This window comes from Drosophila sulfurigaster, chromosome 2L (assembly GCF_023558435.1).
Source record: "Drosophila sulfurigaster albostrigata strain 15112-1811.04 chromosome 2L, ASM2355843v2, whole genome shotgun sequence".
NCBI classification, from domain to species: Eukaryota; Metazoa; Arthropoda; class Insecta; order Diptera; family Drosophilidae; genus Drosophila; species Drosophila sulfurigaster.
In genome coordinates, this window is record NC_084881.1 from 27,353,428 (window position 1) to 27,466,604 (window position 113,177).

At 36.4% G+C, this 113,177-nt stretch overlaps 1 protein-coding gene across 3 annotated transcripts; it reads left to right on the forward strand.

Annotated features, from left to right (window-relative positions):
* The first annotated feature begins 4,887 nt into the window (after positions 1-4,887).
* Positions 4,888-107,663, forward strand: LOC133841542 (uncharacterized). Of its 3 annotated transcripts, XM_062274123.1 has the most exons (7): positions 4,891-5,121; positions 22,173-22,265; positions 94,613-94,821; positions 98,880-99,015; positions 104,170-104,435; positions 104,507-104,648; positions 104,715-107,663. In XM_062274123.1, exons 2-7 carry the CDS (start codon positions 22,196-22,198, stop codon positions 105,098-105,100), a joined length of 1,209 nt encoding a protein of 402 aa, XP_062130107.1. In that variant the 5' UTR covers positions 4,891-5,121; positions 22,173-22,195; the 3' UTR covers positions 105,101-107,663. The 3 variants fall into 3 exon arrangements, with proteins under 3 accessions (XP_062130090.1, XP_062130107.1, XP_062130099.1); XM_062274106.1 differs by having other exon boundaries at positions 4,888-5,121; positions 104,507-107,663; XM_062274115.1 differs by lacking the exon at positions 4,891-5,121 and adding an exon at positions 8,244-8,995 and having other exon boundaries at positions 104,507-107,663.
* The last annotated feature ends 5,514 nt before the right edge of the window (positions 107,664-113,177 follow it).

The following is a 113,177-nucleotide window of genomic DNA, read 5'->3' on the forward strand; positions in this document are numbered from 1 at the left end:
ACATACGCATTTTTGCTACTTGAGGCACTCGAACGAAAACAGGAAAAAAATATATAAAAACACTCGTTGGATGAATGTCAACGAGTGTTGCTCTGAGTGTGCTTAGTTTTGCATAAGCCTTTTAATCAACTTTATTAATATTAATAAGCATAACAACTGTCGGGGCAACAAGCCCGAGGACAAAAACAACAACAACAGCATCGACAACATCGACAATAATAATTCTCCGCCCCAACAATTATACAATTACGACTGTTGGCAAAAGGCCCAAGGGGCAAGTACAACAAACACACTGCTGAGGGGGATTTTGCGACAGTACTTAATGGTAATTCAGTTAAATAATCATTAGTCAACATTTTTTTGTTGCCTCTCTACTCAACGAAAAAAAACCCTTTTGAACCGCAGTCCTTTTGTCCTCTCATGGGACTGTTTTTCTACCTTGAGAACTGAGAACTCAAGAACCCCGAAAGCCGACAACCGCAAAAAAACACCGCCAAATCTACAACAACGGAAGTAATGTATTTTTATTTATAGCTATTTCTGGCTTGAATTTGACTCACGGCTCAGCTTGATTACAGTTCCGAGAGGAGGTGGAGGAAGGAATGAGGGGGGGTCAAAGTGTAGGCATTTCAATTGAAATTCAAGTGCGCACTTCATTTCCACTTAATTTCTGACGCTGTGACGCGTTGTTGCCTCGACAACAACATCAACAACAACAAGCATTGAATACTTCTCTCCTCTGCACATTCTTGGCAACTCATTTGTGCCCCACAAGGGGGCAACCTTTGAGTGTATTTATTATTGCAACATTATTCCTTTTTTTTGACATTCGACAAAATCAGCATAAAACCAAAACGTCGACGCACTCGACACTTGTTTATTTAAAACTGGCGTTAATTTTGTAAGCATGATCAAATTCGGTTGCTAGAATAAGAAAAGTAATGAAAAGGATAAGACGGCCTTGAAATGGTAAATTATAGAATTAATTTTGAAAAAAGAATGAGAATGCTTAAAAATTTTAACGAAATTATCTTCAAATAGTTTCTAAAAATCATAAAATGAAAAGGAAAGCATTTTAATTGAATTGAGGATACAAATTTATTTAAGCAAGTAAGAAAGCGGCAGTCTAATGTGTTGTGCTGTGAGATACCCGCTAAACAGTTTAAAAAAAAAAAGTATTTTAAAAATATACCAAAATAATATACCAAAAAATACAGAAATTTACCGAATGCTATAATTGGTATATTGGTACTATATCGATATCAATATATAAAACAAAAAGTCTTCGGTATATTTTTTGTATAAATAATATACCAAAAAATACTGAAATTTTCCAAAGGTTATATTTGGTACTATATCGATATCAATATATTAAATATAGCTTTTGGTATATTTTTTGTATTTTTGCGGTATATGTTTATAAATATACCATAGACTACGAAATATACCAAATTGTTAGCCAAAAGCAGCTAAGACCCGATTGCAGTAGGCACTTTATACCATGCAAAAGTATTTTCTTAATAACCAAAAATATAATAGAATATGCAGATTATTTTTAATTTTTATGAACATAATAAGGAAGAATGATTGAAGAGCTCAAAAATTGTACTAAATAAATAAAAAATTTAGTTGGGAGGTAGTTTTTCAGTGACATTGTAAAACAGCTTTAGTATGCTGAGATCTAAAATATCCAAATTTACGAACAACTTAAATTTACATATAATTGGAAATTGCAAAAAGGATTCAATTTTCAAAACGAAGTAAATGACAATTTATAGACAGTCGTATTGGTGTTTCTTATAAATATTTTTTCACCAAAAATACTTTCTATATTCCTTACATCATTTTTTTTACATTAAATTGACAATTTTAATTAGAAAATGTCAAATTGGCTTGAAATCTTATTTTAAAATGTTCTAAGCGCAAAAAAATTAATACAACAATATATTATTTATAAATTACAATTTCTATAAAAATAAGACTAATGAGAAGTTGTCTTTAGAGAGGTATTCTCTTAAATATTTTATCTTCCATTACCTAATCTTTATTTAATTCCCGAGGCCTTAACTTTTCTGCGGACAATAGAAAACTTTGTGCTTACATTTCACTTAGTTGGATGTCGTTTGTAGTTGGTTAGACCCACAAAGTGATTCATCGAGTTATCGAGGTGGCAGTTAGCTTGTTATACGCGTATATTTATTACTCACGAGACCTTGAAGCCTAATTGTTTTCATGGGCGTGGCAGCTACGTGCAACGCCTCTCAATTGGGGGCGCAAAAGGAAAAAAAGAAAAAGGGATATCAGAGTTGTTTTTTTTTTTTGGCAATGCTGACAATGCCATTTGTTTGGCAGTTCCAGTCAAGGATCGCGCTTATCACTCACAGCTGAAGTTGAGGATGGAAGCTGATGCTGAGGATGGAAAGTGAAGCTGAGACAACCGCAGAATAAAAATTAAAACACGAACCAAACTCGGGGCAACCAAAATGTATATGCTACATATGTCGAGCTGTCAATGTTTATCTATTTTGAAGGTGCCTCGTTGTGTGTTGGGCTGCCAAGGATTACGGTGTTGTGTGTGTGTTCGTGTGTTCCTGTTGATTTATGGGCACACAAATACCAATGTGTTTCAAATGTGATTGAAAACTGATAAGCGTATGCCAGACAGAGGCAGAGACAGAGGCAGAGACAGAGGCAAAGGACTCGAGCCGCAGGATACCGAGACCGAGACCCTGTTTGTTTAGGTTGTTGTTGCTCTTGGCATCTGCCAATGTTCCCTTTCCCCCTCCCTCACCCTCTCTCTCTCACTCTGCTCGTTATTAGTGTAACTGTCAGCTGGCGAAAGTGTTGAGTGCGCGTCTGTCAAATGCGGTTGAGGTTTCTAGGTTTCGTGAAGGGGGGAAAACTGTGTAGGGAGGGGAGCTAGGCTTTTGCTTTCGCTTTGACCCGTTGACTGTACCACAAAATACAAGCAGCTGCAGCGCAATTGATGGCTTAATTTGCCACTAATTTGCGCTTATCGCCCAAGCCCTTCGCTTCTCCTTCTACTCTTCTCTTCTCTTCTCTCTCCCCCACTAAGAATCGCAGTCTGTCATTTGGCAACTGCAACTGCATCTGTGACTCGCTCAGCGGCTCATAAAGTTGCAGTCTGCGAAGCCGACAAGCGTGCAAATTGATTTCGTAATGCCCGTTTATGGGAAATGGCAGCGCTTTGGGCTCCACCAGCTAGCTACCTGTGGCATGCCGCATGTGGCAAGCTGCGCTTCAAGCATTCAGTGCCGACAAAGCGTGGAGCTGCTTTAAACTTGCACATATTTCACAAAGGTTGCGAGTGAGCACTTAAAAACAACAAAGTTATTTAAAGAACTACACGAAAGAGTGAAGTGTCAATATATATTATATATGATTTATATAGTAAGAAGTCTGGATAAAGACTGTACAATATACTATAATAAATTCAATATAGCAGCCAGTACTCTCTTCTCTATTAAATGTAGTATTAAATACTAGATTTAATATAATATAATAAAAAAAATTCGATGTATGAACGTAATCTGTGGAAAGAAACATATAATAATTACTAGACTGAAGGATTTAGTTGCTCTTGTTCATCTTATTGCAATAAAGAATTTTATTCGCTATTTCAATAAAATAATAATAATAATAAAATGATTATTGCTTTATTTTATTTGTCTTTCTTAACATTTGCCTTAAAAGATGTATCATTAAGTGATCAAAGATGTTGAAAGATAAATTTACAAGTTTAGGGATTTACATTTGACAAACACAAATATAATAATCTTTTCAACCGATCTTTAAAAGATCTGTTGCATTCTTGAAAGTGAAACTTTTATTTAGTTATCTATGTCTTAATATGTTTTTCATTTTACCTCTTCTACTTAAGGATTTGAGTATTATTCGGAAACTAAATTCGAAAATTTGGAAGTAATTGTAAAGTACAATTAGAAATACATTTTTTTATTTATGTCTTCCTAAAATAAAGCTTTTTATTAACTTTTTTTTACTATTCAGTATAGTTTAAGCTATGCTTTGTCGTTATTCATATAGCAATTTTTCTTAGAGACTCAATCGATAGAATAAGATAAGTTTGTTCTTCGTTATTATGCTTAAATCTGGAGAATTAATTTCTGTTGTAAGCTTTCCAATGAATAAAATAATAATGAATAATAAAACAATGAATTATTATTATTATTTATTTATTTATTACATTAAATCTAGTATTCAACACTACATTTAGACTTAGAGAAAAAAGAGTAATGGCTGCTGGGGCCTTCAACTCCATGAATTATTAATTATATAGATTTAGATTAGATTAGTTATAATGTTGTCCAACGATGAAGGTTTACTTTTGTGGAATTAAGTTTGCAACGTATTGGAAAGTCTTAGTTAATTCAGTGCTTCAATCAAATATTGTTGAAAAATATATATATTTGTATATTTAATCTGCTACGTTATTTGCTAAATTCAACAATATTGAATTTCGTACTAAATCAGAAAAATAAAAAAAATATTTTTGAATAAAATAATATTAGAAAATATAATACTAATAAATAATAAAACAATAAATAAGTCTATTAGCTACCATGTATTATTGTACTCTCATGAATGTTTAATTTTGTTGAATTAAGTTTAAAAAGTGTTGGAAAGTCTTAGTTAAAGAAATATATTTGGCTTTTTCTACATGTTATTTGCTAATTTCAACAATATTGAATTTCGTATTAAATCAGAAAAATAACCAAATATTGTTGTTAGCAAAAAACTATGCATTATTTTTTAAAGTAGTTTAATCAATAGTTGTTTTCGACTAATTATTGAAACTAATTGTGTGATTATTTGTTTTCAGATACAAATGAATTGCCAAGCAACTGTCGCCAGATGCTTTAAAAATTCAAAAAAGAAAACCAAAATGTGATGTGATGTGTTGACGCTGGAGCGTTGCCAATTGGCAACACAGAACAACAACAACAAGAGCACAAAGAGTGAGGAGAAGAGCCATGTGATGGGCATGCTTTTCGGGCCAGCATAAACAACAGACTGACCTGGGCCATTGAAGCAGCCAAGCCAGCAGTCGAGCTCATAATAAAGCAATAAAAAACGAGCCAGGTAAATGCCAAACTAAAGAGCCGCAAAGGCAGCCTACAAAGGGGAGAGGGACGGGGAGAGGGAAAGAGAGGGAGGTAGAGCATGCTTGTGTGCTCTTTATAACGTTTTTTTTTCGTCGTGCTGTGTCCTGTGTTCAGAGTTTCGTTAGGTGCATTTGGCCAGGTCTAATTTATCATCAAACAGCAGACACAAAAGAAGGAACAACACACACAGGACGAAAGTGTGGTCAGGGAACAGCTGGCTTCCTGGCTTCGTCTTCCAAAGCGTTTAACTGAGGGCTGTGTTAATAGTTTATGACTAAATTGAAACAGGTTGAAGCAGGCATGAACGAACAGGAAGAGACAGGAAGTCGCTCGACTCGCTATCTCTATCTCTGTCTTCAACTTTTTTCCAGCGAAAGGCGAAAGTCAGACGCTTGCAATGTCCTGTCAATTTGTCAATCAATCCTGCACTCAGTTTCAGTTTGAATATCTATTTACACTAAAGTTGAGCCGCTGCTCTTTCTCTTAAGTAGATCAAAGGCTGCTCTCGCCTGCCACTTGAGAGTGCTTATCCTTGTTTATCTCACTTACATATAATTGTAATATTATCCCTAATAAGCAAAAGATTGATAGCATTCCAGGGAAAACAATCAACGGGGCCCAAGTGTGTGCGGGCTCCGAAAAATTATTGAAATTGTTGCCTCTCAGACTTGACTCCTTGAAATCTCAGCCGCACTCGACACCACGACACCAAAAGGACACACGCATCTCCTTCTCTCTCTCTCTCTCTCTCTCTCACACTCTTGTTATCTCTGGTAGTTTTGTGTGCTGTCCAAGCCGCTGGCTCTGCTCATCATCACTTGAGTAAACAATGTCATAAAATCATCAATCAAATGTGTGTGCGAGGACAACGACGACGCTCGAACCTCGAACCTCGGACATCAACTCGCCTTTTGTCTTGCGTTATTTGTTTGTCCGTCCCGTCTCTTAACTGGTAAAGCAAACATACAACGTTCCTCCCTTTGCGTCCTTCCCTTTCGCCTTCGTTTCGGTAGCTCTTGACCTGAGATTGGGTTGTGCCTCTGCCTCCGACTTCGCCTTCGCCTACGTCTCGGACTTTAGCCTCGTTCTGTGCCTGCTAATACAATTAAGTGTTATATTTGTTGTCTTGGGTCTTTATGCGACTAGCAAATTGTTTTATGGGCGTGTGCCGCCTAACACAACAAACAGCTAAAGCAAGAAAGAGAGAGAGAAAGAGGAAGTGCAGTAGGCAGAGAGGAAGATGCAGTCAGCTCAGTGGCAACTAACAATGTAGGTAACAAAAAAACACGTTAGCTACTCTGATTGATGCCCGCTGTGCATATTATCGACAAGAGGCTGATAAGAGTTCTTTTTCCCAGTAGTTGCTTGTGTTTCAGGCAACATGTAATGTATGCTAAATGGTAGAGGATATTACATAAGAATTATAGGAAAGTAGTTAAGTAGATCAGTATTACATAAGAAGAGAAGGAAAGTTGTTAAAAATATGCAGAATATTTTGGAAAAAATAGGTTTCTCAAAGCTTCTAAAAAAGAAATCTAGTAATTTCATTAACTAAAAGCTTCTCAAAGCTTCTAAAAATAAAACTAATACTTTCTTTCTCTCAAAGTTTCTCCAAAAAGGTTTATTAATTCTTAACTTATAAAAAATATATATATAATTTAAAGAAAAGCCTTTAGAATGCATTAAAAATTAAAGTATTCTTTAATCCAACAAGTTGATCAAAAGTTTCCTAATATTGTTTATAAGGAATATTTTTTGGGCAGTTTGACAACGATCTCGAGTCTTAATTAGTATGTTATTTTTAGGTTTTATAGGTTTAATCGTAGATGATCGTCCTGAAATTTTCAGAATATTAAGAATACATGAACAAGTTTAGATTTAAAAATTAAAAAATTGACTATACATTTGTTTTTAAATTTTCTAAGTTTTTTTTCCATTATCCTAAAATGATGAGGTAAATATATATATATATATATATATTTCACAAATGGAATTAAATTTTTTGTGATTTTATCAAGTCTAATCTTTCCAAAATTTTCAGAATATCAAGAAAATATGAAAAGGTATAGAATTCAAAATTAAATTATCCTGAAATTATGAGAATATCATAAAAATACAGAAAGGAATAGATTAATGAAATGAAATTTCAGCTATACATTTTTTGTGTTTTACCTTGTTTCTTCAAGTCTAATATGACTGATCGCTATGAAGTTTTTAGAATATCAAGAAAATATGTTAACAAATAGATTCCTTATTAGTAATTTAAACTATAGTTGCTATTATAAATTACATATTAAATAATATGAAATGATTTTATAAGGGGTTTCTTGCGCTTCTGTTAATTCTAATACTCCACTATTATTTTTAAAATGTTTACCAGTAATTTCTACTGGACAGATAAAAGGGATAATTTTGAAAATAACGCATTCTAGACTATTAGATGGATTATCATCGACTTGAAACACACACAATGTTCCACTCACATATGAACACACTTATTACACTGTTCAACCAGATCCTTGTGAATTCCCCTGAGCCGTTGGCTCAACTGTTTTTATTCCCTTTTTAAATAATTGCATCTCCACATTGGGTGAATGTTTGTATTAGTGCAGTAGTTGTTGTTGTTGTTGTTGCTGTTGTTGCTCCCGCTGTTGCCTGGCTGTGCTCTACTTCTTGTTGTGGGCTGCATCTAGACCAGAAATTAATTACAACGAACAAATCCAGCAGGAAGTGTTGTTGTTATCCTCGTGCCAAGCCCTTTAACAGCTGCCGGCTGCTGTGTTTCCCCTCTTCAAACCGGCGCGTGTTGCATGCACAACAGAGTTGTGCGCTGTTAAACAGCCGCTAACAGCGTATAAGAGTGTAGTACTTGGCAAAATGCGCTAGATGGCGGCACAGTGCACGCCAAACACCCGCAACATTCGGCAATGTCACTTCCATGTTGTTGTTGGGCCGCAGCATAAAAGCCGCTGCAATGCGTTCGTGTCTGCGCCTCGTTTCATCCAGCCGAACACTTCGTGTGCTGGGCCGAATGCACATCGGGTGCTGCTGTCTGGCTTGCCTATGCTTATACTTGTATGATTCAGTCTGATTCAGTCTTTCACGACGCGTACATCGTAACGCAACGTCAGTCACGGACGCCGTACCCCAAAAAAAACCAAACCAAAACCAAAAAAAAACGCACTGTGTGTATTATCAGTCCCCCAGTATCAGTGTTCGCTATTACTTCGCTGTGTGTTCTACTATTTCTGGTGCTGCGACAGCCCAAAAATTTACAGTTGGCTTCGGCTCAGCTTCGTGTGTTCGTTGTAATCGTGATGCTGAGCAGCAGCAGCCGCTGCAGCCGTGTGTGTGTGTGCGTTTTGTGTGCCGCCGTTTGACGGTTTTGTGATTTGAATTTCGAAAAATCCAAAAAAAAAATATTAATCAAAGATGCTGCCGATCGGAAAAGCGCAACAAAAGGGCAAACGAATAACCGAATAACCGTCTAACCGAAATAACCAAATGAAGCGCATTTGTTGATAAATGAACTCAGATTAAAACGAGACAAAAATCGTTCACAAATTTGTTTTGCATCGCCCCATCTCGCTCACACTGCTTCTGAGCTTGAGCTTCGTTTCGTGCTTCTATCAGCTTCTTTGTGTGTGTGAGCTAGTGTCTGTGTGAGTGAGTGTGTATGAGCTTGTGTATTTTGTATATGATTGTGTGCCTAACAATTAATTAGCATTTAAATCGCTCATTTATCAGTTTCGGCCCAATCAAAAGCCAAACAGAAAAAACCCGAAAACAGAACAAAATTTTCTTCAATCCACTGCAAGGAAAATTCAGAACAAAAAACAAAAGAGTTCCAGGTAAGAAATTATCCACCTGCGAAATTTGCATAAGTAAATTATTAAGGGAAATTAAATTAAATACAAGAAAAATCTTGTAGTTAAATCCGCCAAAAAAAAAGCATGTGGACGTTACAACAATGTTGGATAAAGCAAATTCTCCAGAAATTTACATTCTTGTGAAAGAACAACCAAAAAAAAAAATAGAAGCCGCTGCCATTCAAAAATAAACAAATATTTGCATTAAAATAAACACTGTTCACTGCTCCAAAAAAAAAAAAAGGAAAAATAATACAAAAAAATATTGTATCCCTGTATCCCCAATGCGGCTGTTGTCCCTTTTGTTTCTCTATTTTCTTTTTTCTGGGCTTTTTTTTTGCTCGGTCATTTGTCTTTTTGGGTCAGCAAATGCGTCCAATTTTTCCGCGCGAGATTTTCAACAGTTGTATATTTGTTTTTCAGCTTCTGCTGCTGCTATTTGCTCTTGTTTTTTGTTGTTGTTGTTTCTGTCGCTGTGTTCTGTGTGTGTGCGTGGGCTTTCCACAAGTTTTTCTCGATTATTTACACATTTCGCAAGGAAGAAATTTTCTAGCAAAAGATTTTTAAAACCCTTTTTCACTGCCCTTTGCTTTGTCTCTGCATAGAAAAAAACTCTAGTCATCACAACAAGTATTAAAATGAGAACAAAAAAAAACGGAATATAACAATAGATTGCCCATTAAAAGTTTGATCTGATTTCATTAAACATTTCTTGCCTAGAAATGTCTCCATTAAATAAACGATCCTAAGCTGAGATTTCAATTAGATTAGCTCGGCATTAAAAAGGTGTTGAATGTGTGACGAACAGCTGGAAAATTAGCTCTAAAAATGAAAACATTATCCATAGCTTTAATCCATAAACAAGATCTAATTTGAATAGCTCAGCGATAAGGTTAAGATTGAATGGAAATGTGGGCGAGAAAGGGTTAAAGAATTAGAGAAAAAATAGATTATGCTCTCATTGACTTTATAGATAAATCAACAATTAGTATACGTGAAAATTATAATTAAAAAATTTGGTTAAATAGATTAAAAAATGAAATGAAAGATGAATAATTAGTGAAGCTGGATTTTATTATTTAAAATTAAAAAAGATTCCGAAAAATTTTATTGTTATATTTTTTACTCTACGGCATATTAAAATGAATTAAAATGAATGAAAAAATAATACTATATTGATATACCAAATAGAACATTCGGTATATTTTTGGTATATTTTGATGGAATATGGTTTTATTGAAAACGAGAAACGGGTCTCTCAAAGTCGAGCACTCTCGATTGTAGTCTTTTTTAATCTTCTCTAGTCAATTTTTTTGTAATATTGTTTTTCTGATTATTTTTTTGTTTATCTATTTATACTTCAAAGGCTAAAAGGATACTGAAACTCTTTTACTTCAAGCTTATCAGCTGTCACACACATTTTTCAAGGAATTGAGAGTTTATCTGTCGCAGTTCTTAAATTCTTTATCAATAGAGTGTAGTGAAATAAAACTAATCTTCTGTCAGAAATGATCTTTAAACAAATTTTATTTTTACAGTGGAAATATATATTTCAAAAAATCTCTTCACATGTGCAAGCAAAAATATAAATATATTTTACGGTGTAAACATATTTAAAAAAAAATGTTTTACTTTATATACAAGCTGGAATATATTTAAAAATTAGAAACTTTTAAAAGTATTTTCCATATCTTATTCATTGGTCAACGCTTTGATCTTTTACCTGCGTCACAAAGTGCAACGTTTTTTAAGTGGCTGCAACTCTTTTGTTCTCCCTCTCTTTCTCTTACACGCTCTCTAATTGACTTGACCCAATATGCAGCACAATATGTGAGCTTGACCTTCTCAAGACCCGCCCATATAACCCATGTAATGCTAATGCTCATGAGTTGCGCATTAAACAAAGCCCTTGACTTATGCATGTGGCACACTCTTCGCTTGCCTCACACACTCATAAAAGCGAAGTGGAGAAGATCGAGCCAAATTGATCCCAATTGTCAACGATTTAACACAACTCGAACGATCTCTAGCATCTCTGCTGTTTGGCTATTAGGCTCACAACAAATTAACCTGATGGCCGAAAGGGGCCAAGATGAAGAGAGCACATCGTTGTATCTTCTATCTACTGCGGGTGTTTGTGCCATAAATCTTTGGCAACAGCCGCTGCGCTGTGCTGTGTGCAAATGAAAATAGCGCATTTCCAAAATATTTTCATTAAAATTGAGAGAAATATACTCGATAAGTAGAAGTAGAGGGCTGAAATAACAGGGAGACGACGACGACGAGACGAGACGAGACGGTCGAAAAGGCAGCATAAACATTCATCAATCTGTCAGTGGGGCCTGTCAGCTGTTTTAAGCACCCACAAAGTGCTGTTGAGGCAACAACAACAACAACAACACACTCGCAGTCACCGCATTTCAATAAAAATTGAAGCGCAGATGAGAAAAACCAAAAATGGGAAAACAGACCAACCAACAAAAAAAAAAAAACCAAAAAAATACAAAAACTCGTAGCGAAAAATTGAAAATGTAAATGTTAAAAGGAAAATGTTTCATGCTCAGGCAAATGCATTCCTGTCTCTGCTTCGTCTATTAGGTTTTGCCAATTCAGACCCATACAAAAATAAGAAAGGTACAAATGAGTGTGCTCGACTGTGAGATACCCGCTACCCATTGTGAATAAAAGCCAAAAAGTGCGTTGTTAATTTTAAAATATACCAAATGTTATGTCGAAATAATACTAAAATATATCGAAGGTCATACTTGGTATATAAGCTGGGCTGTATTATTATTAAAATATGTCAAATTAATATACCGCAAAAATACTAAAATATAACGAAGGGTATATTTGGTGTATAAGCAAACTAGTGCGATATTATTCATAAAATATACCAAATCAATATACCAAAAAATACTGTAATATATCAAAGGCCTTATTTGGTATGCAGACGAAAGAGTGTGATATTATTCTTGAGATATACCAAATAATATACCGCAATAATACTAAAATATACCAAAGATAATATTTGATATAAAAATAGAGCATTGTGGTATTGTTTTTAAAATATACCAAATAATATACCGCATAAATATTAAAATTATACTAACGGCTATATTTGGTATATCCTTAGAAGTTATATTTTCCAGATTGTCAGTCAAACGAGCTAAAATTCCGATTCTCATATTTCTCTCCTTATAGTCTCTTTGATCTAGTTTGTGCAAACTTATAATACCCTTCTACCCTATTGGGTAGCGGGTATAAAAACAAAAGTAAAATACAAGTACATTTTTTATACGTGGTTTATATATATTTTATCTTATTTTTTTCCTTTGGCTTTGGCTTGTCTCGCCACGCGCAAAACGTGCGCCAATCAATTGGCCCAAAATCGAAGCCAGACGTGGTAAAAAAAAATGCCGTGTGAAACTTTTCGTCTCCCACGGCAAAGACAAATTAAAGTAAAGACAAAAGACAGACGACGATGCGCATCGTTGTCTTAAAATTAGAGCGAGACACAGGCAATTTGTCTTTGGCAATTGTTCAATACATCTGTCGAAGATGCGCTACACGAAAATGTATCTGCCAGATACATTTGATGAGCTGACTCTCCCTGTCTCTTTCTTTCTTCTCCCTCCTTAAGCGCGCGTGTTGATGGATTTTTATTTGACTTCATTTCGACTGAATTTCCAATGCGGTTTTCTCAATGAGTCCTAGCTAGAGTTGGAGTTGGATTTGAAGTTACAGCTCAGCTGCTAAATCAATCGTCACTTGAGCTACATTTTTTCGGCATGTTTATTAATTACACACACACACACACACACACACGCTTGAAGTGTGTCCCCCTTAGTAGCATAACTGATGGGGGCGTGTGAATATTTCCTTTCCCTTTCTTTTTCTCTTTCTCGCTGACTTTCTCCAACTCTTTGAACTTTTCTCAACACTCTAGTAAATAGATTTCAGTGTCGCTATGCACTTAGACGCTGCTGCTGCTGCTGTTGCTTTGCCATACAAATTGATTGATTTTATTTGCACTCCCTCACTCCCCCGCCACACACATATGACTTCCACTCTCGCCCTTTGTTTACCCCTTCAAGATCCCCACAAATTGCTGTGCGTGTCTGTGGCTTTTAGGCGTGAGGTGGGAGGAGGGAGGGGAGCCTTGAGGTGCACTAGTTCAACACTGACATTTTGCGGTTAACTCATTTACTCAGTTGAAGCAACGTCATCGACATCGTCTTTACCCTTTTCGCCCCCTCTCTCTCTCTCTTTCTGCCCTTCGTCTACCACTGTGTTTGTTGTTGATGGACATGGCGGTTATGCTGCAATGACACTGGCTGACAGCAACCGCTCAATATTCGATTAGTTTCGCTGCGCCAATGGGGAATTATGTCGAGCACACGGTTCGAACTCTGATGACTTTCTTATCAAATGAATTTAATCAAATTGTTTGCTTTCAAGCTTTAATGTTCTGGCAAAGTTCTAAAGTAATTCCAGTTAAATTTTAATTTTCTATTCATTGAATTCATACTTATTTAATTTAACTCTTCTTAGATGATATGATATATTATGACAATTAACAGATAGTTTGGAGGCTGAGAAACTTTCTTAGTAAATTAGCCAAAAATTACGTTTTTAGCAAACTTTAATGTGCTTGCAGAGTTTTCTAGCTGTCCCTGTGATTTGATTAATTGAATGATTTTCGATTCATTCAATTAATACTGATTAATGAAGTTTCCTGAAAAATGTTATAAATTTTATGCAGCTTTCAAGTGCTTGCAAAATTCTCTACCAATCGTTGTAAAATTAATAAAAGTTTTTTTTTTTCTATTCATTTAATTAACACTGATGCATTTTTAAGTGGATTAGAAAATAAGCACATGATTTGCCGACTTTCTCATTAAATTAAGTTTCCTGAAAAATGTAATAAGCTTTCTGCAGTTTTCATGTGCTTGCAAAATTCTCTAGAAGGCCTCTGATTTATTATTCATTAAATGAGCACTGATTCATTTTTAAATGGATTAGAAAATAAGCACAGGAGTTGACAACTTTCTTACTCATTATCAAGGGAAGCTTTCTGCAAATTTTAAGAAGCTTTCTGATGAAAATTGGAAATTAAAAGGGGGTGTTTCTATATGTGGAGCCTTGAAAGTGATAAATTAATTGTCATTTCAGGGATATTTTTGTATTTCACATAATAAGATACTAAAATCTTTGGACAAGTTTTTTTCTTTAATTCTAATTTCCAATTCGAAATTCAGTGAATTCTAATGGTGACCTTTAACAATAGTACTTTTTACCTCTTCGTATATCAGAAGAAAAATCTTTTGCCTCTTGTGGTAAATTAAAGGCAAACATTTTTCTTAGTTTAGTGTGAGTTATAATTTTGCTGGATACATTCAACCACTGTATGCGTAGTATTATTACTCCACTTTCTATTAATTTGATATACATTTAACTTTGAGGTCTAGTTATGAGAGAAAGATTGTGCATTATGCATTGCTGCATTTGTCTGGTTTAAATTGTTTTCACTCTTATTTCGTTTTCCAACAATTTGTGGCGTACACGAAAATTGTAATTGCATTATTGATGGCCTGGCATCGACGATGATATGTTCAAGTATAACATAAATATGTGTGTGTGTGTGTGTGAGTGTATGTGTGTGTAGTATAGTTGACTCGTCGTCGTGTACTGCTCATAATAATTGAGGTAAAAACAAAGCACAGAAAGAGTGAGGCAGAGAGAAAAACCTAAAAGCACGTCGACAACAATAGGTTGTGCACTCCTGAGATGCCAGGGTTGTCATGCATAATTGATGCCCGTTTCTATGACTAAAACACACACACACACACACACACACAGAGAGAGAGAAAAATCTCGACGAAATTTATGGCATATTCCCAATTGTCTAGGCCCTTTGCTTTTGGTTCTGACTCTGCTCTGGCAATTCATTAAAAATACTTACTCGCATGCTGAAAATCATAAAATGAAAGACAAATATCGTGCAGGCAATTAAGTTGAACTTGCCCTATGCACACACAAATTTCAACACACACGTATACACACACCCACACTCATACATATGGGCCATAAAAATGTGTGGCAAATGAGTATATTGAAAAATGCATGCATTAAGTGCTGCATTCAATCGAAATTCATTTGTTGATGATGAAAATTTTAGTCGAGATTTGTTTTTAGTTTGCTTCACATTTTCCTATTTCCCATTTTCCCATTCATAAAATATTAACATAGTTTTAATTAAACAACATTTTCATTTGCCCAGTTCAATTTTTAATACATTCCCCTCGCTTCTGCCACTCACAGTCAAGTGGCCCTTTGCACTCAAGGGCAACCTCTAGGTACATTCAATAAACACAGTAAACACGAGTACTCACATCAAGTGCCTCAAAATTGTAAGAGCGAGCTCGTTTCCAAAAGTGTTCCAAAGAGGCAGCTCTATTTTACACACACTCTGAATTATTTAAACACAGATTGTCGTATGAAATTCAAATTGTAAACTCTTTTGTAGCTGAAAAGTTAATTGTTATATCTATAATTGCTTTACATTTTTTTATTCACTTTTTTTACTTCTTTCGTTGTGGAATACTTACAAAAATATATCGTGAAAAATTGAACAAATAGTTAACGAAATTTTTGACAAAGTTTTTCTTCACATTTTTTCTCATTTACATTTTTAAGTTTGGTGCAAAAGTTAGTTTATTCATTGTAGTCTTTTAATTGTTTCTTAAGTCTTGAAATAACTTTTGTTTTCATTTATTTTTATGCTCAATTTGTGGTCAACTTAAAAAGTAAATAAAACAGAAATTTACAGAAATATTGGAGATTTTCTTTTATCAAAATTTTCTTTTTCATATCTTTAATTTAAAAATGAAATACTAATTAAAACTTATATTGTTAAAATACTAGTTGTATATTTTGAAGCCTTCACATAATATTCCAATTGATTTTGATTAATTCTTCTTTCAAATACAAAACATAAAAGAAATCTACAATGAAAATGAGAACAACTAATGATGAAGATTTTGTGCAAAAGTTTTTGTCTTTGAAGCCAACAATACAATTGTGTAATTTTTAGCTGACATAGATTAAAAAGTAGAGTTGTTAAAAACCGCAATTCCTCTGGCAGTTGTTTCAATCTATTTACATAGACACGTTGCATATCCATCTATTTATAAAGTTGACACAGTTAAACAATCAATGCATTTATATTTATACGTATGGAAAAGCTATTGTAACTAATCCGAGCAACTGTAAAAAAATACATATGTTGGGCAAATAAGTCGGTTTTATGCATAAACAGAATTAAAATGCATGTTGCGAATTATCATGCATAACACATGAGAATTAAACACGCTACGGCAAACAGGCGAAAATATCAAATAATAGAGAAAATAACAACAAGAAGAAAAACAAAAAAAGAAAAAATATTGAAAGAGGGCAATAAACAAATGTTTCATGAAATGGGGACAAAATGATGAAAAAGCGATGGGTAGAAAAATGCAACAACATTTTCCATTGATTGACAGTCAAATTAGCGGCAATCAAATGGAGGTCTCGCTGCTGCCTTTTGCCTCATATGCCAGATAATTTATAAAATTATTGTATGATAGGCCAAAGCCAAATGCGGCGCAGCTGAAAAGCCATATCAATCAAATAAATTATGAAGCGATGTGTGTCGAGGGGAGCGGAGAAGGCGAATCAATCGAATAGATACGAATGCAAATCAATATGGGCGAAATGTGTGCAGCAAACATTCATTCAGGCAGTCAGTCATTCATTCAGTAAGTCAGGCAGTCAGTTGTCTATCATAGACACAGCCTCAAGTGCCTCTAATGTGCATAAACAGGGCCAAGAGAGAAGCGAGAGAGAGAGAGAGAGAAGTGTGACTAGTGCCAAAGTCTCTCGTTTGATTTGTTGACGTTTTGTGGAGCCTTTGAATGAGGCGCCACCGCGGCAACACTGGCAACTGCAACCTAATTTCGAATCCAGCAAGTGGCGCTACATCAAGCATGGCAATCATATGCTCTGACTACTCACACATACTCACTCACATTCGCTGGCAGCTAGGGAATGTTTACACAGTGCCCATAGGCGCAGGCATCATCACTCATACGTCACGTTGCCTGACTACATATCAATTTGGCACGCCAAAGTGTGAGCTAGTGTGAGCGAGTGTGTCTGTGTGTGGCGTATGTGTTGGATGATTTGTAATAAAATACTATTGGCTGGCAACACCAAAAACTCAATTGCATTGACGTTTGCATAAATATTCAAGCCTCTCGCTCGCTTGCAACAGCTTTTCCCCTAGTTTATAAATTTTCAAATTTCCCCCCTTTGCAAACGTTGCTGTTGATTTTTTATGGCACTCACTGTACACTTGCTGTTGTTGTTGCTGTTATTTCTTGCTGTGCATTTAGCACAATATAAACAAATTAGAGAGTGTATATAAAAAGGAAAAAATCAAAAAAAAAAATCGAGCAGCAGTTTGTTTATAAATTTTCGCTTTGCCTCTTGTTAGTTTATTAGCTGAGATTTTTTATGTGCCCCTTCTTTTTATGGCCTTCTCTTCCTCTTCCTCTTACTCATCATCATCGTCGTCATCGCCCTTTTTCTTTTATAGCATTTTGTTTTGTTTATGTAGCGAGTATAGTTTTGAAATCGATTTGGCAACGCAGCAAGTTTTGTTTTAGCTTAATTAAAACAAAATACATTGCGCATTTGATTTATCAATTGATTTTGCTCAACAGCTAAAGTATGAGCTACTAGTTAATTAAAGATGGGTGAATTATGCATAAGCCGCAGTTGAGTTCATTAAATGCGTCAGTGAGGTTTATAAACCGCACAATTTATCGATTCATTTGTCATGCTTAGAAGAAATATACTATGCAACACTTTATATGAATTACTTTGTTTATTCATTGTTATTAACGTTTAACAATGTTATCTAAAGTTATTCATTATGTGACTCATAAAGTTAGCATTGACAAAAATACACTGAATGAACTTTATATTACACTTTAATATAATTGTATATTATATAATTATATATATTCATTTAATAGGTGACTCTTAAACTTGACTTTCACAATGAGTCTTTTGTTAGAATGAATAAACTTTTGTAAGAAATTGATCTAAAATTGATTGTATCTTTAAAATGTAGTACTACATATATCCATATACGGAATATCTCCTTCGGAACATGTCAGTATTTTTTCGGTATATTTTTGGTATATTTGTAGAATATAGACTTATTGATTGTATCTTTAAAATGAAGTACTATATCAATATACCGAATATCTCCTTCGGAACATGTTAGTATTTTTTCGGTATTTTTTCGGTATAGTCTTATTGAGAACGAGTAGCGGGAATCGCACAGTCGAGCACCAAAGCCTTCGATATACGTAAGTATTTTTTTTGGTATATGTTTGGTATATTTGTGCAATGTGATTTTCTTAAATGTGTATCGGGTATCTCACAGTTATGCACACTCGACAGTAGAAAAAACAACTATTACTTGTGCTTAGGCTAAAACTTATATATAAAATTCACTTGAATTATTTTGTATGCGGTTTTATATATTTATATTTATAATTTTACATATTTTGTCATATTATGCATTTCAATACAATTTCTTGCATTTGCCCGTTAGTTTATCTTTATTACAAAATGGTCGCAAGCGACGAAGCGACAAATGGCAATGATTATGCGCATTCTCTATGAGAATTTGCTCTGCATAGAATTCTTCACATATTTTGCAACTTTTTGAAGAATTGATTCGTTTAAAAAATCGACAGCACTCTTCGAAGCGTTCAGCGCGTTGTAAGAATTCCTCTTCAATCTTGGCAGAAATGCACTTAAAGTTCTTCGAAGTTACTATTATATTATTAGTATTTTGTTCATCACGATATGAATTCCCGAACTTTGTAATCCAAAGCAGCAAAGCGACCAGAAGTAATGCCTTCATCTTGATGGTTGAAAAGCAACTGAGCAATGTACTTTATTCATTTGCTTGCTATAAAGAGCTTGACTTAGTCATCAAGTCGATAATTTATTTATAAGCAATGAGTTTAAAGTTGTTTCTTTTTATATTTATATGAAATCAGCATCATTTGATTATTTAAAGCACATTTTGTGACAGCTGTGATTTATCTTTAAGTTGAGCACATTTCGAAATGAAAAACCAAATTCAATTACAGCCACAAATGGTAATCTGAGCCAGAGCATCTGAGCAAGCAGCTGCCGAAGCTTTCACAGCAAATGAACTGAACTATAGAAATGATACAAAATATATTATATATATTCTTTTGGTCCCATTGTCTTTGGCAACATTTTTGTGTTGTGCCTTACAGTTGCCAAAACTCTCGAATAGCCATAGAAACGCACACATTTTGTACTCAAGTAACTTGACATTGTTATGCTAGCACCATTTTTATTAACACGGTCAAGAAAGGTTGACAAAATACAGTCGCAAGTTCCCCCTTGGGCTGCACTCACTTGCTTGGCTTCGAATTGGACATGGTTTAAATTACGTTTGAGACTCGTTACGTTTTCATTTTCATTTTCCATTTTTGTGTTTGTCTTTTGTTTTTTTCATTTTTGATGAGCAGTTGGAACGTCTAAAGTTGCGAGTGCCAAAATGTTTGTGTTACATTCTAATTACAGTTGAGGGGGGAGCCATAAAAATAGCTGGCACCTTAGGTGCCTATCTAGCTCATTCGATTACATTTTGCCGCCACTTAACGGCCATATTATGCAAATTAGCCAAGACACGCGACTAGCAAAACAGCGCGAGTTTCCCGCTCCCGCTTCCCTCCCTCTGACTCTTCTCTCTTATCAGTCAATTGCATGGCATTTGCTTTGAAATTAGTTTGAGAAAAAAAGTAAAGAGAAACCAGACGTGTGTGCACCTGTCGGCCCGAAAAAAAGAACCCCCGGAAAAAAGAAATACAAACCATAAACTAGGGAAATTCGACACACCCTCGAGGCAGAGCAGTAACCATGGTAAATACCAAACTTAGGCCAAGGGGGTGGCTAACAACAACGACAACAACTATCAGCTTTAGCTGTAGCTGTATCCAAGTATCTGTGTGTCTGTCAGCTACACATGGATACACAGACCGATAGATAGATAGATGGATAGATAGCTCGATGGATAGATAGACAGCTACACATGTATTGCAAGTCATTGGGGCATTTAGGGGCTAGTTAGGCTGCCCAAATATTGCATGCGATTCGTTTTTATTTCTCTTTCTTTCTCTCTTTTTACTTTGACAATCATTTGGGCATAATATTTGTCAGAGTTTCGAGGCATATTTGTCAATCAGCAACAGAACAAGGCAAATATGTCGCATATGTTCGAATTCCAATTGTGCCTTTATGATCTCAATTACAAGTGTGTATAAAAATAATAAGTGGATATTTCAACTCATGGAAGTAGAGTTCATCAACATAAAATCTTTAAATAAAATTGAAATAAGTTATAGGTTTTATATAGATGAACTTCAATTGCATAAGTTGAAATGGATTCATGTAAATAGAATTGAGTATTAACTAATGAGAAATGTGAAAATAGGAAGTTCCAAATATATATTTATCTTAGAACAGTTTATTCTGAAATTCAAATGATTGATTCAAGATATTAGTAATATTATAAATAAATAAAAATTTGATAAGGAACACAATAAGTATGTGTATATCAGGTGTATTGATTTAGAAAAGAAATCAATGATATAATAAAATATAAAATGTGACAAGGTTCACAATAGTAAGAAAATTCGAAAATAATAAATACAATAATAATAATAATAATAATAATAATAATAATAATAATAATAATAATAATAATAATAATAATAATAATAATAATAATAATAATAATAATAATAATAATAATAATAATAATAATAATAATAATAATAATAAGAATTATAAGTACAATTGCAAAACGAAAAGATGAGGAAGAAGAATAAGACGCAGGAGAAAAAGTAGAAGAAGAAGGAGGCGAAAAAAAAAGTAGAAAAAGTAGAAGAAGAATAACAATAATGAAATGAATATGAAACTAAAAAAAGTAGTTCTTTATCACCACCTCTATACAACTATAATTTGAACATAATTATATATAAATTTGCAAATTGGTTGCTCATCTTCCGGTGGTGCGTAAGCCAAACAATTGGTCATCAATTAGTTGAAGTTGGGCAGACACAGAGTGACTGAACGTATCTAATTTAGACAAACAGTTCAATGGGCAGTTAAAGCAGCTTCAAGCCTCAACTTCAGCTCTTCAAATTGGAACGGAAATAACTCATGGCTTCCAGGGAAACCAAAAGCAAAGACACGGAGTGAGGCGAGAGGTAGTCGTAGAAGTGTAAGCTGAAATCAAAAAGGCAGACAGACAGAGGTAGACAAGAAGATAAATGACCAACAATTAGTCACACCTACGATGACAATCAATGGAATGATTTTCAAATGAAATGAAAAGCCTCTGGGCGTAGTCGTCGATACCCAATTTTCTAGACTGTGTGTGTGAGGATTGGGATTGTGATTCACAATTCTTGGACAATGGGGCAACGAAACTAATGAAAATTCTTTTTGTTTTTTGATCGGGGGAGAAACGAGCTTCATTTGCAGCGCCTAATTGCACACGAGGATGAGAGGAGTGTAGAGTGTAGTGTAGTCTATGTGTATTTGGTGTTGATGGCCACATGTGCCACATGTCGCAAGAGCACACAGAGTGTGTTTGTGTGTGTGTGTGTTTTCCGTTTTGATTAGCGGCATGCCATGTCAAACAACAATTTGTAAGAGCGAATGACATTTGAATGATGACATCGACATCGACACAGGTGGCGCTTCCGCTTGACACTTGTTTTTCGGCAATGACAGAGAGGGAGAGACGGAGAAGGGGGAAGAGAAAGAGTCACAGTTCCGTTGCGGGGGCTAAGCGTAATGTCTCTATTATGGCGTGCTAAACAAGCGACAAATTGCATGTGTCTGCCACAACAACAGCAACAGCAGGGGGCAGGCAGGAAGACATCATCTGTAGTCTTTGGGCGTGGCAGCGACACAAAAACAATTATTCGTCTCGATCTCGCATTTGAATTTCCTTCTCTAATTTTGACATTTTTGTTCTTCGGTTTCTTTGCAGATTTCACGTGTTTTTTTGCGTTGATGCCAGTGAACAAAATGTTTGCCTGCTTCCATTTCGTTGTCGTGCTGCTCATCGTTGGCACATTGAAAGGTAAGTGGAGAGTACATTCAAAATGCATTCATATTTTATGTGCGGGGGTCGGGGGTCGGAGTCTGTTCTTCAATTATGCATTGCGCTTTGGTCAGCTTCATTTGTCGCGCAGCCAAAACGGCGTCATTCAATATGAAATTTCACACTTTGGTTGACATTTCAAATGGCGAATGGCCAAAATGGCAAAATCCAACGGGGGCACCACTAAAATGTGTATGTATGGCGAGGGAGTAGTGAAGTGGGGGGTGCAATGCGGATGACTACAACATGACCCTAGTCGCATAGTGTGCGGCGCCAAACGTTGACGCCGCATGCCTCATAAATTAATTTACACTTGAAACTCTGCGGCGCTGTGCAACCAGAAACAGCAGCAGCAACAACAACAACAGCAACAACGGGATTCGCGTGTTCAGTAACCACAACAATAATGCTTAAAAGCTTAAAATCAAATGCAACTGAATCTGGTCGCCACCCATGGCGAAAATGGCATTGCAAAAGTCTGCTGCGGTCTTTTGGGCCAAGTGCAGTTCGTTATGGCCACATTAAAGATTGAACTCCATTTACAGTTGCTGCTGATGTTGCTGTTGCTGCTGATGTTGCTGCCTGACATTCTGCTGCACCGTGTTCCACAAAAGTGAAAGCGTAATTGAAAAAAGAAAAAAATAGTAAATTCAATTTGAACAACTTCATCAGCAGACACTTCATTGCGCTATTTAAGTCAACTGCTTTAAGCGGTTTATGGCATAATGAATTAATTATTATTCATTGAAGTTCGCAAGCATTTCGATGCTTATCTCGAAATGCCAATTATGCATTTCATTAAACAATTTCTTAAACAGTTCAAGTTGTTTTTGGACAGATTATATTGCTGAACTTGATTACAAAATTAATAGATTATTAATTATATTACACAATTTCTTAAACAGTTGAACAGCTTCGAGTTGTTTAGGTAGATTATCTTTAACAGTTAAAGTTGTTTTTGGATAGATTTTATTGTTGAAATAGATTAATCATTATTAGTACATTAAACTGTAAAAAGTTGTTGCATTTCATTAAACAATTTCTTAAACAGTTCAAGTTGTTTTTGGACAGATTATATTGTTGAACTTGATTACACAATTAATAGATTAATAACTTCATTAAAAAATTTCTTAAACAATTGAACAGTTTTGAGTTGTTTAGCTAAAAAATTTTGTGGAAATAGATTGTCATTTTTTTAACAATTTCTTGAACAGTTGAAACTGTTTTTGGATAGATTTTATTGTTGAAATAGTTTAATCATTATTAGTACATTAAATTCCACAAAATTGTTGCATTTCATTAAACAATTTCTTAACCAGTTGAAGTTGTCTGTGAATAGATTATTTGGTTGAAATAGATTATTAATTTTTGACACATTAAAGTGCAAAAAGTTTTGTCATTGCATTAAATAATTTCCCAAACAGTTGAAGTTAATTTAAATAAATTTTGTTGTTGAAATATATTAATAGTTTTTATACATTTCATTACAAATCTTTTTAAACAGTTGAAAGGATTTTAGTTGGTAAGGTATTTTGTGGACAGAGGCATAACAGATTATCACAAATAATAGTACATCTTATTTTTATTTATTCCCAAATTTATAAATGTTTCCCAATCTATTTCGCGAATCTATATTCTAATTTAAATGTTGACACAAATTTATGAAATCAATTTAAGGCAACGAGTTTTCTCCTTTGTGTTTAGTGCGTTGTTGCAAGTTCTCTCCCTCGTTCCCTTTGCCAAATATCGTCATTTTCCACGAGGGCATAATGTGGCACCCTCGGCTGTAAACAGGGCAACTGGGAAATTGTGAAAATTTCGATTTTCCGCCATGTTAGTAAGCTACTGTTCCATGGCAAATCTCATGCAACGTTCGTTCGGACTGCAGAGAGGGTTTTTGGGTAACCGCTGCCACCGAGTTTGAACCGCTTAGTTGCAAGTTGGGCGCGAGTTTTGACGCAGTGGCGTCTGCGGCAAAGATAACAAAACATACACAGAGGGAGGCTTAACATCATCATCATAATCATCATCATCGTCGTAATCATAAGCAATCATAATGATGATGATGATCATTGGTAGCGAGCCACGCGTCTGTTTAATTGAAATTGACGCTTACTGCGTTTGGTTTCTTCGCGCTGAGAATTTGTTTATGAAGCGTCGACCCGACGCAGAGATGTTGCATGCAACAAATAAAGTACACACACACACACACTTTCGTACTCTTACAAATTATTGTGGTGGCGCAGAATAACGGCACTTTGTCGCCCGTCGTCGTAATAATTCTGCTGCAATTGAAATAAATTAAATTGCATGCGGAGCTCGAATGGAATCGTTGGCGCCTCCGCTACCAGTTTTACGTTCGTTGTTTGTCAACTGGAATGCCGAAAACCGAGTCGCATTGCCTGCCAACCTCCAAGCTCTCATCTCCATTCACCATTCACCATTCGCAATATCCATCTCCATTGTGATCTCGGGGCCATGCAGATGCATAACCGCAAACCGGCGTTGCACTCAGCAATACGCCAAACGCCAGTCATCATCCTGATGTGAACATGTCACTGCGGCATTTGTTTAATTAACAAAAACCCTGACTGCCATACTGGGTGTCCATACTCAGAGTGTGTGTGTGTGTGTGTTTGTGTGGATTGTGGATACTAAGTGGTGGCAAAAACTGTGTGAGGCTGACGTTGCAACTTCGCTTGGTGTTGCTGCCTCCGCTGCTGCCTCTGCCGCTGGCCGTGTCAGTCATCGTTTGTCTTTGTAATTTGTGCGTTGATGAGTTATACTTTTGTTTGGATGCCCCGACTGATTAATGGGCTGTGGATCATATGCTGTGCATGCGGGTTGCGTTAGTTACACAAGTCAACACAAATTGTTTGGCACACTTGGGCGAAATGTGCTTTAAAATACAACGAATTCTATTGCAACATTGTGATAGAAAGTCAAAAGTCAAGTAAATGACTTTAAATTTAGTTGTAAAAGCATGTGGATTGAGTGTGGAATGCATGCACTACAGCAATGTAGTAGGGTTTGTCTATACAACACTGAAATGATGAAGCAAGGCATGTGGGAGAAGCATTTCGTAGTCAAATATTGCATAAATTGAAGAAATTTGTGTTAAAATAGCTGTGGAACCCAAGTGGATTATAAGTGGATTATGTTTAAATCTAAGAACTTTGCACAAAAAGCACCACATATGCTCTTGGCTAGTCATTTTAACCAAATGTCCATGTGGAACATATGTGGATTCTATGTGGAACTTGTGGATGCTAAGTTTAAAACTAAGAAAGTGGCCGAAAAATTGTTTCTTTATCGATTTTATTGAAATTTCCATGCGAAACATATGTTGATTCCTTGTGGAACTTATGGATGTCAAGTTGGAATACTTAGTTATATAAAATATGTTACACTATATTCGCTCAGGAACTTAATTTATTCCGCTGTCCCACACAGAAGTGGCATCTAATGCTTGCCTCGTGGCACTTGTTGACTTCAATATGGCAAAATTGCCTCTGGCACAAACTGTCGTGGCGAATTTCATATTCAAAATATGTAAAATATGAGTTTGCCGCCTCCAATTGCCAGCACAGACAGCAACAGAGTGCTATAGAAGCAGCAGAGCAGCAGAAGCAGCAGCAACAGCAAATCAGCAGAGCGTTAAGAACCACAAAAGTCGCCCGCAAAACTTTCTCAATAAAATGCTCAACAATTTGATTCAAATACAAACAGCAAACGACAAGAGGAGGGAAAAATGAATAAAAATAACAAGCAGAAGAAGCAAAACATTTGAACTGTGAAAAACTGTTGCTGACATTTTCGTAGAGTCAGCAGAAACGGAGGAAGAAGGAAGGAAAAACCAGCAAACATTAATCATTTAATTTGATAAGCAATAAACGAAGTTCTGATAATCTTTTTACGTGCAGAGAAGCTCAAATTTTTGCGAAAAACGAGGCCAAACCACAAGCCAAAACTAATGGAACTAGTGTGCTAGAAAGAGAGCAAGAAAGAGGGGATTATTGTGACTGTGAAAGGAGTAGAAGGACTTTCTCATCCATTTTGCTTTTAGTGTTGGCTTTGACTTTGGCGTGCTGATGACGCATTGCATGCAATTTCAATTGATTATGCTGCGCTCGAAAGGGTTTCACAGCGGGAGGCGGGAGCGAGGAGGAGAAGCGAGAAAGAAAAAAAACGATGAAAGACAGCTCTAAAGAAAAACTACTTTTGGCTTTCACTTGCACAGTCCTTGGTCCATGAGGGTTGGCCGAAAACTTGTCGCATGAAAATGCAATTCAATTGATTTATGTGCTCAATGCAATTACCCGAAATGCTAAGGGGGAAGGGGAAAGCGAAGAAGTCTGAAAGGGGCTGCGTGCTTGCTGCCAATAAAAATCAAGCAGGGTTGCATTTGACAGCCGCATAAATTGCTCCGCGCCCCCCTCCGCTTCACAGACACCTTGTCAGTAGGTGTGAAAATGGCTGCCAAAGAACCGGAGACGACGACGTTTCAGTACTCAGTTCGTAGCCGGAGATGAAGCTGGAAATGGGCATGGAGACAACAACAGAGAGAAAGAGAGCAGAGAATGGGGAGCAAAGTTGAAGGACAAAGCAAGGGAGTGCGAGGCGAGAACGTAAGCCAAACAAAAGTCAGCGAAAGGAGGCGTCACATTTTAGGGGCGTAACTGCGGCCAATTAAATTTATTGCGCCGCTCTCTCTCTGGGTGCCTGCAAAATTGTTTTTAATTGTCCCGGCAATTAAAAACACGCCCAGCAGCTCTGTCTTTGACTCGGCCCGGCCCAGCCGTGTGCTCAGATAAACAACAACAACAAAAGGAGAAATAATGCCCGGAACAACAATATTAAAGTGTGCAAAGTTTTTTTTTGGGAGGCACGAATTTATTAGCCAAAGGGTTCTATCACACGCTGGCAAAATGATATACTCGCTGATATTGGAGTTGAATAGAAAATAATATGGTGTGTAAAAGAAAAATGCCATCGCTCTTTGACCCTTTGACAAATAATGACTCCAATGGGAGTGCTTTGAGCAGCATCCAAACAGAAGGTGGGAAGAATGCGAAAATTAAAAGTGTTTGAGTTCATTTGAATACAGAGAGTGTAGAGAGGATCTCTCAACTGTTAAATATACAAATTTTGTATCAATTTTAGTTAAATGAAATTGTGTTAATTACTCATTTTTTAAATACCAAATTCATTTATTTTGAAGATAATAACATTTTTAAACCAGATTGTGTTGTTGAATGTTTTTCAGGTTTATTTTATGTATTCAAATTAATTTAATCTGAATTTCAGTTCATTTTCGCAATTATTAAGTTTTTAATGAATAAATTTGCAAACTAATTTTATAATAATTCAAATTTCATTTGAATATTATAAGGATCTTTGAACTGTTAAAATAAAAATACAAATTTTATTCAATTTCGATTTGAATTTATTTGATTTAGTGATCGACTTAATCTGAATACTAAATTTTCAACTGTTAAATATAGAAATATTATTCAAATCTGTTTTTAAATTTCATTGGGATAACTTGGAAAGTAAATTTAAATTTGTTGATTCCTTTCCTGAATTTCAATTGCGTATATTATTTAGTTATTATTGGACAATTAATAAACATATAATATTAACGATTTTATTTAAATATTGCGAGGATTTTCAAATTCGAATAAAATTTATTTGAAATAGTGATCGACTTCATTTGAGGTTCTTTGAACTGCGAAAAATACGAATTTTATTAAAATCTGAATTCAATTTTTTTGTAATAATTAATAATGTAAATTTAAATAAGTTAATTTCTTCTACCTTAAATTAAAAGGATTTGATTATTATCTATAATCTGTGTTAGACAATATATTCCCACTTTCTTTATTTATTTAATTTATTTATGCAATCATAGTTTTTCTTTTGAAATTGTCGTATAATTCAGTGAGCAACTTCTTGCCAATCCTTCTCGAAATATTGACAAGCCTAATTTGTGTTTAGCTGCACACAAATTCGAGTCTCTCATTTTCCATTCAACACAATATTCATTGGGATTTCAGTGGCACCTGTTTCTGGCAGCAGCCGCCTGCAGCTTAAACCAATAAAAGTCTTTTAAATTCTTCTTGTTTGTTCTACCAAGCAGCTCAGCAGCATCAGGCGCAACAGCAGCAGCAACAACAATAACTTGGAGCTCATCTATGGTATGCAAAAAAAATAGCAAAGTTTTTATGGACTGTCGACCAATGTTGGCATTTCTTATAGCTTCAGGGGAACTAAGAAGCAGTGGTGAGGTTTCTTAGCTTAAGCCACTTGCAGGCGAGCAGCTTCAGACTATTTATTTGCAGTCTCCATTTCCCTCCCACTCTACTCTCTATCTTTTTATCTATTTATTCTTCTTTTTTTTTTGTGCTGCACGCAGTCTGTTTTTGCATTAAGTTGCAGCGATGAGATGATGAGAAATCCACAAAATCGACATAATGCAATTTTAGCTATGGAATTTTTTCATCATTTTCTTGCTTGGCTTGACTTGGCTCCCTTTTTTTCTCTCTTTCTCTTTTTCTCGTTTCGCCGTTTGTCGTTTGTCTTTTTCCATTTCCAGGACTTCAAGACTTTTGCAGGCTGCGTTGTTCATTTTAGCTGCTGTCCCATTTTGTTGCATTTTTTTGTGCGTAAATATTTTCGCTTGATGCGCAGATTAAGTTGCCAGCCGCTGTTCGCTTGCAGCTAAGCAAATTCTCAGGCAGGCATAAATCAAAACTCTTTGCCACAAAATGTCGCAGTTGTTGTTGTTGTTGAGTTGTGCCAAAAATCAACAGTGTGAAAAAATGCAACGTGTTGCTTTTGCGTCTCGTGGCGACAAAACACAGCACAGCACAGCACCATGATGCCGTCATAACTTTTCATTCTTCGCTCGCTGTGAAAACTTTCGTTTGCCCAAAACAAGCAAACAAATCGTCAAATCGCGTTTTGCATACCTGGTAGTCAAAACGGTATAAAGGGGAGGAAATGTTACGGTGACTCATGGAAGAAAAAGTTGGTAAATTCATCCCGAAAATTTGTAATGGAAAATGTAGAGTAAACTTCTTCAAATTTTAAAAGGCAATTAAATGCAAAATATATATGGTAATTCATTTCAGATAAAACTTCAAATTAGTTTTTCATTGGAGTAAGAAGAGATGCTGAATTCTGAATATAATTTAAAGTCATACTGAATACATGCTGAAGAATTGTGTTGTTAGGTTGCAGTTATTTTAAATACAAATTAAATTCATAAAAAAAAAACAGTTTTTTTTTTATTACAATACAAGAAATATTTCGAGTTAACTTAATTACATACTAAAATTCTATATTACCATATAATTTCAAAAATAACATGAAATATTTTCAACCGAAGTATTTTATTTGAAGCAGAAAAGTTCTTAATATACGAGTAGTTTAAAAGTTTCTATGTTAAAAAATTGTATTGTTAGGTTACTTCCATTCCATTCATGCAGTTTGAACTTCTTAACCGCTCCCTAAGGCAAAAGAGTTTGGTATTAATTTTAAAATATACCAAATTAATATACCACAAAAGTGCTAAAACTACTATTTTTGGTATATTGATTAAGTAGCGTATTTAAAATATACCATAGAATGCATTATTTACCAATCCTTACAATTTCCAGATGCGTATCTTTTAGTGGACCAAACTCTCTTTCTTCAGAAAAGTTTTTATTGTTAGGTTTCTTCCATTCAAATAGTGCGGTATTAATTTTAAAATAAACCAAATTAATATACCGCAAAATAATTATATAATATTTGATGTATTGATATAGTAGCCTATTTAAAATATACCGTATATTGCAAAATATACCAATTCTTATAATTTGCAGTAGCGTATTTAAAATACACCATAGATTGCAAAATATACCAATCCTTACAATTTCCAGTCGCGTATCTTTCAGTGGAGCAAACTCTCTTTCTTTCTTTACTTTATTAATCGAAGGCATATAAGTCATTTAGAACTAATTGTAATTAATGGTTGCATGGCAAAAATGAAATATATTTTAAAATCGTTTATTACATTAACTAGTATCCCTTAGTCGAGCACACTCTCTTTCACTCTGACTAGCTCTATTTATTTTGATTTAAATTCCGCGTGCGCCGTTTACACAGTGCTCTGGCTGTTTATTTGCTACCGACTATGGTTATTATTTCATTTTTCAGACACAACCCGGATATTTTAGTGCGCCCAGCAATTGATTAACATTTAAATTGCTTGCAATGTGGCATAGAAATGAAGCCATATTGACCAAAAAAAAAGAGAGATAGGGAAATGTGCAAATGGAATGGAAAGAAAACTCACATGTGGCTGACTGCTGACTAAACAGATGCCGCCAGCGTGCTGCATGTTGCAGCTCGATGTTGCAGCTTGTTGTTGCTGTCGCTATTGCTGTTCCTATTGCTGTTGTTGTGTCACAGTTGCAAACCCCATTTGCTGGCAGCAATGAATTGCAAATAACGCATTGACCGCACTGCACCTTTGGTGGCACCTTTTGCGGACAACTAAGGCGAAGCCTAACCTCTCGCTTCCCCTTCCCCTTGGCTTCCCCTTCCCACGCTACTCAATAGCAACCATGCGCGATATCTGTCGGTCTATATGCATGTTGCTGCCGGGCGAGCAACATAAATGCCAGCGGCAACATGCAATGCGTTTGCCGCCAAAAACAGCAAACCAAACAAAAGCAACGAAAAATAAAATACACACACACACACATACTGGCAAAAACTGCAAAACACGAGCGTAAAATTTTTCATGAATTTGTAATTTATGTGCTAAAATGTTATCGTTGTTATCGTTCCTTTTGTGTGCAACCAGCAACCAGCAACAACAACAATCGCTCTTGTTGCTGCTGTCGTTGTAAAAGTGCTGAGCACTTTTGGCTTGCCATTAAGAGGAAAGTTAAGGTTGCAACTACATTCGAGTTTCTGTTGCGGTGGCTGCTGCTGTGGCTGCTGCTGTTGTTATTTATTCGGCAAAGCAAATACTCGTTGTGTACTTGAGCATATGAATAATAGTTTTATGAGAAGTTTATTTCATTGAAATGAAAACAACAACTCGATTCCCATACACATAAATTACACGCTTTCCAAATGAAGGAAAGAGCTCGAATTAGATTTATTTGTATTGCTCGTAGTACACGATAAATTTCTTGCTTCAAATTGAACAAGCAATCGATATGTTCTCTATTAATTTCAACTGATTCTTAGCTGGTACTTTACTAGTTCATAAACTATTTAATTGATAATGTGAATTGATTCTTAGAATGTAGTAACGTAAATTAAAAATTAATTAAAAACAAGTGTGGAAAAGTAAGAATAGATAAATGCAACAACATCGAAATTCTAGTTATTGTTAACAGATTTTTGAGTGTTAGTAAATCAAAAATTAAGCTTAAATACTTGTAGAACATTTTGATGTCAACATTTAAATGCAAATTCAATTGATAAATGAACAGAAGTGAAATTGTAGTTAATGTTAAAGAGGTAAACAAGGTGATGATAAATCAAAAATAAAATTGAAACACGTGTTAAAGATTAAGACATTTAATTTTGAATGTCAAATTAATTGAATAATGAAGTTCTACTTAATGTGAATCTTAAAAGAGAAAAATGAAATTTATAGAATTTTATTCACTGAAAAATTGAATGTCAATGTCTATGCAACTACAGCTGTGTTCATTGAAATAGCAGTCCTCACGATCAACATATTTAAAATTGAAAAATACTATTATAAACATAGCTTCAAGGCAAAATTTAGTTATAACAGCTTAATGCATTTAATGTTTAATCAGTTCAACAGTTACTTGAATTTGGGTAATTCAATACTTTAGCAAATGTTGATAATAACAAATGAAAATGGATGCCTTAGGTTCGTTGGTTCATTGAAATAGCACTGCTAAAAGAAATATATAATAGATTTCCAAATAGCTTATATGATTTATGTTATGACTAAACGAAATTCGTCTGAATACAATTTGTATTCTTATTCATACTTAAGTTGTTTTTTACTAGCTTTATTTCCATTTCAATAGAAGTGCTACAAAGTAGTTCATGTTCAATTTCCCTTTTAATTTCATCAATCATTTTCTGCCTACTGAAATTTGAATAGCACAGCGAAAAGGCGTGTTTGCTGTTGTTGCTGTTTCTGCTGATGTGTCAACTCATGACATCATTTGCAATATTAATCCCCATATTGAAATCAAAGACCAATTAAACAGCCAAAGAGTTTGCTGAGTTTTTGTACAGCTGTTGTGGCTACAACAATTCAATTTGACTGTTCTGTGAAGTTAAAGTTGCCTTCGATTCGTTTGCCTTCACTACGCTTGCTTGTCGCTGTGGTTATGACAAAACCACGGACTCGGTTGGAACACGGAGTGCGGACATGGAGATGAATCATTGCCGGACTGACCTCAGGCCGGAGTTGCCACGACAGAGAGAGCTCGAAGTTGGACTCAGTCGACTTTGTCGTTGAGCCGCCAGTTGGTCAGCCGCAATATTCAATTAAATGCCTTCAAGCTGAAGGATGGAGGGGAGAAAAAGCACAAAGTAGAGATGCGGGCACACACACACATTCTCACACACAGAGTGAAGTGGGCAAATGGACAGTGTGATATCTCACATTCGAGCAATGTAACTTTACTTTGGCGGAATGACGTCATCGAGGTATAGTCAATGTTAAAAAGTGATGAGCTTCAAAGTAATCGGAAAGATTTTTAGATTTTGTTTGCAACCGAAAATTAAAGAAAAACTTAAACTTACTTGTGAGCTGAAAATACATAAACTATTAATTCAGTCAATAGCAAAGTTAAAAATAATAGAAATAAATTACTTACTATTCATAGTAAAAATTAATCTACTTGATAAAAAGAAAGTCAATCGAATCTACACTCTCGTAAAAAATCCAAATGCCTTGCTTAAAAAATCTGCGCCCAAATCGAGGGTTAGACGCTTGGACGGATATTTGCTCAAATGATCTACTGTTGAATTTGCAGTTGCTTTGATGTAGCGTATGCAATTGACTTTCAATTGATTATCCGCCGACATCTCTGTGGGATGTGGCTTAATCACAAACTTAATTTCAGCATTGATGTCAACGGTGTTCGGTGTCAACGATGCGACAGTCCATTTGTGAGTCCGATTCGGATTCACTATATAATCGATGTTGTTTTCTGTCGAGAGCAAGTCTTATCGATAATTACTCTTTTCCCCCACACTTCAGTGGACAATCAGAATCAGTTGCAAGCGTTCGATTCGAAGTCGTCGATGCTCAGACGAGTCGAGTCACATAGGTCACCACAAAACACCTATTCTCTCGCTCTCTCTCTGTCTCTCTCTGTCTGTCGCTCTCAGTTTATATAACGCAATGTCGCCGTCTGCTAAAGTAAACCGATCTGCGGCGCATCACATAAAACTTGATAATGAAATTGAAAAAATGCAACAAAAGGGGAAAATAATGAAGTGAACTTAAACGAAACTTTCAATACGCTGCCAGCGAGAATTTCAATTGAGGAGTATTAAAAATTATATAGAGAAATGATGCAGTCGGGTATTAATTGCTTTGGTTGACAATCTACTATAATTATATGGTATATTTTGAATGTAATAGTATATCGATATACCAAATAAATCATTGGATATAATTTAGTATTTTTATTTAGTATATTTCGAATGTAATAGTATATCAAATATTGCTTTGGGTTTGCTTTAGTATTTTTTATTGTATTAATTTGGTATATATTAAGAATAATACCACACTGGAAATGGGTAGCGAGTATCTCACAGTCGAGAACACTTCAAAATCCAAGGCTTTAGTTTTTTTCACCAAAGCAAACTATAACTTATTTGTTGAAAGCTTTTAAAATACCAGAAAACTGTCTTAGTAAGTGATTGAAACTGATGAGCATAAAAACTCGCTATGCAAATAGTAAATCCCATCAATCTTGACTGTTGCATACGCATCCACAAAGTTAATATAACTCGGAAGCAGTGTATAACAAAGCAATATACATATTGTGGATATAGACGCTCCATTTGTGCGTGCCACGATGTTGTTGCTGTTGTTGTAGTTGCTCTTGTTGTTATTTGTTATTTGTTGGTGTAGCATATCCATATCCATATCCATTAAGCTGCCGGCAGCTATTCATGTGTTCACGCTCATGTCCAGACGTCGCCGTCGTTTTGCTTAATGCAACGCCAGTTGACTCCATGCAAAGTGACCCCTCGGTATCGCTATCTCACTCACTCTCGCTGCCTCACGACAACATCGTAAAACTCGCTTTACTTCCAAGTTGTTCTCTGCTTTGCACTGTTCTTCTTTGTTCACTCTCTCTGTATTATAAAGTTATGCTTGCAGGAAATATGTATAACAAGTAGAAGAAGGCATTTTCGACCGTATAAAGTATATGTATTCTTGATCAGCTTCAACAGCTGGGACAATATAGTCATATCCGACTGTTCGATCAGATAAAAGTTGTGGAAGTTCTTTAAGAAATACTTTTGTATAAAAAGCCTACTTAGTATGAGTCTTATTAGCTTTGGTTTACAATCTGGTATATTTTGCGTTATAGTACTGTATCTATATACCAAATATGAGCTATAATATATTTTTTAGTATTTTACAGTATATTAATCTGGTATATTTTGCGTTCTATGGTATATTTGGTGTGTAGTACTGTATCCATATACCAAATATTACCTATGATATTTTTTAGTATTTTGCAGTGTATTAATTTGGTATATTTTGCATTCTATGGTATATTTTGAAGGTAGTGCTATGTCAGTTCACCAAATATAGATTTTTGCATATTTTTAGTATTTTTACATATTAATTTAGTATATTTTACACTTTATGGTATATTTTTAATACAGTACTATATAAATATACCAAATAATAGTTTGGTATTTATATATAGTATTTTCGCCTTATACTAATTTGGTATATTCTATAATAAATACCGCACTTCTTTGCTTTTATTCAAAATACGTAGCGGGTATCTCACAGTTGAGCACCCTTGCTTGTTTTTTATATTGCTTGGGTCGCAACGTTGTCTTTGGTGCCGGCAATCGTAAAACATTTTTATAATGCGCCAATGTCGCGTCTCCACATTGTAGCTGCATCTGCATCTGCATACTCGGTATCTGCATCTCTGCATCTGCGTCTCTGCATCTGACAGTCTGTTGGGAGAACGTTTGCATTTTTCGTAGGTGGCTCAATCAAATATTGAGCGAGTTGAAGTGACACTTTACATGCGCATTTACACGTGGAAATTCACCTACATTTTCCCACACAAATACACACAGACACACACCTTTATGAGTCAGCAAATGCTTTCAGCTTAGTAGCCACACAAAAGTTTTACTCGATCGTAAAATACATTTCCATTTTATGTGCTCCCATTCTGTGTCCGTCCATTGATTTGTTGGCATTTCTTGATGAGAAACCGTTTCGAGTCGATTGACTAATTTTATGATCTGCGCGATCCGACTCACTTGCCACCTAGAATTGTACAATCAATAAAGTATTCTTTCTGTATTGTTTAGTTGCAGTTCTTAATGTTTATCTTAGATTGGCTGCTCTTTGATCTGAAAACTCTGTGTGGCAAACTAATTAGCCTGTCGTCGTTTGGTTTTACGTTTTTTTTTTGGCTATTGTACAATTTGTTCCGGTTTCAACAGTTTCAAACAAAATTCAAAGTTGTTTGCTACGTTTGCTGAAAGCAGCTTTCGACAGCTTCCACACACACACAGCGGAAGCGGAAAAAGGCTTTGTGTTGTTGTCGGTGTTGGTGATGGCATCGGCGTTTAAAAAAGTTGTGTGTGTTGTCAGTGTTGCTGGCGCCTGTCAAGCTGCGTGAAATGCGATAAAAATCGCAAGCTGCTGCATTTGCCACACCTTCAGCACGGAAAGTATTCTCAACATTTCCGTGTTGACAATGCGGGTTTGCTCTCTTTGCTCTCTCTCTCTGCTTTTTGCATACTTTGAGGCGAACAATAAAGCTGTCGCAGAGCGTGCAAAAAGTAAATATGTATTTAGATAAGTGGCGCTTATCGCTGCCAAAAGTGTTGCCACGTCTCTTAACTCTCCCTCTTCCTCTCCCTTTGGAGTACTTCAAACTGCCACGCAATTAATTCCTTTAATTGAAATTGCTGTCGCTACCCGCCTAATTGGTAGTTACTCTTCAGTACTCTTTCTTCCATTGTAAGCGTGCATTCAACATTGTCGTTGCCGTTGTCTTGGGGGCTGCAACTGAATGCTGCAGGCTGCAGGCTGGAGACTCGGGCATATCAGTTGCATGCGCAAGTGGCGTCCAAATGAATGCAACGCTCCGACTCCAGAGTGAAAAAGTGGAAAAAATATATGAATGAATTTCCAAAGGCATTCGCACACTGATACCAAAACTTTAGAATTTATTTTTAATAGCTCCAAAAACGCACAGTCATAAAAATTAAATTCCAGTTTATGATTTTGTTTGCTGGGCACGACAATAAAAATTATTTTACGCACAGATACGAGACAACATTTTACATAATTATATGTTTTTACAGAAGTTGAAAGAAAGAGAAAGAAAGCTTGGGTGCTTTATGAACTGTTTCTAGCTTTTTATTACACTTTAACCCATAAACTATTAACCGATTATATATGCAGCGAGTATTTTAGTTTATTTATATTTAATGTGAAAATATTTCAAATTCATAACAATAGAAAATTCGAAATTTGTCAATTAATTTATTCTGGGAGCATATTAAATATAGATTTTTGATTGCAACAAAGTTTTATAGAGAGAAAACTTATCAAAATTCTGTTATAAATTAATTATGATTCTAAATTATTAATTTTTTTGGGCAAAAGTTGAAGGAAGTGATAAGATTGATCAGAATGCATTTTATAGAATGTCTTAAGAGGAAATGCGTCTAAAGATGTTAACATAAGTATGTTTTCGAAATTAGCAAGCTATAAAAATATTAATTTATATCATAAAAGTTGCCTTTAATAAAGAAATAAAAATGATAAGAAATTGAAAGAGTATTTAAAAATACGTTTGTATTTTAGAAAGCTTAATTAAAACGCAGTGCAATTTGGAAGAAACTTTAAATATATATATTTTATTTGAACACAAAATAATAGTTCTAAATATACTTGCATAAGACTTTGAAGAGCTATAATAATATTTAATTCAATCTTAAAAACGTTTCATATGAATTAAGCAACAAAGAAAAGTTGTTACACATATTGATTAATAATAAAAAAAACCTTATAAAGCAAGTATCGAAAGCGAATGAACATTGAAAAAGCTTTACTAATAATACTTGAATTTAGTTGAATCTGAAAAAAAAATTGAACAATTGATCAAAGAAATTATTATGAATATTATTTTTTTATTTTAAACGAAAGTTATTTTTAATTGTGCTTCTTTTGGACTTTGAGAACTAAATCTAATAAAAGCTTTTAATATAGGTTTAGTAGAAAAGTGATGAGATATAGTGAATATGCTTTTTTTATTATTATTATTATTTAAAAGGTTAGTTATAATTAAAATAAATACTAAATGAAATTAAGTTATAAAATCTATTTATTTTTGAAAATTGTTTAAAATATAAGTAGATTTATCAGTAAAGATCTAAGATAAGATATAGTTAAACGAAAATATGTTATAATGTTGCTTGATTTGGCTTCACTGTGCAGCCGGGTGGCAACTGAATGAATACATGAATTCCATGGCAATTGGGCAGCAGCAAAAGCAAAGTGTGTAGTTAAGAGAGGGAGAGAAAGAGAGAGAGAGAGCGAGAAATGCAGTAACTGGAAAATTGCGCGACAATTAAAGATTTTGCTCGCCGTCGTCGTCGCCGTCGACGTCAACCCAAATGTAAGTCAAGTGAGGCATGAAGTGCGTGGAGGCAGCAAATTGTAGGCATTGCTGCAAGCGATGGGCGATGGAAGATGGAAGATGGCAACTTCTGTTGGCTGGGATGAGACTGTTGTGGGGTTCTAGCTGTCGCGTTGTGTCGCTTCTGAGTTGCGTTCTGTTGCGTTGCCCTAGTCAACTTGTTGCGGCGGCAGAAGCAGAAGCGAATGTGACAACTTGGCTGACAAAATGCTAACAAGATGATGTCTCTGTGACGTTGTCGTTGTCGCTGTTGCGTTGGCGTCCCTTTCAGTGCTTTTGTTTCATTTCATTTTTTTCAGCTCTGTTCAGCACTGTTTGCAATTTGCTTGCAACAAGCGGGTGGCGAACAAATGACCAAATGTCTGCCAAGTGTCAGAAATTGTGGACCACCCAGGCCTCACTCAGTTCAGTGTTCAGCAATCCTTTCTGCTTGGCAGCCAACTTCCAGTTATTTGCATCAAACGGTTTTCTCCTCGGTGAAAATTTATGAGCAAACGCGGCGTATGCGCAATTTTCCATTTTCGGCCGTAAATCATGCGGCCAATGCTTGACTTTTGTTTTCGGCCTGCCAGTTGTCTGCGTGTGTGTGCGGGTGTCAACGCCCACTTTTTGCACGCTGTGGGCGTGTGTGTATTTGTGCGTTAATCTTCAGTGCAGTTGCCATCGCCTTTGGTCGCTGCTGTCTCCAGTTGCTGCCACTGACAGGCAGCGGCATTTAGTTTTAATTTATGGCGCATTTTGTTGGCATTCTTTTTTTTTCGCCTTTAGCCAGCGGCCAAAAGGGCCGCTTGTCAGTGTCTCAAGTGGCGGTAACTGCACAACTCATTTGCTATTTGGCAGCTTCCATTCTGCTTCTCGCCTTTTCTTTAGTCCGCCCATTGATGTGAAATGCGAATGCGAAATTCTGCTGCCCTTAAGTCAGCGTCCATTATCGACTCGAGACAAGAGTTAAGCGCCATTCGTATTGCTGTTGACAGCCGCCACCTTCACCTCAAACCAAAGGGCCACACAGCAATGACAACATGGACATGTTGCCTTCATCATCGCCATCGTCACGATGATCGTGGTCAGCGTCGTTGCACGTCGCCTACATTGTGATAATTGCGCCTAATAACTTTTGATGGCTGTAATTAATTCCCATAAGCGCTGGCCAGCGACGCTTGATGCATGTGTGGCAATTGTTGTTGTTGTTCTTGTTGTAGTTGCTGCCACTTCTTGGCTTGTCCACAGAAATAGCAGCAATAGCAACAACAACAAGGCATAGCTATGGCTACGACAACGGCATTTCAAACGGTTTGTCAGCCATGAAATTGACACGTCTTTGGTATTAAGTGGCACATTGAATTGTGCAAATTAATACTGATGCTACACGTCTCCATTGTTGCTGCTGCCTCAAGTGTGTCAGTCTCTCTCTCTGTGTGTGTGTATGTGTGGGGAGCGTGACAGTTGCCCTAGCAGCAACTTTATGTCGCAAAAGCAACATTTTTTTGACTTGCTAAAGTTCTCAGCCTCTTCCTTGAATTCCACGATTCAGAAGTTTTGTTAAATTTACCCAAACTTTTTTTTCTCGTTTGTTATGTCATCACATTTTTGGAATGCCCCTTTTGTTAATTTTGCTGAGAAATAATGCAAATGTTTTTCCTAGAATTTCAATTATCATATTTTTAAGAGACAAGTGGATTTAATTGGTGCGAAAATATATCGATTTTCGGCAAAAGATAATTGAATTTAAACAATTTAGACTAATAAGGAAATATGATACATTGTGAGGTAAATTCAATTTTAGAATAAATGGAAAAAAACTGATGAAAATTTTGCTAGAATTTATTTGCTTTATCGTTTCTGTGTTGCTTACAAATTTTGTATTGAATTAATATTTTCAACTACATTTTTATAATTATTTTCATACATGAAATTTCTCTATTTTCAACTGCATTTTTATAATTATTTTCTTACATTCAATTTCTCTCAAAAACATTGACAAAATTGAAGCTTCAAATATTCACAATTTTACATTAAATTTCTCTGAAAAATATTGACAAATTTGAGGCTTCACTATTCACAATTTTACATTAAATTTCCCTTAAAATATTAACGAATTTGAAGTTTCTATATTCACAACTTTTAAATTGAAGTTTACATCAGAAATTCGTGCAATATTTGTGCAAATATTTGAAATGCGTAGGTCCAAAAATTTTGCAACTGTTTACCAATTGAGGGGGGCCGAGTGAGTCGGCGATTTCAAATTTCCAATCAATTTAAAGTGAATTGCGGCTGCCAGCAAATCTCGTATAACGAAACCCCAAATAGCAAATTACGTATACGATTGAAACAGCGTTTCGTTTTCATGTAACCCTAATGAGATTCATTTAACGAATAATCGAAATTTTCGAATTGTGTGTGTTTGTGTGCGTCGAACAAAAGCTGAGTGTGTTTAAATAAAGTTAAAACCGCACACACACACACTGACACACACACATACACCGATACAGAACAGGCCTCAAAGCCACAAAGCCCATTTGCACACACCGTTCGGCTGTTGGCAGGATTCGTAATAATTTCTGTTAGTGTGCAGTGGAAAATCTTTCAAATTGTCGCCGATTGCGTAATTACAGCCAAAAACTTGAATGCTGACGCTGGCAATTGAAGTGTTGCGTATCCCTTCAATCCTATTAACAACATTCAAAAACAGGCTGGCAAACAAGCTAGGAAGATGGAGACGAGTATTGACTTTAGGAGACCCTTTATTTACACTTTTTTTAATTAATTTCTGATAAGTAAGTTTCTTTACTGATTCCTTCAATCGAGTATTGGCTGCAATAGACCATTTACTTACATTTTTGAATTAATTTCTAAGTTATAAATTACTTTATTCCTTCAATCCTATTAACAACATACAAAAACAGGCTGGAAAACAAGCTAGGAAGTTGGAGATGAGTATTGACTTTAAGAGACCCTTTTCTTAAATTTTTTTAATTACGTTTTGATATTTAGACATCTTTACTTATTCTTTCAATCCTATTAACAATATACAAAAACAGGAAGAATAACAAATTAGAAATTTAAAGAGGAATATTGACTTTAAAAGATCCTTTAGTTCAAAACCATTTCTGATTAATAAATTACAGATTAAATTAATACACTAATTAAACAAGTATACAATTTATGCTATGGGCATTTCAATTAGCTTTTAATGCTACATATTTTCTATGTTTATATTCGGTTCATAATGGAGAATGCATATCAAATGACATAATTTGAACGCATGCAAAGCTTTCTGTTAATGTTGTGCAAAATATGTATTTTAATTGTTTTAGTTACTAAATTTCCGGGTGAAACAAACAAACTCTAGTTCAGGATGACGACCTAATGAAATTAATTTCATTTCACAAACCTAATAGACCCGTTTTCCAAAACTTAAAAGGGTCTAAATCGTCACCTCTACTCTACTGCCATAGCGAAGTTTCCTTCTCCCCTTCTGCAATCACTCCCCCTCTCTGATCGAATGAGTGCTAAAACAATTAGAAACAGCCGCGTTTCGTCCCATACTCCGACTGTGGCTGCTGTTGTCCATGGCGTGGTTGTCATTAACGCCAGAGCTCCCCTCTCCTCTCCGCTCCCCCTCTCTTTTTACTATATATACTTGGCCTCGCTGCTGCTGATGCTGAACATAATTTGTAATTTTGGTGCAATTTTCGTGGCAATTTTCGAAAAAGTTCACAAAATGTTGGCTGCAATAAACGCAGACAGGCAAACTGGCCGTGAAGTGGGCGTGGCATATTGAAAACATTTGCTGTGTCGTCTCCCCATCGAGAGAGCGAGAAAACTTCAAGAACATATTTTTAAAACTTTTGGCTTCACTTGCTTTATAGCCTGTCCGTCCGTCCGTCCGTCCGTCCGTCCAGCTGTTAAAACCAACAAAAGCGGCGACAAAATTGCGGCGACGTGTTGATTGAAGCAATTAGCAGTTGTCGTAGTGTGTGTGTGTGCTGTGTGTATGTTGTGTGTGTGGTGTGTGAGGGTTGCAGCTTGCAGCTGGCCTCGACCACGGGCAAATGTTTGTCTAATTACTTTGCACAGCTTTCAGCAAGCAAGCATATGTCTTCATTCTGTCACATTACAACAACAGCAGCAGCAGCAGCTTCTCTCACTGTTTGTTTGTGCTTGTCAAACTGCAGCAGCAGCAGCCAAAGCGAAGGCAGCAACATCTCGACAGGCACGCCAGCAACACTCACGACACGCCAGCAACATCGACAGAAAAACTGAACTAGAAAATGCTGCGGAAATTAATGTGGCCCTTTTTCGAGCAAGCAGCCTCCCAATTTCCAGTTTACTTTCGCGCTCCCAATCATCATTCAACTGGCGGCAACTTCCTTGTGCTGCTGCTTTTGACATTTTGTCGCCGCTTTCGAGGTTGCAAGAAGGCGCCTCCAACTCTTTGTTTGCGGTTCTCTTTTCTTTCTGTGTTTATGCCATAAACTTGCATTTTATAGCGTGTGCCACAACACAGTGTTATAAATAAGTTTACGTTCCAAAATGTTTAATTATTTGCACACAACGATGGGAAGGAAGAAGGAAGGTCTTTCCACTCCATAATTGTCAATGTGCTTGCAGCCGTCGATGGTTCTAGGAAGGCTGACAAATTGATTGATGATCAGCTATAAAATGTCTCGTTTGTTGTAAATGTAACGCATCATAAATTCGCAAAATTATGGCACAGCACAGCGTAAATGTGGAGCAGCCTCGAAAAACCAACCCAGACAGCATCTGAGACTGCGAAGTGCGAAGGGCTCCTCCAATATGTGTGTAGTTATAATTAAAAACATATGTGCCGGAACCAAAGCAAAAACGAGCCAGCTAACAATGGCAGCTGAGTCAGCAGCAGCTCGAAAGTCAGGACGAGGAGGGACAACTAAAAACCAGTATGGGTTAATTAGACGGGTGTTGAAGGGTTAAACGCCAGCTGCTGCCTCAAACGATATTGGGGGCGTCTGTCCTGACACCAGTTCCCTGCTCTCTCTCTCCTTATCTCCTCCACTCTGACGCTTTGTCATTGTGAAGTGTATAAAATAAAAAGTTTGCAATTGCCAGCACATTGAGTGCATCAGCATGGCCAAGGTCGAATTCCCAGACAAGTTGAAATATAAACAAGAGTTCTCAAATTTATAATTGGCAACATTTTTGGGGAGCAACAACATGTTTTATAATTTAGCGAATAATTTGAAAATTTGCAATTAAAAATTCTATTATTATTCAGACATATTTAAAGTATAAAGTTATATTAGAAAACCAAGAGTTGATTATGGTCAAGGTTTAAATCCCAGACAGGTGGGAAAATAAGTGTCAAACTTTATTTAAAAAAAAATTATGAGCAACAAAATGATTTAAAATTCAAGAATAATAAAAAATTCTCTTGGCATTTGGCAGAATTTAATATACTAAATAATATATGAATACTATTTGTATTCGAGTTTGAGATGAACTAAATGTCATTGACTTTCAAGACATATATTTAACAAATATTTAAAAATGAAATTCGGAATTGAAATTTATATTTTTATTTAGTCATCAGAATTTTGTATTAGAAATATTCTTAGGCCAAGTTTTATAACATATATGTGTATGTTATGATATTATATAACATATTACCTGCTAGTTAGCTTGGAAATATTGCCACTTTTGTGTGCTTTAGCATATTTTTTTACAAATCAAAAATTTAGGATATTTTGAATGTAGTACTATATTAATATACCAAAGATAACACTCGATATATTATTAGTATTTTTGTGGTATATTAATTAGGGGTAGTTTTAAATTATTATTCTTGGTATATTTATAGTATTTTCTGGTTTATTATTGGGGTATTACTTTAAAATTAATACCGTTGGTATAATTTCAGTATTTTTTGTGATATATTATTAGTTATATTACCGTTGGTATATTTTTAGTATTTTTCTGATATATTATTTGTTATATTTTTTAATTTATACCGTTTTGCTCTGCTTTTATTTACATTTGACTGTTTCTTTCTTACTTGTTTAAACTAATATTTCATTACACAAAATAATTGTACTATATTCATAACGTAGTTGCTTTACAAATATGAACAATTCTGTTATACTCCGTAGCATCTAAATAGGCACACTTTGTATTAAACTGTCGGCTTTCTATCAAAGTTTCTTCCACTGTTGTTTGATTACAAATTTCTCTTTGTCCCCCTTTCATGGGGGGCCGGGGATGTGAGCTGTTGGGTCGTAAAGCCTTACACATGTCTATCATGTTTTGGTTATTTCTCAACAGCAGCAGCAGCAGCAAAAACAAGAGGAGAAAATCGATGTGCTCGCTCGTATGCTAAAAACTTATTCAGTTTTCCGGCTGTCTTATCAATGTGCTGCTTTCACAGCACAAAACACAAGAAACGATATAAAACAAGCGCCATTGACAGTCGACAGTCATGCAAGGCAGGAAGCCCTTTTTCTCCTTTGCTTATGGAAGAGAAAGCGGCAAAGTTTCACATGAGGATGAGAATGAGAATGAGGAACGAGTACTCGTAATTCACATTTTTCACACGCCATTCGTTTTCAATAACTTGACGCGAAATTAGCACAGCGAAAGATGCCAAACCGTATTCCGTATATATATTCTTTTATAAATGTGAATATATATTTCTGGGGCAACTGAATAGTCATGCTGACTGTCTCCGCCACCATTACCAGAGAGAGCCTTCAGCCGAGTTGTCTCAGTCTCAGATTCTCAGACTCTGAATCACCGAGAATGAAATGGCAAAGTTTATGTAAGGCGACGCGTAAATTTTGCAGTCAGTGTGAATATCCTGACGCCCCCTCGTTGTCGCCTTCCTTGCTACACAGCTTGTTAACGAATTGAACTACAGCAACGCTCCACCTTTTTCGCGTTTGGATTTTCGGTCAGGACTCCAAAGGAAGCAGCAGCCTCAACAGATTGGCATAGCTTGCCGTGACGCTGCCAAAAAGGATCAGGCAAATGTGAAAAGCAAAGTAAAGGAAATCAGAGCGAAAGTATTCCCATATAAGCAAACATGCGATGTATAGCTCCAATGTGAATCCCCATCTCTCCGTTCTCCTCTCTCGTGTTTCGACTATGTGGCAGTCGCTATAAAAATTACTTTGTTTGCCTCATGCAATTTTATTGAGCTTGAAGCGCACACGCGCTGCCAAAAGTTTTCACACAGCTCGCGAATCTCGGCAACTACATAGAGAGGGAGTAGTCGAGGAGTGAGTTGCAAGTCGGAAAAGATTTCTCAGTTGTATTGCGCTAGTTTTCAAGCAATGAGCCGCCAGCAGCAGCAGCAACAACAACAACAAAAACAAGGGCAACTATTGCAAATACGAGCAGATTCTTTTTTATTGCTATATAAACCAAAATCGTAAAAGTGATTTTGCGACGATTCAGCAAATTCCGCAAAGGTGCACAGGTAGAAAAAAATAAACATTTGTTCTTTCGAGTGAACTTTTTCCATGGCCTCAGAGAGGGAGAGGAAGAGTGTGAGACCTGAGCTTAAGCTAGTATAATATAATGAAAAGGATGCGTGAGAAGAGAAATTGTATTGGGACCACAATAAATGTGAATGTGTTTGCAAATAACTTGCGTCATTTACAGATGTACCAGAAATTGGCTCAGCTGCTTTAATGCCTTGCCCCGAAAATCGGATAAACATATTGCAACTGTGGCAGTAAAATGGATAAGATAAATAAAAATATATATACATCTTGTCTAGTAGTTCAATTTGTCAATATAGACAACAATCTTATTGTGTCTACATTAATGTTCCTTTGGCCTTTCTCTGACCTATTTCTTTCATTAATATCTTCTCTTCAAAATATTAAATTTACTAGAAATGTATAGTAAAAGGAATATGGAAATGGAATATGGAAATTTTATAAGATGTATCTAACAAATCAAGGGAATTTTTTTCTGTTCAAGGGAATTCCTATGAATGTTACCGAATTTACTTGTCGTTAGTTTCATCTTTCTTTAAAGTCTTTCTCTTAAATATGAAATTTAATAAAAATATATACGTAGATTGCTGCATATTACTAGCTATTAAATCTTATATTTGCCTAATTTGTTGTTAGTATCTTTCTTCTTAAATTTCTAGGGCGTTCTGATCTTCTATCTTACTTAAAGCTTCATCCATCTTTTTATCAACATGGCTTAGATGTCCTTTTAACTTCAACCATATTAATATCTTAGATGTTATACGTATTTATATAAAACAATACCAACATTTTTAAACCTAATTGTTAGCCGTTTCTTTCATTAAAGTGTTCACTTCAATATAAAATCAAGTAAAAATATTTAGATGTCCATTTAAAGTCGCTCTAATTTTCTCTACAACTCAATTAATATTTCTCTGTCTCGTTAGCTGTCTCGTCTTTCCTTTAAGTGTTCTATTGAAAGTCATTCCATAACTTTATAAATGCCTTTTTTGCCTGTCCCTTGTCCTCGTTGATATTAAATGTGGATTAAGTGCGGCATGCCCCAAAAACATACTTTGCCCCAGTTCAGTTGACACTTGCCGCAGCAAACTAATTATCCGTAGTCCAATTACTTATATGTGACAATCGCATCGAGAGCTGCCTGCCTGCTAACTGAGTCAACTCCAGTCGACTCAACTCAAGTTCGTAATCCCAAGCCCAATCCCAATCTCAATCCCAATAACGAAACTCTTGCCGCACGACTCTTGTTGCAGAGGCACAAATGTACAACTGATAACTGGCAACTGACTCGAAACTCGCAACTCGCAACTGGAAACTTTGCAACAGGATGACTCAAATTAGGTTCCCAAAATTAGCAAACTATTCTCATGTTATGCGCACGGCCGGAGTCGACTAAAGGAACAACAACAAAGGGCAACGGATTGTGGCAACGATTGTGGCAGCGACTACTGCGTGTCTGTGTGTGTGTGTGTGGCACAGGGACAGTTGCCGGAAATCTTTTAGCCGAAAATATTTAGGCAAATTCAAACTGTTGCGCCGGACGCCCCACAGGCTCACTTTAAGCCCAAGGCAGACCGGAAAGAGCGCAAAGCGATAGGGTAGAGGAAGAGGGGAGAGGAGGAGAAGAGGGAAGGAGGAAGGCGCACAACTTGGCAGGCATATGCGATAGATGCGAGCTGTGTGGCAAGTTGTGCCCCGAATGTTGCCACTTTCAAGTGTGAATTTTGCAAGGAAGTGAGCAGCTGAGTGGCAGGACGCTGTTGCCAGTTGGCGGCTGTTTGCCACAGATTGTAGCAAGTACGAAAGAGAGAAAGAGAGAGAGAGAGAGAGAGAGAGAGCAAGTGTGTCCACTTGTTGCAGCTTGGCAGCCGCTTGGCGGCTTGTTGGCTTGTTGGCCTGTCGACTTTGGCGGCTTTGTGCAAACGTTGCGCATTTTTTGTGTGTGCAATTTTTTAGCAAATATTATTGGCAACAACGGGGCAAAAATTGCCAAGATCCTCCACGAACAACGCCACTGACAATGGCATCAACAGCAGCGGCAGCAGTTGGAGTTGCCACAGCAGTTGCCTCGAGTGTGTGTCTGAGCTTAACATCCCTTGGAGTGGATGTTAAGAGAGAGACATGGCCGGATGAGGCAGCTGAAGTAGCTGCCACTGTTTGTGCCACACTTTAAATGCACTCGAAAGTGTTTGCTTATAGCACTCCACACACACACACACAGACTGTGTGACATGCCTTTTAGTTGGGCGCTCTGCTCTTTTCATGCTGCCCGCCTTTAACCGGTTTGTCGGTTTCTGCTACATTTTCCTTTTCTTTCTTTCTTTTTTTTGTATACATTTTTATTTCAGTTTATTTTATTCTCAGCGCGCTGACTTGCCTTGCATTTTAAGTGCATTTCGGCACACACATTTCACTCGATGTTGCAACATCTGTATGTGTGTGTGTGTGTGTTTGTGTGTGCACCTTTTGCTGAGCCATTTTTAAGTGACTTGCCGACGACATTTGCCACCGTCGTCGCGACAGCCTTCCCTCGGTAGTTCTCCTCCTCCTTCTCCTCCTCAAAATGTCTCCCATTCTCTGCTCTGCAGTCTTTGCTCACTTCGCTTGTGCCACGTTTTTGTGTGTTGCATACTTGCGAGCGCTCTCGTTGGCAGCCATAAATCATATGTGAGTGCCATAGTGTGGCAGTCTTAAAGTGTTAACTCAGCACAAAACGGCAACAGACGGCAATAAAACTGCACAAATGTGCGAGCCGTCGCCTCCCCTTTCCCTTCCCATTCCCCTCGAGCACCCAAATCACATTATATGCTAACGAGAATGAAATATATTTTATACCAGGCGTGCACAGTTTGGTTTCGCAGACTTATCAAGAGCTCATCATGACAAGCGAAACGGGCATGTCGCATAATTTCTCGATTATTAGTATTACCGAGCTAAACTTGAGAAGCCAGCTTACATTATTACTTTATTTGGCTGAGTGTTCTTTGGTAGTTTTTTAGGGTATTGTAAAGTTGTTGAGTGGGTTGATAATTTACCGAATGAACTGCTTACTCGTTATGTATTCACTCGTCAGATAATTACTCTTCATTTAATGAGCTATTCGTTAGCCTACTCGTTACTTATTTACTCGATAGATATTTCTTCACTCGTTTTAGTGAAGGAAAATATTCAAATAATTTGGTAGTTTTTTAGGGTATTGTAAAGTTGTTGAGTGGGTTGACAATTTACCGAATGAACTGCTTACTCGTTATTTATTTAATCGTCTCATAATTGAATTACTATTCATTTAATGAGCTACTCGTTAGCCTACTCGTTATTTATATACTCGCTATATATTTCTTCACGCTTTTTGCATTTACTATTATAAAACTGTAATGTTACTAATACGACTCGTTAGCCTACTCGTTACTTATTTACTCGCTAGACATTTCCTCACTCTTTTTGTTCGTTTTAGTGAAGTAAAATAATCAAATAATTGAATCAACTATATGAACTACTTTTACTCCTACTCGTTACATGTTTACTCGCTAGATATTTAATTACTCGTTCTGCATTTCGTATGATAAAACTGTAATGTAGCTGATAAATTAAGTCAGTCTACTAGTTACTTATTTACTCGGTATATCATTTTATTCAATATTTCCGCATACTCGTTACTTATTTACTCGTTAGATTTGTTTACCTACTGGTTACTTAGTACAACAACTTGCCATCTTACTCGTTTCTTTTTTACTCGTTAGATATTTTATTGCCGCAGATATTTCAAACAGTTTTATCATCAAGTACTTACTCGTTGCTTATTTATTCGTTATTTATTTACTCGTTACTTATTTACTCGTTAGTTGTTAGATTACGCGTTGCAGATTCAAGAGATATTTCAAACAGTATTATCGTCAAGTACTTACTCCTTCCATATTTACTCGTTAGTTGTTGGATCACTCGTTGCAGATTCTATTGATGAAACTATTAATCAAACTATTAATTAATTATGTAATACAATTTTATTTTTTTATGTTTCACAAAGTGTAATATTTGTAATCATTTTTCTCGTCCGTCGATTTTAGACGAGACTTTTCAGTATTATTGCTTGGGCACAATAAATTTCAATTTCAACATAAAACGTCAAGACTAAGCTATTCAACTTGTGGTCAGATTGATGTATGGCCACTTAGGCGGCAAATGGCGAGTAACTGCTTACGAGTATAATTAAATTCCGATATGTATAATATACGCCCACTGAAACTCACTTTGCTCACTACGCTCCATTGGCAATCTGATAATGTTAATGCTAATGCTAATGCTCTTTCTTTATGCCGCCAGCTTATGGAAAAATGTCAACACACTCGTAAGCATGCGATTATGTCTAGCATTGTTGTTGTTCTTGTTGATGTTGCTGTTAATGCCACTTGTGTTGCTGTTGCTACTTGTGTTGGTGCTTTTGATGCCAGATGTTTTGTCGCAGCAGGCGAAAGGAGGGCGCCTAATAATCTGTACGTTTTGCTGCAAAGATTTATTATCGTTTTATGCGGATAAAAGATTTACGCATATCAAGAGGCGAGAGCGGGGTGAACTTCATCTTCATCTTCATCTTCATCTTCATCTTCATCTGCAATCCGATTCTCGACTTGGTCTCAGTTGTTTTCTATGTTTATGGATATATGGAATATGTCGTGTTGTTTGGAGTGACATGGAGAGAGGGAGAGAGGGGAGACTGCAATGAAATGAAGTCATTTCGGTCGCTGATTTGGTTATTTATCATTATTCCCTTATGATGCCAGCATGTGATACAATATTTATTGCGCTTCTCTGAGTTATGGCAGCCATCTGACATTGACATAGTTGCATAAATCAGCTGCTGTTGCTGCCATTGCAAACCCTTTAACAATTACCCAACTAATGTGGCTAAAAAAAAAATATAAATCCAAGTCTATTACAGCTGTCAATAAACGGCAATCAAACGTAATTCGATGCCCCCTGAAATGAGAGGGATCAGTTAGCATTAAGTCCAGGGTTTTTGTCGACCTAGAAACTTCTAATGCCAATTGATTTAAATGTGCGACAAATTTCCCGGGACCCCAACAAAAGGGCATTAGACAGATTGACAAATCTGTCGAGTCGAGTCGAGTTGAGTTTCCCTCTGCACCGACAAAACTATTAGCATATGTGAGGAAGAGGGAGAAAGACGAGGAGGAAGATGGAGGAAGCTCAAGCCCAAGGCATGCAAAAACTTTCAGCCAAGTTAATCATTTGTGGGATATTATCAATCCATTTTTGGGTTTTACCCGCAGCGAGCACATGTATTATACATATCGAGAGTGTGTATGTGTGTGTGCTGGTGTTTGTGTGTTTGTGTGTGTGGGGGGATTTAAGCACATCATTACATAAAATTCCCCAAAGTGAGGCGAAGCTCAGACGCCAAGGCAAGCAGGTCGTTGGGGTCGTTGGATCTACTGGTTACCATAATAAAGCTTATAACACTTTGCATTACACTAATGCAAATACAATAGCAGTGTGTGTGTGTGTGTGTACATGTGTGTGTATGCTTGTTGTTGTTGTTGTTGTTGGGGTAGTTTCGGTGCTTGCCTCGCCTCTGCTTCAATTATGCCATATGTCTGGACGCTTGGGTTGACTTGGCCTAAACAAATTTTGTTTAAGCTCCAGCCTGGGATTAAAATTGCTCGGCTGAGCTCAGCCGCAACCTGGGCACATCCCCGAAAATCCCCCTCTCTTCTCCCTAGCTCCCCCAAAGGTCTGCCTCCTTGCTCGACCGTAGATAGGCAGCATTTGGCTAGTGTGGTCTCAAGTTTGCTGCTGTTGCTCTTGCGGTTGTTGCTCCTTATTGTTGTTGCTGTCGTTGTGGCTGTGGTCGGTTCTGCATTGCCATCACTCATACACACACACACTCATACTCGATAAAACACTCTCACACGCACACACACACACGTAGACACACACCAAGGGATTCATTACCTGGGCCAAGCAGCGTTTGCCTCATTATGCGAACATGCCAAAGGTATTTGCTGCATATGCATTCCATATTCCATCTGCAACTGCAATATTGGTTATTGGCTTATTGTTCCACTTGGTTAAGGCTAAGGCGTCTCAACATTTCACACACACACACCCAGCTTCAACTCAGTGGCGAGCTGCAGGAATTGGCTTTGGCGTTGGTGGGACTCAAGTCGATCTGAATATTTGCCGAAAATTTACGTTATTCATTTAAGCATAAGTTGATTGTCAGCTCAGCAGATTGCAAATAACAAAGACATATTCCGCAAATAATTCAATGAGATTGCGTTTCTTCAAGCTAAGCAAACTGGAGAATGCGTTTCGAAAGAGGGAATACCATATGAATATGTATATTCAATTAACTTAATTAGGATTAGTATAGGAATGTAGCTTTTAAAGCTCATTAAAGCTAGATTTTTCTTTCTTTCTTGAGACAATTTTATTTCTGCTGTTAAAGCTCATTAAAGCTTGCAACTTGCAGCTATGTGGCAAGTATAATTAAATTTGTATTCAATAAGTTCTGCAACTTGAAGCTTATAAAGCGCATCAAAGCTTGCAACTTTAAGTTCATTAAAGCTCTGTGACAAGGATATGTAACATGAAGCTTTTAAAGCTCATTAAAGCTGTTCTAAAACAATAAAATATTATTTTCTGTGCTAAATAGGTGACATTAAATGTACCTGGCTTTAATAGTTCAACAACTCTAAGCTTTAAAAGCTCATTAAAGCTTGTCTGAAATGTTCAAATATTGTGTTCACTGCTACAAAAGATACAAATTATTTATCCTTAACAAGTTTAACCGCTGGCTTTAATAGTTCTGCAACTTGAATCTTTAAAAGCACATTAAAGCTCTTCATGCATATTAAAGTATTACATTCTTTTATATTTTACTCAACTCATGTTAAGAATGTATAAATATTGGCTAACGAAAATGCAAATCTTTAAAGCACTTTACTTTGCTTTAAATGATATGCAAATGCAATTTATTTTCACTGCGAGTCAGCACTCTTCAGGGCATGTGCTGCGCTCTAAATTAATCAAAGCAGACAGCACTTTAGACGAGTCAGGAGAAAGGAGAAGGGAGTCATCCTTTTTGTTCTTTGCTAATTCCACGCTCGCAAATCTCATTAAACGTTGGGCAAGAGTCTCGCTCTCTCTTCTCTTTAACACTTAATTACGTCCCATATGTCAGCTAACCGCGCTCCGGCAGCAATCAAAAAGTTAAGAGCCAAACGACAATTCGACCACAAACTAATTTATTAATCCCGTTGCCCATTTCTCATCTAACACACACACAGAGAGAAATAGACAAACAGACAGAGAGAGACAGACACTGACCCAAACTTTAAAAGTCAAGCCAAGTTGTAACCACGCTTGTCCTTCCGCCTTTCTCCGCTTGCGTGCTTTATCCTTTTTGGTTATCCTCATCTCTGTTGCCTCATTTCGGCTCACCATTCGTCTGTTACCGCCAAACCGCTATTTGGACATGGCTAAAATATGCAAAACTAACATAAATCTCAATTTAGAGATTTATGAAAAAACACACACACTCACTCACTCACACACACACACACAGCAAAGCCAAAAACCAGTAACTGAAAAAAACCCGCAAAAGTAATAAAAAAAATTGTTGTAATTCCAATTCAGTAAACGCCAAAGCCAAAAATAAAAGGGGCAGAGAACGAGCAAAAAAAAAAAGTAAATGGAAACGAAAACTGAACACAAAAGTTGCTCAACGCCAAATATCACCAAAATACCACAAACGGCGTAACAATATAACAAAAACCGAAAACGTATGAGTGCAAAAAATGGTGCAAACACAATGAGAACAGCCAGCAAAAAAAAAAAACAAATACGAAAAAATATAAAACAAAGTTTAAAGTTCACACTGCAAATGCTGGCAAAAAAAAAGTGCTTTAAAAATCAGTGCAAAGCCGTTGCACATAAATGCCCAAAATGCAAGAGATTGAAATGCCAATTGAAAGTGGAGAGCGAAGAATACACGACTTGGTAATACCCTGTAGTTAAAGAAATCAATTCTTTGTGATGTGGAAATAGGAACAAATTGAATTAAAAATATAAAATACAATAAATGCAAACTTTTAATAGCATACAAGTCTTATTAGTATTTTTAATATACTAAAGATACAACTTACAAGTTTTTATGCACTTAAAAATCTTTTTAGTGTATTTATATACTTAAAATGTTGAAAAAGTAAAATGCCACAAATTAAAAGTTTTTAGCAACAAATAAGTATAACAAATATTTTTAAAATAATAAAAATGTTAAAATGTTCAAAAATACCATAAATTAAAAAATACCATACATTAAAAAATACCATAAATTAAAAATATACCATAAATCAAAAATACCATAAATTAAATAAATACCATAAACTAATATTTTCTCTTAGTCATATAAAAATCAAATTAAAAAAACGTTTCTTTCAAATGAAAATTCCCAAACATATTTTCTTTTAAAATGCCAATAGCTAAATGCAGTTTGTCAACAGCAACAAGAACGAAAAAAAAAATACCTTTAAAATTTGCAAGGCATTCATGAAATTCACAACGAATACCGCAGGATGAAAGGGATCTAATAACTGCAGCTAAATGGTTTTGCCGCTGCGAATGCAAATTTGTTGGGCAAATTGAAAATCGTGTATAGATTTCAATGTTTGGCGCCGTGCTGCGAATGTCAACGAAAAAAGTTCTCCAAAAATATTGAAAATAAAAAAATGAATTTAAAATGAATTAAAGTCGAGGCAGAAATGCGAACAAACAAGCAAGCAAAAAGCAGACCAAGTACAGTATCAAGATAAATGACTTAATGTAAGTTGGCGACGAAGCTGCCGGTGCACAACATGAAAAATGCAGTTCAAGAGAAAAAAATGGAACGAAATGGAATGATCTCGCAGACGAAGGGAGTTGAGAGAGAGAAAGAGAGACAAAAATGTACAAGGAGTGCCAAAAAAATTTCGAGGCGCCATGACTAAACAGACAGCCAGAAGAGTAAGAGTAAGAGAGCATGGAAAAGGGTTTCGCGCTGGCCCCATTATTTAGGTGGGAAGGGGGGTGAATTCCCATTCTCTTGACTCCAGCAGCTGACAAACGTCTCGTGCGTAGGGAAAATCTGTCGCAGCCTCGGCTTCAATTATTTTTTACACAATTTTCTTGTCTCTTTCGAGGCGACACTCATTTTTTTTTCCTTTTCGTTTTTGTGTTTCTTGCGACGATCTTCCATCTCTCTTTTGTCGTCTGCAGTTTGTTGTTGTTTTTTGGTTTTTTTCATTTTTTCTCCATACACATTTTTGGTGCTGCTCATAAATTTTGAGCCGTCGTCTCGTTTTTTTTTTGGGTAGTGTGGAGGGGCTTCGTAAAGAATCACTGCTGTTATTCTAATTTTATGGAAATTCCTACACTTTTTCTTGCCTTTTCTTTTCAGCGCACGGATTTGCGTTTGAGAAAAATCTGTTTGTCATACGCTTCGTTGCGCCTCATTTTGCAAAAAACCAAAAGAATAAAAAAAAAGGGGGACGAGCCGACACAAAAATATTGTTGGGCCTGTCTTACAGCTGGCCAGAAAACTCTGCCATTGAGTGGCTGGCCACTGGCTGTTTTTCCGTTTTTTTTCGGTTTTTTCTGCCACCCACCGAAAAGCTAAAAGAAGGCAGCTAAAGAATACAAGAAAGAACTTTTCACAACGCATAAATTTACTGCATTAGTTTTGCGCCACATAATTCTTTGCAGTGAAACATATGGGAACAGGCAACGGACACAAATTTGATTTTAAAGTGAATTTTGATTGGACAAACTACGATTACTTCAAGTGTTTGTTAGAAGATTATGATTACAAACTTTAGTTTTACTACTTTAATTTAACGCTTGAATAAAAATGCTAAAGTGAAGCATAAAGAAAGCACCTACTTAGTTATAATCTCGAAGAGCATTTTTTATGGAGCGATCTGCATAGTTTATTGTCAGTTTTATGACCCGAGTCGCCCCCGCTGCAGTTTTAAATGCTTGACGATCAGTGTTAATGCCATTCGAACGAAGCAGCAAAGTCGTCCCCCTCATTAAGTGGAGCACAACACTAACAATAATAAAAGCAAAAGACTAACAGCACACACACTTTTCTCACCTATTCCCGATTCTCTCTCTCTCTCTGATTTCCATTGGGGTCAGGCCAGGGCCTATTAACTTTTTGTGGTCGGCGACATCCGTCGAGTGTTGACAAAATTAGAATTGAGCGTTGGCGTTTGAGAAAGAGTGAGAGAAATAGTGTGGAGTGATGGCTAGCAATTTCTTTTTACACACTCTCTTCCCCCCTCTCTTTGAAAGAAGAGCAGCAAAATTAATTAATATCATAAAAATGTCAAACCTTAATTATCATAAAATAGACAAATGACAACAAATATTACACGTTTCATTTGTTTCAAAGTGCGAAAAAATATATCGAAAGCTTTTCCGTTTACGTTTTCTTTTTATAGTCGCCATCATTAGTTAAGGACAGAGAGCTGACACTAATTTGTTGGCATGTCAATTAATTTATTAAATTATCGTTGGCATGAATTCGAAATTAATTTTGTGCTCATTTTCCAAATTCCATTTGGTATCTTAATGATGTGTGGAGAACATAAATTAGCAACGTTGTTAAAGTTTCACATATTTAATAGCTTTTCATTATATTAATTTATATTTATTTAAAAACGTTACATCTAATTACAATTAACACTAATTCATTTCTAAAGCAGACATCTCCAACCCCATTCCTTTCACTCTGTCACTCCTCCTTTGTTGTTGCCCTTGCTCTTAGCATAGCAATAGGAATAGCAATTACAATAACAATTTTGCGTGCTCTCCTCATTCTCTTTATGTGCTGCCTCTCTCAACGATCTAAGCAACAACATTTGCATAGGATTTGTCATTAGCCGCACCAGACCAAAGGCGCTTTGCCTCTCTCGATAAGCTAAGCCTCTCTTTACTAAGCAACAACACTTACATAGCATTCACCTTTAGCCGAAATATTCCGAAGGCAATGCGTTGTTCGGTTGCAGATATACATACATAAGTACAATTAACACTAACTTATTTCTAAAGCTGGCGTGTTCAACCCCATTGCTCTCACTCCGCCTTTGTTGTTGCCTGATGTAGGAAGAGCAGAGTCTATTGCATGTGCAATTACAAGAACAATTTTGCGTGCTCACTTCATTCTCTTCATTTTCTGCCTCTCTCGATGATCTAAGCAACAACAATTGCATAGGATTCATCGTGAGCCGCAACTGAACGAAGGCGCTTTGCCTCTCTCGGTGAGCTAAGCAACAACATTTGCATAGGATTCACCGTTAGTCGAAATATTCCGAAGGCAATGGGTAGTTGAATTGCCGAAAACTTCTCACTGCAAGAAATTACTTTTCGTTTTTGTGTTTAGCAGAATGGTTAACTTCGCAGCGCTGAATTTCTTTTTCAAAGAACATTTTCTTTGCGATCAGCAACGCATTATTTATTTTTTCAGTGTAACTCTGGCATGGACATTCCTGTTCTAAAGCAGAGGTATTCGTGTTATTGTATGCATTTATTCGATTTGGCTACTTGAATAATCAATTGCATTGATTGAGCCAAACAGTGGCTGGCAATGCCAATGTCAATTGCATTTGTCAACACACAGCACAAAAACTATTCGAGTTATTTTTGTATACACAAAATCGATTCACCCCAAAAACTGTCTGCGAGGCAAACACACGCACTTCTGACACATGTCAAAAATAAGTACGAGCAAAGAAATCCGTTTTGAAAACGGAAAACTGAAAAATAAAATAAAAGTGTCATAAGGCAAATGCAACAGCAAGTTCGAGACAGAGAAGCGACAAATAAAACTGTCAGTTTTAATAACTAAACACAGCAACAACAACTGCAACAACAACAAGTGCACTTCACTTGCTGCTGGAGCATTCATCAATGGGAAGCAAAGACCGCCCCGGCAGAGAGCACTTGCATTGTCTGTCTGTCTGCTTCTCCCTCTCCCTCTTCATCTCTTTCTCGTCTCGCACTCGACATCTTTGCCCCTAACTCTGTCCCGCTGACAGATTACAGCTGCGATAAAGCGCCAGGGTTGGAGTGGAGTCGAAACTAAAATATAATAATATTCCAACTTTTGTCTTCTCTCTCTGTTCTCTCTAGCATATGCACTCTCGTGTTTTGTTTTTAGTTTTTTTTTTCGGGGGCATTTAACTTGAATATTTTTTTTTTTAATTAAAAGTAAAGCAAAGAGTTGAATGCATCGCAAGCGCTGATAACTTTTTGTGTGTTATGCTTTAATCTCGAAAACACAAAGCAAGAGATGAAGATGAAGACAGCTCTGCTGATGAGAGCTCATAAATATATCAAATTTTATTTTTATTTTGGTACATCATAGAAAGAGAGAATCTAGCTCTCTGACTTGATTAGGGGTCGCTGTCGTCTTATTGATAATCTCTGGCAATTAGGTTTCAACAAAATTTATGTGACTGATAGTGCACCCAAAATAAAAGGGGGCAAAATTGAAAACAAAATTCAAACTCAAACTGAAACTTAAACTTTAATGCAATTTTCTTTATTTTCTCTCTCTTTGCAGGTAAGTTTACGAAAAAAAGTTGCCTGCCATGGCCAAGAAGTAACAAGTAAGAAATAACAAAAACAACACACACACACACTCAAGTTTGCACACGAGTCTGAGGTGGCGTTGGTTGCCACAATTGTGTCAACGCTGGCGTGAAAATCCATTAGAACTAAACTATGTCAATCGATTGAAACAAACGAAATGCGGAATGTGTGAAAAAGGGGGAAAGAACGAACAAACACACAAAACCACACGAAAATTTCCAACGCATAAAGAAGAGCATAAAAATGCAAGCAAAGACCCAAATACACAAATACACACAAACACACACATACATATACATATTCTTATGCTTTTACATACACATATGTAGATACATTATCGATGCTGCTTTTGAGGCCCGTGTGGCAGGCATGAATTATTTAGCTGCCTTCAGTTTCAGCTTCAGCTTCAGCTCCACTCGCCCAAATGCATTTCTAATGTTTGTCCATCTCCCTCTTCTACTCTCTCTCTCTCTCCTTCTCCAAGTGCAAATGAAATTTGCTTTCGGTTTTTCAGCTCTAACTTAGTTAGAATTCACCCATGCCATGACAACCCCAATTTAATTAAGTGTCCGTTTGCCAATGGACTCCAAGTCTCCCCTCCTCTCCACTTCACCCCTCCCCTCCACTCCACTCCACTCTCAGCTTCAGGTGGCCAAAAAGTCATGTGACGCACGTGCAACTTTTTTTCGTAGTTGTTGTTGTTGTTGTTGTGATTTACCACTGCCCTTTTTGTTTGGCCAACAAACCTTAAGTGCCTTTGCCTTCGGTCCTTCCTCACTTTCGGTCTCGGCTCAAGTCGCACAATAACAACGTTAAATTAATTTCAATTGAATTTAATTGACATACATCGAGTAGACACAAACATGAATCGAACAAACCGACTCGACTCGACTCGACTGACCCACTAAATTGTTCAGTTTTGGCTACTCCGAATTAAAGTGGACCCCAAATAATAGATAACTTTGCTTTTTCAAATGTCAAATTTAATGGATTAATATATTTATGTGGAGGGAGAGAACAAAACAAAGTTGCCCAAAGATTTCAAGCCACAAATAATAGTTAATGAAAGGTCAGCGAAATAAAGGCACAAAAGTTAAAGCTATATGGTACAATTTACTGCATATACAAAAAATAAGAGTTTAACAATTGGAATGTAATTACTTTAATAGAATACTAAATAAATAAATCTAGCAACATTTGTAAAACTGTAAAATCAAACTTTAAAATTTTCAATTTTAAGAAAATCAAAAATTCTACTTTTCGATTTTATTTAAAACTGAAACATGAATTTCTAAGAAATCAACTAAGCAATAAGAGTTTAATAATTGCAACGTAAATACTTTAATAGAATACTTGATAAATGAATCTACCAACATTTCAATAAAATTGTAAAATCGAACTTGAACTTTTCCAATTTTACGAAAATCTGAAATTCTATTTCTCGATTTTATTTAAAATTGAAACATGAATTTCTAGGGAAATAAGGAAAATTGTTGTATTAGTTGAATCAACTATTACAAATTATAAATCGTTGTTGATAGTTTTCCCTTTTCCTAAGCAAGTTTCGAATTTTGGCACGTTAATTTTAGAATGCAACAAAATTGCAACTTTTATCTTTTATTCGAAACATTAATTCCCGTATCTTAAATTTCCATCCAATCTTTAGGCCTTCGAGCCTTGCTTAGATAGACTAAACAAACTGTGCTGCCAAAAGGTAAACTTAGCCTGTTTAAGCAGCTTGCTTCAGTTGCTATTCTCTCTGTGTAGCAACTAAGTAGTTATTGTTTGCGTTGAGCTAATGTATCTGTTAGATACTTAGTTGTAGTTGCATTGCCAATCAGTTGGCAAACAATCGAGTTGCCTCATCAGCAGCAGTGGCACAATAAAGCCAACTATACGGCAAATGTGGCACTTTTGATTGATGCCATGGTGACAGAAGGAAACCTTTACCTCTCACTCTCTCTCTCTTTCTCTCTCTCTCTCACTCACGCTCTTCACCTTCTCTTTCGCTGGTGTTGTCTGTCAGGCAGCTGTTATTATCAAATAACCGCGCATATCAAATAACAGAACAGAAACGAGAATTTTGCAAGCATTGCACAAAATGCAAGAGATACTCTTGAGAGAGGAGAGAGGAGAGAGAAGAGATGAGTTCAGTAGCTGCTTCAACTGCTGTGTCTGTGGCTTTGCTCTATGCACAAATAGACTTAAATGATGTTTACGAAGCCGCAGAGATGCTGACGTCGACGTCGACTGCATTGGTTGCCAGTTTAGTTCAGTTGAGTTGAGTTGCAGTTGCCAGTTGCCACTTCATTTCTCTTCCTTCCCCTCTCACTCTCTGTCTGGCTTGTGCTCCTGCGACTTGTGTTTGCACATTTGTTTGTATTTGCCAGATATTTGTGTATCTTTTTCCACATGGCAATTGTCTGTCTGTAACTGAGCGAGGGTGTGTGTAGAAAAGTGCAATTTGATATTATTGCCAAATAGCAAATACTGTTAGCGCCACATGAAACAGTTTTGTCTGAAACCGGTCGGGATTTTCAAATACTACAACCTGAGTATCTAGAATATCTCGTAGTATTTGTATTTGTATGTTGTGTGTTAGCATCCATGCTCTGTGCTCTTGTGTGTGGAAAATATTGCCATTTTGTCACATTTACTTAACTGCTACAGCAGCAGTTGAAGCAGCAGTTGAAACAGGAGCCAAGCCAGGCAAGACAGCTGTGATATCTGTGGCATGCGGCTGCTGAGGTTTTCACTTCTTGTATTGTTCAAATTGTGGCGTGTGGTTTTAACTCCTTTCGCTCCTTTTCCTCCTTTCGCTTGCGCTCTTGATCCTTTGCCTCGTTACGCTTTTCATTTTCCACGCTAAATATGATTAAATATTTCGTAATGAGGCTGCGGTTTCATGACGTTGACATTGTTTTGTTAGTTTGGGGCACAAACCCGAAACGCGTGTCAGCTTTCAGTGCCGAAAGGCAACAGCAGCAGACAACAACAAAAGCAGAGTGTTTAAGCGATGTAAGGAAAACTGTGAAGACAGACTGTTTTGTAGGATGGCTAATTGACAGTGGAGCTGTTGTGGCTTGGCTCAGTGTTGGATAATGCCAAAAATGGGGTTTATGCACAGGAAATTGTTCTTGAACAAAGCCTAAAATAAGGTAAATTTTGTAAGGAATGTTATTAAGAGATAATTTCTTAGATTTCTTTGTACTAAGATAATACGCAGCTGTGTTCTTTAAAATAGCAGCACCTTTTAAAAATAAAAATGCTATATAATAATTTTATAATACTAAAAATACTAAAATTCTATAATAATTAAATACCATAAATACTAAAAATTCTTGAAATACTAAAAATACTATTAATAGTATACATACTATAAATACTATAAACACTGTAAATACCATAAATACTATAAATACTAAAAATACTTTAAATATTATACTATAAATACCATAAATAATAAAAATAATATAAATATTATAAATACTATAAATATGTAAATACTATAATTACTATAAATATTATAAATACTATAAATACTATAAATACCATAAGTACTAAAAATACTATAAATACCATAAATACCACAAAAATACTATGAATACTAAAAATACCATAAACACTATAAATACTATAAATACCATTAACACTAAAAATACCATAAATACCATAAATAGTATAAATACTATAAATGATATAAATACTAAAAATTCTATAAATACTATAAATACTAAAAATTCTATAAATATTAAAAATTCTATAAATACCATAAATACTATATAATATAATAGATTAATGTAACATATTTTATAATAATTCTACAGTTTTTTCCATTTTGGATAATTAAATAATTTAGCGATAATGAAAAATAACAAAAGAAACCCTTTCTTGCCTCAAATTATATAGTAAATTCTTTCCTAGTTCACTAAGACTTTATTTTCGTAGACCAACTTCAGCATTCCCTGACTAATATAGTTCTTAAAAAGTGTTAACAAAAAATGTAATAGATACGTTATGAGAAATATCTGAAATTTCTTAGAAAATGTTGCGCTTAACTCAAGGGAATTCTCAGGATTCGGAATATTTCCAACCCACGGATTTTCCTATGAATTTACTCTGAATTTATTTAAATGTATAAATTTAGCTCACATGAGTTGGACCTACCTCAATGCGCCAAGGGCTCCAAGGACCTCGCATCCGTTGGCCTTGTCAAGGTCATAAATACACACACGTACACTCACACACTCACGTACACACACACACGACGCGTCGTTTTGGGGGGTTTCCATTTTCAGGGACAATGTTTCGGTTGAACCGATTAAATTGTTTTTCGTATAAATTTCAAATTAACAAGCACTCGGCTCTGAAAGTTTACTGATTTATTTTGGATTTATATTACTTGGTTGCGGCACACGAATGAGTTGACAACGTGGAGAGCGGAGAACGAGAAGAGCAACAATCAGGACATATGAAACCCTTTTGCTTTTGCTCTCACTCTCTCTCAATATGTCTCTTCCGCTCGCTCTATCTCAACCCTACGCAAAAAAAAAGGAGGAAAAAGAATTGGAGCGCCAAGCTTTTTATGAGCTCTGCCTTGATTTTCTCTCTACGTTACCTTTTTTCTCCATTTTTTTTTGTTGTGCCACCGAGGCGACCTTTTTCTGCATCGGATCAAAGGATTACGAAAAGTTTGGTGATGCGTAAAATGAGTTTGATGTTGATATAAACATGTTGATGATGTTTTAATGTAAATAAAACTGCAGAGCAGTCAGCCCAACGAATTGAGCCCGCACACACACACACACGCACACACACACACTCACACTCTCTGGAGTCTGGGCTTCGTTTTTGGGATGTCGAAACCGCAACCCTGTAATGATGTGTAATCGTCTGCGGCTAAATTTGTTGTACACTGTGCTTTATATACGTGCGAAACTACAAAATATGGCTTATCAATCTATACATGCATCTTGAAGACAAGTCTATTTAGCAGAGAGTGGAGAAGAGTGGCGACTAAAAGTTACTCTGTAAAGTTAACTGATCAAAAGAGAAAAGAATATATTTGTTGACTGCTATGAAAACTGAAGAGTAGCCCAAAAAAGTTAGTAAATATGATTGTTCTTAATTAGGAAAAATTTTTAAATCAATTTCATTAACCCTAGAGCTTAGCTTAACCCTCAGAACCCTCAGAAGAGTGAAGAATATACGACTAAAAGTTACTCTGTAAATGTAGCTGAAGATTAGATCATAAAAATACAACATTTATTTGATCACAGCTATGAAAGCTGAACCGTAGTTCAGAAAAAGTAACAAATATTATGGATCATAACTAGGAAAACATTTTTAATCAATTTAATAAGCTCTAGAGTTTATGTCAACCCTTCTCAAAATGCTCTCTCCGCTCATATTTTGTGTTTGCTTTAATTATATTTTGTTTATGAATAGAATTAAGTCTTAATTGTGTTTGACTTAAAGTTTATTATTAAACCACAGACAAAGGTTAGCATCGTGTTGTTATAAATTCAATCTACAGCAAATTGTTGATCAGATAGATGTCAAACAAATCGATATGCAAAGTAAGTGTTTTAAAGAAAATAACTTTCACTCAGTTTTAACACTTCAATCAGTTGTCAAAGCATTTTATAATACTTACAGTTTAAGAAGGTAGAACATTCACTTTCATTCACTTCTAAATCTTCAATCAGTTTTAAATACTCAAACTTTACGAACTGTCAAAGGTAAAACATACATTTCATTCACTTCTAAGTCTTCAATCAGTTTTAAATACTCAAACTTTAAGAACTGTCGAAGAGTATTTGGCAGATAAAATGACAGACGAATGTTGATTACAGATCGCATTTACTTTGTAGTGTTTTTTCAAGTATTTAAATATCAAACTCCAGACTGAAATTGAAATGTCAAAGACGCTTAAGTGACAGGAGCAGCAGCAAACACTTTATTGAGTGTGCGAAAGAGAGTTGAAGCAAGTTTTATTCTTTCTCCTTTTCACGCACGTTTGCTCCTTGATCTCGTTGTATTGTGAGACTGATTGGAGTATGGAGAGCATGGGTTACTCCAACTAAGCAGGACACATGCGAAATTGATGCGTGACCGCAGCACGTACGAATTTTTGGCTATAAATTCTCAACACTCTGCCAAAAAAGTGTTTTAAAAATGTTTATAATTTTGAGTGGCAACGACAGCAGTTGGTTGTCTGCGCCACGTCTGCACCTTTGCGCCATTGGGTCGTGGCTCCTTTTGGCCTCGGCACGCGCCAAGCCAACATTCCTTCTCCTCCCTCTTTGGCCGCCAACAAATAGTAGGGTTCAATGTCCCCAAGGCGTCATCGTTGTTCTCATCTCAATAACGTACTGTGCGTTGCTTTTCCTTACGAAACGTGCGTAGTTTTCTGTATGAATTGGCACTCACACACACACACACAGAGATAGAGACTGCCTCACATATTAGCTGCTGTCTCATAATGCGCTTATTACGATGGCACATAAAATAACAATTTATCTGAGCATTACAAATTTCGGCCCCCAAACGCGCGGCCCTTTTATGTCAGCTCTCGACAGCAGCTCTTAGCTCGTAGCTCAGTCAGCTGCTTCTTCCATCCTTCGTCTTTTGCTGTCATTATGCTAATAGTTTTATTGCCACAGACTGCTGCACTTGCTGCTTCCTTACTTCCCTCTCTTGAATGCTTAATGAATTTATTAGCACGTGCAGCCCTGGAGTCAGGATCCTTTAGCCATATTGATGTTTGTATTGATTAGTTGAGCCTACCTGAAAATGTGTGTGTGTGTGTGTTTGTTTCACTTACCTTTTGAGCAGCTGCACCTTGTCCTCTCTTCTCCTCCCTCGCTTGCTGTGGCACAGCTGCCTACTAAAAATATAAGACTAATAAATGCGACTATTTTTATATCAAGCTGAGCTCAATTGGATGGCCCATTGTCAGGGCTAAAAATGTGTTGCTGAAGAGACATGTTTCTATGTATAGCATAGACGGTTTATTTATTTCCTAATTGATGTCAAATAAACCCAAATTAAGGGCAACGACGGGACTCATCATAAAATGAGACATAAAAATATCGATATTAGTTCAAGAGCTCACGAAAGGTTCGAGTATGGACAAAATAGTATATTTAAACGTCTACCCAATATACTTAGCTTAATTAGTTGAAGATAGATATAAAAACAGAAATAAAAATATGAAAAAAAGTACTATTTTTAAAGAAAATACTATATTTAATATAAAAAATAGTCAAAAATACTATATTTAAATAAAAATACTATATTTAGTGTATTTAGTTGGGCATTTAATATACCAAATAAGGAAAAATACTGTGTCTGTAAGAATCTAATTTAATTAATTATAGTATTTTATTTTAATTGTATTATTTTTCAGTATTTGGTATATTAAATGCCCAATTTTTTACATTAAATATGGTATTTTCTTTTTAACGTAGTATTTGGTTGCCTTTTTTAAAAAGAAAATACTATATTTAATTTATTCAAATGCGTATTAAATATAAAAATTGAAAAAAAATAATATATTTAATTTAATTTGCGATGCATTTAATATATTAAATTTGAAAAATACCATGTTTAGAAGAAAATACTAAATTTAATTTCATTAGTCGGATATTGAATATATAAAATTCTATATTTAATGTAATTTGTTTGGCATTTAATATAAAAGATATCGAAAAAATACTTTATTTAATTTAATTAGTTGTGTATTTCATAGAAAATATGCCAGTACAATAATGTCACTTTTAATTACGTCAGCTCTTTAATGGATATGTTTATTATAACCGACATTTACTTTAATGGATAAAGCAAAGAATTTGTTGAAATATTTTTAAATTTCCCAGCTTAAATCGTATATACTTATTTAAATGTTATTTTGAGCTGTAATCAAGGATGGGCGTTTTTAAAAATATCTAAATTATTTCTACGAAATACTCATTGATCCTATTTCTATTTGCAGTATCGTTAATGCTATTATTAGAGTGCTGTGTATTTGACTTACACAGCTGAACAAAAATTCATTTAGCCTTTTTTTTGCTGTCGTTGTCGTTCGACTTCGAACATCCCTAAAACCTGCTGCTGCCACAGAAACATCTGTTGTAAGCGCATTAAAGGCTCTCGTCACAAAACGGTCAATGTCCTGCTGGTCAAAGTGGAGGGTTTGAGGGTCAGAGGGTTATTTGCGCTGAAGATGACACAATTTAGAGAGACAGACTGAGAGAGAGCGGGCCATTGGTCAACAATCAGAATGCGAAGCCAACAGCGAACAGTTGGGGGAGAATCTTATGGCTATTTATTAAGCCTTCAGCACATGCCACATTCATCAGCCTCGCCCCGCTTTAATTGCTGACCTTCTGCCGTCAGCCAGCCTGACCTTTGGCCAGGAGTTCCGCTTGAGTGCGTTACGGCTTTTGGGTCTCAGACTGCTGAGACTCTAAGTTAAATCGGGTGGGTGAATTTGTGTCTCTGTGTCTGGTCCAACCCCTTTTTCGTTGACCACCCACTCAGTGGTTGCTCTGCTCTCGTAATTCAATTATAAAATTCTCATGGTCAATACGCTTTAATTGCAGTTTTTATTTGGGCGCGTGCGGATTAGGTTTTTGTCACAAAAGAAATGAGAAGTGCCAGCGAAGCGTATAATGCGCTCTGAAACTAGTTTGCCTTCTCTCTCTATTGCCATTGCGATTGGGATGGGCGTGGCCGTTGCTGCTGGGCTGTCAGTGGCACCAAAACTCATTTAAGGCCCGAAAATGGTGTCCCCATGGAGCATTTTCAGACTGCGTCTGTGTGTTTGGGTGTGTGTATTTGTGTGTGTGTCATGTCCTGGCACTTCCTGACGCTGGCACGCACTCTTTTTTGTCTCCTGCAACGGACATTTCCATTTACCGCAATTTCCTCCCGTCTCCCACCTCCCGCTGTTTTGAACCCCTTTTGGGTCGGTCTATTAAATCGAAAAACGATTACAAACTATAATGCTGTGTATTTGTATTGTTTTTGCCCTGTTTTTGTGATTGTGTTTGCTTTCCCTCATGTGTCACGCAATTGCCGTCTAGCTGCAATTATTGACTTTGTCTGGTCAACGCATCTGGCCGAAAAGCGACATCGCCCTTTTCCCTCTGCCCCTCTCTCTCTCACTCTCTTCTCTAATGTCAATTCCACCTCTCGACTTCCCTGGGCATTAAACTTTTGTTAGTTTTTCGCTGTCTGTCGCTCTACCCGACTTGTCTGTCCGTCCGTCTGTCCGTCCGTCTGTCTGTCTGTCTGGCATGGCTTTTGTGGTCATGTCATTGTTTCATTTTCACACGCAACTACCAACTACTGACTGCAGAAGCTGTAGCCAGCAGCGTGGCCCACAGCCACTTCCCCTTGTGGGTTGCCAAACCTCCTTCCCTCTCCCCCTCTTATGTATATCCCATCCACAGCTGTTAAATTGCGTTCATTTTTATGTGCAATTTCTGTTTTATTTGTATTTGATTGTGATTTTATCAATATGTTTTGTTACTGCGGTCCCCCCTCAGGTTCGTCCTTAATTGAAATGTTCAGCGAGCGTAATATTGCCAGAAAGTCGCCTCGCATGTTTGGCCACATAATTCCCCTCCTCCCACACACACACACATTACTCTTAACCCTTATGCCCACCAAACTCAACCCCAGTCAATTAATAATAAATTATGATTTTCATTGGAAATGAGAATATTATACAACAGTTGTGGGTGGCTTCAATAGTTGTGGTTGTTATTGTTGTTGCTGCTGCTGCTGATGTTGTGTCTATGATTAGATTCTTTGCAACAAATTAGCTGAGCTCAACTCAAGTGTAGACCACACACACACAATTTATGTTAAGTTTATGTGTGAGTTAATTAAACTCAACTCACAAATAAACGAGAATCAAAGGAATTTTCAAATTCACTTACTATTTTCAGTCGCTTCTTCGCTTTCATCAGTGAATTGAAGTTTTGCTTAGTTATTGTGGTATTAAATGTTAAAGTTGAGCTCAATATTAAATGTAGCTGCAATTATTGTTTGGTATAAACTGTTTGGTATATTCTGTAGGTATATACTGTTTGGTCTATACTGTTTGGTATACTTAGCTTGCTATACTCTGTTTGGTATTTACTGTTTGGAATATACTGTTTATTATATACTGTTTGGTTTATACTGTTCGGTATACATTATTTGGTGTATACTTATTAGTATTTACTGTTTGAAATATACTGTTAGGTATATATTGTTTGGTATAAACTGTTTAGTATATACTATTTGAAATATACTGTTTGGTTTATATTCTATGGTATACTCTGTTTGGTATTTACTGTTTGGTATATACTGATTGGTATATACTGCTTAGTATATTCCGTGTGGTATATACTTTTTGGTATATTCTGTGGGCATAAACTTTTTTGTATATACTGTTTGGTATATTCTGTTGTGTATATATTTTTTGGAATATACTGTTTAATATATGCTGTTTGATATACATTATTTAGAATATACTGTTTGGTATATATTCTTTGGTAAATATTGTTTGGTATACACTGTTTGGTATATACTGTTTGGAATATACTGTTTAATATATACTGTTTGGTATATTTGTATATTCTTAGGTATATATTGGATGGTATAAACTGTTGGTACATATAGATTGGTATATACTGTTTATTATATTCCGTGTGGTATATATTTTTGGTATATATTCTGTTTGGTATATACTGTTTGGAATATACTATAGGTATGTAACATATATACTGTTTACCGTATAGTTTATAGAAGCTGCTATTTTAAATAAAAATCTACTAGAAAATGTTAGTATTAAAGAATTAAATATAACTTGATATTTTAATACTCTTTCTTCCTACTCAAAGTACATCCTTTAGTCAGTACTTCCTTCATGTTCATCTTCATTGATTTTGCCAGCTGCAGCTGCATTTTATAAGCTTCCAAGTTGCTTTGTCTGCACAACGTTATCGCATTCAATATAAAAAATAATTGCAAAGTCTTACAAAAAAGAAAAAGGGAAACGAAAGACAAACTGAAAGGGGAGCAAAAGTAAATATTTCAATGATTTAATTTGCAAGACTGTCGCTTAATTAGTAAATGATTTTTATCTGTCGCAAACATTTTGAACTCTCTCCCCCTCACTCGTTCGCTGCGGCAATGGGAAAAATATGTGTTTAATAAGATAAAAATCATTTGCAGCGTTTCAGCGACTAATTCCAGAAATTGCCTGACAGCGAACAAGGCAAACAACAGCAGGGGGGAGGTGAAAAAAGTGTCAACTTTAGTTGACCTCACAGCGCAGCAAGTGGCCAGAAGAAGAGCACAAAATGTCAGTGGAAGAGACATCAAAATGATGTTGCACGAACGAGAAAATAGAAGACAATGCACACAGCACAAAAAAATGAAACGAGGCAGTGCAAATGAAGTTGTTGCTAAAGCTGCTCCCAGGCTCAGACAGCCGCACTTCTAGTTGTACTACGAGTTGTTGTTTATCCTCTTGTTGTTGTTGTTGTTGTTGTGGGCAATTACAGTGGCTCGAATTGAAACTGTGCAACGCGCGTTCTCTCTTAGTCGATGTGCTCAGTGTGTGCAGTCACGAGATAAACAAGTTGGCAGCCCTGCTGCAAGTGGCAAGTGACTCCCAACTACAACGACAACGTCTGAATCTCCGGGACAAGTCTCCTCTCTCTCTCTACTCACCTCTCCCTCCCTCCTCGCTTGTCATTGCAAGCTTTACGCTCATTTTCGCTTTTCGCAATGGCGGCATTTCGTTTCCTCCTTCAGCCATTTTTTCGAGTGTATGTGTGCTGCTCGAATTGCATTGTTACGACTCTGGGCAAATGCCCAGGGAATGACATTCAGCATTCAGCGTGGGCGTGTGTGTGTCTGTGTGTGTGCTAAGTATGTGTGTGTATATGTGACTTGCGGTTCGACAAGCGTAAGACATTTTCAATTACAGTTCCCCAATCTCGATGCCATGTCCAGTCACAGTCGCAGTCTCGATTCTCAGTCCCCGTTGCAGTTTCAGTTTCGAGGATTTGGGCTGCAGCTTTTGGCATTTTTAGCCATGTGGAGCACTCGTTAACATCAAGTTGCAGGTCAGCCACGAAATGCGTCAATTAGACAAAATTGCAATTGCTCAAAGCAAAAGGTTTCGCCTCCAAACTCGACATAAATTCTTCTTTACTTTTATGAGTGTTAATTTGTGTTTGTCAACAACAATGTTCAACTAACTTGGCTTAGACTTTTGTTCTCCGTTGAGTCGCTTACAACAATCATTTGCTTATCTACTATTTATTTATGGCAATTAAAGTGCTTTACTTCGTACATTTTCAATACAACAATTTAAAGTGCATCATTTATTTAAATTGCTTTGTTTTGTTTTGTTTTGTCTCTTGTGCAATTCATAAATCTTGTGCATATTTATTTATGCAAAAAGCGTGCATGAAATTTAAAATATTTTATTGATGCACTTTGGAATTAGCTTGATACATTTTTTTTTGCTCTCCATTGTTTCACTCTGTCAACAATCGGATTGCACAATTATGCATTTTTTACATTTGCCTAAAGCTGAGTCATTTTTTATGCGCAAAATATTTAGCAGATTTATGCATTTTTTAGTTGGCAAACAAAGTAGATTGATTAAAATTAATTTGAAAACCAGTTGAAGGCGGCTTTCGGTGAAGGTTTTTTTTTCTATTGTTTGATCAATGCAAAGTGAATTTAAAGAAGACTTCAAAATGTAATATTAAAGTATAAATTTTGTATGAGTTGAAAATCCACATTTGTAATTGCTTCGGGCTTTGTAGAATTTATTTTCTCAATTTCTTTCCGCTTCTTTTAATAAGCTATAATGCTTTATCTAAGTACATATAGCTGTGAACATTGAAATATCAGTACTTCCGACCCGTTTAAACGCAACTTCCAAACAATATTTAGTTTCAATTTCGAAATAATTCAACAATTTTTCATTATTAGTAACTCAATATATTAGAAAAGTGTGGATAATAAAAAAAGAAGAATACATTATGTCTATCCTTGATTCATTTCCACTTCATGTTTATCAATTAGTATTAGGCGTCAAATATAGATTTAAATTATTTGATGTTATTCTTAGCTATTTTGTCGAACTTATTACATAAAATTAGCAAAATTAGAGTTTGATTCTAAAAATAAATTAACTAGACTTTAGTTTATATCAGACTATATCTATGTGTATGCTTTCTAATTGAAATTAATCAATTCCATTGATATTAATCAATCCATTCTAAATTGTATTAATCAATTATTTCCATTTACTCATAAACTGGGTGTTGCTAGCTAAATAAGTTAATAGTCTTCAATAATTTCTTAGATTTTTGCCGCATGTTTATGTTAAAAGTAGTTTGTTCTATTTGAACATAAACAGTTTCTCATGTTTCTCCACTTGATGTTTATCAATTAATTTCCTTCATAGGGAAATTGGGGTGTTGCTAGTTCCTCAAGTAAATTACTCCCGCTGAATAAGTCATCAGTCAGTTGTGTGTGTTCCATTTATTTGCCGCTTCTCTTATCAGCACATTGCACTCTTCGGTGTACCGTTAAGTTTGTAGTCGATCAGCCGCACTTAAAGTAGAGGGTGCTATAACTGCTGGTTGCATTAGTGGCCTCACCTCGTGGGCTGTTAAGTATCAACACCCGACTGCGTTTCAAGTGCAATTAGGAGTGCAACTTTATGAGTCACTATCTAGCACTCCAGCACTCCAGCACAAAAGCAACAACTATATATGACCGCGACCCTAAACCACAAAGCAGAAAGCACGACCGCGATCGGGGTCGCCAGTGGAGAGAGGGGAAGAGCAGCGACCAGAAGTGAGGAAGTGAGTGAGAGACGACGCCTGTCAATCAATCGCCTTGGGGGCACTTGGGGCATGCCACGCAAGTGGATTGCTGCAGCCCGAAAAAAACACTTTAGTCATAAATCAATTAAAATTGATTTGCGGCTGTCCCTGCTTCTACTTCTTCTTCTTTTCTTTCCCATACTTTTTCTCATGCTTCTTCTTCTTGGCTCTCCACTTGGAAGCTGACAAAACGCAGTGCGAATTACGAGTTTCATTTCTATATAAAATACATATTTTTGCTCTCTGTTCTTTATGTTGATTTTCAAGCATTTTCCAGTAATGAATCGCAGTGCTCGAAAATTATCTACCATCTATTTACTGTCTGTTTGTCTGTCTGGTTTATGCCACACAGTTTTGCCACTCTTCATTTCTTGCTTCTTTGCGTTTGAGCGATTTATATGAAAGAGTCGAAAGTTGCCTTACCCCATTTAGCTATGCGGCATGCTGCATTCAACATTTGCCGCTATCTGCCGCCGCATCTTGCAGCGTCGCTTCGTCTTTTTCTTCTTCTTATCTGCCGGAGACAGCGTGCGTGGCAAACGAAGCATGGCAAGTCAGGGTCGTCGCAAGTTGCAAGCATGACTTGCCACAGTCTGTATCTCTCTCTCTCTCTCTCTCTCTCTCTCTCTCTCTCTCTCTCTCTCGCTCTCTCGCTCTCTCGCTGTCTCTGCTTAACATATATTTTAAACATTGACAGCCATTTGCCAATTGCCTCGACTACCTCAAAGGGTTTGCTGTCCTTGCCACTTGCTGTTAACTCTTTTCGAAGCATAAATAAAATTGTTTTCACTGCCAGCTGCAACAGCTGAGAGTCCTGCCATTATTATCACATGTGCTTTTCCTTTTGCATATGCATATAAATCGAGATGCACAGTGTCCGATAGCAGTCTTCTCTCACTCTCTCTCGCTGCTTGTTGTGCACAATTTTCATAAATATTTCATTTAGCGTAACTTATACACTTACCAAAAACTTTTCGCTCTTCTCTTGCTGGCATTTTTGCTTAGCTTATCTTTTGGGTTTGCATCTTTTACTTTGTTGCAACGTTGCTGCAACTGGCAGCAGCTTCCTTGCCATTGTGCAGCATGTCATAAATTGGCAACAAAAGAGCTCGACGCATAGTTATTTTCTTTCATCTTTTGACATTTTTGTGCATATCCGTAGCTGTTGCTTTAACTCTGAATTGATTAGAATGCCAAGCTATAATCATAGTAATAACCTTTAGCTCTCTCTCTCTCTCTCTTGGTATTAATCTGTTGGCTGCAACAATCGTCTGTTAATTGGCAATTCGAGGACAATTACAGAGCAATTGAGTGACTCGAATGTAGCTTCAAGCACCTGCTAATTGAATCTTATTTACAATGCGCCTTCAATGTGACTTAATATGAGCCAAACGTTGTATTTATTTCAACTAAGCGAATGGCAGATGCCATTGCCTTGCTTTTGGGCCAATTGCAGTGAGTTACGAGCAGAGCAGCCAAGGGACATGGCTGGGATAATGGCTCGCTTAGCATACATTAAAATACTAATTTCCATGAAAGTAGCAAAAAGCGGTAAGCGAATAGAAGCAGTTGCTCTTTCTCTTTCTCTCTCCCTCGATGAAGCTGCCGCCGTCTGTGCAGCAGTGTGGCAGGCGTTGCCTTTTAATAGAGCCACACTAATTACATGCCGTTAGAGTGAACGCCTGAGAAGTCAGTTCTCTCTCCCTCTCTGTTCATGTGGGTGGCCTAACCAGTATCTTCCTCTCTTTATCTCCCTCTCCTTTTGGCAGCATAACGACATGGCATTTGCTGTTATTCCTGACGGGCTGTTGTTGGCGCTTTGCCCGCTCGCCAAGTCAAATTTGTAATTAAAGCAACGGAATTTATGAAACGTAACATTTTGTAAACACATACCAGCACACACACACACATTAAGTTTATGCGTTGCCAATACGTGATCTTTGCTTAATTCCAAATCTCTTCAATCCAACTCAATTGATATGCGCTTTTTCAATATTGGCATTTTGCAAGTTTGCTTTAATCTTTTAATATGCAAAGCACTTTAGAAATTAAGTTATTTTGTCTTATATCAATTTGAAATATTCTTATTATTGAACTGATCTGATTCACTGATTTGTGCAATTTCTTATTGAATATCTGTAACTTATGATTATGAATTATTCACAACATAATTTTCAAAATACTTACATCAATATTTTACGACTTAAAGTTTGACTTCATAAATTTTAGCAGTACAGAAAAAATCAGAATTTATTGCTTGATTTCAATAATCAAGATCTTCTTAGTAGTTACGCAATATGTATCGAACTTATATACTAAATTCCGATACCGTGTGATTGTAAATTATTTGAACTAAATATTTCTTAGTCATTCAAACGTATTCTACAACTTCAGATACTATTGTTATTGTAGTATGTATAGAAATTTTTCTGTTCCTTACTATACAACCTAGGTACTGCCTTACTTAGCGCTTTTAATTTTAAGTGTTTTTGATTTTCACTGAATTTTTATTATTTCTTACTTTAAACTATACTTAGATTATTTCAGTTAGAAAATGGTTTCTTAATTATCAAGATGACTTATGCAGTTTATGCAAAAGTTGTTTATTAAGACGTTTAAGTTAAAAAAATATTGTAATTAATAAATTGAAGGCATTGTTCAATGACTTGCCGTGACTTAATACTAAACTAATACTTAACTTATATACATAGATACTTAGAGTAAAAATTCAATATCTTTAAATTCTACTCTTCTTTTAATGTTTGCAATCTTAAAGTCTTTTGCTTAATACTAAACTTATGGATAGAAGGTAGATAGTTAGAGTACAAATTCAAAATCTTTAAATTATACTCTTCTTTTCTGCAATCTTAAAGTCTTTGCGTTTTATCCTGAGCAGCAAGCTTATCGCAATTAAGACAACTGCATAAACCTAATTAGGTGCTCTGCGTCTGCAGCTGATGTTGCTGTTGTTGTTGCTGTGTTGTGCTCATTTGGTTGCAAGTGCATTTCATGTTGCCTCCCCCTTTGTGTGTACGCAAGTTAATTTGGCGCACCGCTTTTTTGTTGTACTCTGCTGTGTTGTGCAGTGTATAAGCACAAAAAGGAAAATTGTTGTTGTAGCGTCTTTTTTTGCTGTTCCACTGCCTATTTTCCTTTTGAATGGCTGGCTGACAGTGTATTTATATGCGGCATGCTTGTGTGTCCTGGCATTTATCCTTCCTTGCACATGCTGCTTGAGCGACTGAAAGAGAGCTCTTCAAATTTTATGGCCGCATTACCATCGCCATCAGCCCATAGCCCATCAGCAGGTTCAATTCTAGCCAATTCAGCATGAGAGGAAGCAAAAAAACAGTTGCCACAGTTGCTTCTCAATGGACAGCGGTCAGAGTGGGCAGCAATATATAAAATTTATTAGCAGAAATTATGATTATTTCGTTGCTCTTTGCCGCGTGTATTTTTAATATCCATTTCGCATTTATCTCTCTCTCTCTCTCTCTCTCTCTCTCTCTCTCTCTCTCTCTTTCTTTCTCCACTGTGTGCTCCTTCTGTGCATTTTAATGGCCACTGCGTCTGTCTTTTGCCAGCTGCATCAATTCCGTTGGCTCCCTTTGTTGCTCCGTTTTTTTTCTCCTCCTCTGAGTGGCGCTCGTTAAGCTCGCTTTAATTTTTACTTGAGACCATAATTTCTCTTGCTGCTGCTGACTGCAAAAGGCAAAGTGCCACATAATTTGTGTGAGTTTAATTGTGGCAAAAAAATGTTTGACTGACGTTTCACTTTGGCCAACGAAATTGCTTCAGCCTCAATGTGTGTGATTTCACTTCGCCAGCTTAACTTGATTTGTGTGGCAAATCAAATCTAAAGCTGTCAATAAAAATGCTTAAATTCAATCAAGCGCAAAAGGTGCACAAAATGCTTTAACATTGCAAAAATTGCTTAATTAATTTTGCGCATTTGTTTAATTTTTCAATTTGCGCACTGACGCTTAATCAAAAGCACTCAGCATAAAAATAATATTATTAAACGATTAATAAACAAGTAAGAAAGCTGCAGTGGAGTGTGCTCAACTGTGAGATACCTGCTAGGCATTTCGAATGAAAGGAAAATAATGAGGTATTAGTCTTGTAAATTAATATACTGAAAAATTAAGAAATATATCAAATGCTATGTTTGGTATGTGAATATACTATTACATACAGAATATACTGTAGACTAAAATATATTATTTTTCAAATATAGCAAATTAGTTTACTGAAAAACACGAAAATATACCGAATGTTGTATTTTGGTATATCAATATACTACTACATACTGAATATACTTTCGAGTATAATATCGTTATGCTTATAACGTAGCAAATTAGCTTATAGAAAAACACTAAAACATACCGAATGCTACATTTGGTATATTAATATACTATAACAATCATAATACACTATAGAATGATGTATCATAATTTTAAATTAAATAAATTTAGTATACTGATAATATACTAAAATATACATTAGTATATATTTGGTATACTAATATACTATGGAGTACAAAATATACCACATTGCCAATCGAATTTAAAATACCCTTCTACCTTCTACGGGTGGCGAGCATTAAAAAATGTTGAAGCTGGCAGGATTTAAAATAGATTTTAACTTAATGCAATTAAGTTAACTAACGAGGAGGTAGAGAATAGGAATTTAAAGTGGGCTTAAAGCCAGCCAATTTCGCCTGATGTAAATCAGTGGCTACGCTTTAAGTGCGTTACATTCTAGCGCATCGAGCACATTTGCCATAATCGTATTTAATTTTGCCTATATGCAGTCAGTGCTCGGTATTTGTATTTGTATGTGTATTTGTAGCTGTGAGCCAAGCGCTGCCCTCGAGTGCTGGCGTCCCTATAAAAAAAAGACAAATGACCCATTAAACGCAAAACTTGTGCACTTTCATTGCAAAAGGCAAACGCAAAAGGCGCAAAAAATAAAAGAGAAAGAGAAGGAAGAGAGAGGCAAATGCAAACGGCAAAGCAAAATATTGCCCCGCAGCAAAGACAACAAACTCTTGATTTTTATAGGAGCAGAGCAGAGAAATACCTGCTACAACCGGAACGACGACGACGACGATGACGACGACTGCTGCAGCTCCTTGAGGGCAGGGTTGAAAAGGATAACGGGGGCATAAAACGCTAAGATATGCGCAAGGCTTCACGCAGCGTCTATTTTTCACTTGGTCGGACGGGTTGGCGGGAGGCGGGAGGTTTGTCTTAGGATTTGTTGTGCTTATGAAAGCATTAAACTTTCCTCATTTAAGGCAGCGCGCACTTGAGTTGCCTTTTTTACTGCAATTTCGTCCTTCAGCAGCGAACTCTACGCTGCTCCCCAAAGCGCTGCTCCCCGCCCCTCCTCCCCCTCTTCAACACAAACCTGACACGCCCCGCTCGTTGTCGCTGTCGTTGGCGTTCGCCTTGTCGTCTGATTATAGCATACAGCTCACAGGCACTGCCTTCTTTGATACCCTGTAATAGGGGTTAACAATGGGTTGCTTTATTAAGTTTGTAGATAACTGAATTCCAAAATTATCAAAGTAATATTGAGTGAGAAAAGTGAGATTATTTTTAATTGATATTCTTTTTAAATAAAAAAATTAACAACTATTCAAATAGAAAAAGGGGAAATTAAATATATTATAAATATATAAAGAATTCAATAGAAAAAATAAGAAATAAATAAAGAAAATAATTGTACTGTTTGGTGATATTTTTGTTGTGAGCTGCAAAATCTAGCTTTGACAATTACTTCCCAAAGACAACTTTATTCAAATGTTGAAAATGTCCGACGAAGTGATTAATAACTCTATCGAGCTCTGTTTTTAATTTTTGCTACCATTAAAACATAATATACTGCAATAATTGAATGAAGTATGCGTGTTAAGTATACGAAATGTGTGCCAAAAATTACGTCATATTGAACTAAAATTGTTATATTCTAAATTAATTCAAAATATGTGTATTCACAGCATATAAATTAAAATGTGGCAAATTTAAAACCAGAGGCAACACTAATCAGCATTGGTTAATTTCCAAATATGTTAGATATTTGTAGTGCGATTGAAATGACCTTTTTAAATTAGAAATGTGCGAATTTGTGGCTTCTAAATACAATAAATTATGCGAAATATTATGTTGGCTAAATTGTATAAAATTGTCAATACCATTTATACAATTATCATAGTAAGGATTACCTATAGGAAAGTGAACTATCGACAACATATTCTTCAATGAAAGAGTATCTTCAAGTGCTGCCTTTCATCGCTTGTGCCTAACTATTGTCTTTGCTTGCTTAACCCGATATGCGACACTCAGATCTATGTGCGTGTGTATGTGTGTGTTTGTTGAAAAATATTATGCAATTTCTACACTTAGACAATCTACACGCTTCTCCAGCATTTTTGATGGCGCCCCGCAGCGCTTTGGGAACGCTAAGGCTTTGCCATATCTTTTTTTTCGGTTTTTTTTTCGTTTTTGGGGGGCGCCATCAAAAGTGAGCTATAAAGGGTGAAAGCAAGGGAGTTGATGAGCTGACAGTGACTCCCACACACACACACACACGCACACACACATGTGCCTCGCAATTGTAATAAATGAATTTTGAAACATGGCGCGTTGTTTGTTGTCAGCATGTGGGCGTGGCAGCTTACTCTCTTTTTTTTTTGTGCATTCTCTCGAGTTCGTTTTTTTTTCGCTTTTTGGTATTTTGCAGCATTATAATGCTTTTTGGTTTTGCTGCTGTTGTTGTTTGTGTAGCCCTTTGTGCCAAGCGACTTCCTTGAGGGATTTTGAGTTGTGCCACGTCTGCTGTTCTGCTCTTCTGCTGTTCAGCTGTTTGTCTTTGCCTTTGCCCAAGCTCCCTCTTTGTTTGCATTCTGTAATGTAAGAGCAAAAATAGCGCTCAAGCAAACAAATAAAAGTCTAGCACTAAGAACTGTGACGACTGTTGAACTTTTACCGAGGACTCTCCGGGGGCCGAGTGCGTGCAACTGCAACTGCAACGGCAACGGCAAGAGGCAGCTGCAGTTGCAGTTGCCTGAGACAACTAAGCCGCTTTGGCTTACCTTTGGCAACAGGATCAACGTCGCAGTCGACAAGTCAGCGAGCGAGCGCGTGTCTTAAATACATTTGATGTGCAGCACAAATAACAAAAGACACAGCTGAGGCAGCTGAGGCAGCAGCAGCAGTGCCACTGCCAGGGCTTTTCCTTCAGCTAGACACGTTTTCCACCAAAAAAAGAAAAACACAAAAAAAATATATTATGTGTATATGCTGAATGTAAAGAAAGAAAGTAGAAGAAGTAACAACATATTTAGCTCACGGCGCGACGCTCATATTTGCTTTGTAAAGGCAGCGGCAACAATAATAATAATAAAAAAAACAAAAGGGAATAAAACAACAGACAGGCAGAGGCTGAGGCAGCAACAGTGACGATGACGTTGACGTTGAGTGCCTGCGAGGCGAGGCGAGTCGAGCCGAAGAAATAATAATAACAAAAAGGAAACAGGCAACGCGCTTCCCTCCCTCCCCCCAAAGACTGCGCCACGTGTGGGAATTTTCATACGGCGCGTAGCAATTTTACACATTTACATAGTTAAACACACACACACACACACATACAAGCCCACTCTTGGTTGCTATGTGTGTGTGGAGTAGCAAAAGTGTCGTCGCATAGCGGAAGTGAAAGAAGTTGTTGCTCCGAATCCTCCCCTCCGCCCCCTCGTTGTCAGGGACGTAAAAAAGGCGCAAATTATATTCCGTTGTAAGGCGAAGGCAAACACACAACAACAACAACATGACAACAACATCGAGCGTTGTGTATGTTTGTTGTTTTTATTACAAATAAACAAACAAACAAACGCAAGAACGAACGAACGCAACTCGTGCACAAATGAAATAATAAAACGGACACAAGCCAGAAATAGATTCACACATCAAATGATTAAAGCTCAGCAATTGCAATTTTAATATTTATTGCCACTAAATATTGCAAGCAATTTAAAATAGATTTATATATAGTATTTATTTATTAAGTGAAGAATCTATACAACATAAAAAGGATCTCAAAAGTCAGGAATATAAAATAAACAAGAAAGACAACAGAAAAGAGCAGTATTAATTTTAAAATATACCAAATTTATATACCGCAAAATACTAAATGTATACTAAAGAACATATTTTGTATATAGCTATAGAACTATTTTCTAAAAATACCATAGAGTGAAAATAAGGATAAATACCAAATTAATATACCACAAAAATACTAAAAATATGCCGAAGGATATATTTTGTATATTGCTATAGTATTCTATCCTAAATATACCATAGAGTGAAAATAAATATAACTTCCAAATTATTATACCACAAAAATACTAACATTATACCGACGGATATATTTGGTATATTGCTATAGTATTCTATCCTAAATATAACATAGAGTGAAAGTAAGAAGGAATACCAAATTAACATACCACAAAAATACTAAAAATATTCCGTTGGCTATAGTTGATTGATGTGCTACATTCAAAATATGTCTTAGAGAAAAAATAGGAAGAAACGAAAATTTAATATACTGCAAATATACTAAAAATATACCAATGACTACATTCAAAATATATATATATATTGAGTGTAAAATATACCATATTGACACCCAAGACAACTACTACAAAAGTATTTCTTAAATAACTTCTAGCGGGTATAAAAAATAAACCAATCGTGAATTGTTTTAGGATCTACCTGGAAGTAGTTTTCTATCTGTCACTGTATTGTCTTGTGTGCCTACCAATCTGCTCTTCAACAGAATGCACTTTAATATATATTTGCGATAAATAAAGCACAAACATTAGACGCCCTGAAAAGTATGCTACACTTTTGCCTGCCCGTCAGATTGTCAACAGTCGACTGTCGAGACATGCGTCACACAAACGCACACGCATAAAACATAATTCACGCTGTGCGCAAATGCTATTAATGCTCCTCGGTGTGTGCGTGTGTGTGTGCGTGGGTTGTGCCCACATGACGTATGAGTGACTTTTATGTTTTAATTGCGCCACAGCACAGTTTAAAGCGTTCGCTTGGGCGCAGCTGGGCCAGTCAAGATGCTAGCTCTAATTGACAGTGGGAAAAAAGGCACACGCAAAAAGCGTATATATTACAATAAAACAGCAATTTTTGTAATTTTGTACATTGACGCCGCTTCCCCGGTGGACTGGACAGTGCTCATTAAAACGTCCATAAAGATTTGCATAATTAATTGCATTTGGAGTAATATTAGATAAATTATATTTGTGGCGGAAACTACTTTTGCGTTGTGTATATTGTGTGTCAAACAATGTGTGACAAATTGTTTTTATATTCTAATTAAAATTGCGTGTGCAGTGAAATTTGAAATTGAAGGAAGCTCGACGGCAAGGTAAAGCTTTAAAATAAATGACCCGCAGCGGGCAATTTTTCTGACATAGGCAAAAGGCAAAGGGCTTCGGGCATTCGGGCGACCCACACACAAACACAAGCAAGAGAAAGAGAAAGAGACACACAGATACTCACACGCAGACACAAATTAATTAAATAAGAAAAAAGGTAAACCAAGAAGTTAAATAAGAAACAGGAAAGACAAACCGTGCACAGTAAGTGAAACTTGAAATTGAATAAAGCCCAAAGCCCGGGACGACAGACGCCGCGGAAGTGAAACCAAGACAAAGGCAAAAAATAAAAAAAATAATGTAAAACAATGCCAAAGCTGAGGGATGACTACGCTCCTTTCCACTCACCTGCTGTCCATATTCCTCATATATAGTATAGACTATGTGCTATATATACACCACTCTCAATGCTTAGTGCTCTTGGTGGTGCACTTGGGCAATTTCTTGCCCTTGGGGACTCAGATTGGGCATTGAGCGCTGCACTTTGGCCCCGAGTCGGGCTGGGCTCTTTATTAGACTGGCAACCTACAACGACGACGACGACGCCCACATGATTAAGGTTTCACAATTTATCTAATACAATTAGTCAAGAGAGGTAAAGAAGTCCCTTGGACTCGACTCGACTGCCGCTCCTTTTGGATCTGACTCTGGTTGGTAATCGTAGACGCTTGTCTTGGTAATCGTACTTACCTTACCATTAATGTCAGCCACTTCAAAATGTCGGAGGTGTTTTTCGTTGTCGACTGTCAAAAGGTGCGACGACTTTTGAACTTTTGACGCCCGAATGCAAATCGAGGGCGGTTTCTCATCGTCTCTTCCTTTCTTTTTTTGCTTTTTTGTTGGGCGTACAAAGCCACAAAGTTTAAAGGGGGGAAAAAACAAAGGTAGCTATTTGGTAATTTGGTTTTATGTGCAGTTTGGCTTCGCCTTAAACTCATATTCCTGCTGCTGATTGGGCGTATTTGTCGACTCCTAATTGGGGCTGCACAAAATTCCACTCAGCCCAAGCATGAGTAATTCCATTAATGGTTTTCATCGACTGTTGCAAGAGGAACACTCTCCTTCTCTCTCTTTCGATTCCATTCAAAATGCTCTTGAACACTTGCAAACACAAAAGTTGCAGCTGCAAAATGCAAATAGAAAAACATTTTCGAGCAACATTTGTGAAGCATTCTCGATTTTTGGAGTAGAATTCGCTCTTTCTCTTTGAAGCAGCTGTTGCCTTGCTTTTCTTTCTATAAACACAAATAAAAATTGGCAGTCGAGTGCACCACAGGTGCTTGGGTCATTTAAAAAGTACTTGAATGTAGTTGAAAATACAAGTGGCGAATTAACTGAAGAAAATCAACAAAAAGCACAAACAATGAATGAGTAAATTGCTGAACTTGAGTTTACAAGAAGTATACTGAATAAGAAAAAACAAGTAAGAAAACTACTGTCGAGTGTGCTCGACTGTGAAATACCCACTACTCATTTTTCTAAAATACACCGAATTAATATGCTGAAATATACTAAAATATTGGTATACCAAAGATTATATTTGCTATATCAGTAAATTGTGATATACAGAATATACTATAGAGTACAAAATGTATTTTTAACATACCAAATTAATATACTAAAAGTACTTAAATATACCAAAATCTATATTCGGTATATTTATATAGTAATTCATATAAAAATATATCATAGAGTACCATAATATACCAAATAATCAGTGATAATAATATATTTAAACTGAAAGAATTTTCTTTCTTATTTCATTTTATGATTTCTTTAGAGTTGACTTGAATTTTATTTCCAGAATGTATTATTTATTAAATGTTAACCAAATATTATTGAAGTGAAAGAGTTTCCAAATTTTATTTCTTTGGAGAAGAGAAAACAATTTAAACTAATTTTTAGTATATTCTAAATTCATTCTTTCAATATTTATAATATTATATTTTAAAGAGAAAAACAAACTCTTTGGAATATTTGCCTGCAATATGAATTTTGTGTTTCATCTCTTATTAAACGCTTAGTCTCTTAAGTGCCTTGCATCCATTTTGATGAAAGTTTTAAAAATATTCTCGTCCCTGCCGACTATTGTTTAATAGTCACACCCACCCACACATGCACACATGCACACACTCATTCACTCATTCACAATCTGAGCCGAGCCATAAAAGTGACCCGCTCAACTTGTCCATTAAAAAGTGGCCAATGCATTCAGTTGTCAACTGTTTTTCTATTTGCTGCCCGCAAACCGCAAAAAGCCAGCAAACTTTGTTCTCCCAGCATGCGCGCTCTTGTTGTTTATGGATAGCTAACAGCTGTAGAGAGAGGGGTGGAGGAGGAAGGGGAGTTTGCAATGTTGGCAACAACTCGCCCACAACTCAATGCACTCAATCAATGCACACAAACCGCTGCAGCAAAAGCAGCCGCCTTTTGTTCCAAACACTCAACACAAAAAGCTCTCATCAAAAAATAACAACAAACAAACAAACTCTGGACACTACACCAAAAAAAAAAGTAGAAACAAAACAACAACAACAAGAACGAACAATTTATAGTGCTGCAGATAAGTTTGTGGCGCAAAGTGAAACGCCAAAATGGAAATGGTCAAATCAACAAACAATTTTTGCACAAACAAAAAGCGAGAAGCAAAAAACGAATAACGAAAAGCAAGCAATCAAAGTACAATAAAAACTGCAGTCGAAATTTTGTTGTTGAATAAGTATCTGTAAGATACATTCACACTCACACTAAGCCAACAAGAAGAAGTGTATATAAAAGTACATGGTTGAGTATTTACTTAGATATTTTGTGTGTTGTCTCCTCTGGCATGCCCCAAAGTGTTGTTAACAGATTGATTTCGCAAAATGATAATGTGCTTTAGCTCCAGCTCGTTGCCAAAGCCGCAAAGCCCCCAGAAACAAGTAGCAACAACAACAACAACAACAGCAATGTTGCCAACATTCACAGACCATTTGGCGGCTTAAGGTTCGCATTGGGGTTATCGCCTAATCGCATCGCTTGCTTTTCACCAGCCTCAACTTGAACTTCCTCATCTCGGCATCTCAGCATCTCAGCATCTCGGTATCGGTTTCGGTTTCGGTTTCTCTTGTCTTTCGGTTGCTGTTTTTTATACAAGTATATATAAATTTTATGCTGTCTGTTTGGTCGACGCTTTGGCACAATCATTTTTCAATAAACAAACAATTTCATGGGCGGCTTGTCTTTTGCCAAATCGGATCTAAGCCTCAATAAGCAGCCAGCGACAAGACGCACTTCCTGCTCTTGCTTTCGAGTAGGAGGTCACTGATGGCTATCACGATTTCAACCAAAAGACAGAAAAAGAAAAAAGACTGTTGCTCTCAGCCTATCTGATTACAAATTAGAATTTGTATGCGTTTAAGGCGATTTGTATTTGACTTTAATTAAATCAATTTATTGTAGTTATGCAATTGATTGATCTGAGAGGGCGATTGATTAATAATTGCTTTGTGGCAGATACGTGACTTGCTGCTTGCTTGTTTCGCTTTGCCCAATATCCTGACAAATTTCAACTCAAACAAATGGCTACAACGACGAGATCCAAGAAGTAATTACAGTCCCAAAAGAGAGCACAGACATAAAGAATGAACTAAGACTTAAAATACACAGATACAGAGTCTGCTGACAAATGAAAAATTAAACAATTTCCTAGTTGCCGCTGGCTGTGAAGCTTTCTCTGTGTATGTTCTCTGGCAACGAATTGCCAAATTTAACTGAAACATTTATTCTACAGAGAGCACTAAATTATTCCAAACTGCAGTTGGCTTGCCAACAGCAGTGAGAGAAAAAAAAACAGTAAGATAAATATATACAAAATCCTAGTTCAACTGTGAATACTTTTACGTTAACGTTTAACAATTGTGAACTGATGCTGTAGCTTAGTTCCCCCTTTTTTTTCCTTCTCTCGTTGTCTGTTTGTATTCATGTGGCAAATCGGCAACATTATCGTCATGCTCATCGTCATCGTCATCGTCATCAGCATCAACAGCTGCTGTTGCCATTCTGACTTCGACTCGTGCCAAAAGTCATAAAAAAAAAAAAACCGAAACGAAAGCAAGAAAAATACAAGCGGAAGCTGCCTTTATCCTTGCACTCGACTTGGCGCCTTTCATTAATATGCGCAAATTATAACGAGCAACGATACGAAAATCACAAAATTTCCAGTCGAAATGTGCTGTCATATGAATACTCAGCAAATTCTTGTAGTTGAGATCGCTTGCTGACTGCTGAGCAGACTCAATTTAAGCTGTGATTATAGGGTATAACAAACTGTCAACTGTTTGTGTTTGTGTTTTTGTGGCGCTGAAAGACAACTTCATTTACTTGGCTTGGCTTGGCTCTCTGGTGTGTGGTGTGCATTCGTTTTATTCGTTATTCGTTATTCGTTTCATTCGTTTCGTTCATTCGTTACATTCGTTTTCATTGTCGTTTGCCGTTTTTCGTTTGCGTTTGCGTTTTCGCCAACGTAAGCGCTTTTAATTTTCAGCTTGCATGCACAAAAGTATGCAATATGTTTTTTCTTCTCCTCACCCACACACACACACAGACACACACAGAGAGTAACAGACGATGCAATTGCACTTATGCATGCATGACATCCAGCTGTCTCCCTCTCTCTCCCTCTTGCACATTCACATTGTATGCCTGACAATGGCTTACATAAATTTTAAGCTCCATTAGCAAAATGTTACAGCCACCGCACCCGAGGCAACGTATGTGTGTGTGTATGAGAGTGTATGGTTGTGTGTGTGTCCAAAGTTCAAGTGCAACAAAAGTTGGTTATTGTGCTCGGTCTGCTCTATTATAATATGAAATGCATATTACAGCCATGGCAAATTTTGGACATTGAAGAAAACTTTTTTGCTTACCTAAGGCGAACCCTGGCTAATTTCTATATAAATTAGAAGACATGCTCTGTTGGCCTTCTCTGTGTATATGTGTGTGTGTGTTACCTTAAGGTAATTTATGCAATCAAGATTACGAGTAGAGACCAAACTTGCACAAAACTCTAACTTAAATACATTTACAATTTATTCAAGGTTCTACACAAAAATAGTTTCCTCTCTCTCTATACATTCATTATTAACAACAGAAATTTTCGAAAGTACACAAAACAAACTTATTTTCGAAAATATTTAAATTGCCAATTTACTTGCTTCGAGCTTCTTTATAGTGGAACATATTTTAATAGTGTCGTAATTAGCTTTCACTACAGTCAACATTAGTTTATAATACTTGTAATTTATTTAGATGTTGTTGTCTTGCCTCCTTTGCTCTCAATCTGTAGAGCGCTCTAATGAAGCTGAGTACAGAGAAAAAAAGAAAAGAAAGCAAAACACAAAAGCGAAAACAGAGCTCAACTAATTGCAAATAAATTAACTTGGCTTTTAATGGCTTAGGCTCGGCTACAGCAAAAGCAACAGCTATTGGCCTCGGTCACGGCGAAATAAAGAAAAGAAAATAATTATTTTGTGCTTAAATACGCAAAAGTTGAAGCCGTGTGGCCAACATGTGGCATGTGGCACGCGGTGGCAGGCGCTTGGTTTTGTGGCATGTGGCGGCATCAAAATCAATTCGACAAACAAGCAAATGAGTTGCGGAAACTATAACTTACGACTCAGCGCTCTAGCTGCAGGATCAGCCACAGGCGTAGAAATTTGGCCAACTCGAAAGGGGCAGCAAGAGAAGAGAGAGGAGGGGAGGAAGAAGCGGAGGTTGGTAACATGAGCCTGGGCGGCGCACAATGAATACAAATTGCTTGGTAAATAAACAACATCTCAATAAGGAGCAAATTACTGACGCCAACCAGCGAAAAAATAAACACACACACACACACACATGCAACTATGTACACGTGCATACATATAAATATAATCACACGCACACACACACAAAGACAACGACAGAGCAAAGCAGATAGGCAGAGAAGGAAAGCAAGAGAGATGAGGCAAAGGGCAAGTCGCGCACTGCATAACAATAGCAACAATTTGGTTTTGAGCGTTCCATGTGTGTGTGTGTGTGTGTGTTGTGCACGTGTATGTATGTGTGTGTGTGTGTGGGCGCTAATGAATATAATGGCGTTACATAAATGGCGGCATTGGCCCCTGTTTTTGGAGAGCTCTAGCAACCATTCTAGTTGCTGCTCCTTGCTGCCATTGATATGTGGGAAATTTTATATACACCAGCAATTGCAAATAGTCTGAAGAGAGAGAGAGAAAGCAAAACACAGAGAGAGAGAGAGATAGAGAAAAAGTATGGGAAAGTTGGTGTAATTGTGTATGCGGGAGAATAGCAAATAATGAGCGTAAATCATGGTTTAACGATAAACACAATACACAATACTTGTACAACGGGGAAATACGATATATGGACAGCAAAAGGTTCAACAGCCACATTGAAATTCATGCACAGAAAACGCACATGAAGTGCGCTCCACAAAATTCAAGCTCAACTCATTTCTCTACTCTCTCCAGCAACAAAAAAAAAAAAGGAGTGAGTGAAAATTAATTAAGGTGCTGCGAAAACTGTTTTGACAGCAACAAATATTAGATAGCAATAGCACACTTCATTTTCATTTTCGTTTTCCTTTTCGTTGAGTAGGGGCAACGAACCACAACAATACAATTCGAAACTCTAATTAAATATTAAATGCTAGAGTTTATCAAATGCCAAATACCAAAATGCTGCTTACAAATTAAAGCAGCGCTCCGATTTGCTCCATTAATAGATGAGTGCAAGTACTTGAATGAATGTATGTTTGTAGTTTGATTTTAAGAGAAAGAATTACAACACATATAAAATGTGAAATACAAAAAATGTAAATATGAATATGAGTATTTTCTATGCGCTCAATAATAGATTTGTGAATAGATTGAATATTCATAGCTACATAGATATATTGAATTTGAGAAACTAAAATATTATTTGGAATGTTTGAATTATTTAACACTTAATACGATTTTTTTCTATCTGCAAGAAATATAAAATTGAAAGGTAGTTCAATAACTTAATAACTACTTGAATATACTAAAACCAAACTGCCATACTTTGTAGTTTATGGTATATTTTTAATGCAATAGTATATTAATATACCAAAAATACGAAAAATGTATACTATATTGTGTATTAATATATCGAATTAATATACCAAATTTGTAACATTTTTAAGTATATTAATTTGGTATATCTTAAAAATAATAAAAGTTCAGGCTGTTTCATTTTTCACATTCATAACTTAACAACTTCTTGTATATACTAAAAACAATCCGTCATACTTTGTAATTTATGGTATATTTTGAATGTAATAGTATATCAATATACCAAAAATACAAAAAATATATATACTATTTTGTGTATTAATATACATAATTATTATACCAAATTTGTAAAATTTTTAAGTATATTAATTTGGTATAACTTCAGAATAATAGTTCAGTCTGTTTCATTTTTCGCACTCGATTGTAGCTTTCTTACATGGTTTTATACTTTAACAACTATAATATTTTTTTTATTTAATATACCAAATATAGTATTCAATATATTTTTAATATTTGTAGTATATCCATTTGGTATATTTTAAGAATAATACCGCGTTTTTTTCTTAGGGCACACTCGACTGTAGTTTTCTGACTTGTTTTGCATTTAAAATACTGAACACTTTAAACACCTTAATGCATAATTCAATAATTATCAGAAAATATTCATAAACTAAACCACATATTCAAATTGAAAAGCAGTTAGCAATAAGCTCTCACATGTCCCCGCTAAATTTGAAACTATGTAAGAAAAGCTCGAAGCTTTTCGAAAGCTATTCCAAATTCAGTTAACCACAAACCTTTCTTGACTTTATGATTATAATAGTATATTAGCTAGTGTCATTTGTCATTTGGAATGCACAAATGTCCGGGGCAGAAGTCAACAGCCTCGGCCTCGGTCGTAATTCCCCTTTGTCTACTGACCCAATCACAATTATTTGATAGCTCCATCTAATTAGGCCAACAATTGTCTTATCTTCGGCCAACGAACGGCAACGAAGCAATTAAATATTAATGCAGTGCAGTTTTTCTTCTCGAGTGAGAGGGAGATACAACAGAGACAACAGACAACAGGATATGAAAACTAAAGGACCGCGAGATGCCTAGCTTAACCTACAGTTGAACTCACAGTTGGCCCAGCGGCCACTACTTAAAGGCGCCGTTCCCCTCTCTCTTTGGCATACTTCATACGCCATGTTGTCTGTTTTCTTTTCATTTTCTATACAGTCTTTTTGCTGCCATTGCTGCCGTTGCTGTTGCTGTTGCTCTGTGCGCTTATTTTCCATTTCCCATCTTTTTTTTGTATGTGTGTGTGTGAGTGTCTGTTGTTTTTTTCGTTTTGATGTTACCCTGGGGAGCGCTGAAGTAATTGTTGCGCTTGCCACGCCCTGCGGCCAAGCGAGCTATAGAAAGAGAGAGAGACAGAGAGCTGGGCACAGCGCACATTAAAGTCACGCCGGGTCCCAGTCACAGTTCCCAATCCCATTCCCAATCCCAATCCCAGACCCATTCCGTTGGCCATTCGCATTCCCATTCCCATTCCCATTGCCATTTCGATGCGAGTGAAAAGCGTGAAAAACTCGGGCATATTTTCTCATTTTGTGTTGCGGCGCATTGCATTGGAAAGCGAGCGAGCGAACGAAGAGAATTCTCAAGCGCGCCGCGGACGCGTAATAGTAGTCAAATATTTTTTCATTTTCTCTGCATTTTTTTCGTGTTCTGTTCTGTTGTTGGGGCAATAAAAGTTGTGCAATTTTATTGAGGCTACTGATTTGAAAATGGGCAACAGAAACAAAAACACAGCAAAGCTCTGTGTTAGTTTAGGATAACGTGGTGAATCAATTTCATTGGGGGATATTTTCAATTTGCCATTGGTATGCATAGTTTGGCTTATTAAATTTCATCAATTCGATCGCACAAAGATGCAGCCTGCAATAGTTTATGCCTTGGCCAAGCCAAGCCAACGAAGCCAGGACATCTTATGAACTTTTACGTCTCCATTATATGCAAATGATGAAAGCAAGAAAACAAATATTGCTACCTCGGGCGATGGCCACAACGGCGCACACACACACACACGCACAACAACATGAACACATGAAAGGCATTGTTTGGCTGGTGAGCAGGGGCTGATGGAAAGGGGGGCGGGGCAACAGGATGCGGTGTGCGAGGCTCATTGCAGACATTTACATAAGCAAACAGCTTCTGCTTTTATGTGGCAGCAGTCCCAGCAGACGACGATGCTCCGGCATCCTCCTGACGTCCTGCTGTCCTGTAGTCCTGCTGTCTGTCCGTCCACACACACAGTGTGTGTCCTGTGCACGAACTACTAATAAACCAACAGCAACAGCAACGGCAACGGCAGCAACAATGGCAACGGATATTAAGCTGAAACTGCCCCGAGGACAACAGCAGATTCCTCACCAAAAAAAAAATGCAACAAAAAAGAAAAAAAAAGTTGAGATGAAGTCAAGTCGAGAGGACGACGATGCTAACTTGGCCCAAAGAGCAAAAAGTGACCGACATTAAGGACGACGCCATGCCAATAGGCTCTTTGCATGCTTATCAACTGATAGCGACCCGGGGCTCATCCCTCTCCCCCTCTCCCCTCTCACCTCTCCTGTGCTCCTCCCTTCACCTAGACTAGTTCTAGCAACAGTTTGATGCGACAGAAAAGGCTGCGAGCTGTCGAAAAGGGTAAATTGCCATTCGAAAAAGTTGCCAGGCAGAGAGGCAAATGATTTGTCGTCTGTCGACTGTCAGAACTTCTTTCTTCTTCTTCTTCGTCCTATCATCATAATCAGCATAATCAAATTGTGCGCGGAACCACCCAAAAAAAAAAACGAACTTTTTTTGGCAACAATTATGCGACCCACGACGATGCGTCACATGTGTCTTCAACTTTTCTCCGTTTTCGTTTTCGTTTTCTGGCTTTCCTTTCTTTCGCTGTTGTTGTGCAAATTTAATCACTTAACCCCAATGAAGTATAAAAGCCGGCGAATGGCGAAAAAAACTTTTGCCGAAGCGGCGAAAAGTTGTCACTGAATAAGAATAAGGGGAGGTGGAGGAAATTGATTTTTCACTTGGTCCAAGGCATGAGCATATTAATACAGCCACGCCCAGTTTCCAAGTTTCACATTGTGTGTGTGTTGGTTGCTCTTTGTGTGGCAAGTTCGTGTGTGTGTGTGTGTTGCAAGTGTGTGTCATCCAAATGACACAAAGTTACTTAAATTACCAGAGAAAACTTTAGTTGCGCTTACTTTGGCTTCGGCTTCGACTTCGACTTCAACTCTGACTCTTAAGCAGAATTAATGAGTGGAGAGTTTGGTTTTCCTTTCCTTGCCTCACATTTTCTTTTGTTTTTTTGCGTTTTGTGCAAAAGTCAAAAGATGCGACTCCCAGAAGCATTCACTTTAAAAACCCAAAAACTCGAGTGAAAGTTTCTATATGTTTGCCATATATGCACATTGCACATGCTGCAAAACTTTTTTTTATTATTCCTATGAGTGAGTGTGTTCAAGTGTGTGTGTGCGTGTGTGTGTGTGTGTATCCTGACAGCAGTTTCCTGCACACAGAGGCTTGGTTTCTTTTTAAAGTTGCATCGACTCATGAATGTCTTTCACTTGCACTTGATACGCCAGTTGTTGTTGTTGCTTTTATTCTCCTTGCTGATGTTGTTACTGTCATTGTTGATGTTACTGAAAAGCACTTTCCGGGTCCCAGCTTGTTGTTGTTTTTCTGTGCTGCACGCTTCTATGAATTCTGTCTACCCATCTTTCTATCTATATCTATCTATCTATCTTTCCACATCTGCTGCCAGATCAACGCCTTTGAATTTACGCAAACATGCGTTTACAACTTTCAACTTTGCACAATTATTTTCATATTTATGTTGAGAACATATTTTAATGAAATTTCCAAAATGCAATTTATGATTTGCCTGGCCAATCATTTCATAAATTTTATTTGCAATTAAATTGCTCACTGCTCACTAAGCAACTTTTTCTAATAAGCTCACAAATTGCATTCAAATTGTTTCTATTCCACGCTAAATAAAATTAAATGCAGCAAATACTTTTTTGATATTTGGCTGCAATTGCCAAATATAATTTTGATTTGATTTAATGATTGTTATTGTTTTTCAATTTTTATGCATTTTCTTTGAATTGCAATTTACTTAAAAGTTCATTTAATTGCTGATTAAAATTTGGTTAAAGTTAAAAATATATAAACTACTTTTTTGTTTGTTTGTATTTCCAAATCTTAATTTGACTTAACTTTACATTCTTGTTTCTAATTTAAAAGTAATATGTGGTAGATATTTTGTTACCAGTATCTTTCTTCACACCACAATTTCTTCTCAAGTTCAAAAGAGTTGATAAACGTTCTAAGTATATTTTTAATAAAACTGAAACTTAAATCAGTCCTTTTAAAATGCCAATTTAATTCCTTTCTACTTTCAATTAAATGTAGCAAATTTTTATACATTTTTTTAGCTTTTTCTCTTTGTCACAAATTTCCTTCAAGTTGATTTAATTACTTTTGTTGTTTGTGGTGTGTGTTTGTGCGTTAGTTGTGTTCATATATTTTACTTGACATTTGCTGGGCTCTTAAGCTGTCATCGAACCCCTAAAGGACATGACATTGCACTCCGCCTCTCACTTCACTCATTTTGTTGTACAACAAGAAATGCAATGAATTCCATCGGGCTGCTGCACGAAAGCCCTTTTGCAGAGGCACCATTTGCTGGCAGCTGAAGAGTCTCCTCTAGCTTCTAGCACAATAATATCCTTTCACATTTTATTACACTTGTAATGTGCAACGATTGGTTGCTCTTATGAGTGGGAGAGAAGCAACAACAGCAGCAGCAAAAGGTCCTCTTCAATCCTGAGAGTGAGCAGTCAGTTGAGGATGTTAAAGTTGTAGTTGTTGTTGTTGTGCTGTATGTGTGTTTGCCTGCCCAAGGCTCTCTAATAATATAATACACGCACAATGACCTACATGTGCCACTAGGTGGCAGTTCTCTATCTGCAAATGTGTGCGACTATGTGAGAGTGTGTGTATCATTGTCAATATTGACAATAAACAAGTTTGCCATAAAACGTTACATGAGACGAGACGAGTGGAGTCAAGGGGATTCCAAGTGGCGCACAGCACAACAAGTTTAATGTGCCCCAATGAAGAGAGACCGAGAGTGAGAGAGAGAGCAGCACATAAATCAGGCACTCAATCAAGCTGAAGGCCAAAAACTGAACCCAATCCGAGCCCTCTCAGTCCACATGTCATCACGTTGACTTATTAATCGAGAGTTTGCGCTCTCTCTTTATAGATTATATATTTTATACTGTACACATTATATATCATCATCATCATCATCATATATATTTTCGAGTAGTTTTGTGTCCTTTTATGCAGCTGTGCACTTTTGCAAATTAAAAAAAAAAGGAAAAAGAAAACAGAAAATGCCAGCGAATATAAATAAAATGGCCTCGACTTGATGATAAAATGTTATTATAAATTATATTAAATATACATAAATTGTGTGTTGAATTACAAAAGCAGAAAAAGGGCCACACGCAATCAGTCATTTGGCCGATGGCCGATGGGTTGACATTTATGCAGCACACAGTACACAGCACACACAACCAGCAAACACAAACTTTTATAATTAATTAACATTAAAATAACAAGGCCCGCGTCTCTCTCTCTCTCTCACTCACTCGCAGGCAATTTGTTTAAGCATAAATCAATCATGACTAACAGCATTAAAAATTTAAACAAACGCAAGCCTCATACCAACTATTTCGTTTTCGTTTCGTTCTTTGCAGATTTCACAACCGGACTGCGTCTGGTCGAGGTGCGCATACCAAATTATGTGATTAAGGGCGCCTCGGCGCAGCTGGAATGCCTCTACGATCTGGATGGCGAAGCTCTGTATTCGGTCAAATGGTACAAGGATGGCAATGAGTTTTATCGCTATGTGCCCAGGGATAATCCACCGGCGCAAACCTTTCGTCTGCCAGGTGTTGCCGTTGATGTGAGTATCCCTTTTCCTTCTCTCTTTTTTTTTGAATACTTTACGAAAAACAAAAACAAGTAAGCAAACTAGAGTAAAGTGAGATTGACTCTCAGATACTCGCTACCGAATTGGAATAATACCAAAAAGGTGCGGTATTATTCTGAAAATATACTAAATTAAAATAGTGAAAAAATACTGAAAATATACTGCAGATGTGTTTGGTGTCTTGATATAAAACTTCAATCCTAAACGCAAAACTGTGGTATTTTTTAAAATAAACCAAATTAATATACCGCAAAAATACTAAAATATACCGAAGTCTGCATTTGGTCTATTGATATAGTACTACATTAAAAAAATATACCCATTTCGAAGAGATCAAACAGCGCGGTATTAATTTTAAAATATACCAAAATAATTTACTGCGAAAATATTAAAATATACAGAAGCCTATATTTGGGTATAAAAAATATACCCATTTCGATTAAGATAAAACAGTGCAGTAATAATTTTAAAATATACCAAAAATACGACCAAAAAAACTAAGAATATACCCAAGCTTATATTTGGTATATCGTTTAAGTACTACATTCGAAATATGGCATATATTGATCTGGCACAAAAGTTAAAAGTGCTGTGGAAATAAAAGTATATCTCTATCTTTTAGAGTCTCTGTGATCCAGGTGTTATCTCTTAGATCTAAGTATTGCCTCCTCCTGTATATTACATAAATTTCCTGCAGGCACAAAGTTATCATACCCTTCTAACCTTACGGGTAGCGGGTGTAAAAACAAAGGGAGACATAAAAGGTAACAGTGGGTTGAATGGTCTGTGTTTTCCTGTGTGTTTGCTCTACAACTAAACATTAAAACAACATTGCATACTTTGCGGCGCTGCCAGACAATGCCAAACTACAGCTAGCTAGCTGTCTCGCTCGCACACTCGTTGTGCTCTCTGCTGCGGTCTGTGGCTGTACTTAAAATGAACTGCAAGCACAACAAATGTTTATCACTGCGTCGAATGTGCTTCAACCTGGCAGACAATGCGCCACCTTGGCCAACTCGCGACTATCTCGCTCTCTCTCTCTCTCTCTCTCTCTTCATTTGCCCTTTTGCATGTGAATAGAGAGTGTGTGAAAGCATGTGTGTGTGCGTGAGTGTGAGTGCGAGTACTTAATGCCGTTACGTCAGACAAAGACTGTTGTGATACAGAACACAACAACACACTTCAAGCTCTCGCTCTTGTTTTTAAGCAGATTGAGTCGAAAAAGTTTTAAGGCAAGTTTCACTCAAATTTAGTTTCTAGCAAAATGCGGATCAATGTCAATGCGCTTATCAGCCAAACGCAGAGAATTTCAACTAAATTCAAAATGAAATAAAGCTAGGTTTGATAAAATGAAATCAGTATATTAACTGTGGAGAGTAAATGAAATGTTTAACGAGGTAGTTTTATATAACATACAAACGAAACACAATGAATTCGAATTTCTCTTTTTGTAGTAACAAAAGTGAAGTTAGAGATACAAATAAAAAGTTGTGATATCCCATTATTATATATAGATCAAGTTTTGTATTCGATTTTTGTGTATTTTTTGTTTTACATGACTGACCATAAAACAATTAGAGTTTTTATTGTACAGTTGATACATTAAATAAAAGAGGTGCGCTAACGGCACGTTTCTGACCCCATTTTGTAGTTGTTTAAATTGCAGCTTAGATTTAAAATATATAACAAAGTAATGCTAAAAAGTCAATTAATTAAGTATGATTAGAAATCACAACTAAAAGTTACTTGAAATTATAACATATTTAATCTATAAAGTCATTTGAAATCTGAGTTTGGTTAAATAACAATCTTCTCTTACTTGCAATTCAACTTAGATTTCAGCAGATATAAAGTCATTTAAATAAAACATTTATGAAATATACATCTTTAAAGCAACATTGTTCTATTAATATTATTGTATGGCATTGATTGAATAGGAAATATGAATTCATGATATATATGAAATATACATCTTTAAAGCAATATTGTGTTAAGCATTGTATTGATTGAGTAAGAAATTTGAATTTGTGAATTAAAAAAAAAAATTAGAAATGAATAACTTCACATGCGTTTGAACTGATATTTGTTGTGGTACATTTGATTGTTTGTAGTGATTGAATATCGATAGAAATGAAGAGGCAATTTATATAGATGATAGTTTTGTATGTTTAAAAACACTTCAAGCAGCGTCTGCTCTCAGAGTTAAATGTGAAATAAAAAGAGCCATCAGTTGACGTTTAGTGTCGTGTTAGAAAGTACACAAACAGGGTCCACAAGCCAAATCGAACAATGATCATTGAGCAAACTGAATGAACTGACAAGACTGACAAGACACCAGACTCCAATAGAGAGGAGCAGCAACAACAGCAACAGCAATTGGCAGGTGAAAAGGAGTCTAACTGAATGGGGAAGTGGAAGTGGCGCACTTAAATGGCATTGCTCCATTATTTTTGCCACTAAAACTTTTGCACGTAAAATGCGCTGCACGTTACCGTTTGGGTTACGGTTGTTCCCCATCTTCCTACTCCAAAGAGAAGAGGAGGCGAACACGTTTAGAGTGCCAACGGCTGTGGCAGTGTGGCACTGGAAGTGCCAGTGCTGGTAAACGCCTCGCTGAGTTCAAGATAAGCACGTGAGCAGAGAGTCGAAAAAGTGCGGAAGAGAGTTGAATCAGACTCGTATATATGTATATACAAACTAGCAGCTCACACTAATCGTGTGCCGAAAAAAGTGAAAACTGCTTGGCATGCATGTGCTACACGCGCCCCCTCCTTCCCCCCCTCCCTCGATTGCTGCTCATCCTGTTTAGTTCCTGTTCCTTAACTCTACATGTGTTTTGCGAGACAGAGTTGGAGTGCAATAAATTGTTCAAGTTGCGCTTTTCACTAGTGACTGGCTGGCGGCGTTTGCTGGGCGTATCCCGAACGTGTCTATAATGCGCGTTATAGACACACACACACACACCTACACACACATACGTACGCACTGCGGTGGACGGTCTTGGCAAGTTTGATGTTCGGCCGCAGATAAGAGGCGAAACATGTTGCAAGAGATACAATGAGCGCGATAGCTGAGCTTTGGCTGCCAGCCAATGCTAATGGTTATATCCATTCAACTCTGCATTGCATCGGATATTGTTTTAGCATAATCGATTCAAGTGACTGACATCGTTGTCTTTATTGTTGTTGTTGTTGTTGTTGCTGTTGTTGCTGTTGTTGGGTGAAACAACTTTTTTCGGGTTCTGTGCTGGTTCTGTTTGGATTTCGTTTTGTTTTATTGCAGTTGGAAATTGTTGGTTGGTTGCTTAGACGTGAGCTTTACCTAAGGGTCAGATGTGTTAGTGAGTGTTTGTGCTAGGTAAACTATAAATTAGGTTAAAACAACAACAGCAGCAGCTGAAGAAGCAGCAAAAGCAGCAACACAATGAGCACAAACGGATAAAAAAATGCGCAATAAAAGATAACAAAGTGCACTTTTCGTTGGCCAGATAAACAAAACCCATTCGACGCTGCCAAAACGGACAACCAACAACCAACAACCAAACAGTTCGCTGCCAGCTTAATGGCTTAAAGTTCAAGTGAAATATTTGCCTAACATTTGCTTTTGAGCCACAACAACAACAACAACACTGTGACCCTTAAAGTGGTCAGCGAAACAGCACTTTAAGAGCTGCAAAAAAAAAAAACGAAAAACGAAAAAGTAAGAGGAAAACATTGAAAAAGCATTTTGAAAAACGTTGGCCAAAAAACAATTACGTTACATTAACGTCCAAAGTGGCCTGCTGCCTGTCGTCGAGGGGGCTATTGAAACTGCCAACAGCCAACAGTCAACAGCAGCCAGTAACAACAGCAACCGACAACCAACAACAAAGTATTGGGACGATCCTTCGACACGGACATCGACGACAACATTCTTCTGCACTCTTTTTTTTTTGGCCTTACAACTTTTGCCACTTTTGCTGTGTTTTTTGTGTTGTTTTTGCTTTTTCGCGTGCTCTGGAACTCAACTCATTCAACAATTTTTAATTGCAGTTACACAACTCGAGCGATGCGATTGTTAACCTCCACAACGTCAATCTACAGTCGGCTGGCCGCTTCCGTTGCGAAGTCTCCGGCGAGGCGCCATCCTTTCAAACGGTCACCGAACATGGCGACATGGTTGTAGTATGTAAGTATCCTCCTTTCTTAAATATATTTTAGTTATACTTATGTACGAGTTGTGTGCACCAAGTGAAGCGAAAACTTATAATTCTAATTAGAAATAACAAATTGAAGCTGCGCTCGTTGCATGCCACAGAAAGTTCACTTCACAAATTGGGAATTGCGTTTGGCTGCCCTAAAGTGTGAAGTTGCATTTGTTAGTATTAGTTCATGAATAGAATTCATAGTTGAAGTGCTTGTAATAACTTTCATATCAAAGCTGTTTAAATCAAGGAACTTGGCTACTATACTTTTATCACTGATATTTGAAATAATGTGAGAAATTCTTCACGCTTAAGTCTTGCATTTACCATTTGAATTTATGATATTGCTAAAACTATATTAAAAAAAAAGTCCAATTTGCAAAATCAAGAACCTAAAGGAGAGAAATTCTCAAAATAACACCAGAAATATTTGATTTAGTTTACACAATTCGGAAATCAATCAATATTTTATCTTTCAATATGATTTGTTGGTATTGAAACAATAAATTTCTTCTTCTTATTATCAAGAACTTGCTCTTGATATCTTGTTGTGTATTCTCACATTAACAAGAACTTATTCTTGACCTCCAGTTGTGTTTTCTAACATTACAATTTTAATGCTCTTCACGCACTTTTCAGACAAGAATTTTTAGTACTAAAAATCAAAATCTCGATTTTCATTGTGTTGTGTCTAAACGATTAGACTTGTAATGAGAGAGAGAGAGAGACATATATGCAAAAAAAAAACATCGAAATTAAACGCTAATGTTTTGTGAAAGATTTGTTTATGACAAACACTTCTCAGAGAGTACTTCATGAATATGTTCTGTGCTCTAAAATTCCCCTAGACTCGTCTCTCTATTTGTCGCTTATCAGTCCTCATTCTCGAAATTTAATTTAATCAATTTTACGACACTCTGAGCAGAGCAAAGCCAATTCTCGCATATTGTGAAATATCGCACTCAGAAATAATTTGGAAGCAATTTCATCGCCCAGCCGACAGTCTTAAAACAAACGCTCGACAATGAAGATACTCCAAGTTGCATTCGTATTTATTCTGGTGCTGGAAATCTGCATTGCGCGCAATCTTAATTTCCAGAAAATTCGCAAAAATATTTCCTTCACTGAGGGTCACAAAAATATTTCCTTCACTGAGGCTCGCAAAGATCTTTCCTCCACTGAAAAGAATATAAACAGAGATGAATACGTCTATCGTACGACTAACGCACCAGACGTTCCACTTGTTCTAACTGGGTGTGACACGCCGTGTCTAATCAGAAATCGAATGCGAAATGGTTAAGCTAAATATGGAAAACCTAAATATGAAAAGCTCATAAGTAATAAAATTGTATCTTTAAGCAAACTTTTCACAAACGCTTTGAATTATTTACATGTTTCTAAATGATGTTTTTTCAGTGCAAATTCGTAAACTTATTATTAACTCTTTGTAAATGTATTTATTATGCATCCTCAGCGACATACAAGTTGCAGAATAACGTTCCTTCCTCAAAATAACGCAAATGTGCAAAATTTTGTGGCATTTCTATTTGATTTAAAAAAAGTATCATGATTATATGCCAATGTTACGTGAGACATTTGTTTTATAGAAAGCATTCTGTGTTTAGTGCCCAAATATTTCCCTATTCTATTTGTCGCTTATCAGTCTCAATTTTCGGAATTTCTTTTACTGGCTCTCAGAGCAAAGCAAAGCCAGCTCTTGCATTTTGCGAAATGCGAAATATCGCACTCAGAAATTTATTAAAAGCAATTTAATAATCACCCAACCGACAGTCTTAAAACAAACGCTCGCGATGAAGTTACTCCAAGTTTCAATAATATTTATTCTGGTTCTGGAAATCTGCATTGCGCGCAATCTCGATCAGGGACTTGAAGGAATTAGCACTAAAGAAGGGAGCTTATTAGAATCGGACAACGAACTCATTCCTGAAATAAACATCCCGGCATATGGCAAATGCTGTTGCTCTCTAAAGAAGATCGCGGTCGTTGGTCCTTTGGACCCGTGTTCCAAGAAATGTAAACTTTTAAAAATATTTAGTAATCAGAGTCCTAATCCTAAGGACGAGACAAATATGAAAAGGTCGTAAATAATAAAATTGTATCTTCATGCAAACTTCTCACAAACGCTTTGACATATTTGTATGTTACTGATCCGTATTTCTTTCAGTGATAATTCGAAAACCCTTAGGTTTAACTCTTTGAATCATCATCAGTGGCAAGTAAGTTGTAGACAAACAAAAACACAATTTAAACTACTCGCTTGCCTTGACCTGAGGTCGCGAGACAGTGATTACAAGACATACGTCACATTATCATTTCCATTTATTCAATCAACAATTGTCTGTCTGCCTTTTGCAGATTCTATTCATATTTCTCTCCGTAATCTGTTAGAGTCTCGTGCTTATAGAGATCATTAGTGCAAAATTGTTCTTTCTCTTAAGCACATTTTTACTTCCTGTTGATAATAATACTATAGCTTCCATACCATATTTTTCCATCAACTGTTGCGCTCTGATCCATGAATCGATTCTCTTTTTCTGACAAACTTTTGAAAGTGTAATATAAGAATTCGAATTATTAAATTCAAACAACCAACTGAATTTGTGTCGAGCTTAAAAACTTGGTCAGATTATAATTGAAACATGTATTTCTGTAAATCGCTATTAAAAACATTGTTGTTGAAAGCTGGATAAAAAGGAAACCTGTCTTAAAACCCATTTTAAGTTGAAGAACATATCGATATACAGCTCGTTGAATAAACAAATTGTGTGCGTCAGTTTTCTTCTATAAATTTCATGGCATCAGCTTGTGATAATTGAAACTACTTGTTTGAATCTGTAATTTTTAAGTAGCTTCATTTGCAAAACACAAAACGTGTGGCCTTTGTTTTTTGATTTGGCCTTGATAGCACAACGTTTTGAGAGTGTCGTTCAGGTTAATTCAGTCCATTTGATCTGGGCAATTGAATCGCTCATTTGGCTGCTCAACTGTTTAACTGCATTTGACAGGCTTCATTTGATTTCATGTTTATAATAAGCTTAGGCAAACTCAACTGAACTCGACTCAACTCAACTGAACTCAACTCACAACTGTCCCCCCTAAGCGTTCGTCCTGGCATCGTCTCGTTTTGTACTAAACTAAATGTATGGTGGGTGCTGGTTTCTCTGTGTATCCTTAACCTGCCAAAGCTTAGCATCTAACTCAATTTTGCAACTGTCTGTCTTGTTCAACAATTTCCTGAGGGCACAGCAACAGCAGCAGCAACAACAACATTATTTTGAAGACGCTGCGACAAACTCGAAATGCAAACAAAACAAAATTTTGCAGCTGCTTTAAGTGGACAGAGGAATGGAACTACTACGAAAGGAACTCAGCTAAGTGGGGGACATAGAGGGTGGTAAAGGGAGGAGAAGGACTTCATCTTCTATCCGGCACAGGATGCGATGCTTATTGCCACGGACAACGTCTCACACGTGGGCCAGGCAACCGGAACGCTTTGAGCTGGCGTTGACATTTCGTTTGTTCAATTATAAACTTTTGCGTGGGCGTTGGCATTCCCCCCTCCCTCTCCCTCTCTCTCACTTACAGCCATTTGCTGTCTCACTCACATGTTGTGCTTTGTCTTTGGCTTTGTTCTAACGCGCTTTTGTTGTGCTTTGTTTTTTTGGTTTTTTGACTTTTTGCTGCTCATATTGTGTACGCTGCCTGTTTGGCTTTCAATCAAAGTTTTTAAAAGCTTCAACAACAAACTGCTGCTGCTGCTGCTCGTCGCATATGCCACACAGTGGCTCTCAGTGCTCTCTCAGTCTCTCTGAGTGCTCAGCACTCTGCGCCCACAGGCAGCTAACGTACAACAAAAACAGAGCAGAGAAAAATCCCATTTCCGTTTCCGTTCGCATAGTTTTGCTGCTCAGCAAACAACGATTTATAGTCTTCGGGCGGGTATTAGAACTTTGTCATGAAACACACTCAACACGACACAGGAAGTATAAAGATCAACTCTCTCTCTCTCTCTCTGTCTCTTTGATATGATCGATGGACAAACTTTGGCGCATTTCCACATTAGCAAATGTGTTAGAATTGTTGTGAATTTATGGCATTTTGGCACTTGCATTAAAATATTTGAACTTTTAGTTATGAGCATGAATTGTATTAAGATTTCAAAGAAAGAAGCAATATACAACAAAATTTTAGTTCTTCGTTAAAGCTCCACAGACTGAGAAATACATGCAACAAATATTGCTAGGAAAAAGAGAATTGAAATAATAATGTTTCTAGTTATATTTTCTCAACCATAATGCATATCTAATAATAATTAGTAATAGAATACTTTATCAGAATAGCAAGAAAAGAAATTTGTCGATTTAACGTGACTGATATTACAAAAAGTATGAAAATGAAATCATATTCGAAAAAGCCACGACAAAAGGTAAACTTGTAAAAAAAAAGTTGGCCTATTGCCACTATACATTTGTAGGTAGTCTAAATTAAAAAAAAACAACTTGAAGAATTTGATTTTATATTATAAACCACATAAAACAAAACAACTTGAGGAATTCCTTGACAACACAACTTAAAGAAGAAAATATTAGTTACAAAATATCGGTAAACATTTAGACTCAGCTAACATTTCCCACATTTAAAGTTATTTTAGTTTCTCATTTTCATTTATCTTTCTCTCTGTGAGTGCATTAATATGCTCGTTGCTTTCTCAAGAGTCGATTTCCTCATCATTGCAATTTTATTTGTATTTTTCTTGTTATGTTTTTTTTCATTATTTGTTTCCTTTCTTTGTATATTTTTTGTGCAATTTTATCAGCAGTCTGTCAGTGCATCAGCGGCTGGAACTTTTATTGAATTTCCGGCTGGGCGCCGGCGACTTTTTGTTGGTGTTGATGTTGGTGTTGGTTTTTGGTTTATTACGGCCAGTTTATTCGCCAGGACTTGGCACTAGAATCCGTTGGCCAGACAGTCAGATAGTCAGGCATCCATCCGTTTAGCTGAGAGCTGAGCTGTCGGCTGTAAATTACATTTTGCGCACACACAGCTTGAATTCGTTAGCCAAACACTAACCAACTGCATATGCTTGATGCATTTTCCTTTTATTTTCATTCTTTCAGCCCTACCGGATCAAGGACCACCGAAAATAAGCGGAGGACGTCCGCGTTACCAGATTGGCGACTGGGTGCGCATCAACTGCACAGCCGGACGCTCGAAGCCCGCTGTCAATCTGTCGTGGTTCATCAATAGCGAACCGGCCGAGCCGCAAAAGCTACGCAAATACGACACCATCGTCTCGGGACGCGAGGGACTCGAGACCTCGGTGTTGGGACTGCAATTTCGGGTGGAGCAACAACATTTTCGCAACGGAGACATGAAGTTAAAGGTGAGAGAGCGAGACTGCATTATTTAAAATGTATTTCATGACTAATGAAATTTCCTCTCGAATCTTTGCAGTGTGTGGCCTCGTTGTCGACGTTCTACTGGCGGAGCAACGAGGAGTCCGTCGAGGGCGATCGACCACAGAAAGCGCCGGTCCTCGAGTCGCGCGAAAGTGACAGCGCCTTTGCGAGCAATTCGCGCGCCGATCCGGTGCAAGGTATGTCATACCGGGAATTATTTGTAACACAATTCTTATCGCTTTTCCTTCAACCTTCAAATGCAGCCAGCAATACGGAAATGGCCCGTGCACCGAGTGCGCTGCTGTTGCTAGCGCTGGCCACCGCTGCCACCTTGGCTGGCGTCACCTCAGTCACCTCGGCTTGTTGTTGTTGCACCACCTCAAGCAGTTGGCAGCGACCAGCGAGACGGCACAGCAGCAAGGCCAGATCGATACGCGATCGATCTCGATCGAACGATAATAATAAAGTTCATGATAAGGTTGAGGAGAAACAGAAACAAACTCTAGATAAGAAAGGGAAGCCAGTTGGTATCGTTACCGTTACCTTTGTTGAACTGCTCAGCGCAGCTCGGCAAAAGTTGAAGCGATTCGTTCGATGCTCGTTGCTCAATGTGGCGAGGCAGCAACAAGTCGTGTTGTCTGCGCGGTAGCTGCATTAAGTCAGCCTCGACTCTCTGCTCATGCCCGCCCATGCATTTCTCAGCCCCGCCCACACAAATTTCCACTGAATTTTCCGTCTTCGCTTCGCAAAAAAAAACAGAAAAACAAATAACTTAACAGAAAAAAGATTGAAAAAAAAAAAAAAAACGAGAATTGGCAAATCAAAAAAAAATCAAACACAAAAATATAAATTGAAAATTGAAGAGAAACCGATAATTTATTTATGTCGTTAACAAAAGCTTTCTTGAATTTAATTTGTATAAACAAAAAACGTAATGATATGCATATTATTAATTACATTTAAACAAAAGCGAATCGCAACCAAAAAAAGGAAAACTGTTTTTAGCTGCCACAAAAACAAAACAAAAAAAAAAAGAAACGAAAACAAAATTGTTAAGCGTATTAAAAGAAGAAAACTGTAAATAGTTAATACTTAATGTATGTATTGTATGTTATTAATTTATAAGTATTTAGCGGCGCTGCACTAACTAAAATGTAAAACAAAAACAAAAACAAAAGCAAAACTATGAAAATATTAAATTAAATCTGAATAACTGAATAACAAAAGATGAAGCTCAACACAAAAATCAAACAATTTCAATGTAGTGCATTGCAAATTAAACAAAAAAAAAAAAGAAAAGAGTTTAAAGAAATACACACACACGTAAAAATATATATATTTATTAAAATCTAGAAAAGTAATTGTAAGCATTCTCTAGCTAAATAATAATATTAAATATTAAGCATAGACATTTCAATGGAATATTAAATACGAGTAACGAGTGAATGCGCAAAAAAAGAAGAAAACACATTTTATTGTATAATGTAATATTCATTATTGATTCAAGCACATTTCGCATTAATTATTTAGACTATAAATTCGTTTTCGAAAATGTAAAATATAAAATCTCTCGATATTTGATTTACTTACCATAATATTAAGAGTAAAATACTTAACAAAAAATAATAATCATGAATATGGGAGAGAAGCAAGCACACGATTTATATTTAAAAGAAAACAAAAACACAAAATGATAATGATGAAACTCGAAAGAAATCTAATCAAATGTAGCATCTTAAAGCTGGTGACTGTTGAAAAGTCTTAAAACTAACAAAAACATATCGTAAATTTATAAATTGCCAAAGTTTTTATGTACATGTATGTGTGAACTCAATTACGTATAATGAATGCGAATACGAATGCGAATACGAATACGAATACTAATCGATATACGAAGCATTTTAATGGAACTATTTACTAATTAAGTAATACCGATGTTCAATCCGTTCTCTGTCCGTATTTGTTTATTTGTTCTTATAGATTTAAAAACTAAACAAATAACAAAGAAGGTTGGAAAAGTGGAAAGAGTTTAACTACTAATAACATTCCATGTTATTTTCGCTGTCATCCATTAACAAAAAAAAATGAAAAAAAGAGAAAAGAGCGCTATCAATTGACAAATTGTTGAAATGTTAACAGTTTAGTTAGCCAATTTTAGAGAAACAATAGCAAAAGTCAAACAAAAAAAAAAGGAAATCGATAATGAAAAACCAAAACAATAGCGAAATGATTGTGATTAAGCCTTAATGAAGAGTTGAAATTAATTCAAAAACACACACAATGAAAATCTATATATATATATAACATAATATGTAAATAGCCCGAGAGCAGCGCCACATAAAATGCTTTGTCCATTACAATTACAATTACAATTACAATAACAATAACGATTATTAATGCAATTTCCATGCACGAATTATGCCAATATCAATTGTACATACAAACTACAGATTCATTTTTTTCGTCGATGCATGTTTCTATTTTGATTTCCGATTGCTGATTGAACGCATTTTAATTATAAATATAATATTTGTCATGCATATGCATTTTATGTGTAAATATTTCGATTTAATGCTAACTAAATTAGTATTAAGATGTCAAAACAAAAAAAGTAATGCGCCAATTTTATTGATAAGCGAAATCTATAGATTGCTTCGGCTAGCCGAAGTCCAAACACCCTTGCTTTTTTGATTTCATAAAATGCAACTTCCATTTAAGCTAAGTAAATGTAAATTCCACAACGTTTTCAAGGGTATAAGTGAATAAATGAATGAATGAGTGTGAATGTGAGTGTGAGTGATTTATATAATACATACACAAAAAAGTTTAATAACAAAAAAATACGTGTGCATTGTTGTCAACTGTAAAACTGTTTTTAAGTCTCACTTAATGTCGAACGCTATAAACTACAATTAACATTAAAAAAATATTAACGATACAGAAACACACATAAAATAATAGAATCCCATTTAGGTCGAGCTAAACGATCGATAAAAAAAAAGTAAATGAAATAACTGTGTGCTAATTGTAAGTGTAAATTATTTGTGTATTTAAAAATCAATTTTTAGATGTATAAAAAGCGTAAGATAAAAATGCATTCGCATATACGATAATACAAAAATAACAAAAACAACAAAACACATAATGAGCTGCATACTAAAAATATATAAAAACAAACAGAAAAAAAAAAAAAAAAAAAAAGAATAAACAAATGCCATAAAGTAATTTAACTTGAATTTAACAACAGCTAAAGCCAACAACAAAACAAACTCTGTAAATATCTTTAAGCATAAATTCTATGTACGATACGAGTATCTGACACAGACACAAATCAAACAAACAACAACAACAGAAATTATGAATGAAAACATCTTGAAGACGAATTAATAAAAAACAAAAATAATATTTGTTTCAAAATCAACTGGCGGCTTTTCGCTTTCATGTTCTTAAGACCGATTTATGTACCAAGTAAAATTGTTACTTCCCGTCTGCGTTTTTAAGAGGCAACGCACAAAATTGGGTAATTTTTGGAAAATATTTCAAATACGTGAAAATGTGCGGCGCGAACGTGACAACTGCATTCCAACGACTGTCCAGCGGCAATAATATGGGAAAAGGACAACCCAAAACGTTTAGCAGTAAAAAGAGAAGGCACAAACAAGTAAGATAAGGAGGTAAGAGAAAGAAGTTCGAGTCATACTTGAAGTTGGGTAAGTAAATAGTTGAATCTCTTTGTATCTAGCACAACAATGTTTCCTTCTAATATTCTCTAAGTCGCATTTATGTTCGTCTTATCCGCATTTTCTTTCGGGGCTAATAAGCTGCCAAAAATAAGCACATTTGATAAATAGATGACAAAGCCAAACAAATTATAAGAGAGAGAGAGAGGAGTGGGAAGATGCCAACACATTTATCGCCGCAAATGAGCTGACTTCCAGCCAGCCAGGTGAGGATGACAAAAAAGAAAAGCTCTCCCCCAAAGAAAAGCTGTGTTGTTGGTCAAGCATCTTGGCCATTTTGCTGGGCTATCAAATGTCACATAAATCAGATTTGTCATTTAATTACAACAACAACAATGTGTGTGTGTTCGTTAAGGAAAAACCTTGTCTACAAATGTAGCTTAAGCTTGAGCCTAAGCTGCTATTAGCCAGACGTTCTGCTACTATCAACATTGTTTGCCTCATTTCCGCATCTCCACTTAAGCTCCCAGTCGAAGTGAATATAAGAGCGTTACACATGTAAGAGAAGAAAAAAATGGAAGATATATACGTATAGTAAGTTGGCCTTTTGCATATTAAGCTCAATTGTCTGCAGCTTAAAAGTTTCACGTTTGATATCGCACAGATAAGACGGCAGCACAGGTAAAGTTTTGATTGCCTTAATGATAAGTTGAACTACGCATTAAGGCGGCAAGTGGCAATCAACTTTCCGACCCTTGTCAATTTGTGATATCGACTCGTTGTACAATTAAATCGAGTGCCTCAGCATTTGATACTCACTTCACTTTAAGATGAGCACATTCTCATGCATTCTTGCACTTGGTTCATTTGGTTTAACGCTCTGTTCTCAATTCTCGATTGTCACGCAGTTTTTCCGCAACCAGTTGCCTTTTGTTTGCACTCTCAGACATTGTCATAAGCTCTCCCCTTTCTCCCCCTTTCAGCCCTTTCTTTGCGTTTCTTTCATTCAATTTCTATGCAACACAATGTCATGTCTGCTTGCTTGCAGGTCGTTTCAATTCGTTTCGTTTCGCTTCGTTCTTTTGTTTTGTCTTGTTGTTGTTGTTGTTATCATTTGCAGCATTTGAAATGATTTGCAATAAAAGTGTCTGTTGCTGTCCATTGGCCACACCCCATTGGCAAATTACGTGCTCCTCTTGCTTGTAAATATCTGTGTTGGTTGCCATTGCCAACACCATCGACAACACCAACACCAACACCATTGCCAACACCATTGTCATTGCCATTGTCATAGTCCTTGTCAGCGTCACGTAATTTCATTGTGTTTGTTTATTTATTTTTTGTCTATATCTATTTGCCTTAATTTCTCTGGCACACGGATTGCGGGCTAAAAGGCGCCCAAGAATGCAGTCAATAATTCATCGATCTGTAGCTGAAAGTTATCTATATAAATCTAGGAAACATGGAATTACATCTTTGTGCAAATGATTGAATAACTGACACTGGTTGTGAAATGTCTTTTCGTAATTAAAGTGTTCGTTTTATTTCGCTTATCGATCAAGACTGAGAGACTAACCCAGAGATCATAACTAACATTAAGAGAGAGTTGTGAGAATAGCTGAGAGAGTGTGAAGTGGTATTTTGAATATAGTACTCTATCAATATCCGAAATGTAGTATTTTGTATGTTTTTAGTATAGAGCGGTATATTAATTAGGTATATTTTAAAAGTAATACCGCTTATCTTATTCAAAATATGTATACTTTCCATGTCAATATGCCAAAGAATAAAGAAAATTATTTAGTATACTTTAAAACTAATACCACACTGTTTTACTTTCATTAAAATTGGGTAGCGGTTATCTCACAGTCGAGCACATTCAACTGTAGCTTTTTTACTTGTTTACATATTTGTTTTTATATTGAATTTCATATTATGAATTTCATATTTCGCTCAGCGCCCAAAGCTTGACTTCAGCAGCTTCACTCCTGTGCAAATATTTCGAAGAAAGCATAAATAAACAGCGCACCAAAGTGGGTGGGAAAACAATGCAAGAAAATATAGAATACTCGCAGATACAATCATAATTTTGTTGTGTAATGCAATAAAAAATGCGTGGCCAAAATAAAAATGCTCATAAAATGCTGGCTGCCAATTTCTGTCTGGGGAGACAGAGAGACAGATAGAAAGACAGCTCGTCTGCAATTGCAGGCACATAATTTGGCATTGGCTGTTGCCATAAATTATATAGATTTTTGCACAGCATTTTTTTTTTTTGGGCAGAATGTCGTCTGCTGTGCCTCAACTGCTTTGCTCTGGACTCTGCTCTCGATTGGATTGAATTGAAAGAGCTGCGAACTCTGTCGAGTTGTTGTCGCAATGCCAAGGCGAGCAACTCGCATGTTTGGCCATTAAAAGGCATTTTAGGCCTGGTAATGGAAATGGAAATGATTTCATGTCATTGCAGTTACGTGATGTGAAGTGTCACGGCACATTCCAAGCTTAAAGTCTAAGCTTAAAGCCGCAGCTCGCCTGCTGTTGAAGTATCTTCAGTATCTTGCAGTGAAGTCGAGCGGAAAAGTCAATGAGCTGCAGTCCAGAAATTGCCAAAAAACTACTCGACTTGTAGTTGTTGAAAATTGTTAAGACCTTTTGCACTGACAGCTAATCGATGACAAACTTTGAAGAGGTAGCAACAGCAGCGAACTGAAGTAAATTGTTTCCAAAGTGAAAGTAAGCAACAAAAATGCAATAGCTACACTCTTTTTTTTTTATAAGTTCCGACCAAGTTTCAATAAGTTGAAGATACTTTACAGCCTTTTGCCAATTAGTTGCACTCGACTGTACTTGCCACTTGCCTGAGTAGGTGTTTTTTTAATTTTTTAATCTCCTCGAGATTTTAATTGCAGTTTAATTAAAATATGATCAAGATAGAACATAAAATAATCGTTCTGCTTTGTCGTTTGGTGTCGAAATTGATCGTCATTCGTAAAATTCGAGAGAAGACAAGTTGCATAAGTAAGATGTAAATCGTATGACATAATGACATAAAGTCATCACTTTCAAATGATAAATCGATCCGGATGTTAATGCCGATTAAAAGAATATACTTTTTGGTTTTTGCCACTCACATTTCAAGCTCACAAGAAATGTGTTTAAACCAACCAAATCACAAGTTTACAAATAATACACAATTTTTATCTGCGGACAATGAAATATATTTTAGTTTATTGACAATTTTTATACCAGCATGGTATTGCAATTTCCGATTCAATTTGTTGTTCCGATTCAATTTGTTGTTCCGATTCAATTTGTTGTTCCAGTTCAACTTGTTGTTGTTGTAGCGGATTTCGAAATATATACTGTAAAATATCTCTACGATCTATACCAAAAATCAAATCCGAGATTACAACATTTTGAATACATCGTGATGCCGCCATAAAGGAGGCCAGTAGCATCAGAAATATGATTGCAAAGAGACGTAACTTCATTGTCGAGCGTTCGTTTTAAGACTGTCGGCTGAGTGTCCAGTTGTGCGAACAAAATGTAAAATTTGAGAATGATTTTTGAGTAGAGGAATATTTAAGCACAGAGTATTTCTACCTAGAATGTATACTCTTCCCTTTTCACAGTTGTCCCTTTTCATGGGCTACCTGTTTTTCTGTTTGCGCTGGTGTCTCGTTATTGTTTTCCAGTTTTATTATCTTCTAAAGATTTTTAGGCTGGCGAGGCCACAAATATCTCTTGCTGATTTCACCAGTAACGGTAATAAAACGCATTTAGTTACCTTGATTTTTTATGACCTCACTTTTCGCACACAAACACACACACACACTTACCAGAGGTGCAGTATTTGTGTCATTTGTCGTGCCAGTTTTAGATGTAAGATGGAAAGGGCGATGAGTCGGTGTGAACGGACATCGATATATCGGTGTAAGCAGATATCGATTGGTCGACGTGATGAAGTATCGAGTAGCCGGCGTGAGCAGAAATCGGAGTCGACAGAAGGAACAAGCAGTAGAACGAGCAGAACCGTGATCAGCAGTATATCCGTATTTAAATTATCAATAATCAATTATCTTAAACTTACGTTATACTTAAACTTAGGTTATAACTTACTATATTATAATAAAACTAAGGCAAGTAGCCTTATATAGATAATACACAATTTTCATCTGCGGATTATGAAATTGATTTTAGTTTATCGACAAACAAATTTTACGATATGTTTTGTTGGGGTGCAACTTTTTGTTGATGTTCTTTATTTTGAAATACCCTCATTCCCCGATTATATGAATTCGAGCCTCCAATTATTAATGCCGCCATCAGAAATATAATTGCAACAAGACTTCAGCGTTCGCTTCAACACTGTCGGCTTGGTGTAAGTTGAGTAAACAAAATTCAATATTTGAGAACAATTTTTGAAAGCTAAAGAATTATTTAAGCACAGACTATTTCATAGTTCTAGCGAAAACATATTCTTCTGCTTAACTTTCTTAATAAAATATTCGCAAAGATTTCTTTCCATAGAACAAATGTGTAACGCACAATTTACATATTATCTCGATACTTTCTTTTTTTTTTTGGTTTTTGCATATGTGTATCCCTTTTCACAGTTATCCCTTTTCATGGGCTGTCTGTCTGTCTGTTTGCGCGTGTGTCTCATTATTGTTTGCCAGTTTTATTAGCTTCTAAAGATTTTCAGGCTGGCCAGGCCACACATATCTTTTGCTGATTTCATCAGTAAACGGCAGTAAAACGCATTTCGTTACCTTGATTTTTTATGAGCCCACTTTTCGAACACACACACACACACACACACTTATCAGAGGTGGAGTATTTGTGTTTTTTGTCGGGCCAGTTACAAGTCAAACACTCTCTGGCAAATCTTTTTTTTTTTGTGCTGTTCTTATCTGAGGCACCAGAATGGTTCATTACATTTGATTTCGAACCCAAACCCAAACTCGAACCTAGAGTAGGCCAATGCCTGAGTGGCTATTGTCCATTTGTTGTGCCTACGCAATGGAAACTCAACCGATATTTGAT

Bases quoted from the DNA above. Each gene is read 5' to 3' on its own strand.
- LOC133841542 (XM_062274106.1), top strand. From the start codon at position 22,196: ATGCCAGTGAACAAAATGTTTGCCTGCTTCCATTTCGTTGTCGTGCTG. The intron at 99,016-104,169 runs GTAAGTATCCTC...TCATTCTTTCAG, and splicing joins TGGCGACATGGTTGTAGTAT to CCCTACCGGATCAAGGACCA. The intron at 104,436-104,506 runs GTGAGAGAGCGA...GAATCTTTGCAG, and splicing joins ACGGAGACATGAAGTTAAAG to TGTGTGGCCTCGTTGTCGAC.